Genomic DNA, 144,179 nt, shown 5'->3' with positions numbered 1-144,179 from the left:
AAATACCATCACTGAGAGTCAGAGATTCAAAACATGAATTTTGGCAGACACAACTTAGTCCTTAGCACTGCATGTTTACTAAATGCTCAATTTAATCAACAGATAAACTTTCATAAAAACAAACATTTATCCAATTTCTACTATGTGTCAGGCAATATTTTGGGCATTGGAGGCATAAAGGTGAAAAACAAAAAGATCCTTCATCTCAAGCTGTGTTTTCAGTTTAGTCAAGGAAGTACATATACAAATAAATGATCCTAATGCAACATTTTAAATAACATAAAGAGAGGGTCTAGCCAATGCTTTAGGATCACAGAGAAGAGAGAGGGTGGTGGGGAAAACTAACATCTAGGCTGGGGCTTAAAGTATAAGTAAGAGCTTGTCAAACAAACATGAGTATTCCAGAGTTGCAGAGTTAAATGCAATTCTATAACCTGGCAACGGGAAAGAATATGTCATATTCTAGACACGACCAATAATACAATGTGGCTGAATCATATCATGAGTGACAGGGAACTGATGACATTCATCTGAAAAGGAAGACTGAAATAAAAGGTGAGACCAATTGGTTTCTGCAGAACATTATAAAGTCACATTTCTAAACTAGAGTATCAGCAATAGAAAAGTACTACAAAAGAGGAAATCTGTTCACAATTGTCCTCACATTTTTCACAAGTACTAAGTAATATCTTGCAAAGTGACAGGTCTGTAATGTTCATTCCTCCAGAATTTTGCAACTGCGTTGATAATAGGAGAATCTGGGGCAGCTACACAATTTGGGGGCATCTACACAAAAAGCTAGATGTGTCATGGAGACATGGCTACCAACTGCTGGTAGTTATGGTTCTTCACACAATTGCTGGAAATTAAGATTGTTGGAAGTAAATCACACTAAGAGGGGAGGTGACCATACTGAATGAAACTGAACAGACATAGGCAACTGAAAGTTCCCTCTGATTCACTTTTATACCTTATTCACACTGACAATAAATTAGCCCTTTGCCAGATGTTAGATTTAGACACTTGTCAAAACACATGTGTGGTAGGGCATCCTTGGTTGTTCATTACAAGGTACAATCAGAGGAAAAGAAAATATGTGAAGGTATTATATAGTTCAAGTGACTAGGTAAAAACTGACTAAAATTACAAGTCCCCAGAAAGAATATCAGACGTTAGAGATTTGTATTATAGATGTGGCTTGAGTCATATAAATATTTATTATTATTTTTATTGATGAAATAGTCTGTAATTTTTCTCCTTGCTGTGGTAAACTTGATTTTAATTACTGTAAACAACACAAGAGAATATCTAATTAAAATTTTGTGTATGTTTTTCTCCATATAAAGTATAAAACTGAAAATTAAGTGAAACTGAGGTATTCCCATTCTTTAATTGTGTCACATTTGTATCTTTGAAGACTGGAATTCTGTTGTTTGAAAGGAATGAATGCTTTTAAATGATGAGAAAATCAACGTGAAATAAGAGAGTCAACTACAAAGAAAAAAATGACATTTCATCAAAGTCTTTTGTTCTTTTTACTCAGCCCATCTTTTTAAAGCTGTGGGCTTATTTTTTTGATATACTCAAATAAGCAAAAGCACCTTAGATCTATGTGTTTAAATAAAGCTTTGGCCATTTGGCCTATAATTTATACATATTTTCTCCTGTATCAAATAAGCACCATCTGCATCCTTAACTTAGGGCTGTAGTTTTCTGTAGGAAACACATATACCCATTTACCCTGGATTACCTATTCACATAATTAAAAAAAATTTTTTACCTTCCTCATATTTAGCTCCATCACATAAAAATAAGTGCAAGTTTTCATATTTGTCTCTAAAACTGAAGAGCATGGTTTTAGAAAAGCAAAATTTAAAATGTCTAAAAATATCAAACAAAACAAACAAAAAATATTAACGTCCCATTTATGAAGCAGAAATCATACATATCTCATAGAGGATGTTTTTATGTGTAATCTTATTCAATGTTTTCTGAAGAGGCTCAAACCTAATTCTACTTCTGTTAGTTAGCATGCTTACCATAAACAAATTTTGCAATGCTGACCTTAGAAGAATTTAGAGGTGCTTATAGGAAACTCACTAGTTATCCCTTTTAAGCATCAAAATAGAATATATAGTGTCTATAATAATTCTCTTTTGAATGCTTGCTTCTCTTTTTCCTATTTAAATTGTAAATGCTATTAAAGAACACAATAAGGTAATATAATGGAATTTAAACACACTTTATTGCAACAATATAAGTTCCATGTACAGTTATAAGTAATATGGCTGAACTTAATAATTTTACATTACAAGTCTAATTGTGGTATCAAATTAGGAATTTTCACAAAGTACTTGCATTGGAAATTTGTATGATACAATATATTTCAATTCTCAGTTGCACAGGAAGATAATTTGTTTAACAGGAAGACTGGGAATACAGTTCATACTCTTAGACCTGATTGTCCTGTTTTATACAAAGCTTAGACTCCTAGTCATAGAATTTTAGAGCTTGAGGAGACCTTAGAGATCAAATAGTTCAACAACTTCATTTTACAAAGAAGAAAATAGAGGTTAAGGGAAATTATTTGACTTAAATAAAGTAACACAGAATGTTAGTGACAAAGCTGGAACGAAAACCACTTCTTAAATTTCTCAGGACCATGAAAGGAGGTTGATACAAAAGAATTAGATATCGAAATCTCATCACAGAAATAGTACTTAGAGGAAGAACTACAATCCTGCAGCCTGTGGAACAAAAACCACATTCACAGAAAGATAGATAAGATGAAAAGGCAGAGGGCTATGTACCAGATGAAGGAACAAGATAAAACCCCAGAAAAACAACTAAATGAAGTGGAGATAGGCAACCTTCCAGAAAAAGAATTTAGAATAATGATAGTGAAGATGATCCAGGACCTCGGAAAAACAATGGAGGCAAAGATTGAGAAGATGCAAGAAATGTTTAACAAAGACCTAGAAGAATAAAGAACAAACAAACAGAGATGAACAAAACAATAACTGAAATGAAAACTACACTAGAAGAAATCAATTGCAGAATAACTGAGGCAGAAGAACTGATAAGTGACCTGGAAGACAGAATGGTGGAATTCACTGCTGTGGAACAGAAAAAAGAAAAAAGAATGAAAAAAAATGAAGACAGCCTAAGAGACCTCTGGGACAACATTAAACACAACAACATTCACTTTATAGGGGTCCCAGAAGGAGAAGAGACAGAGAAAGGACCCGAGAAAATATCTGAAGAGATTATAGTCGAAAGTTTCCCTAACATGGGAAAGGAAATAGCCACCCAAGTACAGGAAGTGCAGAGAGTCCCATACAGGATAAACCCAAGGAGAAACATGCTGAGACACATAGTAATCAACTTGGCAAAAACTAAAGACAAAGAAAAATTATTGAAAGCAGAAAGGGAAAAATGACAAATAACATACAAGGGAACTCCCATAAGGTTAACAGCTGATTTCTCAGCAGAAACTCTACAAGCCAGAAAGGAGTGGCATGATATACTTAAAGTGATGAAAGGGAAGAACCTACAACAAAGATTACTCTACCTGGCAAGGATCTCATTCAGATTCAAAGGAGAAATCAAAAGCTTTACAGACAAGCAAAAGCTAAGAGAATTCAGCACCACTAAACCAGCTCTACAACAAATGCTAAAGGAACTTCTCTAAGTGGGAAACACAAGAGAAGAAAAGGACCTACAAAAACAAACCCCAAACAATTAAGAAAATGGTCATAGGAACATACATATCAATAACTACCTTAAACGTGAATGGATTAAATGCTCCAACCAAAAGACACAGGCTTGCTGAATGCATACAAAAACAAGACCCATCTATATGCTGTCTACAAGAGACCCACTTCAGACCTAGGGACACATACACACTGAAAGTGAGGGGATGGAAAAAGATATTCCATGCAAATGGAAATCAAAAGAAAGCTGGAGTAGCTATACTCATATCAGATAAAATAGACTTTAAAATAAAGAATGTTACAAGAGACAAGGAAGGACACTACATAATGATCAAGGGATCAATCCAAGAAGAAGATATAACAATTATAAATATATATGCACCCAACATAGGAGCACCTCAATACATAAGGCAACTGCTAACAGCTATAAAAGAGGAAATCGACAGTAACACAATAATAGTGGGGGACTTTTAACACCTCACTTACACCAATGGACAGATCATCCAAAATGAAAATAAATAAGGAAACAGAAGCTTTAAATGACACAATACACCAGATAGATTTAATTGATATTCATAGGACATTCCATCCAAAAACAGCAGATTACACTTTCTTCTCAGGTGTGCACAGAATATTCTCCAGGATAGATCACATCTTGGGTCACAAATCAAGCCTCAGTAAATTTAAGAAAACTGAAATCATATCAAGCATCTTTTCTGACCACAATGCTATGAGATTAGAAATGAATTACAGGGAAAAAAAACGTAAAAAACACAAACACATGGAGGCTAAACAATACGTTACTAAATAACCAAGAGATCACTGAAGAAATCAAAGAGGAAATCAAAAAGTACCTAGAGACAAATGACAATGAAAACACGACAATCTAAAACCCATGGGATGCAGCAAAAGCAGTTCTAAGAGGGAAGTTTATAGCTATACAAGCCTACCTCAAGAAACAAGAAAAATCTCAAATAAATAATCTAACCATGTACCTAAAGGAACTAGAGAAAGAGCAAACAAAACCCAAAGTTAGCAGAAGGAAAGAAATCATAAAGATCAGAGCAGAAATAAATGAAATAGAAACAAAGAAAATAGCAAAGATCAATAAAACTAAAAGCTGGTTCTTTGAGAAGATAAACAAAATTGATAAACCATTAGCCAGACTCATCAAGAAAAAGAGGGAGAGGACTCAAATCAATAAAATTAGAAATGAAAAAGGAGAAGTTACAACAAACACTGCAGAAATAGAAAGCATCCTAAGAGACTACTACAAGCAACTCTATGCCAATAAAATGGACAACCTGGAAGAAATGAACAAATTCTTAGAAACTTATAACCTTCCAAGACTGAACCAGGACGAAATAGAAAATATGAACAGACCAATCACAAGTAATGAAATTGAAACTGATTAAAAATCTTCCAACAAACAGAAGTCCAGGACCAGATGGCTTCACAGGTGAATTCTATCAAACATTTAGAGAAGAGCTAACACCCTTCCTTCTCAAACTCTTCCAAAAAATTGCAGAGGAAGGAACACTCCCAAACTCATTCTATGAGGCCACCATCACCCTGATACCAAAACCAGACAAAGATACTACAAAAAAAGAAAATTACAGACCAATATCACTGATGAATATAGATGCAAAAATCCTCAACAAAATACTAGCAAACAGAATCCAACAACACATTAAAAGGATCATACACCATGATCAAATGGGATTTATCCCAGGGATGCAAGGATTCTTCAATATATGCAAAACAATCAACATGATATGATACACCATATTAACAAATTGAAGAATAAAAACCATAGGATCATCTCAATTGATGCAGAAAAAGCTTTTGATAAAATTCAACACCCATTTATGATAAAAACGTTCCAGAAAGTGGGCATAGAGGGAACCTACCTCAACATAATAAAGGCCATATATGACAAACCCACAGCAAACATCATTCTCAATGGTGAAAAACTGAAAGCATTTCCTCTAAGATCAGGAGCAAGACAAGGATGTCCACTCGCACCACTATTACTCAACATAGTTTTGGAAGTCCTAGCCACGGCAATCTGAGAAGAAAAAGAAATAACAGGAATACAAATTGAAAAAGAAGAAGTAAAACTGTCACTGTTTGCAGATGATACTATACATAGAGGATCCTAAAAATGCCACCAGAAAACTACTAGAGCTAATCAATGAATTTGGTAAAGTTGCAGGATACAAAATTAATGCACAGAAATCTCTTGCATTCCTATACACTAATGATGAAAAATCTTAAAGAGAAATTAAGGAAACACTCCCATTTACCATTGCAACAAAAAGAATAAAATACCTAGGAATAAACCTACCTAGGGAGACAAAAGACCTGTACGCAGTAAACTATAAGACACTGATGAAAGAAATTAAATTTGATACCCCAAATAGCCAAAGCAGTCTTGAGGGAAAAAAACAGGAGCAGATAGAATCAGACTCCCTGACTTCAGATTATACTACAAAGCTACAGTAATCAAGACAATATGGTACTGGCACAAAAACAGAAACACAGATCAATGGAACAAGATAGAAAGCCCAGAGATAAACCCATGCACCTATGGTCAACTTATCTATGACAAAGGAGGCAAGGATATACAATGGAGAAAAGACAGTCTCTTCAATAAGTGGTGCTGGGAAAACTGGACAGCTACATGTAAAAGAATGAAATTAGAACACTCCCTAACACCATACACAAAAATAAATTCAAAATGGATTAAAGACCTAAATGTAAGACTGGACACTATAAAACTCTTAGAGGAAAACATAGGAAGAACACTCTTTGACATAAATCACAGCAAGATCTTTTTTGATCCACCTCCTAAAGTAATGGAAATAAAAAGAAAAATAAACAAATGGGACCTAATGAAACTTCAAAGCTTCTGCATAGCAAAGGAAAACTTAAACAAGACAAAAAGACAACCCTCAGAATGGGAGAAAATATTTGCAAACGAATCAACAGACAAAGGATTAACTTCCAAAATATATAAACAGCTCATGCAGGTCAACATTAAAAAACAAACAACCCGGGGCTTCCCTGGTGGCGCAGTGGTTGAGAATCTGCCTGCTAATGCAGGGGACACGGGTTCGAGCCCTGGTCTGGGAGGATCCCACATGCCACGGAGCAGCTGGGCCCGTGAGCCACAACTACTGAGCCTGCGCGTCTGGAGCCTGTGCCCCGCAACGGGAGGGGCCGCAATAGTGAAAGGCCCGCGCACCGCGATGAAGAGCGGTCCCCGCACCGCGATGAAGAGTGGCCCCCACTTGCCGCAACTAGAGAAAGCCCTCGCACGAACCGAAGACCCAACACAGCCAAAAATAAATAAATAAATAAATAAAGTAGCTATAAAAAAAATTAATTAAAAAAAACAAAAACAAAAACAAAAACAAACAACCCAATCTAAAAATGGGCAGAAGACCTAAATAGACATTTCTCCAAAGAAGACATACAGATGGCCAAGAAGCACATGAAAAGCTGCTCAACATCACTAATTATTAGAGAAATGCAAATCAAAACTACAATGAGGTATCACCTCACACCAGTTAGAATGGGCCTCATCAGAAAATCTACAAACAACAAATGTTGGAGAGGGTGTGGAGAAAAAGGAACCCTCTTGCACTGTTGGTGGGAATGTAAATTGATACAGCCACTATGGAGAACAGTATGGAGGTTCCTTAAAAAACTAAAAATAGAATTACTATATGATCCAGCAATCCCACTACTGGGCATATACCCAGAGAAAACCATAATTCAAAAGGAGTCATGCACCCCAATGTTCATTGCAGCACTATTTACAATAGCCAGGTCATGGAAGCAACCTAAATGCCCATCGACAGACGAATGGATAAAGAAGATGTGGTACATATATACAATGGAATATTACTCAGCCATAAAAAGGAACGAAATTGAGTCATTTGTTGAGATGTGGATGGATCTAGAGACTGTCATACAGCATGAAGTAAGTCAGAAAGAGAAAAACAAATATCGTATATTAATGCATGTATGTGGAACCTAGAAAAATGGTACAGATGAACCGGTTTGCAGGGCAGAAGTTGAGACACAGATGTAGAGAACATGTGGACACCAAGGGGGGAAAACTGTGGTGGGGTGGGGATGGTGGTTTGCTGAATTGGTCGATTGGGATTGACATGTATACACTGATGTGCATAAAATTGATGACTAATAAGAACCTGCTGTATAAAAAATAAATAAAATTTAAAAATTAAAAAATTTAAAAAAAGAAATAGTACTTAAAGCCATTCGATTGGACTCAGTTATTAAGGGACCGAAGAAGGGGAGTGTCTGAAACTGGTGTTGTTAATCAGAAGAGGAAGAGCCAGGAAGGGCGGCTACAGAGGAGTACCTGGTAGAATGATAAGAAAACCAAGAGAATGTGAGATCATTGAATCCAAGAAAAGAAATAAGTGTTGGATGTGTATTCAATGCTGCTGAAACATCAAGTAACAAAAGCCAGTGTACATGACCATCAGGCTTAGCGACATGGAAATCACTGACAACTGAGCTTGGATGGGGTTGTCAGGAGCAAAGCCTCATTTATCAGAGTGGATAAAGGTGAGAAAGTGACTGGAGGATGTTAAGCTCAGGATGTTTTTCTATGATGGCAATATCTGAGGGGAAAGGAGAGGTTAAATGCATTAAGCTACTTCTTTAAATTTGCACTCCCAGTAACAAAACCAACACCAACAAATATTAAATTGCAACGGGAAATTGGCTTGGCATTTCTTACAGGGGGCATATGCACAGTAGTTTGTTTTGGGAGGAGGGTGGAACTATAAGTTAACCACCCATCCTAGAATGAAATGTATGCTCACCTTACAAAATGCTATGGAATCCCTGAGGGTGAGGGACAAAGCTTTATCCTCCATTCCGTCCTAACCAAAAGTCCTAGCTCAACCCTCAGAAAACAATCCATGTTTTTCTCCACAAAACCCTACTAAGACACTCCGTATCTGAAGCAGTCTACCTTAAAGACTTGTTTCTTTGTGCGGGAGCTCATCAATATCTGCACAGCCTTGCCGGCAGCTAGGAGGCCTGTCCATTAATGAAATGTTAATGACTGAATTAGACCTGTAATAACTGAACTAGGAGGCACTGCTGTGAGTCCATTAGCATCCTCAGACCCTGCTGAGGAACAAGTAAACACTGCACACAATGAGAAAACTTTCAGGCACAGGAGTTGGAAGTGTTACACAGGTGTTTTCACATGGCAAATGACATTTCCCTGAAACAGGATTAGTTTATTTAGGAAAGCTAATCCCAGTCACTATCTTTCTTCAGACAAAAATAAAGACTGAAAGATGGATGATGTACTTATTCAAAAGTGTTTTGATTTTTTAAATTCCAATATTGCACAATTGTTTTTGCAAAACTTTTTAGGATAACTTCCATTTGTCAGGTGCCAATTATTCCCAATAACGATGGCTCTTCTTTTCCTCTCACCTGGTTCTTATAATGATTTGTTTTTAGTTTTCTTATACTCCCTTCTTTTCAACTATTTATTGCTTTTATGCTTCAAGTAAACCCTACAATCTTTGCAATACCATTTATCCTTTTTTTAAAGAGGGGAAAAACATAGGGAGATTTAGGACACTTTTTTAACCTTGATTAATATAAGATGATTGTAGAATTCACTCCTGAGATGTAAATATAAATCATATGACATATAAAGTGAAAGCTGTTATGTATTAGCATCTAGCTCAATTCAATAATATATTGTTCTTGTAATAAGCTTGAAGATTTACCATTTTTATTTAAACATATATTGTAATTCAATAATACTTGAATTGTAGCAACTTGATGTGAGGTAAAAATAATTGCTATCTCAAGTTATTACAAAAGACAGAATAGCTAAGGCTAATTCTATTAGATTTCTTTATTATGTCTACTGTGGGTCTTATTATTTTCCCATATTCATATCTGGATCTCTAACCACAGTTAAAAATAATGTATATGTGGTTTGAGGATTGGACCTTAGGGTTTGCTAGACATGTGCTTTAGAAATACACATGCTACGAAAAAAAAAAAGCTACAAAAAAGTATCATATTATTGTTTTTGTTACATAAAATATTATATATCAAATAAAGCAGTTCAATAACATGTATTGCACTTTATGTTTAACCTCAAACATCCTTCCAGGTCCTTAGTTCTAGATTTACCGATAACTAGCTGTGTGGCACTAGACAAGTCCTTTAACCTTTCAGGGATTTTTTTTAATCTTTAAAAAGAAAGTTTATAAAGGATAAAAACTATAGATATTTAAATTTTACATTTATATAAACTTAAAATTTATATAATTATGGTTTTTGATATATTAAACATTCAAAGGTGGAAATAGGAGATAGAAAGAATTTAAAAGGTGCATTACAAATCCATCAGCTAACTCTGTCCCACAAAAAAAGGAGAAGTCATATCAGGGGAACCCAAATTCACAGGAAAAAAATAGAGTCTACATGAGTACAAAGTAAATATTTTAACAGAATTCACAAACACAACAAATCATAAAACGTATTTGTTTGAACAAACTGTGCTGTAGTATAGCCCTTAAGAGGTTGGATTAAAATGGACAAATCAAAATACCAGCATGTTTCTTTTTTAAAACCTAAATTATGGTTTATTATGCAAATCATTTGCTCCTTGATTTACACATCTGGAGTATTGTGGTTAACTTTGGACCTTAAAATACAGACACGTGGCACTTCCACATACACACACCCACCCACCCACCATCTTGGTTCTTGAGATCTTTGTCAGTTTTCTTATTTCATTTCAGCTTGCTATCTGAATTCAAGGGAAGAAGTTCTGCACAGTATTTGCAAATAGCAAGCATGACACTTGACTTGAAATTCAGACCATGCGAACTGGCCTATAAAGATGAGATCAGTGACACATAGTAACACCTGACAAGAATTATCATTTTGATTACAGCTAATGGAATGCTTTTCTTCATTCAGAACTCCCAGAGTCTGTAAACATGGCCTTACAGTTTTAAATGGATAAGAAAGAGAAATCCATCAAGCCCAAAATGGTACAGTGATAACTATGAATATGTAATTTATGGATAATCTACTGAAGGTATTTTCCGGAAGAGCCAAAGTTCAAGTACGGTACATACTGGTAGTATAAACACCATATGAGCTACTACGAAATAATAGGCTCATAAAATCACTCACAGTAATAATAGTGAGTTTAAAGGCAATTTGAAGCAGTAGGCTATGAGCTTTGAACTGAATCTCAGCATTTAAGATTGGATTTCTGTTTTTTCCTGGACAACTACTGATTCCAGAATCAAATATCAAATGGCTTTTGTAATGTGAAATGTATCCCCCAAAGTTCTGTGTTTTCTTTTTTGTCTTTAGTTAAGTATTAATTATTTTATGGAATAATGAACAGACTATCCATAAGACTTCATCAGTACAAAATTTCAAGGGAGAAGTCTAAACATATCTATTATTTTTCAATAACAATAAACTCCTGTTAGCAATATATGTGTAATCATCCCCTATGTCAAAGAACAGGATTGAGGTTATAAAGAAGTATAGAAAATGCCACATGTTCTCAAAGTTCCTAGAATTCTAAAATGTTTACCATGTAATAGAATACACAAATATCCCATTATTTTGGAATTATAATATATGGCTTATCCCACTATTAAAAATAGCATGAAATTTTCCAAAGTAAGATTGACCAGGATTTAATTAACTTTGCACCCAAAGGATTGGTGAAGCCCTATCATATTAGGTAACTTAATAGAGATCCCAGAGTCCTTCTTCAGACTGCTGTGTGAATATCCATTGGCCCTTGTTCTAAAAAAATTATAATGTAGAAGGTAAAAATCTTAATTGTAATCTAGAATCACCAGCACTGACACTCTCTCATTGTTTCTCCTGTATTAACAACACTTGCAGAACATCTCTCTAATACACTAAATTGTAGAGACAGAACAAGGCCTTTTAACTAATCAAATAGCTATTGTATTAATTCATTTATTTGTACATCCTTTGATAAAATTATATTAAGCACATATTGCATACAAAAGTTTATTTTTATGTGCTGGTGATCCACTGCTCTCAAAAATGTTCAAGTTCAATAGGAGGTATCTATTCTTTCATTCATTCATTTGGTGTTTTTGGCATATTTCCTGAACCCCGATATTCCAAGCACTGCTGTAAATACCAGAGACACAGACATAAAGAAAACTGCCAGAGTCTCTAGAAGAAAACTGCCAGAGTCTCTACTTTCATGAGGCTTATGTGCTCACCATGGGGAAAGTAAAAATTGTTGTTTAAATGCCATAAGAGATAAAAGGAAATAAATATGAAGGTTAAAAAATGACACAGTGTCTGACTTCACAAAGAGTGGAGAGGTGCTGGAGGAGACAGGAGGGTCAAGAACTTGTAACCAAAAGGAAACTGTGATCATATTGGTTTGGTGGTAAATATAATACCTTTGTAATGTAGGAGCCATCACATATGCTTTCTCGGCTATTTAAAAATGGAATGCATCCTATACCTGTGTTTTTACTGTGAATTATTACTAGGTGTAGTAAGATGACTTGAGACACATAAACTTCAAAATGCCTTCAGATCACTTGCCTAGGAGCAAAGAAAGGCTTGATAGAAAAAAGGGGTCAAGAACGCTGGTTAGAGGATAGGAACCTGTGAAACTAGTAACAGTATTGGACTTTAACCTGGGTTTAACAATGACCATACCTGTCATTGCCCAGGATGATAACATTTTCTGCTTTTCTGCCTATTTTTTTTAATCCAGAGGAATTTCTCCTTTGATCAGAGGAGCAGAGATTATTCTGTCTCTGGTTAAGATGTATATTGCAGAGGTTCATATTCACTAGTCTGTCCTGCCTATTTTGACAAGTACTTTCCAGTTGCTTTATGGGTTCTCAGAATCACATTTAGCTTCCAATTAGATTTTATATTGTAAATGCTTTCCATTTCCCATTGATTTCTTGGGCTTTCTGGTCTATCCTTTGCGAAGAAAAGAGGAAAGTTTACATGTGCTCCTCTAGGTTAATTCTACTCAGCGGAACTTGTCAGTGGTGACTAGAACTGTGTTTTTAAGCAGAACTCCAAGTGTTCAGGCTTGGCAATTAATCAGTTGCTTACTAAAAATGTAACTACCGAATTATCAGATATTCTGGTTATATTCCAGCAAATCTGAAGAGGAGTTCTGGGGTGAAATAGACATAGATGACTTCTACATCTCACTATGAGTTACCATCTACCCAGAATTATTTTTTTGTATATTTTCCTCCTTGCAAATTTGAGTTCAAAGGAGCCTAATGACTGCTGCTTTCTCCCTTATCTGCTACTATTCACACATTCAAGATGCAGTTTGAATGTCAACCCAACTGACTCTAGTAAAAGGGAAGTGGAGGAGTTAGTGCTATCCTGAGAGTAGAGAAGCAACAGAGTAAGGTTTTTAACAACAAAAACAAAGGCAAAGTTCTCTCCCTCAGATCAATTTCCAACAAAATGGGTGGGCACAGCCCAATCCTCTCCATGAGGAGCAAGGCAGAGAAGGATCAAGAGGAGATTTTGCACTATGGACCGGATGGCTCCACATTGGATGCAAACAGCAATCCTAATGTCAGAAGCTCAATGATGTTTTGTTTAATCCTATAGCTTTGGGCGAAGAGGACACATTCTGGAAGAGAAAGAAAGAGAAGGTAACAGGAAAAATTATGTTCTTTGCAAACAGCCCTATTTTCTCCAGTAGATCTCTACAAATACACTGATTCATCATAAGCTCTGAGGCAAGGAAAGGAAAATAATTGTTAAGTTCTTACTTGGTACTGTGTTCTTTATATATAATTTCATTTTATCTTCACAGATCACTGCAAATTAATGTCTATTTTGACATGAAGAAACTGAGGCTTAGGAATTTAGTCAGCTGAGAGTTGAGCTGCATGTCTCTAAAGACCAAGTCCCGCTCACTAGGCTTTATACAATATGGGTTCCTGGTCCATGGCTCTGAGTATTCTGACTGAATGGGTCTGAGGTGGGACCCAGGATTCTGCAGTTTACTAAGTTTTCCAGGTGATTCCTCTAACCAATCAGTTTTGTCAATCATAGCAACAGGCTGTGCTGTCTCTCAGAGTAAACATCTCAGTGTATTGAGAAAAAAAAAAAAAACAGTTGTAAAGACAATGCATCAAGGACACCGCGCAGTAAGTAAAAGAAGTTATTTTTCTGAATCATCAGAAATACGTCTTCAGGGCAAGACAATGCATGAATATGCAATTGCAAAGGAAAAGATATAGATAAGAGTCTCCTGTGACGGTGACCCAGAGCTACACAGGGATGTACCTTAGAGGGTCAGAGCAAATAAAATAGACATTGTAAATTTCAAATGGAAAATGATTCTTTGGCTAAGGGAGGAAAGAGAGAAAGAAAGAAAGTGAGGTGCTGATTGGTAGTGGAAGACATTAAATCCCTTCCCCTCCATTCCAGTGTCAGTGACTTCCTAAAAGGTGGAAAGGAAGAGGATCACTCTGATACCAAACCAAAGGAATGGAGCTGATGCCTCTGTGAAAGAGAGACATCAATTAGCCTGCGGAGTTTTTTCATATTCAGCGGAGTTCCTGAGAGTGCTGGAAGGCTGAACAATGAAGCAAAGAGCTCCAAGGTCTTACACGCCAATCAAGAAAATAAATAAAGCTTAAGGGGCTGCAAGGGTTGTGAATGGATTATGCATATTAACCCTGGAAGTTTTAGTGTTTCTATGCAATCATTATACTTCAAGGGTGGTTACATGATATTTTCTTTCATTTTAATTTTGTTAGACATCAGTGGAGAGGGTATTCTTCAGCTATGTCTGGGAGGATGCAGGAAGAGGAAGTATCTCAGCCCTCTCTTTACAGATCCCACTCATCTTTTTTAACAAATCTCCATCAGATCCTCTCGAGGCCAATACTACAGCCAGCAGAGCCAGATCACAGAGGTTTCCATTACTTCAGGTCAGCTGGGCAGGAGCATACGGGGACTGATGACAACACCAAAGTCACAGCCATGAAAATGTCTATGAATCAGTTCCCAACCTTGCCTGAAATTACAACGCCCGCCCAAGCAGCATTGCAGACTAATTAATTCATAATCTCTGACCGTGAGGTCCAGGCATCAGTATTTTCAAAAGTATCCAAGATGATCCCAATAACTGGCTAGTGCTGAAAACCACTAGTCTGAGACTTTGCCTGTTTCGCTCAGAGGTTAAAGATTTTGCAAACATCCTGTAATGGGGAAAATGGAACTTAGTGAAAATGACACCTGTAAATATAGTTAGTAGTTACATATTTGTTTTGAAAAACAGAATGTATTCAGGCATAGCATTCTTTTACTTCTAAATCAATTCTTATTTCATATGTCCCAATTTAAATATGTTAAAAAATCTTTCATATTATCCAGGAAGAAATGCATTAACATTAGAGAACTTAAATGACCATACACACTCATGACCAGGTCATCACTGACGGAGGTGGCAATTACGCAACTAGTACCTAAACAGAAAACCTCTCCTATTTAGGTGATTTAGTATTATAAAATTTAAAATAAAAATAAATTTTTAAGAAGTTTTCAATAGTAATAATCATTAATTCAGTCCTTGATTCTGGATCAACCAAAGCCCCAATTTCATAATGTCACAGGGAGAGAGACTCTTTCCAATGTGATCTTTTGTACCTGATTTATTGGAAAACTAAATTTTTCTCTCTCTCTCCCTCTGCTTCCACTCTTCTTTTGTTTGTTTGTTTGTTTTGTTTAGTGTTTAGGATGGATGACTATTGTGAGGAGGTCTGGTAAAAGATAACATGGGATCAATAGAAGCAATTCTGTCCCACAGAGAGCCAGATTATTAATACTCTAAGCTCCTTGATGTCCAAATTTCTCAACTCCAAGGTAAGGAAAGTATTAGATCTAGGACTTTGAGGCCCTTCTGCATCATATACTTTGTAGAGAAAAGAAATCTGGATTAGGAACCAAGGGCTAGGATAAGTAAACACAGTGCTGGAGTTAACAAGTTGTGCTATCTTGAGCAAATCACTTAACCAAACTCTCTGACATTAATTTTTTTCATCTGTCCACTAAAGGGCTTGGATGACACTGAAGGGCTTAGTCCCTTCTAACTTGAACTTCTTTGGCATAATTTTAGATCTGTGACCTATGGAGATAATTGCATTTTGGGGAGTTTGATGACGATTCATTTCATTTGTTGTAAATCAAATGTAGGGGGAATAAACAAGTTATGTAGGGTTCCCAGAAGAGACTGGAAAACATTTCTTTCCTGTAACTGTGCTTTTTATAATTTCAGGTTACACAAATTTCCATATTATTTCAGTTGCAGAAGGTCTGCTCAACATTGATTTAGAGCATTCAGATTACATTAAATATGTATGTTCTATGAAATGACATGGTATGTACATATAATTAAAGATTCTGGGGTGTGTTTTTGGACAAAATGTTGTTGCTGCAATAAAAAAAAAAAGGAAAGAATGGGAAAAAAAGGCTGAATCCCAAAACCAAACAAAACCTCAAACACCAAAAGCTGCATAAATCAAAGCTTAAAATCTGACCGGTAACAGCAGGACCAGATCCATGAGTATAAACTGATGGAGGTGTGGTTTCCAGACCTACTCAATCCACTTGTATACACAAAGCTTGAATTTACTGGGCTTTGCAGGGGTGACCATTTGCTTCTATGGCTCAAGCTTTGTTTCCTTGAGGGTTTCTCAGTCTGTCTCCCTCTTGAACAAACTGCACGAGATGCGGTTTTTTTTTTTTTTTTTTGGTCCAAGCCATTTGCACTCCTCTTAGTCTTTCTCCTTTTAAGGTAAAATGGATTTTAATTCATGTTAAAGCCAAAGAAATTTGGCATATTCTGATTCTAAGGCATGATCTCTTTCCATATAGCTTTTGTAGGATAATGATCTCTATATATTTGAAAATCAGAAGAATCAGGCTAAAAGACTCATTGAAAGGTCAGCTAAGCCACCTTCCTACCTTCACACACATATACTCTAGAACAGAGAAGTGAGCTTCTCAAAGCTGTCCCCCACTTATTCTGCTGAAAAAAAAAAAGTTTCATCTGAACAAATCATTTTAACAGGATGCCAATATTTACTTATTCCTAGCACCTAAATGATGGTCAGAGATATTGGACCGTATGGAATGACAGGCCTGGATTAGAGGCAAAGAAGAAACACACTTTTCCATTGCTGTCACTTTGACCCACGTTACACATGTGAGATTTACACCGATAAGAGATTCACATCTTCTGATCTGCACATTTTCCCAGAGACAAACTGTACACTTTGTGAACATTAAACTGACGTTGCACATAACTTGGTGGTTCAGAAGTGTCAGCTGCATATACTGTCTTTAGGTCACAGTCCTTGGAAGGGCCATTGCTTGCAGCTACTGGATAAAAATGACAATTCTTCCTACGCAGTACTTTTTGGTACATATGCTGAAATATTTGATTTTTTACTACGTTTTAGGCTATCTTGGTGAGGATTCTGCCACCTCAGACATATTAGGACCCAGAATCAAAATAATGCTGATTTTCAGCTATGCTTTCATTTAGGGCTACAAGCAGAAAATTAAAGACCTTGAATTCTCTACTTCCTCATATCCGAATCCAACACTTCTCTAAATATTTACATCTGAAAAAAATTATAAAGTCTCTAAAATAAAATACATGTATGATAAAAGAGTATATGAAAAAATTCAAGTCTTTTAGCCTTCCTTTTATCAGACCTCTTATTTATATAATAAGAATATCCATTAACACAGGAAAAATTTCAAACTACTGGTTTTGCAGACACAAGTCAACTGGTTTATCTCTAGGTCTCATTTGAGAAATTTACTTAAATAATCTTTGCTTGTCATGGTGGCTAAGATTTGAAAGAACATATATATATATTAGTATATTATTAACATTATTAGTACAATAGTATATAGTATATATATACAATAGTGTGTGTGTATATATATATATATATATATATATATATATATATATATATATGGTCTCCATGTATATGGAGATGTTATATGATGTTAGAACATCTGACTTACTCTGAGGCGAAGAAATTTTAACTATTGATGATCTTTGGTCCGAAGGCAAAGAAGGAGTTTAGCTCTGAGAAGGCACCATTTTTTAAAACGCAAACCATTTTCTCTCTTTGGGATATTGTCTCATACATTTCCATATCTAAATGTCTCTTATTTTTTCAAAACTCAGTGAAATTGTCACCTTTTCCATAAATCAGTTTGGCTGAAGTTTACAGGCAAAACAATCTTCCTAAAAACTCTCATAATACTTTATCTGTATTCTCTTTATATTACCTCGTTTTATTTTTGTCTGTGTGTTTATTTATAAAGTTCCTTGAAATAATAATAATCATCATCATCATCCTTATTCATCTCATCCTGTTTTGCATCTTATACAATGCCTGGCACAATACCTTGAATAGTGTAGATACTTAATGCACATTTTTGAATACATGAAAGAGAGATATAACACTGTTAATTTGTGTTAGGGTGTGACAGTATCTCTATTGCACTTCTTAACATTCTGTTTCCAGCCTAAAAGAGAGAAACAGTTTGCTCTTTAGGATTTTGCATCCTGCTCCAACCTCAAGTTCTGAACTTAAACTAAAATCTGGCTCCTTTTGAATCAAGAATTACTTTGTTTCCTTCTCTGTCTTCTTCAGAGTCCTGAGCTGCTTTGAAAATTCGCTGGGATTCTATGAGATGTGCAATGACAGCAGATTCTTCTAACCGACCATCCCAGATATTTCTAGGAATTAAGTCTATAGTCTCCTGAGCTATGTCAGGTAACAGAGGATCATCCACAGGCCAAATGATAAAATTATAACTAGGATTTCCTCTTAACAACAGACCCAACAAACGAACAATGCCCGGAATACACATATGGTTACAAATACAAGTGGCTGCCTTCGGTCCTCACAGAAGTCTTCTCTGCGATCAATAATCCTAGCAGGGTTCACTGAGTGAATTGCCACCAGGTTCTCAGAAACAAAAGTTTATTTTATTTTTTGTAATACCTTAGGTTAGAGAAGAACAACATTAGCAGAGGTCCACCTTATCAAAATATAAAGAAAAGTTAGGTATACCATAAAGTCATCTTGGCCACTTGAAATTTTGGTCCTAAACTATCATAGTCCTCATTTGAATTTTTGCTGAAACCATCATTGCTTAGAAATTATTAGAATGTATCTTAGATGATAAATAAAGTCTAAGTATGTTAAGGGAAAAGATTAATACATTTGACTCAATTTTTGAAGTCTAATGCATAAGAACAATTGCAACGCAAATGTCTTACTGGGTTAAGCTATTTGCTGCATATAATTGATAAAGTCATATAATGTTACATATAAAGTGTTTCTACAACTCAATAAGAATAAAGATTTTAAAACTGACAAAATATCAGTAGGCGATTCACTGAAAGATATTACTAATAGGAAATACACATCTGAAAAGGCAACCCATTTCTGTTCAAATAAAATGACTTTTTAAAAAAGCTTCTTTTCAACTATCAAATGAAAAATATTGTAAAGTTTGAAAATATCTAGAGCTAATGTGGTTGTGATCACCTTTATAGCGACAATAAATCCTAAAATTGAATCTCTACATGTCCTTTGACTCAGCCTTTCTACATCTAGGAACTTATTTATAAAAGTGTACTCACAATACAAGCACATATATAAAAACGTATTGCAGTATTATGTATAATAGTACAAATTTTTGAAGAACCAAAGTGTCCATCAATGGAAAGGATTAAAGTAATTCATCATATATTCATGTGATGCATGGATATGACATGTGAATATATGAATATCGTAAGTTTGGAGCGAAGTAAGAGTAGCATCAACATATATTCACTACCGAATGTAAAATAGTCAGCTAGTGGGAAGCAGCAGCATAGCACAGGGAGATCAGCTCGGTGCTTTGCAATGACCTAGAGGGGTGGGATAGGGAGGGTGGGAGGGAGGCTCAAGAAGAAGGGGATATGGGGACATGTGTATGCATATGGCTGATCTGCTTTGTTGCGCAACAGAAACTAACACAGTATTGTGAAGCAATTATACTCCAATAAAGATCTATTAAAAAAAAAAAAGAACCTAGGTAACTTGAATATGTTTACATGTGAAGAAAGCATGTTGAAGAACAATCTAAATAGTATAATTTCATTTTATATAAAAATCAGTAAATTATTAATGTACACATACAAATAAAAATTAAAGGAATATGCATAAAGCTTCTTGAAAAGGAATCTTTTTATGAGGTAGAATTATTGAACACATTCAATATCTATTGATAGAATACATTTCTCTATTGCTGGAATTTTGCACACATTTGTATTATTTGTTTTATGTTGAAAACAATATATGCATTTGTTCAAAGAATTTAAATAACATCTATCTGACAAAGTACTGTGAACATTCAAATTGGTACAAGTTATAAGAGAAATCTATTTAAAAACTAACACTTTATATGTGCATTTGATGAAATATTAGTAGTTTAATCCATACGTTTTAGGTCATTAATCTGTGGCAAGATACCCAACGATACTATTAAAGAATTAACAGAATGCTTATTGTTTATGACTTCTAACATTTAATACTTTCTTTTAAAATCAGTAAGGTATAGTTAAACTCTCTTCTTATAAAATTATTTAAGATCATTTCTCCTACTGAGTGTGGAGTGAACTTACAAATGTGCTGTATCCTATGATAAAATCTCATGTACACAGAAAACTGATTAAAATAATTTAAAAAAAAATCCAAGAAAAGGCCAGTGATATCCTTTCTCAAATCTTTCATAATGGTTACTCTCTGTTTTGACTCACTATATTTTAGTTACATTTTACTCCAATATTAAGACAAAATAGAACTTAACATGTACAGGTGCTTTTAAAAAATCAAATAGGGTTCTTAGTTTACTGTCCCTAAAACTGCATTGCCATCAGTAGCTGATAAATCAGTTGTTGACTTTTAAGTGGGCAGAGGTTATTACTGTTCTTCAGAAGGGCATAGATTCACTGTGCAATTAATATTCTTTTTGGAATTTGTCTGTAACACATCCTTCTACCTTTTTTTCGGCCAGACATTAAATAAAATAAAAGACGTTTGGACTGGTCTTTTGCCTCAAAGTGTTTTTATAAACCTCAAAAATATATTTAAATACATGTAAAATGCAATATAATACTCAGACTTTAATTCCAAAAACTTACAAAAATAACTTGATATTTTAATGACAATAAGTATGCCAAATATTATAATGCTTTTATAGTCCATAAGGGGAAAATACCTTCGTATATTTAATATTTTTCAACCACAACCTAACTAGTGATTTTCACTTAAAGTCGCTGAGACAATAAAAATATAAAACGGAATACAATCTCTGTTGGGTAGCATTAACCTTTACTCAGTCATTAAACAATGAGAAATACTGGGCTGTTTTTGTTATGGATTAAGAAAATGCTTTTGGAAACAGATAAACATTTGTCCCTGCTGGAAGCTCCTTCAGCGGTAATGCATCATTATGCCTGACCAGCCCTAGAAACCTAGGAAAGACAAAATATGTACATGTTGGTTGTTAAGCATATGTGATATGTTTTGCTTTGTCCCCTGGCAACCAGAAGATTTTTGAACTTTGCCAAAATCCAAACTTTTGAAACCCTTAAGCTGCTTAATTTTTATATTCATAGAATGTAACCCAAGGTAGAGTTTTGTTTGGAAAACTAATTGACTTGCGTTGTGACAGATTTTGTTTAACTTAGTTTTGTTTAACTTAAATGTTAGGCGCGACAGCTTCAATTCCAATCAGAGTCCTTGCTAGTTATTTAGATCTACATGAATGGTTGATGAATTTTAAAGATCACATCAATTTCATGTCTTGATCATGACTTGCTGTAGCCATGAAAGTGAAGTGGCTACAGACTTGGAATCAGAGGATGAGTGTTCTAATCTTGCTCAGCTCTGTTATTTAAACCAGCCTTGAGACTTCAGAAAATCATGTAATCCCTCCGGTCCCAGTTTCTTCATTTTTAAATTAAGGAGGTTCAATGAAAAGTTCAAAGAGTCTTAAAAAGTGTTTGAGGTATACATTCCCTCTTTTAAATGGGAGGAATGTAAAAGGTTTTCAGGCTAGTGACACGTGACCACATAAGCCTCTCATTCTTACTCAGTCAATTCTTGACCCCATGTTCCATCCCCCAGACCTCCAGAATGCTCTGTTATATACCTCTTAATTCTAGAGCATAAATCCCACGAAAAATGCATTGGAAGTGTCAGAAACTTTTTAAAAGTATTTCTATGTTCATTATTGCTGTTCACCATTAAAGATACTGAATCATTTTTCCTCTTTTTAAAATTTGTCCACCCTTTCCCCTTATTCCATTTCCACATATGCCAGGGGTAAACCATGCTCTTCCAATTTAATTTGATTACTGTTTTCACAAACAATGGACCAGCCTGAAAGACTGAACTAAATGATGGAATCCACTGTAATTGACAAAGCTTCTATATATACCATCTTTTTAAAGTATCTAACTTGCATCCTCAAATAACACCTCATATAAAGATGGATAGTTTTGCTGTCTTTAACATCCAGTTTGGTGATGTTATATCACTGACTGTGACATTCAAAAGATATGGGGCCCATAAGTAAATATTTGTCACTGGAGACCATCGGCCTATGGCAAAATAGACACCCGAGTGCTACATAATTTGTGTTTGTTCAGAGAAAGACTATTCAGATTTATTTTATCCTAATGATAAAAAAATTGCTCTTGCTACTTGTTCCAGTAAAAGAGAAAAATATTCTTAAATGCTAAAACAATAGTAGCTCCTTTGGTGAGTGATGCACCACTTAGTAATAATGCAGTAGGTTTTGAACAGATCTGTAGTTTTTCAAAGACAAACATCAAATAGAAAGAAAAAGGTTATGTCACCTTCACCCTCACAGTCCTGTCATTTATATGCTATCAGCTCATTAAATTCACATTAGGATACTCCATGGGACTTGAGTTGCTATTAGTGCACCTAAAATGGCATAACAAAATCTCAGTTCACTTTAAGAGAGATGGCATTGCGACATTTTGTATTTCATCACTGAATTATTACAGTCTCAGATGCATTCTGCTGTGATGGTAATGGAAGGAGGAGTACAAGAGAGGAAAGCTGTCCATTTGTTGTGCCCCAGGGAGAGAAAAAGCAAAGTTTGATTTAAAAAAATTTAAGGAAGTGAAAGTAAAGCATTAACAATTTAACCCCTGTATCAGGGCTGAAAATACACAGGTAAAGGCAAATGTTACATTTTGAGATAGGCTCTAAGGAATTTAGGGTAAAGTGAACGTATTGAATGCTACAGGAGTTTGGGTGGTTAGCTGGTTTATGGTGACAGGTGGATGACTTTCAGGACTCAGTGTTACCTTTATAAAGTCCTTACTGGTAGCACACACTGTACTGTCCTTCTCTATTATATTCTCATGGATTCCGTCTTTGTGAAAAAAAAATATGGGTGGCCTCTCAAAGGTAAATGATCCTGTGACAAATATTGTGAATATTGATAGTTCTCTCCATGATCAGAGAAGCCTTTCACGATGACAAAAACTTATTGTCTCCTATTCTGACTTCCATGCTTCCATGCAAGATTTCATGAAACAATTTTAGCACCATTTACACTGATCAGACTGTGCATTTGTCAAGAGTAAAGTCACCATGGGAAGAAGCCTGGCTTAGCAATTGTTTACGTATGATACCAGAATTAGTGTTGCCTCCAAAAACCAGTACACTTAGGAGAATTTTGTTGAATATTCAACCAAAAGAAATAAGCAGAGTATGTGCCTGGTATAATATGTTCCTATACTGAAATAGACAAATAGACATATTTATTATGAGATTAAATTGTGTAATAGTACAGCATGCTCTCTTCTAAAGATCATTTCTTAGTCACTTATATCACTATTTGCACAATATTTAAAATTGTAGTTGTGAAGGCAGTTTAGACTTCATGGCTATTGCTTTCTTCTGCATCAATTGTTACACGAAATAAAACGTACTGAATATGTGGGAAAATGAATACCGGTTGCTTGTTAGGAGACGTGGGTTGTAGCTGGAGCTCCGTTGCCAAGTGTGTGGTTGATAACTCAAACCCCTTGAGTGTAGGTTTTCTCATCTAATAAAATGAAGGGGTTTAACTAGACTGTCGTTAAGATTCCCTACAATTCTCAACATCTCTGTGTTACAGAAAAGAGCAGAGTGTTGGAAAAGGAGACCCAACAGGAGTCTGGGGTATTGGTCTTTGCTTGGCTATTAACAACCTGAGACCTAAATTAGCCATTTACTTACTCCAGGCCTTTGTTTACCTTTCTATGAAACAAGGCAAATTACTTTCTGATCTCTGAAACATCCTGAGATCTAAATTTGTATGTTTTTTTATTCTCCAATTCTTTCCCAGCTCTATCACAATTTTACCTTGTGATATTGGACAAAGTATTAAAGCATATAGATTACTCATCATTCTCTTTGGAAATTATATTTAGCATACCAATCTACTCTTGAGAGTTTAGAAAATGTTGCTCAATATGATCCCAAATGAACAGCTGCAACTGTCAACTAGCTACAAACTTGTAAGGCATCTAGTTTTCTCTCTGCCTCTTTAATGTCACAGTCTCCCACAACTTTCTAGTCTCTTAACCTCAGCCTGATTCAATCATTAGTTTATCTGCCTAACACCCATAGCCATCTGATTTCATAACCATCCTAATAAGATAAGGAAAATGAGATCCACACAGGATAAATGACTCATCCAAAGCGACATAGCAGAGAACTACCATCAGGGTAGACTCTTTTTTTTTTTTAGGGTAGACTCTTAAGTCTGGTGACTTTCAGTGAGATGCTTGTTCAGCCAGTGTCCTGTTGAGTTAGGGTCTTCACTTACTCTCTTTTTTTTCAGCTTTCACAAGGCTGACAGAAGGGTGAATTCTTTGAGGGGGTTTTGTATTCACTACAAAGTAAGTTGTTGCAAAATGATAAGACTTTAATGGTAAGATACGAAGACTCAACCAGCCTTGAGTGTGAATTTTTCAAGGGAAACCAATTCGTTTCTGGTGCTCTCTGAAATGAATGAGCAGTAGATAGATGATTGTTTGCTCAACCTGAGAGGGTGTTCTTATCCATATTTAATGCAGTCAAAGTATGCTTGGAATTGCAGTCTAACTTCTATTTGTCTTTATATCCCCAAGCCAACTGCAAAGGCTGGGCGGCATAAGGTAGAGAGGCCTTATAAACATGTCCTATATTGAATCATTAAATACAATCATTTTAGAATCAGGTCAGTGTTTGCAGTTATGTTGCCCTCAGGTGTGCTTTTTTTTTTTTTTAAGAGTAAAAAATGTGTGTGTGTGTGTGTGTGTGTGTGTGTGTAAAATCTCCATACCAAGCAGCAACAGAGCGTTTAGCTATGTAGCCAGTACATTGACGTTATGCTCTATAAATAGAAATTACCCTAAAAATATATGAATATGGTCATTAAATGTCACCTCGTGAATTGAAGCTGACATCACTCAACACAGAACAAATGAGGTTAGCCATTTGTAGAAGTAACCCTCCCTAAGAGACTATTTTACATGTCTTGATGATTAGATAAATAGGTCTCCTAAAATTGAACAAGGAGCCTATGGAACTTTCCCAAAACCCAATGGAGACACATTAATCTGAAATGTAAGTAATGAAAGATAAGATAGAAAGTAATTAATTGTGTGAAATATCCATCATAAAGAAATGTTATAACAGAATATTTTGTTAACTGATCAGGAATATAGTTTTGTTGTGGGGTTCTTTCTTTTTCAATAAATACTAAAATTTGTCAGTGCTTACTCAGCCATGACTCAGAAGGAAGGTAGCTGGTTTGGTGATGTTGTTATTAACTTCTTGACAGGTATAAACATAAAAGGCAGAAGGATTCATCAGTCTGCCACTAATTGAATGTACGATTCCCCAATATCAGCCAATTCCCTTTGTTTCGCTTCTTGACTCACCACAAAAATCATCTGCTCTTATTTTGATTTCCCAAGAAGACTTTTTTACTGGGAAGGAGCATGTACTTGCCAGCTGATGCAAGTGTTCTATTTTATTTTATTTTTTATACAGCAGGTTCTTATTAGTTACCTATTTTATACATATTAGTGTATACATGTCAATCCCAATCTCCCAATTCATCTCACCACCACCACCGCCCTTCCCCCCGCTTCCCCCCTTGGTGTCCATACATTTGTTCTCTACATCTGTGTCTCTATTTCTGCCTTGCAAACTGGTTCATCTGTACCATTTTTCTAGATTCCACATATATGCATTAATATACGATATTTGTTTTTCTCTTTCTGACTTACTTCACTCTGTATGACAGTCACATTCTGTTACATAGTGCAGTGTGTTGTTCCATTTAAGTGAATAAATTGGCATTCTGGTTTATAAATCTGTTTCCTGTAAGCTGATTTAGTATTACTGAATCCTCCAGAGCCTGACAATCCCTGGGAAAACTGATAAAATAGTGTCCCTGACTAGGCAAAGCCAAGGCCCACACCCGAGTCTGAAGCAACTCCAGCAAATATTATTTATCTGCCATGTGTTCCTACCGGAAGCAGCCCTTCAGCCAACCTCTTTCTACAGTCCTGGTAACTACAAGTGAGAAAAGCTCTTAGGAGGAGGACTCCCACGGTGAACAGGAACAGGACTAGTGTATACCATATTCACCTCTCGGAGAGTCACAATATATTTTATATCATAATGAATTGTAAGAAATAAGTCTGATTAATATTGTGCAAACCAATATTTCTCAATACCCCAATATTTTTATGTGAGCTATATTAAACTTTCTGGGAATATACTATGAAAACTGTGGGGGATATGACAGTTCTAGGAATCCTGAAGAATACCTGGCAATACAGCTTCTCATCTGGGATTTCTATCTCTTTTGCATCTAGATACAAAGGAAAATTTTTCAGTATATAAATCTCAATAAGAATAATGTCTGCCAAAGTTAAGTTAGTTTCAAGTTGAAGCTGCATTGATTTGGTTCACACTAGTACTAGGAAGGGCCTTCACATTGACATTCCTCTGTTTACCTTTCTTTTTTGTAAGAAGGTTTGTTCTCAACAAAGAACCCATAATATGATACTTAGGGTAGCTGTAGAACATCATTTAGGATGTTCTGTTACTGAACTTTATTAGAGTTAAAATATACACAATCAGTCATATAATACTGGGCTGAGCTCCAGGGTGGCACCCAAGAAACATCACCCCTCTTGCCTATCAGAGTTCTGAAAAACAATAAAGAACTAAAATAAAACAGTGGCAGATGAAACCCACTTATCACCTTATTTACTGATAGAGGCCAGATGGGATGGGCTTGATTAGATTGACAGCCACTTGGACCCGCTGAATGAATCACTGAACTTCGGTTGAATTACCCACTTGGGCCTCACAGATTGGACTGGACAGGTGGGGAAAAGGCAGCCACTGGTGGAGTAGAGAGACTGTGTTCTCCCTGTCAGGAGACAGGGGTGTAGCTGTCCTGAAAATGTCTACTTTATTCCTCAAGTCAAGTGCCTCCATCTGGGGTGAAGTGAGCAAGGGGATAGAGAGAGAGTCTTTCTCTATGTAGAAGGGAAAATCAGGAACAGAGAATAAGAATTTCCTTCTAACATGTTACTTCCAGTAGTCAGCTAACTAAAATATAAAACCTAAAGTAAACATTAAAAGGAAAAAAATAACACTAAGATTTAAGCACAGTGCTATACTTCTAAAGGACAGAGCTGGTAGAAATTAGTTACGTGGACAAGAAAATTATGTAAATGTGCCCATGGCTGGACTAGAGGGGAAAAGAAAAAGATAGTATGAGATAAGAAGTTTCATGGAGACAGAAATTTAAAGGGATTCTTCTTCCATCCTACCAAATAAAGCACTGATACAGAAGCAATGGCATTTAAGTGGTATGTTTTCCTAGGATTTACACACCATTTTTTTTGTCTTCTTTTGTTTTCACCACAATTACTGTGTTTTCAAGCCTTTCAAAGGATCACTGGTATGCAAATTAGTGGTTGTGAAAATCTGAATATTAAATGTGTTTCAGCTTAGACTATTGGGTTTTCTAAAATTAACCAAAGGGTCACCTTAAATTGCAGTCAGATGAATGATTTTTAAAATGCATAAGATCACAAATTTACAAATCATTTAATTAATGGTAACCAGTTTTCCTTCTCCATGTGCAGTGCATATTTCTTTAGTCTTATACACCTCTATATGCTTACTCAGTAACCTTTTATTATGTCCCTGATTATAACATGCCCTGTGCTATAATCTAAGATTCAAAATCAAATATGACACAGTTTTTGTCCTTGAATCATACTGATTCTCCTAGGAGAAGAGGCAAATTATTGTTTATTATACAATGTGAAAGATTCTAAGGTAGTGGTATCTACAGGATGCTGTGGGAGATGGCATCCGCATTAGACTGACATCAAGAGAGCTGGCCAAGTGGTACTTGAGCTCAGGCTTTCCTTTGTGGATGTGTTTTTTTCTTAACTTTCGTTTTTGTGTAATTCCAAGAAAGTTTATTCTGAATCATTGGGCAGTAAATTGGAGAAGTCATGCCTCTTTTTATTAATATCTTTCTGTGTGTTTCCTAAAAACAGAGACATTCTCTTTCATTACAACACTGTTATAATCAAAACCAGGAAATCAAACACTGAGATAGTTATAGAGTACTACTATCTAATCCGTTACCCATATTCAAATTTTGTCAATGGTTCTAATAATTTGCTGTATTTATTTCCTCCCCAGATCTGTTCTGCAATCACTTGTCACAATTAGTTGCCACATCTCTTGGGCTCCTTTTTCTCACTCTCTAGCTTGACCTTGATATTTTCAAGAGATATAGGTCAGTTATTTTGTAACTCAATTTGTGTCTGTTTGATGCTTTGTATGCTAAATTTAGATTATGATTCTGTCAGGATTACCAAAGGAGTGATGGAATGCCCTTCCCAGAAAGCCTGTGATGTCCACTTGTTCTAATATCTGATCACTAGGTTAAGGGGCTGTTCACTAGGTCACTACACTGTGAAGCTACTCTTTTTCCTTTTGTAAGTAAGAAGTATCAATGATTTTGGCAGGGGAAACTTGGGTAGTTAAAAACATTTGATTTAAAAACTACTTTTTCCCAGTTTTTGTGTGTTATAAATAAAACAGCTATGGAGAGTGCTAGGGTAGTTTCCTATTTATACTGGGTCATCAGGGAAAGTCTCACTGATAAGGTGATAATAAAGTAGAAGAGAATAAATGTCCTTAGTGTGGAAACCAATTTGAGTCGAAAGGTTTTTCTTGGGTAAGTCAGAATATGTAAATCAGAATATTTAACCCAAAATGGGTTAAATAATGGGGGTTTTATTATCCCCTGTAAAAGGTCTGGAAGTAAGCTATCCCAGGGTTGACCTAATGGCTCAAATGTTTCATCAAAGAACAAAAATCTCCATATTTTGGAACCACGATTCTCATATATTTGTTTTGCCTGAGGTTTGTTTCGTTATCATCATGAGATGGCCCCCCTTGACTCTCAAAACCACGGTTTTGTTATTGAAGAAAGCCAAGTGACTGACTGCTAAGTAGAGGAAACAGTGCTGTCTAAAGGAGTTTGTCTAAATGAGAGCAAAAGTATGGAAACAGATTTTGCTTCTACATTCTTCAAGCAATGCACTCATTACGTGAAAGTATTTGCTTTGAGGTGCCCACTTCACACTTCTATGTGAAACTAACCATTATGCCATACAATAGCAATGGTGGTTTGCTTCTTATTAATATGCCACAACTACCTTCTGTCTAAATGAAAATGTTCTCATCTGTTTCAAAAAACGGAAGGCGAGAAGTTCCCTTATTTGGCATATTCTTCACGGATTCATAATAATTTCTCTTCTTGTTCCATTACAGTCCTATCTGGTTATGTTTTAAAAACTAAGATGCAATTTTAACTTTCACTAATGTTTCTTTTAAAAATGAGAGGGAAATTTAAAGAGGAGTAAAAAGAAGAAAATATGCATGTTTGTTTTTGTCACTATGCTAGAGCTGACATTTACAACTTGCTTCTTTCACTTACCAATTTTATGTTACCTTTGTCTTCGGCCCACGTTTGGGATGGTAAAAGGTTTTGGCTCTATTGGATGATTCAAACTTTTCTTCCTCAATGTCCTGTGTTCTAAGGGGTCTACTGATTTAAACTCATTACCAGTTTCATAAGATTTTAAGTTATCCACGGTGTAGGATTCTCTCTTTGTGTTATCTTGCAAAGGACACAAAGTAATAGAGTGAACCATTACATCACAATTGTAAGTAAAATAATTAGCTATTTGAACTATGTCCTATAGAGCATTATATCAAAGGCAAATAAGTGACAACACTTCAAAATTAATAATTCTATTAGAAATTAAAATGAAGATGGAAAACTGCCCCAAGCTGAGCCAGTCATGTTCTTTTGGTCAGAAATTATAAACTAGGACTAAGAGATTTCCAGTTTCAGTGTGGATGGGTCTCTTGCACAGAGGAGATATAAAAACTTGAGATGGTAGTGTGATGTACTTTACCATATACTGAATGAAAAGAAAATTTGAAAGAGAGAAAGAGAGACAGACACAGAGACAGAGGTAGAAAGAGAAGACAGAATAGGCAGAGAGAGCTTCCCTGGGCCTGATGGTGTTTATACAGAAACTTGCATATGTACACACACACACATATATTTTGTACCTGCCTCAAGTCTTTCTAGAAAAGTTCGGGTTAATTCTTATCCTTATATTATAAAATTCCCATTTTGCTTACAGATAGCCCTTCATCTATATCCCCTTTAAAATATCTGCTTAACTTAGCTCAGGTTATTATAATTTACTTGCATTCAATGAGTTCTAACTCTTACATGTCTTTCTAAATTATTTTAGCCTGGACATCCATCTTCCACCTCTGCAGAGTGTGAAAATATTCCTTTAGGAATTAGGAAAATATCATCTATTCACCTTATTATATAAAATTATTTTGCCCACGTGAGTTTGACAAATTCACTTCAACTCTGCAGGAAAAAACTTTAGAAGTTTAGATGCTTCACTCATCTTTTTTTTTTTTTTTCTGTTGGAATAAACTTTGCTCATGCTAAAATAAAAATAAATGTCTATTCCAACAAAAAAAGATGGGAGAAGCATTTACTCAGTAAATCTGTATGAAGAGTTTACAATCTATAAAACGTCATAAATATCTGTGGAATATAAAATTTATGAAATTTAAAAAGCACTGTGTCTAGTCCACAAGGGGGCTATTCCACACGTAGCTGATTGAGAGGTGACTGAATTTCAATATGTCAAATACTTTTACTTAAAAAATAAAACGGGGAACCTAGAAGCATCACTTTGGAGAAGTTGAGTAGAATTTAACTATGTGTACAACATTTTCAAATTCAAGTCAGATGGGATAGCTCAGAAGTTTGGTTATTTATTTTGGTGTTTAAAGGCTCCAGGAAATATGTCTAAAAGCAAATGGGGAAAATTAAAATATTTATTATTTTTTCCATTGAAGCTTTGGGTTTCCCGATTGCTTTGTTCCAGGTGGCTTTTTTGAAACATCTCTCACACATTCATCTTATATTAGAAAACATATGACAAAACCAAGTTTTTTGATTTAGGAACTAAATCAAAATTATTGCAATAATTTTTCAATGGCAGACAAAATCAAGAAAATTACTTGTCAAAGGAAGCCTCTTTCTTGTAATACCATAACCATTTGTGGTCACCAAATGGACTTTTTTCATTAAATTATTTGTGCCCCTGTCCAGGCTGTTGGCCTACCAAGAGAGTACCAGCTATTTTTCAAAATGAGTGTTTCATTGATTTAACATGTGTTGGACATTCATGCTTGTATTTATTTTACTTAATTATAATTCCTTTGAACTTTTGCCCTGAGGTAGTTTTAATGTGATGGCCAAAATTTGAAACTTTTAATGAAATAAATAAATTTTCTTAGTAACATAATATTTTCCTGGAAGAATAAACATGTTTCCCAAAATAGCTCATTTAATCATAGGTAATACCTTTTAGGCTGAGATAATCGGCAATAATTTAAAATAATTTAATGTATAAAACAATCCCATATGTACAGATAAACACATCTGACATACACAGAAACATACACATACATAAGTTCAACAAATATTATTGAGTGTCTACTATGAAATAGGAATTGGAAATATAATAATGAACAAGTTAGTTGTGGTTTTACTCTCATCAACCTTATAGTGGAGATATGCAGAAAAAATTTCAATAAGCTGTGTACACTGCAAAAATAATAGGGAAAAGTTGGTAAAGGGGATATACGGCAATACATGTTTATTCAGCTACAAGTCTCTTTATGACATAGATCTTACTTTCCCCTCTGGTCACATATGCGCTCACTCATGATTCTTAGAAATAAACTGTTCTCCTTTTCTAACCATACTCAACTATTGCATCAAAAATATATTTAATTCTTTCAAAACTACATACAGACTATTTCTCATACCTGGAATGTCCATCTTTCCAAATCTCATTAACCATGGAAGACTCATTAACCTGAGTGTGAGATTGGCACTGGACTTTCCCTCCAACCAAAAATATATAAGGCAGCTGTTTTTAGATATGGGGCAACAGGCAGAATGTATCCTAAAGGCAAGAGAATTATAGTGAGCCCCAAGATCTCTCCAGATTTCTGCTCGGAGGCATTTTACTACCTACCTCAACAGAGAGAGAAGGAACTGGAGAGAGGAGGAGAGATCAGAGTTCAAGGCTGCAGTGAAGGGGCTGGCAACTGGGGGACAGGATTCCTGAGAAAAGAGGCTAAAGGAAAATGACCTCAGATGGAAAGTTAGAGCCACAAGAAGTGATGAGGAGCTTCAATCAAAACTAACAGTAAAGCATTGCTCAACATCTGACCTATTTTATATTTACTTCTTTTCTTATTTATTTTCTGCCCTTACAATGCACATAAACTCTGAAGGCAGGGCCCTTTGCCTTTTTGGTTCATGCTGTATCCTTAACACAGGTTTTCCCCGCTTTCCAAAAGTAGAGCATTCCTACAACAACTTTTGTAAGCCCAAGAGGAGTAAAGCAAAGAAGCAATTACCTTAAGACACATCTTGCTAACAGACGAAAAAAATACATGGAGATAAAGCGCAGATGCTCACAGATGGAGTTCAAAACTATGGGGCTTGACGCTGAGATGGAGAGTGTAGTTCTGGGGAAAGAGCTTGGTGGTGCCACTTTTGATACTCAGAGCATGTGCTGCCTCTATAAATGGCTTGTGACAAAACAAATGCTGAACTCTTTTCACTTTTTGTCTTTTTTCGTAAGAGCAAAAATTGTCTTCGGATTTCTTTGGGTTAGCTCAGATGGCTACTAGTGTAGGTTCATCTGTTAGTAAGTACTGGAAAAAGTGAACTGGATCTCTACCTGTTTCTTCAACACTGTATCCATAGTCCTAAGCACAGTCCTTGGCACAAAGAAAGCCTTTGTTCAATGAATACTTGCTAAATGAATGAATGACTTCAGGTATTTTTTTGTGTGTAGAGAAAATCATGAAAGCTATAGAAATGCACCTTGCTTCCAGGTGCATTTAGATTGTTTCTAAATTATGCTAGTTATACATATGAGTTAAGGTTTGTCAGAGTGATTCTAGAGAAAACAACAAGACAAAAGTCTAGGGGATTAATGTCTACCGTCTTTACATGGTGTTTTATTCCTTCTATCTGTTACCTGTTAGTTTTCTCCTCTTTTTTTGCTTTCTCTTGGGTTAATTGAACATTTCATATTAATCCATTTCATCTTTACTGTTATCCTACTATTTATATATTTTTTCATATTTTTGTAGTTGATGTTTGGTTTAGATATATATATTTAGTTAATCAGACTCTTATTTCAAACAATATTATACACTATTTCCCAAGTAGGTTAAGGACCTTATAACCTGTATATGTATTCCAATTCCTCTTCCCCAGGAATTGTATGCTATTTCTGTCATACATTTTATTTTACACCTGCTATAAACACACAATACATTGCTGCTATTTTTCCTTTTGACAGTTATCTTTTAAGCTCTTTAGATCAATTTTAAAAATTATTTTACTTTCGTTTATTCCATTCCCAGTTCTCTTGGTTTCCTGATAAAGATTCTAATTTCAGTTTGCTATCATATTCCTCCTGCCTCATAAACTTCTTTTAACATTTCTTGCAGAATAGGTCCGCTTGCAATGAATTTTCTGTTTTTGTTGGCCTTAGAAAAACATTTTTTGAATCATATTATTTTCTGGGTAGAGAATGATGGAAGGATAGTATATCTCATGTTTTCTTATGAGAAATCAGCTATAATACATTTGTTTCTCTGATTGCAATGCAGCTGCTTTAAAGATGTTTACGGTCTTTTGTTTTCAGCATTTTTAATGTTATATGCCTAGGTGTGTTCACCTATCTCCCCATTCCGTGGGGGGATTATCTATCCCGTTTGGTGTTCTTTGAGCTTCCTGGATCTGTGCTTTGATGTCTATGATTAATTGCAGAAAATTCTTCGCCACTATTTGTTTCTTTTGTCCCATTCTGTCCTGATTCTCCTTCTAGGAATCCAGTTAGACAGTTGTTAGATTTTTTGATATCATCTCACAGCTATTGGATGCATTGTTCTATGTTATTTTTTGTTTTTCCCACTTTTTTTCTCTTTGTGGTCCATTTTAGGCAATTTCTATTGCACTATATTCAAGTTCACTGATTTCCCCACTGTGCTGAGTCTGCTACTGAGCCAATCAATGGCAACCTTTATCTGTATTGCTAAGTTACTCATTGCTAACATTTCCAGTTGATTTTTCCTCATGGTTTTCTTCTCTCTGGTGAAACTAGCCATCTAATTTTGCATGTTGTCTGCTTTTTTCATTAGAGTGTGTAACATATTAATCATAGTAATTTCAAATTCCCTGTCAGATAGTTTCAACATCTCTGCTATATGAGTCTGATGGCTCTGTTGATTTTACAGTATTATCTCTTGCAGAGTGTGTGTGTGTGCGCGTGTATGTGTGGGTGTGTGTGTTGCCTTTTCATAGTCTTCATACTTTTTTTGTAGAAAGCCAAACATTTTGTGTAAGAAAGTAGAAATTCAAGTAAGTAGTTTTATGCTTGTAAATAGGCAGAACATTCTTTCTGCTCTGTTTTCAGTCTAACTAACAGTCTGCGTTAGTCTAGCCAGGAGTTAGGCAGTTTTGAACTTGCTGTTGCTATGTTTGCCTTCAGTGAAACACAGTTTTCAAATTTCTCTATCGATATCTTGTGTTTAAAGTGGAGGCTGGCTTCCCAAGGTTTTTTTCCTCCATTTCTATTCCACCTTCACCAATCAATCTTCCCTTTTGGGCTGGACCACAGGAGGGCCTGTTTCTCACATCTTACCCAGAAGTACTCCATTGTCAACTTTACTTGATGCTTTTTAGCCCTGTGGCAGGAAGTGAAGGAGAGAAGAGTCCTTGGGTCCCCAGGATGTGGTTTTCATGTCCCTGCTCCTCCCCAGCTAGAGTTCTTATTAAGAATATATCCCTGTCCCTTCTCTAGGGCTGGAGGGTAGTTTCTTGTTCCCTCTGCCAGGTGCAATGGGTTTCCATCAGTGCCCTAAGAACAATTTTTATTGTCCCTCTCTCTGAAGATTAAAGTTTTTCTTTCACAAAAGAGAGAGTGGAGAAAAGTGGAGGTTGGCGTAGGGTGTGAGGAATATTTTCATGCCCATTTTTAGTGTCTGCCTTCCTTCCTTGTCCTACACAAAGGAAGCTGTCTCTGGGACAGTCCCGTTCTTCCCTGTTAGGACATGGTGGGTTTCATGGATAAAAATACTGCTGGAGAGTGAGTCCCCCTCCCCTATATCTGTGCCCTCCCCAGCAAACTTCACCTTCCACCAGTCTGCACCCAGCCTTCAACTGAACAGTTATTCTAGTGAATTCCTGGTAGTGTCCAGCGACATCTGCCTTATGTAAACAAGTGTTTGCATCCTGTTTCTTTCTATAGGCACCTGCCTCTCCTCAGTTTTCTAATTAGTTGTTTGTCTTCTGATCTCAGCTCTCTAATAGGTTCAAGAAAAACTGAATTTTCAATTCATCCATCTTTTTTATTTCCATAATTGCAGTAGCAGAACTCCTAGCATTCTACATCCTGGAGCAGAAACCAGATCTCAACGTGACTAGAGACAAAATATGTTTAAAAGAATTTCAAATTGTGCTCAAATTTTAATTTTTTCTTCATGATGCTGTATATATCACCTAGACTATACTTTCTGTAAAAGTATGTCAGCTTAAATAAGGAGTGCTGTCCATGATTAACATAATTGACTGATTGTTGGGTAAGATCTCTTCTGAAAAATTTTAAAATCTCTAGGAATTGTTGCAGAAGTTGTAACTGAGAAAAATTGAAAATAGCATGAGTTTCAACTTTTTAAATACAGTGGCTGCTTAGGGTCTACCTGGATCTTCTGGCTGATATACTGACTTTGGTTTGCTGCTTGACCAAATCAAAGAGACAGGGGACACACTATAAGTGTGAAGACCATGGTAGGTTGAGCCAGCAAGAGATTAAAGTAATTTAATGAGTGAGTAGAAGCAGTAGTACATAGAGAAAATGGAAACAATTGAAGGCGCAGTATAGATGGTGCCTGTGGCTATTTTCAGAGACCATTTATCTTTTTATGTATAACTTAGTTCTCCTATTGGCCCTAGACACTGTTTTGGATTAGCCAACACTGGCGAGCTGATGTATCTGAGAAGAAAATGTGATCCTTGAGTACTTGGAAAAATACTTGATGATGCTGAGGCAGAATAAAAAGAAAAATGGGTACAACTTTTCTCAGGCTCAGGTGTCTCAAACAATTGTGAATCAGATAAGTATTCCTTAAACATGTGGTCCAACCAACCTAAGGTTCAGACTACATGTATAGAAATTGTTTGTATATAAGAAAATTACTGCAAAAAGTGTTATGTCTTAGATAAAAGAGAGACGATTTCGACAGCAACTTGGGGTTTTTTCTTCCTGAGTCTAGTTTAAGAGAGAAACACATAAGGAGAAAAATAAATGAAAAGGAGATTTTAAAATATTGCTCTGGCATCCCTCTTTCCTTTGGTGTTAAAAGCCATAATTTTGTGTCCTCAGGCAGAGCTAAACTTCTTGGTTTGTTAATGGAAAGATAGGCTTTCACTCAAACGTGCATAAAAGGCCAAACTTGATTTTCAAAGTTCAGTGAAAGGTAATCAGATGTACTAGAACATTTCTGATTCAGTCAAGAGGTTCTTAGTACACTGCATCAAAACTTAGAGTGATTATGACAGCATATATTAAAGACAGTATTTAAATTCAAAAGATTGAAAAACATTTACTCTGATTCACTGTAAAGATCATCAAGTCTAATCACACCCAAATGTGGTCCATGGATCAACCTCACTGGAAATACATGAAAATATTGTAAATTTCAGGAAATTTTGGCCTTATCTCTGGGATAAGAGTTAGTATGTATTTTGCGATTGCCTAGAAGGTAACCCTCAGTTTGGTATCTTAACCAGAATTTAGGACAATTACCTATAGTTCAAATTACATTCTAATTCTCTAATTCCAATTTATGACCTTAAATTACTAAGCTTTAATGTTTTAAGTTAGTTATATTTTGGTACAAACAAGGTTTAAGGTTTTAGAAAAAAAAGTAGCAAATGTTTCTGGCTTCTTGCTACACAACTCCCCTAAGAGAAGTGAGCTAATTTGCAAGATCACCATCTAGTGGCAAATTGTTCCCATTGCAAACACACAGTCCCTAGAGCCCAAGGATTTCTAAAGATATAGGGCCAGGCAAATCCATCTCAGATACAAGATGGACAGTGTAATTTTGACTATAACAGGCAACATTGCACAGGTGGAAATAGTCCTCCTATATTTATAAATCATGAGCTAATAGCTGGGAAAGGAGTAGAGGACCCATGCTACATGGTTAAGTTAAGTGGTTAAATAAGAAGCTAAACAGATTGTATGTTCCATTTTTGTTTCATTCTACCCCATTGACAAAGTGTAATACTCCTACTTTTATGAAAATAAATTTCAGGAAACAATCATAAGGAAGCAGGAATGAATGCTAAGAATAAAAGGGTTTTTTATTTAGTAGGTTTTACAAATTCTGTTTACCACCTACGGAACTGGGTAGAAAGAGAACCCCTATAGTATAGTCTGTACCTACTCTTTCTCTTTACTTATATTCGTTTAAAGCATCTTGGAATCTTCATGAGTAACAGAAACTTATCCTATGGAAATAATGTCAGCACTCCCATCCCTGCAGAGCAAGTTGCTTGCATTAGCTAAATTTTGGGATGCTCCTGTTGGACTTTGGGCCAGTTGTTTCAGCTGGAGTCAGCAGTCACCTACATGACAGGTGGGGTTTGGAGAAAGTAAGGATATTACTCCTTGGCCAAAATGAACACTCACATTAAGATTCTATTGTGCCTAAAATTCACACAAATTAATGTTTACTGCTTTTTAGGAATCCCGTATTTCTGACTTCATCTAAAAGGTCATCAATTATAAGACACAACATTATTTTATGTGCAGCCAAGGAAGAAATATACTGCCAATTTAACCATGATGGGTCATCAATTTTAAGATGTATCCCAATTTCAAATGTGTTAAGTCATATTTTAAAAATATGTTGTCGTATTTTAAAAATATGTTTGTATCCTTGAAATATGGTAAATAAAAATTCTGATAATGAGAGAGAGAATTGGAAACGAAGACTATAGCAATATTAATTCAACATTTAAGTACTGATGTCAACCAGCAAAGGCAGCGCCCTAAGGAAATGGAACACAGGAGAGTCGTGTTTTGATAGAAGAGGAGGAAGAGAAAGATAAACTCCAACTGCTTCACAAGGTTGACTAAGCCCAGCTTTATTTAGACCATACAACCTCCTTTGAACAACTCCTGTTAGCAATGTTTATTTAAAGAGGTCCCTATTTGAAGTTAGCATACTGAATTCCATAGCTGTTGACCCTTTGGAAAAATAGCTGACTCTGAGAAGGGTTAGGAAGGTGGGAAAAGTCTATGAATAAAACCTTTTCAAGCTAGAAAGAGGTCAAAGTACAGCATGATCAAAGACACAGATGAAATGCAGAAGAATGCAGATAAAGGTAAAATAATGAGGACCCAGAGACACCAATAAAAAGAGAAATGCTTTCTGAAGTGGCCAGGTGTGGCTGCAAGAGCAGAAAAAAGCTCTCAGACACCCTGTAGAAGGACTTTACTCATCCCAGCCTGTGCACAGCAGCAGTAAAGAAAACAAATAGAGAAAAAAAAAAAAAACAGTTGCTGAGTTTCAATTCTAAAACAGGCCGACTTACACTGGATGTCAGATCACAGAGTAGAGTTATGGGCACAGACTCCTTTTTCTCCTTGAGCTGCATATTAGTTTTTACAGTAATACAATTTTCTTTTTAACTCAGAGAGTGAAAACAAAAACAACCTAGAAATTCTCCCCTCCTTCAAGATAAAAGAAAACTCTGTAAACTGAATTGATGTTAGGGACAGAATAGGATGTTATTGAGGTTGTGCCCAATACTAGGAGAATACACAGTATCTACATGACATCCTTTGAAAGATTAGGAAAAGATTTTTTTTCTTGATTATTTTTTCCCTCAGGGATCTGAAATTTATCATCAAAGAATAATTTCTTTGTGTGTTTGTGTGTGTGTGTGTGTGTGTGTGTGTGTGTGTAATTTCAAAATTCCAACAAAGTTAAAATGTCCTGGGCACAGGGTGTTAACATATTATGCCATATTTCTTAGTAGGTTTGTTTTATTTGATAAAGTTTTTAGGTAACTTGAAAATCATGTAACATACCACAGCTTACATGATTGACCCTGGTCGGTAAGAGTTGTGGGGAGAGGAAAGAAGACCGTGGTGAAATGAAATTTTAGAACTTAACAATAATTAGATGCACTGCTAAATACTTTACATACAGTCCCTTAATTTTCATAAGAATGCTGTTAAGTAGTTATTAGTATCATCCTTATTTTTACATAAGGAGAAATTGAGTCTCAATGATATTAAATAACTGGCTTAAGACAACATAGCTGGTCAGTGGAGAAACTGGGTCCACCCAAGTTGGCTCACCTCAAATTCCTACAAAACTACATCAAGATATGTGGGAAGATAGAAATACTGAACCAATGGTTAGAAAGACACCAAATCAACTTTATGTACATCAGAATATTTTCTCAGAGTGGCCCATGCATTTGTAACATTTGTTGGTTTTTAATAAAATTATGAAAAATAAAAAAGCAGATTTTCCAGGTTAAGCTTACATTCGGTGAAAATTTTGGTAGGCTAGATTAAACCATAGTTCATCTTATTTTGATTATTCATCAAAATAATCACGTAATATAGATATTTTAATAATCCCCTTCTCAGCTTCATATAGTTGGTACACAATAGAACCAGGACTTTTACATCTTCTTCTGAATTCAGATTCTGGACTTTCTTCAATAAGCTGTAACACCTCAAGTGTAGTTTCACCTAGAAATTGTTTAAGATCTCATGAACTCTTTCAACTTTTAATAATGAACAGAGCAAGAACATCTATCCTTCCTATCCCCACCCTGCTCTACGTTGTCACACACAGCACATTTTTTTAACCAAAACTTGTTTATGACTCTAATTTCAGAAAATCAAACTCCCGGGGAGTGAAATTGTTTTTATCTAGACTAAACCCAAGTTGAATGGCCAACAATCACTAAATCACCGTAAATATTACTGTTATTAACAAGATGAAGTTTTCTTTTGGAAAATAAGATGTGTCAGTCAGTTAGTTATAGAGAACGTTAACACCTTCAACAAACATACGCTGAGTAACACAGAGTCAGAATATGCCAACCAGCAAATTTCTTCACGCAGTAACAAACATTTATTGAACATCCTATGTGTCACATACTATTCAATGTGGGGGGATATAGCAATAAACAAAATGTTGAAAACTGCTGCCCCTGTGGAACTTACATCAAGTAGAGAGACAGACAATGATGAAACAACAAATAAAACGTATTGCGGGGGCTTCTCTGGTGGCGCAGTTCTTGAGAGTCTGCCTGCCAATGCAGGGGACACGGGTTCGAGCCCTGGTCTGGGAGGATCCCACATGCCGCGGAGCAGCTAGGCCCGTGAGCCACAACTGCTGAGCCTGCGCGTCTGGAGCCTGTGCTCCGCAACAAGAGAGGCCGCGACAGTGAGAGGCCTGCGCACCGCGATGAAGAGTGGCCCACGCTCGCCGCAACTGGAGAAAGCCCTCGCACAGAAACGAAGACCCAGCACAACCAAAAAATAAATAAATAAATTAATTAATTAATTAAAAAAACCAAACAAACAAACAAACAAAAAATATTGCACGCTACATAGTGATAAATACTGAAAGGAAAAAGTAAATGGGCAAAATTTCTGTACAGGGACAAATGGTAAATATTTTAGGGTTTGTGGGCCAGAGAGACCCTGTCACAACTACTTAACTCTACCATTGTGTCATGAAAGCGACCATAGACAATGTGTAAATAATCAGAAATGGCTATGTTCTGACATAACTGTATAAGATATTGGAGCTGGTCACGTGGATATCTGAAGGCAAAGCTTTCCAGGCAGAGGCAACAGGAAGTGCAAAGGCACTGAGACAGGAGTTTGCCTGGTGTGTTCAAAGATCAATGAATAGGCCAGTGATGTTTGTAGGGTAGAGTGAGCTGGAAGCAGCAGGTACATAACAGGAGGTATGGTCAGATATGTAAGACCTTAGAGAGCAGAGTAAGAATAGCAGAATTTACTCTGTGTGAAAAAGAAAGCCATGGAAAGACTTTGAAAAGAGAAGTGGCATGGTATGTCTTATGTTTTAAGTGATAACTCTGGCTCCTTCATGAATAGACTGAAAGGCATCCAGGAGCAGCAGGAATGATTAGTCTGTGACTGTAGTCATTCGTGTCTTGGATCAGAGAGGGTGTGGTCCAGTTGATGAGAAGTAGTGAGGAATAAAGGAAATAATGCACAAAAAGCATTCAACACAGTGCCTAGCAAGTTGTAAATGTGACATAAATATTTGATGTGCCTACTGTTATCAATTATGGAGAAAAAGTAAGGATGCTTCAAACCTATTGCCTGTAATTTGTAGAAAAATAATACTCATTTTAAGGGGTATTCAGGACTATGTAGTCTGTAAATGTATTAACTTTGGCTCTACAAAAATTTTGATCTAAGAGTTTATTCAGCCTCCAAGAAGATAAGGACTCCTGGATTATTTGAAAACATTTACTTGGTGTATTTTCACTAATTGAAAGCTCAAGCCCTCCAAATGGGCTTGGCATTACTTTTGTTTGTTTAGCTTTTCTTTTTTTTTCCTTTTAAACATTAGAGGAAAGTAGGTTATTGTAACTGATAGCACAAGGAATTTAGGACAGAAAAAGGAAGGAGGGAAAAAAGGAAGGAAGAATGTAAGGGACAGCAGGAAGGAGGGCGGGAGGTTGGCAAGAAGGTTACAGAGAATAGGAAACAGTGTTCTGAGGGTTAGTATTCCTAAAACTTAAAGAATAGCTAGTCTATACGTTTATTTTTACAGAACTTTCTTCTCCTCTATCCTCTCTCTACCAAACTTACCAAGTATCAGTTTGCAACTGATACCCTGGGTGATAAACCATGACAAATAGACTGACTTATTTCTCCATGCAAGCAGAATCTCCTCAGTGGTTTAATTACTTGGTAAAACAGAAAGATATACTGAAGCTTCTTTTCATAGAACATCTAAATATTTGTGTCACCATACATTAGGGAATGGTAGTGATGGTATTTTCCTTTATAAACTTTGCATTTTGGTATAAAATGTTAATTAGGCTCATAATGCACATTATTTGTGTTGAGGTTGAACTTATTCAAAGGAATTTTAAGGACAAAAACATGCAAATATGGAAATAAATTACATAGGCATTTGCTGAAATGGACAGTCCAGTTTCCCAGCTTCACATGGTCCAGGGTTTTCTCTGAAGGATGAAGTGCCCTTGATATAAAGATTATTAAAGATATGTCAGAATAGCAACTTCCACACTTGATCTTGGCCTAGTCAGATTAAGATACTAGTTGTCTTTAATATCTTAAATAAACAAACAAACAAAAAACGATACCTGGCAAACAGTGAAAAAGCAGTATAGAAGACAATTTTTTAGAGTGCTGGGATTCTGAGTGTAGGTTTGAATTCAAACTTCATGACTTGCAATATGACATTTGCAAGTTGTTTAACCTGTCTGAGCCTTAGTTTTTATATTTGTCAAATAATTATAAAAACATCTTAAAATTGGATGAAAGGATTAAATGGAAAAAAAAAGTGAAATCCCTTGTACAAAATATTGTTCTGTTGTATTAAATTCTTCTTACTTAAGGAAATAACTAACATTATTCTTATTTTTAAAGAATATCGCAAACCAAAGTTGGAAAACTAAACCTGATAGATTAATAATCATGTTAACTAATGTATTTATGATAGCATTTTAAGTAATCAAGGTTTCTTTTCTTCCCAAGAAAATACTTGTTTTTTTTTCTCAAATTAAATTCTCATCTGTTGCTCTTTCCCTTAAATAAAAATGCATGAAATCACCATTGACTTATGAAGAGCAAAAACCTAATTTAACATTTTTAATCACATATGCATTGAAATTAGGTTCTATAAGAATACAGAGAATTTCTGTAAAAGTGTTCAGAAAAGGGTGTGCACTAGTGTGGAGAATTTGCCCCCATGATCAGAGAACTGTGCATATGGTTTTTAAAGATATCTTTATTTTTTTAACATCTTTATTGGAGTATGATTGCTTTACATTGTTGTGTTAGTTGCTGCTGTATAACAAAGTGAATCAGCTATACATATACATATATCCCCATATCCCCTTCCTCTTGTATCTCCCTCCCACCATCCCTATCCCACCCCTCTAGGTGGTCACAAAGCACTGAGCTGATCTCCCTGTGCTATGCAGCTGCTTCCCACTAGCTATCTATTTTACATTTGGTAGTGTTTATATGTCAATGCCACTCTCTCACTTCATCCCAGCTTACACCTCCCCCTCCCTGTGTCCTCAAGTCCATTCTCTATGTCTGCATCTTTATTCCTGTCCTGCCCCTAGGTTCATTAGAACCATTTTTTTTTAAAGATTCCATATATGTGTTAGCATACAGTATTTGTTTTTCTCCTTCTGACTTACTTCACTCTGTATGACAGTCTCTAGGTCCATCCACCTCACTACAAATAACTCAATTTCATTTCTTTTTATGGCTGAGTGATATTCCATTGTATATATGTGCCACATTTTCTTTATCCATTCATCTGTCGATGGACACTTAGGTTCCTTCCATGTCCTGGCTATTGTAAATAGTGCTGCAATGAACATTGTGGTACATGACTCTTTTTGAATTATGGTTTTTTCAGGGTATATGCCCAGTAGTGGGATTGCTGGGTCATATGGTAGTTCTATTTTTAGTTTTTTAAGGAACCTCCATACTGTTCTCCATAGTGGCTGTATCAATTTACATTCCCACCAACAGTGCAAGAGGGTTCCCTTTTCTCCGCACCCTCTCCAGCGTTTATTGTTTGTAGTTTTTTTTTTTTAATTTTATTTATTTATTTATTTTTGGCTGTGTTGGGTCTTCGTTTCTGTGCGAGGGCTTTCTCCAGTTGTGGCAAGCGGGGGCCACTCTTCATCGCGGTGCGCGGGCCTCTCACTATCGCGGCCTCTCTTGTTGCGGAGCACAGGCTCCAGACGCGCAGGCTCAGTAATTGTGGCTCACGGGCCCAGCTGCTCCATGGCATGTGGGATCCTCCCAGACCAGGGCTTGAACCCGTGTCCCCTGCATTGGCAGGCAGACTCCCAACCACTGCGCCACCAGGGAAGCCTCTGTTTGTAGATTTTTTGATGATGGTCATTCTGACCGGTGTGAGGTGATACCTCATTGTAGTTCTGATTTGCATTTCTCTAATAATTAGTGATGTTGAGCATCCTTTCATGTGTTTGTTGGCAATCTGTATATCTTCTTTGGAGAAATGTCTATTTAGATATTCTGCCCATTTTTGGATTGGGTTGTTTGGTTTTTGATATTGAGCTGCATGAGCTGCTTGTAAATTTTGGAGATTAATCCTTTGTCAGTTGCTTCGTTTGCAAATATCTTCTCCCATTCTGAGAGCTGTCTTTTCATCTTGTTTATGGTTTCCTTTGCGGTACAAAAGCTTTTAAGTTTCATTAGGTCCCATTTGTTTATTTTTGTTTTTATTTCCATTTCTCTAGGAGGTGGGTCAAAAAGGATCTTGCTGTGATTTATGTCATAGAGTGTTCTGCCTACTTTTCCCTAAGAGTTTTATAGTGTCTGGTTAAGGATATCTTTAAATTTATTTCATTCCAAATTTTAAATAAATTAAAAAGTCAATGGCAATTTACCAGCTCCCAAATGCTAGGGTTGTGGGGAGGGAACATAAGAATGATTAACATTGGAATAAAAATCGGAGAACATAATTTAATTGCAAAATTGATATTTAGCCACTATTTGCACATATTCTTCTGCATTCACCTCCATGTGTTAGCCCATTATTTGAATAGTTTATTAACTGGAGTCTCAATTTATTTTTTCCTTTCAAATAAAAAAAAAAGTCAGTGGAAATTTCATTTGTAACATAACTTAATTCTGGATTTTACTTTTGATTACAGCCAGGGTTTACTTTGATGTTTTCAAAATGAATTTCAAAGACCATTTATTCAGTAAATTTTGAAAATAGAAACATACTGAAACTTTTATCCCACTTGGTAAGCAGTCATCCTTTAGTTTTATCCAAGTTTTCCCATGAAAATGCCAATCGGGAATAAAACTGACAAATATATTCAATCAAAGATGGAATTTTTTTGCTCTTAAGTTGCAAATGGCCTCATTAAAATAAAAGCACCACCTTAGGGATTGCATAAAGCAGAGAACTGGTACCTAAATGGTATTTATGACCTGGCTAAATGTAAAGTGAATTAAAATTTAAAGGATTATAGTCAGGTAGGCCACAGACATCAGTAGAGAAATGTCCATTAAGAAGATGAAAGAACTAGCGGTCCCTGGTGACAGGCATATGTCAGGTTAGCGGTCAGGCATACCTATACACTTAGTGCCACAGCAAATGAGAAACACATTGCCCAAGGAGGAAAGTACTTACGAGATATTTATTTTAGACTAAAAAAAATCATCAAACTAACATTTTGGAATTCATATCCATCATTGTCATCAAACTAAAGTGAAAAGAATGGGGGAAATAAGATGTGGACTGGTAATAAATATTATCACATATGTGTTTATAGATACCGTATACACTCTGACCCATGACTGTATTTATAGAATCCACTGAAAGCATAATCCTTTAAGAGTCTCACTGCATCTACAGTGATATAACCACAAAGAGATGCCACTGCCTGGCTACAAATAAAGGCCTTGTTTAATTTAAAAAAAAAAAAAAAGTGAAATAGCTTCTAGGGTGCAAATACACCAAGGGATGCATTCTTCATAATGTGAATGAGTCACAAAACCAGTTACTATTTTGTCATTTTCACGACACAATGCTGTCCTGTGCACACAGCATCTGCCTTGTAAAAATCAGGAATTCTTTTAAATGATCATCAAATGCCTTTACGTGATGACTCATGGACACAGAAAATCTGGTCTCATAATTACAAAAGACTGACTGCTTCTCTCTCCCCTCTCCTCCCCTTCTCTCCTCTCCAGTCCTCTCCCACTATCCTCCTCTCCTCTGCTCTCTTTCCTACTATCCTCTTCCTTTCTTTCTATTCCTCTCCTCTCCCTCTCTCTCCTCTCCTTTGGCATTTGATATAGCAAAAGATGTTTGAAGTTGTTTATTGCACGGTTCTCCTTCTCTGACATGTATTCATAATCCAAACATAACTGCTTCTCACTCTATGCTTTTAAAATCAGTTCAGAGAGAACATTTTCCTTACTAAGGGTGCAGCTCAATTTTTTTTTTTAGGAATCATGGCTTCCAATTCCACTTTTAAACTAACGAGCCCTTGATGTCTAATGATCCCAAGATGTACTCACTGCCGAGCTGAAGCCACTCTCCAATATGGACTTGTGTTCCCACAAATATGAAAAAAATGGTGTTTTACAATCTTATTTTACCTTCAAACAGAAAGAGTCTTTCGTTACCAATGCTCTATTGTGACTTCACTGGACATCTTAAATATTCTTGGGGTGGTTTTCCTTGTCTTTAAGATGAAAGTGGTTCAAAGATGCTCTTCTCCTAGTTCCATCTCTGTTGTCAGTCCATAGTCCTGTATTTCAATATAATTACCTGGTGGATAAAATCTTGGAAACTAGGAATAAGAAGTGACAGAGGATGGCTTTAAAATCACCATTTCCCAAGCTCAGGATCTTCTAGTTTGCACCATCTTCTGCAACCTCCTCAGCCTTATCACTAGTCTTTATATAATTATCACCAACCACATATTAGATTGTGTAACTGACTGACAACCCAGTGAAACAAAAGGTTACAGCTTAAAGATCTGTGGTAAACATCATCCTTAGGATAGAATTTGGGGTAAAAACATAGTAGATTTATTGAGGTGAGATGTGGTAAATAAATACATAGGTTGGACTCCTATCAGCTACCTTAGGAACGCAAATGGGGGTCTAATAAGGAATGAATTGGGATAACTGGATCCCAGCCCCACCTCCCCCCAAAAAATAAACTTGGTCCAATTTTTATATATAGTGTGTACATTTCTAAAGTGTAGTGTTTTAGGATTCTAGAAACATTGTTCTGCCATGTACTCTCATTTCACATTTAAGGACCTCTCTTCTGGGGCAGAGGCACTCCCGTGATGATCTACTAGCTGAGATCTCTAATAGAAGCACGTGCTATGGAACTCTCTCACCCTCCCTACCTTCACCGTGAATTTGGCATCAGTGTCTTTACTGCAGTATCTTGCTCTCAGCCCTGTTGGCTAGTTAGTATTAATTCAAATTATCGAGATGATGGATAAATAAAATGTGTGAGTTTTCTTCCTTCAGAGCTCCATATTGTAATATATTTAAAGAAGCTTTAAGTTAAACAAATAGCAAGAACTTCAGGCAGAAAAGCTAGACAGTGGTGGGAGTGGTTTGACACTCAGAGAACCTTCCATCCGCCTCATGCAGCTGGCTACTCTATCTGGATGCAGGGCTTTTCCTTCCAGCTGAAGCCGACCCAAAAGTGTGCTTGACACTATGTATGTCACAGGGTTCCTCTTCAACAGGCTACCTGTTCCATCGATATATGCTCAGTAGTTTTGTTCCAAATTTCATATTTATTAAATACAAGGTTCCTGTGAAATATCAAAAAGAAAGCTGAATATATTTAGGAGTAAAGGAGACGTCTTAATGTATTTTGGCTATGTCAAAGCATGTGTGCTTGATAGCGAACATTTTCACACCACTCCAAGCCCGGATTTGACTCCTCAGGGAGAAATCTCAGCTGGCCTCATTAGAGAGACATTAGATTTGGGCTAATCTCAAACGGTCTGCAGTTTGATGTCTGCTCACCATCTCTAGAGATTGCAATCTGAATTAGAGAAATTGCTTGGAATCTATTTCTTCATCATTTCTCTATTTAAAGCGTATACTGAAATGGATGCAAAGTTATGCAGGTATCCTCCTTTTTGAAAGTTTGCTTTCTGCCACTTCACTTTTACGGAAGACCTACTTTAGTACGTGTTTTCGCTGACTGAAAGAAATCTGAAGATAATTTTTGATTTTACTGTAAAGAAAGGCAAAAAGTGAAAATGGTGTCCGGTTTGTTTTGCAGCGAGCCCTTATAGAAGCGACAGGTGCCCTGCGCAGTGAGAGAGGCACCACCGGAGCTCCTTCCCAGGGAACTACACTCAGCATCTTAGTATCCAGTCTCCATAGTTTTCAGCTGTGTCTGTGAGCATCTGTGCTTTGTCTCGATTTATTCTGTGCATCCATTAGCAAGATTTGGACTAAGGTAATGCTTCTTTACTCCACTTTCATTTGAGAAAGGTTTCACAGAAACACGCTCTCCTTTCTAATAGTGGATGGTGGGGGAAACCTGTACTTAAATAGAGTGAGTGAAAAAGAAGGGACCTGCGCTGCTAATAGAAACAGTACAAACCACAAGCAGCTAAGAGGCTGCTCTAAAACATGTCCTTACAATTTACCCAGAGGCTTAAACTTCCATTCCGTCAGACTTGGAGAAAGGAGGAATTTCAAAAATGAGGGGGGCTCTCCACTGAAAATAACTGTCCTAACTAGGTCTTGCGAGATTTCAGATTCAAGCTCTAGCCAGTCTGTAAACCTCAAAGGTCAAGGGTTCAAGGGGAGAGAAGCGATTGCCACGTCCAGGCCACATAGAGCTTGTCATCATTGTCCTCTTTAAGAAATGTCAGGCATTTCCTCTTTCCAACCAAGAAAGAGTCTAAGGAACCAAACTTGTGTTCCCACAATTTAGAATTTCAACAAGTAATTCATTTGTCTTTGAGTTAAAAATAATAATAAAGAAAGGTGAGGAATAATTTAAGAGGGGAAAGGGAGTCTCTTGAAGTGGCTATTATCTGGTGCCACGTTAATGTTCTTAGCCTGGGAAGTAACGTTTTCATCATTTGCAATGTAGGAAGAAAATGTATATCTTGTAATGAACCAGAAGTTCTCAGCATTTCTGGACTAGAATTGCCTGCATAAATATCTAGCAAAATACCGGACACTTCATTGCAGCTGAATGTGTATTTATTGAAAATAATTTTCTCTATATCATACCTCTGTGCATGAAACTACTGTCTAAAAAGATATTTAAAATGAAGAGTGATTATATTAAGATGGAGGTAGGAGAAGTGAACATGTTCTTAATGAAAATACTAACAGAACCTGCTCCTGAAATATCAAGAACTGTTATATTATTTTTATTTTGTTTTTCAGAAAGAAAATCTGAAAAAGTGTTAAAACAAGCAATGTGTGGAACTCAGTCTCCAAATGCTTCCTACTGAAGCTGTGGTGTTGGATTGACTAGGGCCCACCTGGACTTAGCCCCAAGGTTTGGGGTCCATTTCCAGGCCAAAACCCAAGTTTCCAGTTCAGGGCCCCCAGATTCCATTAAGATTTCCCGTGAATCAGGTCCAGGCTAATTCAGTCTTGAACAATCAATCACTCTCACGGCATTTTGTGAGTGGGGGTGATTGATGGTTTTCTGCTGGTCATGGCTGACCCAGACGTAGGAAGCAGACCTGAGCACCATGCCTCATGTGTGAGTGGCTTATTTGGAGTCAGTCAACTGCGAGGAACTCTCTGTGTCTTCCTGGTTCCTTTCCTAGACAGACACATAGCCTTCAGGTCTTTCCTATGCATCCTCTTGTTTGCTTCAGCTATTCTTGCTCTCTCCTTCCCCTCACTCTCAGGAAATCGCTGTGTGTCTGCACCCCTGTACTTATTTTCTTAGCCCTGGGTTAACTAGACCCCATTTCCCCCAACACTGATTCAATTATTTGTCCATTTAATCTTCACTGTTTAGAATCTTATCTGCTAAATCATCAAATCTTCCTCTTCCCTCTTCTAAAACTGGACCTTTTCAGTAGTTGTCCCTTCTCTTGTTTTCTCATAGACTTGTTAGAGAAGAAAAAGAAAAGAAATGTCATTCGAACTGCTTTTCTCCTCTTTCTGACATTGTTCTTTTAAGCAACGGGGGAGAAACAACACAACATCTCCACGGTTTTGTGCATCAGTATGTTTTGTTTGCCTTGTTTGCAGCTGGTTGTCTTCCATTCTTGGGAATATTCATGTTGCATTTCAGAGAACAGTGTACCATTTTGTAGATGTTATCATTATGGCCTTTTCGCCCCGAATTACCACTGCTGTTACAGTCACTACAAGGAAATGCTCTCCCACTCATTTCTCTGATAAGAAGCTGCCTGGCGTCCTCAGGCTTCCCATGGTCTGCTAGCTGGACCGAGACGGTTGCAGCAAGGGTTTCAAAGGGAGGCTAATAATGTGCACAGTTTTCAGAATTGTTATTTTTCCCCAAAACTCACTGTAGTTGTGAAAACCCTTATGAAAAATGATTAGAGAAGTTGCGGAAATTCACAAACACAAGGCAAAACTCAAAGCAGTTTTTTTCATCATTTTGGTGAACGGAAGAAAGGAGGGCCCATTCTTTCCTGTCTCACAGCAGAATCATGATTCCGAAGCACAACCACCACATATATTTATGAAATTATGGACAGTCTCCTTTAAAGGAGAAGCACAATTACAATAAGTCAGAGAAAAATAGAGAGTGATTTTCCCGTAGGTTACAAATAAAAGGACACTCGTTATTTAGCATGTAACCTATATCCATTTATTTGTTTAAAATCGAGGATTAAATTAATATATAGATTTATAAGATATAATCATTTGAGAAAGAGTATTATAAAAGTATATGGTATATAAATACACACACCTTTTAAGAGTATATATATATATATGTATATATACATACACACACACACACACAAACACACCTTCATGGTTATAGATATATAAATGGATGGAATTAAAAGGAGCAAAATATTTGTTAAATAAGAACACGAGAAGAGAGTCTTTTCTAACATAGTTGAATCTCTTAGAGGAGAGAAATGTTTTTCTTGAGGGACTTTTAGAATTTTATGATTTTGTTCAAATAGCAGATGCAATATAAACATACTATATTCTTTTGTGATTTCTTTTTTCCTTTCTTGGTCTCTGCCAGGAAGTGTAAAAGACAGTAAATAACATAATAGCGTGTTTAATAAACAAATAAACAAACAGATGAGTGAAGGGGCCCTGGTGTGCTCCGTTTGCCCCATCAGTATTTCCAGGAGGGGCTGGGTAGTTAGCTCCGTGGGCTCCCTGTGTTGGGGGAGAATGAGCAGGCAGTGCAGCCGAAGGGACGTCAGGCTTTTGCCGTGCGGTGGTGGCGTGTATGCGGTCTCCCTCCTAGGCTCAGAGCAGCAGGGACCCACTCACTCTCCCCTGCTCTGTCCGAGGGCAGCACACCTGAATCTCACCCAAGAGGAACCTAACCCTGAAGGGAGTGACAACTGAGGTGTCCTAGGGCAGAGCTGGCAGCCCCCTCTGAGCAGTCTTTCTACCCCCTCAAGGGCCCCAGTGCTGCCACAGAAGCAGCATTGTGTAAGCCATTGCTGAATCACAAAAATATCCCTTTACCGTCAGCCATGTCATACTTAGATGAAAAGCCAGGCTCCTCCCCGGCCATGAGAAGGAGAAAACTTGGATGGGGATGGAAAGGAAACAAGATTTCTCCCATCATATCCTAAACACTATGTTGCTGACTCCCTCTCAGACAGGAAAGGTCGCTGTTTCTGATTTTCTTATTGAAGAATAAAACCATCTTTTGAAATTACAGCCACTAAAAGTACACGTGGCTTAGAGCACAGGAAATGCCATGGTTCCTAACCAAATAAGAACCAAGGAACTGTCCAGTTATGTTTTTTATTATTAGTATCTGCACATCAGAATATGTGTATTAATGTTATTTGGTGAGATTATTGTTAAGCAAAGAATATGCTGGAGAGATACGATTTCTTCAATGCTAGGGACAGGCAGATGCGTATCAAATGTCCATAAACATCTGAAAGCAGATAAGAAAATACTGGCCTTGCTTCAAATGAGATGGAAGCAAAGATAGTCAAGAATTATTTGTCAGAAATGGAGTGGAAAGAGATCAGGTCCAGGTATGTAGAACCTCCAGGGTTTGTAGTTGCAAGCAAATGAACAGTAAAATTTTAGATACAAGTTCTTGAAATGCTGCTATACTTAGTTAAATAAACAACTAATGAAAATATATGAGAGTTTAAAGGGTAAAGATGTTGTCCATCATTACCTACAAATAAAGGGTAATTGAGCATATTTTGAGATTTTTCCCCTTTATAATAGTGAAGCAAGATTAATTTGAAAATCAACTCTTATTTCTGCACTAATGACCTTAAATCCAGACGGTGGTATTCTTTTTCACCCAGAACATGAGAACATTTTCCTGCGTAGAATGCAAAAATATCTAAGGGGAAACTAGTCCTTAAAATCAGGCATGACCCAGCTGTATTGGTTAAAAGATATCATTTTTATGAAATATAACCACAATGTCTTTTGAAGACATATTCAATAATTAGGTTGGTGTCCCTTATATGTTTCTTAGACCACAGTATATTAACATATTTATATCATATATACATACATACATATATATGTAAGAGGTAGACAAAAAACATCATTTAAAAATATTGAAAGCAGTTTCAACTTCCTAAAAGGTAAGGATTTTAGTTCAGCTTTGGGGCAGAATTCTTTTTTTTCTAAGAAAAGCACTTGAGTGGGCTCTTTAGTTACAGGACTTTAAAGAGAGCATGGGCACATTGTTCTTGAGAAAAACTATGAAGTGAACCCTGAGCTGAAGGCAGATGTTCGCTGGAGAAATTATCTGTTCTATTTGATAATGAAGATAAGGTACAGATTTAGCAGAGCTTCCTCATGCTTTGTAACTCTAAGGAAAATGTGTCTGTACTCTATAAGAATTTAGAGTATCCTGAGCCTATATGGCATTACTTATTTTGTTTTATCCTTGCTCAAAACCTGCAAGTCTGAACTTTACCACAAACTGAAAGAAAGATATAGGAAAGAAAGATCTGGAATAAGATCAGCCCAGTTCAGCACTGTGGATACTCTGTGTGTGGATACTCTGCGTGTGGAACTCAAGATTAATGAACCTAGATATCTATTTTGATTTTTGAATATTCCTGGAGCTATGTAACTGCAGCACTCTGCATCAAATGAGTCCCACTACCAAACATTTTTGGGAAAGGTCTACCTGAGTATAAGAAATGAAGACTTGAGAGACAGACCTCAAACTGGAGTTAGGAGGAACTCTTTTTCTCTTTCTGGAACCTCATAGGGTTAGCGCTTGATCAATGGGAAGAGCAAGCCTGCTAGAGGGCATTTCCATTGGCCTTGTCGTTTGGTGATGGTCTAGAAAATATGACCATTGTAAGGCTCTCTGTGCTGCATTTCCTTCCATTAGTTTTAAGCATTCAGAGAAGTCCTCCTTGTTAAAGAGAACATCTTCCAGACTTGGAACTAAGTACCAAAGGGGAGAGCAACAGGTCCTGCCGTAAACCCAGACAGGCATCACAGCTCAGCATCTCTCAGAAGAGAGTTATCTCTGGAAGTTTTAGCAGAAGCAGTGGGGAGAAGGTGAAGAAATACAAGAGATGCACCACACAATTCACTTATTCCTGCTGTTCACTAGCTGCCCCAGGAGTGCCTATTCTGTTTTACCTCCAACTGGTATACTGCTGTTCAGTTATGGCACTAGCCATCTGGAGTTAGCATAGACCCCACAAGCTAAGGGCTCAATCCTCCACAAGACCTCCCCCGCTGCAAATTCCAGGGCAAGTTCAGGGTTTCCTCAGTCCACCAATACTTGATTGACTACAAATTCAAGGTTTCCCTCAACATCTTCAAGTTGGATAATTCACTAGAAAGACTCACAGAACTCAGCAAGGTACTGTAGTTAGGATGACAGTTTTATTATAAAGGATACAATTCGGGAATAGCCAAATGAAGAGACACATAGGGTGAGGTCTAGGAGGGTCCTGATCTCAGGACTTCCACGCCTCCCTCTTGTGGAACCTGGGCATATCATCATCCTCTCAGCACATCAATATGTTCACCAGTCAGGGAACTCCACTGAGCATGTGTCCAGTCTTTACTGGGGTTTCATTACATAAGCATGATTCATTAAATTAATGCCCATATAATTGAACTCAATTTCCAGCCTCCCTTCCTTCTCCAGAGTTTGGATTGGGTCAAGATTCCAACCTTGTAACCAGAGGTTGGTATTTTGGGGGACCAGATCTCAATCTGAAGCTATCTAGGGATCCACTATGAGTAACCTCACTAGTGAAAACTCAGATGTGATCAAGAATAACAAAGCTCATGAATAAAAAAGGCGTTTCTATCACTCACATCATTCCAAGGGTTGTGGAAGTTCCATGGCAGGAACACAGGACAAAAACCAAGTTCTTTATTATGCAGCATACCTATTTTAGAAGCGGATAGGCATGCTTGCTGGGACTCTCTGTTAGCATTCAAAGAGAGTGGAAGCCAGAGCCATTCAGTTTGGAGAGACATATGACTGTGTTTGTAGTCACTTTATTGGGAGACCTAGGCAAACTGTATAATACTTAGGAAACGGAAATTGTTTGTTTTTAAAGGTTCTTCTTGGGCTTCCCTGGTGGCGCAGTGGTTGAGAGTCTGCCTGCCAATGCGGGGGACATGGGTTCGAGCCCTGGTCTGGGAGGGTCTCACGTGCCGCGGAGCAGCTGGGCCCGTGAGCCACAATTGCTGAGCCTGCGCGTCTGGAGCCTGTGCTCCGCAGCGGGAGGGGCCGCGGTGGTGAGGGGCCCGCGCACCGCGGTGAGGAGTGGCCCCCGCTCGCCGCAACTGGAGGGGGCCCTCGCACAGAAACGAAGACCCAACACAGCCAAAAATAAATAAATAAATAAATAAATAAATAAAATAATCTGTTAAAAAATATATATATATAAAAAATAAAAATAAAAAAAAAATAAAGGTTCTTCTTTCTTGGTTTTACCACTGGTATTATAAGAGGAGGCTTCTCAAGTCAAGTAGTCTCCAAATATGGGTACTAATCCAAGTGTGCTACTCATACAAATTTGGTAAGCCACCTGAGGACTTTATGGTTACATATATTTCTAATCTTCCTGAGCTGGCTCTGATTTCCAGTGAGAGATCCTTACATTCCTCAAGCCTGTATTGCTCATGCCCTACAAGCGAGTAAAACTCTGTGCTGTGAGAAGGTAGGCACCCATGTAGAAAAGTCACAAGATGGGAGAGCTGCAGATCTTGTTTTAAATGTTTTTATAAACAAGATATAAAGTTCAAAGAATTGCAGTAGTACCATAACACATTCATTTGAAAAGCTACAATATGAAAAATTCTTGAGTAAGACATCTATTTTTTACCTGTATTTATCCCTAAAGCATGTTTCAAAAAACTCAACAAATTTTATCTACTACAAACCCTGCCTGACATTTCCCAGATGAGAATCAAATGCATCAGAGGGCCATTTTAACAAAGGAGAAAATGACTCATTAGAACTAAGAGAATGCAGAATGGTATTGGAGGAAAACCACGTGCAGTACTGCGTGTTAGGCACCATTGGATGTACTGTTTGCTTAGTCTTTCTCTGGATGATGAATGATGTTCTACTTCGAGGAAACAAGACGTATGGTACAGATGCTATCACTGTGCACAGGAAGCTGGCAAAAAGTAGTTAAGTGATTTTCTAAGTTTACTCAGAAAGCCAGTAGCAGAATTGGGTCAAAAGCCCCATGTTTTATTATTATTACTGAAGCAGGAGCACCTATAAAAAGAGTTTGAAGGGTTAAGTACAAGGTCTTAAATTGATCATTTTTAACCTTTTGTTTAATTTCATGTCATTCTACCCTTTCTCAAGCTCCTTTGTAGATCACAAGTAGATTTATTAATGCCTAGGTGTTCTTATGCTTTTCAGAACTGGTTCATAATCTCCATTCTTTTACTTGAATTTAGTTTTCCCCTCAAGAAAAAAAAATCCTTTCTGGATACTCAAGGATTGAGAGAGGAGGGAATTTTTGAAGTCCCCTGCCTAATGCCCATTGATTTTGTGGTAGAAGTAATTAGCTAATCTAGGTGTGGTTCTGTTGTACATTTGGATCCCTGGATCTACTCTGTAGGGCTTTTTTTTTCTTCCTTAACTTTCAAGAACAGTGAAAAATAATTGTTTCTTTCTAAGAAAAATTTAAAAATAATTTTGGAAAACAGAAGAAAAAGTTTCTGTATTTGCTTTGCTGGCTTTAGACTGTTACCTTTGCTTATTTTTCTCATTTCCACATAACAAATAGAATTAAATTTTATTTTATAAAGGGTGTTGTTAAGTCTGAATTTTTTTTTCATCTAAAACACATTAAGTTCCTTAGATATTTAAGAGTGCATAATTACAAATGTATATCATTAAAGCAAAGCTATATTAATTAATACAAAGCTGCCCTAGGGTCTAGTAGCTTTTGGAGGCCCCAGCAAAACTACTTAGAGACTTTTCTCCTTTGTCTAAACATGTTGATTTCTTTCTTCAATTTTAATTTTGTAACAACACAAAGTACATTTTGGAAATGTGCACAATTAGTTTAGAAGGTAAGTCAAGTTACTAAGTAATAAATAATAATACAGTAAAAAAAATCACAATAGCTGTGGTTCTATCATTAAGGCATATTTTTTTCTAGTAGTATACATTATACAGTACATACTTTAAGCCCAACTATTGGAATATTCATTTTCATTAAATGTTGTTTTTTAAAATAAGTCCACTCCTTCAAATTCAAACAAAATATTTGTGTAAATGGAAAAAAACTTAATTATGCTTAGTCTAAGGAAGGAAAGACAAGTCTAAATGTGTGAGTTATATCACAATACAGATTTTTTTTTTTAAATTCAATTTGCTCATTTTCAAGTATCTTTGGTTGTCGTGTTGGAGGTGATGTTATGGCAACAACTACTACACACTACCGTAAGTATATACAACAAAGACTAGCAAATAGACACACTAAGGGATTTTTATGGCATTAACTAACCTGGAGCAACAAAAGATTTCCTAGTGGAGGTTCTAGGGGGCCTACTTTAATGATTGGATAAATGTAGGTTGCAATAAGCATACTGACATAAGATAAATGGGTGCTTTTAGAGGTTTCTCAGCCTCAGCACTATTGACATTTTGGGGTGGATAACTCTTTGTTGTGGGTGATTGTCCCGTGCATTATAGGATGCTTCACAGTGTCCTTGGCCTCTGCTCACTAGATACTAGTAACATCCCCCAACTCACTGTAAAAAACTAAGGTGCCTCTGGCATTGTCAAATGTTCCCTGAGGGACAAAATCATCCCTGATTAAGAACCACTGGTTTAGAAGATGCTTGGAAATAGCTTTCATTCCACATTAAATATTTTAATGCCCCTCTATGTAGGATTTACTTTATTAATTGAATCAGTAAACACACTTCTTCCTAATACATATGAAGCCCACTTAGCCCAGACTCTGAGTGAATTATCTCAAATTCCAAATTGATATCGTCTAAATTAATTCACTTTATTGTGTAAACCTAATCAACATTGCATTAACCAGAGGTTCATATAAGTTTATAATATTTTTCATCCTCTATCAAACAGCTCTTATGAGTATCTCTTAGTCTAAACAAAGCTTTGCAAACTATGTTATCATTTGTACAACAAAGGAATATGAGGCAAAATGTTAATTCTGTTGTGGTTCAGCATGTTTACCCACTGGTCAGTCTTGTCTATTATCAGATGTAGTAATTGGCTAGCTTGTGTAGCTGTACTTTTTCCAACAAAAACTAAAACAGTTATTGTTGAGGGAATATCTTTAATAACAGTATTCTGGGAGTTCAATGACATATGTGTCATTTCTACTGAAATCATCCAAGCGGTTGGAAGAAATCGTGAGAATGTGAATGAAATTGGGAAAGGAATTAGAAGAGTGTTGGGACTGGTCCTGTGAACCACAGAAATTGTTGCTTTTCTCAGCTTCCCTTCTTTTCTGATGTCCAAAACAAGAGCCTGAGCTCATCTCTTGATTTCCCAGCTGTAATTACTTCATAGTATCCTGTGGGTATCTTCACCTTCTATTCTTCAAGTAACTCTACACTTTTGTCTTTGCTCTCGATGCCAACATAGGCTATCTGCCAAAAGATCCTTATCTGCCTGTACTATTTTTTATAACCTGTTTACTGAGCCCCTTTTCTCATTTCCCCTCTTATTAGCCCTAACATTTTCAACATTCAAATTTCAAAAGCAAAGAGCTACTTGCTTATTTACCAGTTGATCTTTTTAACTTTATAACAATAACTAAAAATACTAGAAACCACTCATTTCTCAGCTCCAGTCTTTCATAAATCATGGTGTAATGGGACTGGAATAGACCTTAGGGGTCAACTTTCCACAGATGGGAGCTTTAAGCAAAAGGCTCAAAGTCATAAAGACCCAAAATCAAATTCCACCTCCATTTTACATTATAGGAGTGACACTGAACAGGCTCTTAAATTTACTGAGTCTCAGCATAACTCTTAAATGGGTACAGGAGATCCTACCTTATAGGGACATAGGAGGTAATGTATTGAATTTTTCTGACACATAGCATATAATTAATAAATATTTATTTCCCTCTCATTATTCCCATTTGAGTAAACACTACAATAAATATCTGTAATTGGAATTCCTTATCCACATTATAGCAATTTTATTTTAATTAAAATTTTTGCTTAGGTAATGTACGCCCTGGTTAAAAATTCAAATACTACAGGACATAGTTGGTGAAAAGTAAACTTTTCCATGAACAACTACTATTATCAGGTTTGTGTGTGTGTGTGTAACCAATTAGAGGTAGCCCATGTACACACAAATGCACTCGCATGCACGCATTTCTCTTTGACAGAAGTTCTAGGATACTATGCATACCATCCTATATCTTGAATTTAACATGAAACCTATTTAAGTATTTCAAGGTTCTTGTATTATTGCTGTGTTTATTTTTCTAAGCAATAAATACCTTCAGTTTCTTTTATATCTACATATGTATATATGTATATTTATACCTATCTATACCTACCTCTGTATCTACGTATCTATGTATTCTATCTTCATAGTAATAATAACATTGATGCAAACAATTAGCAATAATCCAACTGACAGCAGTATGCCTACACTCTTAAACTAGGGCATGGCAGTCAATTGAAATTCCTAGTGGTTTCATAGTTCTGGTATAGCTGAGATTCTAGATTTTAAAAGGGTCCCTTCTTAAAATTAGGTGCTCTTTATGGTACATTTAATAAGATTCTCCTTTGTAGAGGTGACAATGATTATGAAAAGTTTCGTATGGGCCTTGGGGGTAGAAATGTCTTTTTGAGAATGCATTTTCTTTTAAATTAATTGACTTCATGTCTTAAATTATCTACAGTAATACAGACTAAGCTTTGCTGTTGTGTCAACTGACTTTGTCTATTTTAAAATTAATTCTTATTCAACTCAAGGTGAGAAAAGAAAACTTCCCCAGATAAAGTGGAGAATGTCCTGTTTCTCAAATTTTAATCTAGAGCAAAGGTTTACAAAATGAGTTATGAGGGTCATTAAAGTAAACATCTGAGGGTTTTGTGAAATATTACAATTGTACATGCAGACTTTTTTTCCAAAAGGGGGCCCAAAGCTCTCCACAATTCTCAAAGGGGGATTCATGAAAATAAAAAAAAAAAAAGTCAAAAAGTCACTGCTCTCAATCAAGAATCTTCTCTAGAGAAGAGAACTAAACAGAGAACGTGGTTCAAAGTTCTACCCATATTTCTGGGAGAGACTGAAAAGAAGATTTCTTCAGAATGTCAACAAATTCTTAAGAATTCTGTGGAGAATAGCTGTTTTCCCCTTAGATGGAGATTGTGAAGGCTAGTTTTATGTGTCAACTTGACTAGGCTATGCTACCCAATGACTTAATCAAACACTAATCTAGGTGTTGCTATGAAAGTATTTTGTAGCTATGGTTACCATCTACCATCAGTTGACTTTAAATAAAGGAGATTATCCTCCATAAAATGGGTGGGTCTCATCCAATCAGTTGAAGGCTGTAATAGCAGTAAAATGAGGTTTACCAGAGAAGAAAACAATCTGTCTTAAGACTGCACCATCAACTCCTGCCTGAGTTTCAAGCCTCACAGCCTGCCTTATAGGTTTCAGACTTTCCAGCCCCTGTAATCATGAATCAATTTCTTAAAATAAATTGTAGACACAGATATAGAAATAGATATAGAGATGGATATGCATATAGATATTTATTGATTTCAATCCTTGTTTCTCTGGAGAATTCTGACTAATCTGATACAGGGGCCAACATTAGAAAAGAAAATAGTAATAGAAAGGATCATTATATCAAGTGAGAAATTTCTTTCAGAATTCTAGCAGTGCTAGAGTCTTAAAGAAAATAAAAGAGGGGGGATTGCCTAGTGCAGAACTAAGAGGCCTCTCCTGAATAGGTGTTTAAAAATAGCTCCAAATCCTTGCTGGACTGAAAACAAAGGAAACACTAGCTATTGAGAAGACATCAGAGGATCCCAGCTGAGAAAGTGTTCCAAACTGGAAAGTATCAGGCAGCAGGGGTAACAGTGAAACATGGCTTAGAGTTCCAGAGACCAGAGTATTCCTACTTCAGCTCTCATGACCATGCAAGATTCAGGGCTTTGCCCACCATTGTTCTCCAAGAACCACGGGACATTGCGATGTTCCTTATGGTACAATCAACACCGTACATGTAATAAAGTTTAATATACTAATATATTATTTTATCATAATTCTAAAATATTATATCAGAAACTCTGACAAGTCTGCAAGAGCATTTTCTCTTTTTGTGTGGCAGAAAGTTCCCAATCAAGTTAAGTTTGGACAAGCTGAGGAACAGAGAAGCATGTTTTCAACTGTAAAACAAAAGAACTCACTACATCATGTATACAATTACTGCATGTTCTTGGTACCTGGTTCATAAGTGATGCCCTGGACAAGTAACACAGCTGAAAAAGGCCACAAAGCACATCTTGGTAAGAATCAATATATTTGCACCACATTTGTAGATTCTTCCCTCCAAAGCTGCTTTATTTTGCAACTCTATCCCTAATTAACAGTGTCCTGGCAGCCCTGTAAGGAAGTCCAGTTGGAAAGATGCCAAAAAACTGCCATGACCATTTCTTAATGTCAAGCACAAGCCAAAAGTGAGATTCAATGTGTTACCTGAATTAGTTTTGTTTGATGTTTGGGATGTGATTTGATTTTATGCTTTAATTTTTATAAACTTTAATTTTGCTTCTTAAGTCAAAAAAGCAGAGGAAGGGGTACAAAGAGGTCACTACAGGGAAAGTTTTTTTCTAGCTGTCATTGGTGAGTTTTTGTTTATTCACCCTGGGAGGGCTTTAATAACTGCGCTGCTTTGTTGATCGCATGACCGTGTTTGCACTGGTCTTGCTTCTGAATACCTAGGCAAGGGTCTTTCATCTGATTCACACGTCGCTCAACCTTGGATCAATCCCAGATTCCCCACCTTCATGAATGATCAACTCATGTAGCCTGTTGCTAATAATGTGTTCACTTTATGGCAGATGATATTTATTTTGGACAGGGTGAATACAGACCTTGGATGTTTGAACAGGGCAGAGCGGTACATAGTGTGTGTGGGCACACTTTCCAGGGAAAAGATCAGATCCATATCCTCAGGTTGCCCCTTATCTCCCCTTTGCATTCTCATAGGAAGGGAGTTTTCAGTTCACTTTATCATTCACAAGTTACCTCCAACTTAGCCTTGTCATTGCGATTCGTCACACTTACACTCTATCCTTTTATGTGCTGTATCTCACTGAAGTCTCCACACACCAGGCTAGTGCCCCAGGGTATATGCCTACAACAAAGATCTCAAACATAGTTTAAAAGGAAACACCATAAAAGAGAAAAATAATGGTCACAGTTGCTGCTAGAGGCTGGTTCCCACAAACCGGGCAGGTTTTCCAACTTCAACCAAAGCTGAATTACAAGGGCAGCTATCAACTCAGCAGCTCTAAGTATGGTTAAGTGTTGTCACACTATGGTGTTATCTTTTTCTTTCTTCTGCTTTTTCTTCTGTAGCAGGACCCTCCAACTTAACCTTCTCAACTAAGAGATAGGGAGAACATAGTTTCTTTGTCTTCCCTTAGCTGACCGGAGAAATCTATGAGAAGCAGAGGGAACAGGCTGCTTGGCTTCCACAAGAAGCAATGATTCTGCCCTTGGCCATGTCGTGGGGCCATATAACCCGTCTGGCAGATTCCCATAACTCAGATGTCAATAACTCCATTCTCATCAAGTCTGGCCATACCCAAGCTACAGGATTCTTGAGTGTGTGCCAGGCCACCGCCCAAGACTCACCTTGGGAACATGTTAGAAATGCACCTCCCCAGAAGCCCAAACCTGGAGACTCAGTCAGTAAGGTTGGTCTGGGTTGTGAGAGTCTGTAGTTAACAAGCTTCACAGATGACACTGATTCCCTGCCTGGCTTGGTGATATCTGGTTCACGTTACGGCATTTTTCTCAGGGTGTGTAACTCTGGAAATACACGGGTACGGTAATACCAAATAACAGACTCAGATGGGCAGCAGAAGGGGAAGGAAGGAGAATGTCATGTATAGAGCACTAAAAATGTGCTAAGCGATGTGCTAGGTGGTTCATCTTTGAAATCACATTTCGTTCTCATAAAATGCTTAGACTTAATTACTCTGTTTTAATGACAGGAAGTTTTTTTCTGCTGTTGTTTCTTCTACATAAATTAAGGGTGAGATGAGTTTGTAAGGGCTTTCCCCTAATTTTTCTTGTTGTGGCCACTTAGCTATAAAATTTAGACGATAGGTTGCCATGGCATCTACAGTCCTCGTGTGTATGATGTGTGTTATCTTTTGGAGAAGAAGGAGAAGGATATGTATATTATTACATTCCTATCAACGACAAAACAAATTATGCACATTCAAGAGCTTAAAACAACACAGACTTATTTTCTCACAGTTCTGTAGGTCAGAAGTCTGGGTAGGCATGACTGATTCCTCTGCTTTGGGACTCCTGAGGCCAAAGATGAGGTGTCGGCCGACATGGGCTCTTGTCTGGAGGCCCTTGAAATAGGGATGGGGAGACGTGCTTATAAGCAGAGCCCAGATCCTGGTGGTTGGCAGCTGAAGTCCTCATTTTCTTGCTGACTGTCAGCCAGGATCCTCTCTTGACTCTTAAAACCATCAGCATTTCTTGTCATGTTGTCCTCTCCACCTCAACACAGCAAGAGTGAATCATATTCACGCTTTGAATCCTCCCCTTTTGTGTCTCTGCTCTCCTCTCCCCTCAAGCATGCAGTCTTCAGGGATAACCTTCCTTCCCTATATTGGGCTACTTAACTCACCCTAAAGTGCTTTCACTCAGTCTGATGAAAATCTGTGTGTCTGCTTCATGGCTGGCGTAGGTCTCTTCTGCCTGTGGCTGGGTGTAGGAGAACTTCACATTCAAATGAATCACAACCATTTTCATATTTGAGTGGCTGGTGGCATCATATCCTGAATTAGCTGTTTAGAACCACATCTCCATATACGATCAAATGTGCAATGGCCTGGGGGCAGTGGTTTGGATTTTATATCCAACTTAGTATTCATTTGTCAGAATAAATTGGGCTTGAAACTTGATGGTGAGACTTCAAGCAACTATTCAACCAATGGTCTCTCATTTTACTGCTTTAGAGAGTAAGCTCCTAAGTTCAAGACCCATGAGGGGTTACGTTGCTTTGTTCCGCAACCATCAGAGGTGAGGGCAAAGGTGAATGCTTAATAAAGGGATGTAATGATGATTATAAACATAGGGATACCTGTGAGCAGAAAGGTTACACAAAAATTTCTCTTATCCATGGTCTTTGCACATATGCAGAAAGATAACGATCATTTTGGGTCATCTACTCACATGAGCATATACAGAATGCATATATTTTCCCTTATATTTTATTTTCAAAATAAATGAGAAGTCCTCATAAACTGGAGTGGTAGTGGTGGGGAGATGTTTTTAATATATTGTTTTACTTTGAACATTTTATTTTTTCCAACCAGCCATACAAATCTACTGCATTTTCATTTCTTTAGTGGGGAAAGGCTTATTAGGAAAAAAAAAAAAAGGATAATGGCAAAACTAAGGAAAGCAATTAGCTTTGTATAAAACACAGTGCACTGTCGTGGTGTATGCAAACTCTAAATAAGCCTTTTTAGTTCAGAGCAACCAAAACACTTCTGCTGACCTGAAAATAACTTTCTTCTCATTACTTTGAGCGCACGGTCAGCACCACCTAGAAGGACAAGAAAAAACAACCCATACATGGTTTCGTAGATGTCCTGCAGAGAAGTTGAATTGTATGTTTTTAATGATACGCATTAATGTCTCCAAGAAAAAAGTGCCCAATAACAATGCTTTCTCAGAGGTAGTAATACTCCAAAATAAGCTCCAAAATAATCATTTCACTGTGTATTATATAGGAGGCCTTTGAAGCAGTGGAACATGTTCTAATTATCTGGCAAATACTTTTAGAATACATGCAAACTTTGCTCCTGAATTTTGTTCTTCAGGATGGTGTACTTATATCTTCACCATATATACATGAGGTCTAACAAATTGGAAATATTCCAGCATAATGTGTTCTACTTAAATAAACACATTGATTAAAGATCATTCTCGCACATTGCAGAAAGAGCAAGGCCTACTTGTGATTTAAGTGCCCCCTGTAGACTCCATGTAAGACTGTAAGTAGTTCTCAAACCGGCTCCACCCACCTGCCTTCCAGAACATAATCCCTTAAAGTTCATTCCTCCAGAATAATTATTTTTTTCTTTACCCTAAATCCAGTAGCAGTTTAGAACAATCCTTTGAACTCTTACGCATCATTCTCATTTTAATGGAATACATCTGTGTATCATTTCCAAACTGAAAGTTGACTAATATGCCCTGATGTGGGTCATATTTTAGAGGGCAGGGGTAGTTGGGAAAGGTAAGAGCATGAAACAGCAGGCCTGGATGGTATACCACTGGTTTAGTCTGGCAAACCAAAAGGTGTACAAAGGCACTTGGTATCCATGGGAAAGGGAAGGAACTAGAAAAGGAAAGAGACTATCAAAGAGGGAGAAGGAAAGTCTTTCAACTACTTCCAAATTTTACCTGTCACAGCCCCTCCCAGATCGCTGAGAATCACCGCCTCACTTCCTGATAAGCTAGAGATATGATTTTTTTAAATATTATATTTCCTATTACTTTCTTAAGCACATTGCCACTCATTCTGCATACTCACCCACAAAGGAGCAAAGCTAGTCCTTCCTGAATGCATAGTAATAGGATACTCTTGATGGAGTATCTTATTTTGTAACAGAAACTATATTAATCCATTGGCATATTTGTTAGGTTTAAAATTTACATGTCTCCATCCAAATGTGGGAAATCTCTAAACTTCATTATTTCCCTATCACGGAACTAAATTTCATAAAAGTCCTCCTATTTCACGGATGAAAACAAAATCTTTACATTTACTCATTCACAGAATGCTATTTTCTTTGAATTTTTCATAGGGTGCCATCATGGGAGACTCAGTCTCTTCAAGCTCAGGGTTGCTTACTCTCATTCTCATGTTCAAGATGAAGCACAGGTGCTGGACAAAATATGACAGTGGTCTGTATATGGTTGGTCAGGCAAGATCATGAAAGAAAACACTTTGAAATGGGCAAAAATTATTATTGGGTATCTGTCCCGCCTAGCACACACTTCTGAGTTACATGATTCTGTGACACTCCCACTCTGCCTTTGAGTTATTTTACAACTCTGTATATTGTAGTAAAGTGATAGCAGTGGGAATGGTTCTTGTCCAGAGTACTGCCAATTAATTTTGTCTGGTGGAATGCAATTGATTACTGCCCTGATATTGCAGAGTTTGGCACTTATTGTAAATTCATTTCAGCATTCCTGATTACTTAAATAAATATGCGCTCTTTGAATTCTTCTTTCAGACATTTGTAAAATGTTCCTCACTCTTTCATTCATTAGTTAAATAAAATGTTTGACACGTGCATTTTATGTGCCTTTGAGAGCCATGATTTTCACCCCAACAAGTCATTCTCTGATGACCTTCACTGACCTCTAGTTCAGGTGGAACTGCTCTTCCCTGGCCTCTGGTGTTGACCCTGTTCTTGATGCATTTACTGCTCAAATGCTCAGTGGTGTTGTAACTAGAGGTCTGTTTTCTTAACACGATTGGAGGGCAGGGATCCCCACTTTGCTGACTCTCACCTCCACTCTCACTGGTAATGAACCCTCCAGCTAGTCCCTGGCTTTTGTCTGTTAATTCAGCCCTTGCCATGAAGATCTCATGGAATACTGGTAAATCTGAAAATTACCTTTCACTCCCCTACTGGAGGCACACATGATTCGTTCAATGTCTACATCCTACAGGGAAGGAGAATCAGGGTACAACTTCTGATATTTTTTCTGCCTCAACTTATTTTACTGCCATTCTCACTCCATTCACCTATGGAGTTACTCTCTAAGATGATTTCATATTTGGGTTCCAAGTGGACTTGCAGAGAGGAGACTCTACTTTCTTCTATAATTGCCCATTTTCCTTTTTTGTGTGTAATTTTTCCTCTTGGGGTCAATCTCTCCAAAGGACTCTAGCAGCATCTTCACTCAACTCCTACTCTTCCAAATCTTTCCTCACACAGAGCACAGTCCCCCAACTCCCGCCCTGAGCTCTGAAGGCTCTCTAGCCTCCTTCCTAATACGTAGAAACTTTCCTTTCCGAGTTTCTCAATTTCTGTGTTTAGGGTCCCATGCTTCTGATATGTAAAAAGTGCTTTTGGAATTTAGATGATATCCCTTCTCCTGACAAATACTTTAGAATCATCATTTCACTACAGACTGAAAAACAGCCAGCTTTGAAATTTAAAGTTGAAAGAAATGCCTTTATCTAAGGTTGTACTGATCTTTTCCAAGCCTGGATGAAAGAAGTACTACATTGAAATAATAATCCAGCTTATTTTTAATGAACAATGTTTCAAGGAGTATCTTAAATATATAGTGCCTCTTTTAAGCCAAATAACGTATCTATGGTAAAAGTATTACTTATTCCCATTTTTACATGTTAGAAAATAAACATACAGATGTTATATAGCTTGCCTGAACTAATGAAGTTACAGAATTACTCAATGACAGTGCTGAAATTTGAATGCAGAGCTACTTAATTTTCCCACTAGGGCTTCATTTCCTAGTTTAACAGAAAATATAATAAAATGATAATATCCATTTATGTTTCTCTATAAAACTCTACTGTGCTGTAGTAATTAGAATAATGATCCCCCCACCTCATAACCTAATCCCTAGAACCTGTGGCTATTTTACATGTTACATGGCAAAGTTGGAGGAGGTGCTTAAATTTTATATTGAATTGAGATTGGTAATCATCTAATCTTAAAATAAGAACATTATCCTGGATTATCCTATCGGGTTCAGTGTAATCACATGGGTCACTTAATATGTAAGAGCAATGCAGAAGTATCAGAACCAGAGAGATTGCACCATGAGGCTTGACTAGCCATTACTGGCTTTGAAGATGAAAGATGGCTATAAGCCAAGGAGTATGGGTTGCCTCTAGAAGAGGGAAAAGAAAAACAGATTCTCCTCGGAGTCTCCTGAAAAGAATACAGCTCTGCTGACACTTGAGTCCAGTGAGACCCATTTCTGATTTCTGACCTTAAGAACTGTAAGATAATAAATTTGTGTTGCTTTAAGCCACCAATTTGTAGCAATTTGTTACAGGAGCAGTAGGAAAATAACATATGTGCAAAAACAGTATCTCTTTAGTCTTTTATGAATTTATATTTTCTAGATAATTGACTTCTAATTTATTTGGCAAATACTTCTCAGAAAAACCTGTCTGTTCCCCTCCCTTGATCCTGGCACACAGTTAAATGCATTTCTTAGTCTCTGTGGATATGTATGATCAAGGTACTGAGTGTCAGCTAAGGGGATATGTTTAGAAGTCATGCATGTCACTTCCTGGCCAAGAATTTTAAAAAGCAAGTTTCCTTCTCCTTCCTTTCTCCACTTCCACAGACTGGATGCCACTTTGCTTCAAGCAGCCTGGGTCACTGGATCATCTTGTGGTAAAAAGCCACATGCAAACTATGAATACTGGGTTGTTGCATGCGCAAGAAATAATCTATTGTGCGAAACCACTGAAATGTGTGGGTATATTTGTTGCAGTAATTACTGCTATCCTAAGTAATTCTTTATAGATATTGAAGTTATTTTCACCTGGGATCAAGGGAACTAATTAGAAACCATAAGCAATGCAATCTCGACTACCACTTTCTTTAGGATGTCATCAATTCTCACCAGAGGAATTTACATCATCTAACTCAGGTCCCTGATTCCAGTCTCATCCTATTTCAACCCATTCTCTAAACTCTAAAGATGTCTTCCCAATTTAACTGGGTGTAATCTCTACTACTCTCCATAGACACACTTATGCTTTAGCCACATTGCATTCTCACCGTTTTCTGGCCATGCTTTTCAAACCTTCTTAGTTTTACATATGCGTTAGGATCCTTGAGAGAATAGGATTTGAAAAGAAAACTATCAGACTCTAATGTTTACAGGTGTGGCTGTGGACAAGTTACATGGACTCCCGAAGCCTCAGGAAAATAGGAAGAGAGGAAAATTCCCTTAACTTTATAAAAAGCATCTATGAAATATTTAGAGCTAATATTGTACTTAATGGTGAGAGACTGAATACGTTCCCACTAGGGTTAGGAATGAGGCAAGGATGTCTGCTCTTACCATTCTTTTCAATATAGTACAGCAATTCTACCCAGTATTATCAGGTAAGAAAAAGAAATAAAAGCCATACAAGATGAGAGAGAAAGAAATACAATACCCCTGTTTGCAGGTTACATGGCTGCAAATTCCAGGGAATCTAACACCCCCCACCCCCAAATTCTAGACTAAGAAGTGAGTTAGCAAGGCTACAGGATACAAGATAAGCATACAAAAATCAACAGTATTTTTATAAACTAGCAAGAAAATGTGAACACTGAAATTAAAAATATAATACCACTTATGATAGCTCATAAGAATGAAGGAATATTTAGAAGTATAAATCCAATAAAATACATTCAAGACTTTTATGCTAAAATCTACAAAATTCTGATAAAAGAAATCAAAGAAGTTCTAAATAAAGGAGAGACACATTGTGTTCACGGCTTGGAAGATGTAACATACTAAAGTTATTAATTCTCCCCAAATAGAATTAATATAATTTCTATCAAAATGTTAGCAGAGATTTTTATAAATATAGACAAAATTATTCTAAAGTTCACATGGAAAGGGAAAGGAACTAGAATAGCTTAACACAACTTTGAAAAACAAAATAAAAGTGGGAAAAATCAGTATACTCCATTTCAAGATTTATTCATTTCTACATCAAACAAGACTGTGTGGTATTGGTGAAGATATAAATGCATAGATTAATGGAAGAAAATAGCGAACTCATATAGGGCCACATAAATATTTCCAACTGAGTTTTTACAAAGGTGCAAGATGTTACCATTGGGGCAACCTGGATAAAGGGTATAGGGATCTTTTTGTATTATTTCTTACAACTGCATGTAAATCTACAATTAAAAATTTAAGAAGACAAAATTATGATCAATGGAAGAGCAACATTAGCATTACCTAGCAGCATGCTTGAAATGCAGAATCTGAAGCCATATCCCAGACCTACTGAATCAGATATTGCATTTTTACAAAATCCTCTGGCAACTGATGTGCACATAAAGTTTTCAGAAGCACTGCTCTAGGCAATATCAAAAAATTTGGCATTTAAGTCATCCTAATATACTGCTGGTTTTGTGTCTCTGTTCTCTTTTCATTTTGTAAATTAAGTTTTCTTGTGCATGGCAGATATACATTCCATAAAATAAAACACACCAGACCCTCAAATTTGCGTATTTTATATTTTGAGTTTTTTCCCCAAGTCCTTTGATTTCTTGATACATTTCTTTTTTTCCCTAACTTTCCCACAAGAAATTCTAGTTATCCTTCTAATAATACTATTAGAATTGCTAAAGGATGCTTTTTAATCTTTTACTGAAAATTGCTAACTTAACAGAACACAGCTTAGTATTTTTTGCAAAATTCATGCACCTAATCTGTTAGGATCCAGAGTTGTTTTTTTGCTCTAGTATATTCCATAAAAACAACTGTGCTAATATTTTTATTTTAATAATTTTTCTGAAATACATTAAACTATAACAAAACACATGCCATTTCTTATTCCTTAGACACTAAAGCTATTTCAAAGACTTACATCTAAGTATTAGCAATATTCTATAGTATTACCCGTCATGATTTCCAATTTCATTATTTTTTCTCTAGAGCCATGAGGCATGTGACTCATTTAGTCTAAGTTCCCAATGAGTGTGAAAGTTTTAACTAGGTTCCTTTGTGTTTCCACCTTGATCTTCCAAACACAAGGCTTTCTTTCTTCAGAATGCTCTATTCTTCAGCCTTGCAAAGTGAAATCCATGTTTCCCCAGGTCATGAGTGTCTGGAGGGTTTTAAGATCAAAATAACAACAACATTATAAGAAGTACTTCCAAATATGTATCCCCACCTATCTTTGGGAGCTTTAGTCCATATAAAAATTCCTGCAAATAGTCCTGGGAGTCCAGGAAGATCAAACTCTATTTTGTGCTCAGAGCTATATCCCTGTGGTTAGCATATTGCTTGGTACAAAGTAGGTACTAAATAAATATATTTTATCTATCTGACTTGCTGACCATCAAATACACACACACACACACACACACACACACACACACACACACACATATACGTGTGTGTGTGTGTGTGTGTGTGTGTATCTTTTCACCTAATTGCCCCTATATCTAATTGATATGACATGAATCTCAAAAAGATGACTCAGGCCAATAACAATCTCTCTTAAGAGCATAACATAAGAAATATAGAATCATTATAACATTCATTAGTGAGAAAGAAATTGAAAGATCATGATATAGAGGGGTAAGAAAGAGTCCAGTGAAGCACATTTAAGCATGATTATAGTTAAAAAGTAATGAGAAAAATTATTTTTGATTGATATTTATTGAGCACACACAACATACTCTGCTTCATTTGAGCCTCACAAAAAACCTATGAGGTCAGTGAAGTTATTATTCCATCTCCATAGAGATGAAGAAGTAGAAGCTCACAGAAGTGAAGTGATTAGACCAAAGTCAAAAACATGTACATGAGAGACCTAGGATTCAAACCCCAATTTGTCTCATGAGAAGACTGAGCTCCCAACAAACTCTAAGTTTCTGTATCAGAGAAAACTATTTGGTGATGGGATAGAAATAAGAAGACCTCCAGAACTGGGACACTAATTCAAACTGGGAAGCTCTTGAGTGAAGATGCCTGAGTTGAGGTCTTTACAGTTTCCAAGGATCTCCTCCAACACTGGTCTCTGCAAAATCCTGCTAAAGCTTTTGCTTTTGGATATTCATGATATCTCACTCTTTTTCTCACAGCACACAATTCAAATTGTTGAAGGCTTTAGTGGATCTCAGACCCTTTACAGCATAGTTACTCCAAAATAGGTCTAAGATTATCTTACTGTGCTAAGGAAGTAGTCCTCCCAGCTACTGCATGCATATACCACTTCCTTTCTCTCCTGATATGGATATATCAGTGATATCAGAACCACTGAAAGGTTCCCCATCCCCAAATGCCTACTATACTCTTAATCTTATCCCAAATCATCAGTACTGCAATAAAATCTCCAAGACTCATCACAATGAGATACCATCTCCAATTTTTGTGCATTCCAATTGTCAGCTGATCCACTGCTCAGTCACTGTGACATTTTCATGCTCAATAGAAACCCTGAATAAAGAAAAGTACCCCACACTCTTCTACTTACCCCCCCTCCACCCTTTGATCACACTAGGACAGAGGTTGCAAAGTACTATTGCCTTGGGCTTCCAAAATCTTTCAGCGATTCCAGTGAAAGAGTCCTTTCAGCTTCTAGTCAATCTTTGCAATCTTCCCCCACTTCCCTCGGAGGCAGGCATGAGGCCAACAGAACCAGAGGACAATCTGACCAATACCCAAAACTGTACTGGATTCAAAATTTCCCCTTTCGTCTAACACTGACTCATTGTCCTTGGAATACACTTGGGTGCCTTTTGGGAGTTATTTTTTCTCTATATTAAATATGCCAGTTGAAAGATCAAGGAAGGACACTTAAGATTGAATTCTATGCTGTACTTTAGTTAATAAAAAGAATGTGGCTTAAGTGTGAGGTTAGGAGAATCTGTCTCTATCATGACAGATAGTTTGGGTGAAAGTTGGGGTCTCACAGGTGAAGAAAGTTCAGACCAGAATTAGAGGTTCTCAAACATAGGCTTAGTAGTGGAACCCATTTTTTATTAGCAAATTACCACGAAGAACTTCAGAATATAAAACATTTAGAAGCAGAGTATGGCAATATCTTTTGTAGTTCAGCAATCTCTTCTTGCTCTCTAACCAACTAACATATTCCAATAGGGAGTACGCCAGTATAAAGTATTAGAATAAAGAAGAGAAAATAACATTTAATAGGGCATTATGATGCATTAAGAGTCACGTACATTACCATATATAATTTTTATAGAGCCCCTCTTACATATGAGAAAAGTGAAACAGAGGTAAAATAAAACTGAACACATTGCCTTGCTCTTGTCTTAAGCATTATATTCAATCTCCGGAGTTAACTACTCATAGGCCATGATAACTTTTTTCAATAATTATTTAGTATAAAACTAATTTCATTTTAGAAGACAATACTTACATATTTATATGGTATATGAGTAAAAATTTATCTCTAATAAAGCTAACAATAAAGGGGGCATGTCAAAATAATGTTTCTAGTTCACATTTCTAGTCCCCGATTTCTCAAATTCTTTACATTTCACTAAATGTTTCAGTGGAACATGTGAGCTAAAATAAGTAGGCTAGAATGTAAGCATTTGGAATTGACTTGTTTCATGGTGTAATTCCATGCACATTTTACTATTAACCTCTAACTCTTCAATGTGAAACAGAAAGTTTCATGCTGTTGAGTCACAAAATGATCAACTCAGATCATGCTTTCTCTTGGTCCAAAATTCTTTCGGTTTAAGTGACAGAAACTCAACTCACACCAGACCAGTTTAAGCCAAACAGAAATCCTTTTTATTTATATTTGTTCTGGCCACACCATGCGGCATGCGGGATCTTCATTCCAGACCAGGGATGGAACCCGCACGCCCTGCAGTGGAAGCGCGGAGTCAGTCTTAACTGCCTGGACCTCCAGGGAAGTCCCGAGATTTTTGTTTTTGTTTGTTTTTATATTGGGGGAGCTCACTGAATCAAAGGAAAAGCTAGGGGAACCAGAGGAAAACCTAAGAACCTCAGACACAGGAACCAGACTCAATGCTGCTGAAACTACTTCTCTCTCAATATTTTTCTCTTCCTCAATCTTTCTCATTTTTCATTCTTGTTATTTTATTGCTTCATCTGTTTTCACCAACTTGTGTAGAAAATAAGTACTTATGATCCTACATATATCCTTGTACTTTGGTGATGAAAGATACAAGAGAGTCTTTTCTCCCCAGTTTTACTAAAATTAAACATTCTAGTAAGGGAATTGATTTATCTGGCTTGGGTAATGCAAACACCTTTGGAAGCTGTAGAGAAGTAGGGTAATATGATCTCCCTCACTCACATCTCACACCAACCCACCCTTAGGTCATAGTGTATCACTTTATAGATGGAGGAGATTAGAGGTTGACATTTTATAAATATCATAGCCTCATAATACAGAATCCATAAATAACTTTATTATTGTTTTTTTCTCATCTTTGCTTCAACATTACTTCACTATTTTATATTCTTCTCAGTTAAATTCCAAATACAACAAGACTGTGGAACCAAATCTGCCTACCATTTAACGCCTAAATATAGTTTCTTTTGGGCACCATTTTAGCTACAGTTACCAGTTCTTTTCAGGAATCATCTGTCATTTTCTCTGTGTGCTTTGTCTATGTACAACATATATAGTCTTAGTATGAAAGCTTTTAACAAATACTTTCATGTGAGGACTTAAATCACAGAGAAACCTTGGTGGGCAATGTCCCTAAATTATTATTTAGCATTTTCAACCTTATGGTTTTTGTTGAATCTTTATCCATATGTCTAATTGTCATGACAAGTTATCGTTTCACTGGTTCACGGTATTTTTTCTCTTGAGATAATCTTCATCTAGCCTAGATTTCCTTTTCATGGATATTTCCTGAAGAAAACAAAACAAAACAAAACAGAAAAATGCCCTCAAGCAGCTGTAACAGGTGTACTTTTTCATACTTTTTTTTTTTTTTTTTTTACTGTCTCTGTTTCTTCACTTTTGTTCTTTAATAGGTACTAGGATGGTACCGGATTGAGATTTTTGCCATATTGCCAAATGGATTGCTCTAGGTCCTTGATAGTCATTTCACTTCCTAGTCTTAATATCTAAATTTCTAAAATGGAGCCATTAATATCACTGAATTTTAGTGTTAAAATGTGTTACATTATTTAAAATTTGTTGTTTGATTTATCTCTACTAAAAGCTGAAAAAATGGGGTCTCTGAGGACTATCACACTTTAAAAGAACTCCCCCCTAAATATTACTGCAAAGATGTGTTCCTTATGTCTTGAATCTCAAATATGTGGAGAAAGAGATCAAATAGAGACAAAAGAGGGAAGAATTTTACTTTTGAACATTTGCACGTGGAAGATTATAGGCATAACTGGAAACTGCACAAAGGCCCTGCAATTATAGATTGATCTACCTGTATATTTTCAGAACCAAGTAATGTCTACCACTCCAAAGGGGGGATTTAAAAAAAATTTAAAAAGGCATAATAGTAGTTTTTTAGCTATATACAAATGATAAAAGCAAAGACATCAAAGTGGGTAGCCTTTCAACTCATACTCAATTAGAATAAAAGTTTGGTTGCTGTTTTAAACATTTATGACTAACTAACTGTGACAGGCTCTCAGCTTTGCAAACGGGATGATTTTCAGTTGACTTTTGATCTGACTGACAGTTCCTTATACATTTCAGTGTTAGTTTATAACACGTGAGCCCACATCTGAATACACATGTGACTAATTAGGGACTGTTTATGGACCATCCACATAAATTTAACACACTAGAGTGAAAGCATTTTAAACCAGAAGTCATGATTTTAATGAAATAGAGTTAATTAACAAAGGTGCTTGACCTATTTTTTGTATTGTTAAATTTTTAAAAAATGAACACAATCTAAAGTGTGTTTTGCATGTATATTTGATGAGGCATATTAGATCATTTTAAATGTTAATATGATTATGAAACAAAAATTATTAAGGATTTTTAAAAATTTTGGTTGCAACATGATAAACTAACACTGTAGACAGAACCTTGGATCTTAATTTCTAAGAATCTTGTGTCTTGTCCCATGAGGTATAATGTGCTGTGCATTAGAGGTTGCACTGCACCCTGATTCTTGGGTCTGAATTCCAGCTCTACCGTTTATTACCTAGGAAATCTAGGTGATTATTTAACCTCATTGTGCTTTAATTTCCATATCTGAAAAATGGGGATAATAGCACCTACCTCACAGGTGGACTATTTGGACTCACCGGAAGCTGCCATTGTCCCACCCCAGGCACCTACTATGAGTCTCTGTTCTCTGTCACAAGATCTTTGATGATGTGAGGGCTCACTAACCCAAACACAAATGTAGTTCATAAATAAAGAAGAATTAACACGTCTAGAAATGACCCTCAACCAATGCAAAGAGGAACAGATCCTGGGAAATAGATCAGTGTTCAGACTCCTGTCTTTCAGAGGTATCCCCTGAAGATATCCCTGAAGATATGAGACCACGAAGGAATGAAGGTCTACAATAAGGATCTTGATAATGGACCCTTACTCTGTGTTTTCCTGCTGCTTCACTTCCACTTATTGGAATCACATCTTAAATAAACAAACTACCTGGACACAGTGTTTGTCCTTTAAGATTTGCTTTTGCAGAGAATCCAAAATGAATCATTCCCCCAAATTTCTCTGGCATGAGATGTTGAGTTAGGAGTCTTTTTCTTCAGGATGAGGGCTGCAGTGGGAGTTTATGTGAGAGAATTTCAAACCAGTTAAGTTTGAACAGACATCCCATTTCTTAAATGTACTCAGCTCCTTCCATGCCTAGAAACTTTCAAGAACAGGCAGTATTTCACTACAGGCTCTGGTCTTCTAGCAAGTTTCATGGCTTGCTCTCTTCACTCTAAAACTCTTCTTTTACTCTCTACCTTCAATCCCCTGATTCATTGTAACTTCACAAACTGAGCAGTTTACCTATTACTTCTTTCCCTGGTTCATAATAGTGTTTGTCTATGAAATGTTTCCTAACCAAAATGTTTCCTAATCAAAGTAATCTCTATTATAACAATAGAGAAAAATATCTGGGCAAGACGAAATAACAATGCTTCCCTCTACTATACAAGACTTCCTTACTTAATAGGGAAATTCTATTAGAATATCTAGTGAAAGGGACTAAATTTTCTTTTCAACAGACAATGCCAAGAGATACTAAGCAACTACAGTTCATCGTATTGGAACAGCTATTTCTCAATTATTCCCTCATTGTTTAAATGACTCCCATTTCCCCGGAGGAGTAGGTAATAGGATCTTTTGTGTCTGGCATTTCTTGCCTCTACCAATCCTCTGTTACTCGAAAACAAATTTGTTATATTTGCATAGTGGTCCCTGAGCCTCTTGAGAGGCAATGAGAAAGACCCTAAGCCATTCCTTTTTGAGAACCAATCATTGTTGAACTTCTCTGATTGACTCAAATATTACTTACTAGATTATGCTGTCCCAGAAAGATTACTACAGTAAGTCCTTAGAGAAGAAATAATCATGAGGAAGCTTATATCTAGCTTATCTGGGCTCAAAAACCAGAATATGATGTTCCACTTCGGGGATGATGCAGAAGGCCTTGAGACCTTAAGATTTATGCTTATGCAAGAGTAACTAAACTTTTGAGCATAAACTAATATTAATATAAATTTTACCTCTAGTAGCATTCATTGGAGTGTCATTTGAGTAGGGAATTGGGCTAGTGATAGTACCACTACCATTGTGGTTTCAAATCTAACAGGGATTTTGAAGCAACAATAGAAAGAACGATCTTAGTTTTCCTTTCATCTCCTCTCTCTCTCCCTCTTGGTATTTGGAAGGACAAATAACAAGAAAAGCAATAACTGTAGTGCTTACTAAACATACATTAACTTAAGTTACTAATTTAAAAACAAAACAAAATGTGATCTTGTACCCCAAGCTAGTAGAGAATTCTCTGCCAAGGGTAATATCTGTATTTTGATATTTTCATTCTATTGTCCAAAATGTTGAGTTGATATTCAATACATGCTAAAAATGAATATATAAATAGACCATAGAGATAGGTCAATTATTCTATCTTCTGCTAGGCTTATTCATAAAAGCAGTGAGAAGCAGATGAATTAGCAAAGGAGAATGTAATTCTTTTACATCTTTATTGGAGTATGATTGCTTTACAATGTTGTGTTAGTTTCTGCTGTATAACAAAGTGAGTCAGCTATATGTATGCATATATCCCCATATCCCCTCCCTCTTGTATCTCCCCCCTACCCTCACTATCCCACCCCTCTAGGTGGTCACAAAGCACTGAGCTGATCTCCCTGTGCTATGAGGCTGCTTCCCACTAGCTATCTATTTTACATTTGATAGTGTATATATGTCAATGCTACTCTCTCACTTCATCCCAGCTTACCCTTCCCCCTGCCCATGTCCTCAAGTCCATTCTCTACGTCTGAGTCTTTATTCCTGTCCTGCCACTAGGTTCATCAGAACCATTTTTCCCCCTAGATTCCATATATATGTGTTAGCATATGGTATTTGCTTTTCTCTTTCTGACTTACTTCACTCTATATGACAGACTCTAGGTCCATCCACCTCACTACAAATAACTCAATTTTGTTTCTTTTTATGGATGAGTAATATTCCATTGTATATATGTGCCACATCTTCTTTATCCATTCATCTGTCGATGGACACTTAGGTTACTTCCATGTCCTGGCTACTGTAAATAGTGCTGCAATGAACATTGTGGTACATGACTCTTTTTGAATTAAAACCATACACACTGGTTTTCTCAGGGTATATACCCAATAGTGGGATTGCTGGGTCGTATGGTAGCTCTATTTTTAGTTTTTTAAGGAAGCTCCATACTGTTCTCCATAGTGGCTGTATCAATTTACATTCCCACCAATAGTGCAAGAGGGTTCCCTTTTCTCTACACCCTCTCCAGCATTTATTGTTTGCAGATTTTTGATGATGGCCATTCTGACGGGTGTGAGGTGATACCTCATTGTAGTTTTGATTTGCATTTCTCTAATGATTAGTGATGTTGAGCATCCTTTCTTGTGTTTGTTGGAAATCTGTATATCTTCTTTGGCGAAATGTCTAATTAGATATTCTGCCCATTTTTGGATTGGGTTTTTTTGGGGTTTTTTTGATATTGAGCTGCATGAGCTGCTTGTATATTTTGGAGATAAATCCTTTGACAGTTGCTTCATTTGCAAATATTTTCTCCCATTCTGAGGGTTGTCTTTTCATCTTGTTTATGGTTTCCTTTGCTGTGCAAAAGCTTTTAAGTTTCATTAGGTCCCATTTGTTTATTTTTGTTTTTATTTCCACTTCTCTAGGAGGTGGGTCAAAAAGGATCTTGCTGTGATTTATGCCATAGAGTGTTTCGCTTATATTTTCCTCTAAGACTTTTACAGTGTCCGGTCTTACATTTAGGTCTTTAATCCATTTTGAGTTTATTTTTGTATATGGTGGTAGGGAGTGTTCTAATTTCATTCTTTTACATGTAGCTGTCCAGTTTCCCCAGCACCACTTACTGAAGAGGCTGTCTTTTGTCCATTGTATATTCTTGCCTCCTTTATCAAAAATAAGGTGACCATATGTGCGTGGGTTTATCTCTGGGCTTTCTATCCTGTTCCATTGATCCATATTTCTGTTTTTGTGCCAGCACCATACTGTCTTGTTTACTGTAGCTTTGTAGTATAGTCTGAAGTCAGGGAGCCTGGTTCCTCCAGCTCCGTTTTTCTTTCTCAAGTTTGCTTTGGCTATTCAGGGTCTTTTGTGTTTCCATACAAACTGTGAAATCATTTGTTGTAGTTCTGTGAAAAATGCCATTGGTAATTTGATAGGGATTGCACGGAATCTGTAGATTGCTTTGGGTAGTATAGTCATTTTCACAATGTTGATTCTTCCAAACCAAGAACATGATATATCTCTCCATCTGTTTGTATCATCTTTAATTTCTTTCATCAGTGTCATAGTTTTCGGCATTCAGGTCTTTTGTCTCCTTAGGTACGTTTATTCCTAGGTATTAAATTCTTTTTCTTGCAATGGTAAATGGGAGTGTTTCCTTAATTTCACTTTCAGATTTTTCATCATTAGTGCATAGGAATGCAAGAGATTTCTGTGCATTAATTTTGTATCCTGCTACTTTACCAAATTCATTGATTAGCTCCAGTAGTTTTCTGGTAACATCTTTAGGATTCTCTATGTATAGTATCATGCCATCTGCAAACAGTGACAGCTTTACTTCTTCTTTTCCAATTTGGATTCCTTTTATTTCTTTTTCTTCTCTGATTGCTGTGGCTAAAACTTCCAAAGCTATGCTGAATAATAGTGATGAGAGTGGGCAACCTTGTCTTGTTCCTGATCTTAGAGGAAATGGTTTCAGTATTTCACCATTGAGAACGATGTTGGCTACGGGTTTGTCATATATGGCCTTTATTATGTTGAGGTAAGCTCCCTCTATGCCTATTTTCTGGAGAGTTGTTATCATAAATGGGTGTTGAATTTTGTCAAAAGCTTTTTCTGCATCTATTGAGATGATCATATGGTTTTTATCCTTTAATTTGTTAATATGGTGTATCACATTGATGGATTTGCGTATATTGAAGGATTCTTGCATTCCTGGGATAAACCCCACCTGATCATGGTGTATGATCCTTTTAATGTGCTGTTGGATTCTGTTTGCTAGTATTTTGCTGAGAGTTTTTGCATCTATGTTCATCAGAGATATTGGCCTGTCGTTTTCTTTTTTTGTGACATCTTTGTCTGGTTTTGATGTCAGGGTTATGGTGGCCTTGTAGTATGAGTTTGGGAGTGTTTGTCCCTCTGCTGTATCTTGGAAACGTTTGAGAAGGTTAGGTGTTAGCTCTTCTCTAAATGTTTGATAGAATTTACCTGTGAATCCTTCTGGTCCTGGGCTTTTGTTTGTTGAAAGATTTTTAATCACAGTTTCAATTTCAGTGCTTGTGATTGGTCTGTTTATATTTTCTATTTCTTCCTGGTTCAGTTTCAGAAGGTTGTGCTTTTCTAAGAATGTGTCCATTTCTTCCAGGTTGTCCATTTTATTGGCATATAGTTGCTTGTAGTAATCTCTCATGATCCTTTGTATTTCTGCAGTGTCAGTTGTTACTTCTCCTTTTTTATTTCTAATTCTGTTGAGTTGATTCTTCTCTCTTTTTTTCTTGATGAGTCTGGCTAATGGTTTATCAATTTTGTTTATCTTCTCAAAGAACCAGCTTTTAGTTTTATTGATCTTTGCTATCGTTTCCTTCATTTCTTTTTCATTTTTTTCTGGTCTGATCTTTATGATTTCTTTCCTTCTGCTAACTTTGGGGTGTTTTTTTTGTTCTTCTTTCTCTAATTGTTTTAGGTGTAAAGTTAGGTTGTTTATTTGAGATGTTTCTTGTTTCCTGAGGTAGGATTGTATTGCTATAAACTTCCCCGTTAGAACTGCTTTTGCTGCATCCCATAGGTTTTGGGTTGTCATGTTTTCATTGCCACTTGTTTCTAGGTATTTTTTTGATTTCCTCTTTGATTTCTTCAGGGATCTCTTGGTTATTTAGTAGTGTATTGTTTAGCTTCCATGTGTTTGTATTTTTTACAGATATTTTTCCTGTAATTGATATCTAGTCTCATAGTGTTGTGGTTGGAAAAGATACTTGATATGATTTCAATTGACTTAAATTTGCCAAGGCTTGATTTGTGACCCAAGATATGATCTATCCTGGAGAATGTTCCATGAGCACTTGAGAAGAAAGTGTGTTCTGTTGTTTTTGGATGGAATGTCCTATAAATATCAATTAAGTCCATCTTGTTTAATGTATCATTTAAAGCTTGTGTTTCCTTATTTATTTTCATTTTGGATGATCTGTCCATTGGTGAAAGTGGGGTGTTAAAGTCCCCAACACTATTATTGTGTTACTGTCGATTTCCCCTTTTATGGCTGTTAGCATTTGCCTTATGTACTGAGGTGCTCCTATGTTGGGTGCATAAATATTTACAATTGTTATATCTTCTTCTTGGATAGATCCCTGATCATTATGTAGTGTCCTCTTTGTCTCTTGTAATAGTCTTTATTTTAAAGTCTATTTTGTCTGATATGAGAAGTGCTACTCCAGCTTTCTTTTGATTTCCATTTGCATGGAATATCTTTTTCCATCCCCTCACTTTCAGTCTGTATGTGTCCCTAGGTCTGAAGTGGGTCTCTTGTAGACAGCATATATATGGGTCTTGTTTTTGTATTCATTCAGCCAGTCTATGTCTTTTGGTTGGAGCATTTAATCCATTTACATTTAAGGTAATTTTCAGTATGTATGTTCCTATTACCATTTTCTTAAATGTTTTGGGTTTGTTTTTGTAGGTCTTTTCCTTGTCTTGTGTTTCCTGCCTAGAGAAGTTCCTTTAGCATTTGTTGTATAGCTGGTTTGGTGGTGCTGAATTGTCTTAGCTTTTGCTTGCCTGTAAAGGTTTTAATTTCTCTGTCAAATCTGAATGAGATCCTTGCTGGGTAGAGTAATCTTGGTTTTAGGTTTTTCCCTTTTATCACTTTAAATATCACTGCCACTCCCTTCTGGCTTGCAGAGTTTCTGCTGAAAGATCAGCTGTTTACCTTATGGGGATTACCTTGTGTGTTATTTGTTGCTTTTCCCTTGCTGCTTTTAATATTTTTTCTTTGTATTTAATTTTTGATAGTTTGATTAATATGTGTCTTGACGTGTTAGGAGAATGTAATTTTGAGAAAAGTATAAAGGAATCCGATGAGGTGAGCATCACAAGATCAAGTGAAACAAGCATTTAAAATTGAGAGAGTAGTTGATGTCATATGCTGAAGAGAAATACAAAAAAGCCACCATAAGTCTTGATATCAGATTTGTATCTCAAAAAAATTTCATGCAATGACAAAAGCTATGGGTTCTGAAACCAGATCAAGCGTCTCTCAGGGTGACCGCTTGACCTTTGACCTTTTATTGTCTCATTTTCCTCATTTGTATTTAGTGGGCTTAGTATAAGGTGATGATGTAAATGAGATAATCTGTGTGTTTAGCATGGGGCCTGGAATATAGCAAGTACTGTCAACAAGTGTATTTAATGAGCTTCAGCAGAAGAGTATTTTTTTGAAGATTAATCTGTATGTGAGCTATTAGTAGGAGTTAGAATGTACATGGAAAGTTGTCAAAGGATATGGGAGTGAGATACACCTCTGGATGCCTACTCGATTCAAGGACAACACATCTTATTGGGTAAGTTTGGGTGCATATACTCAAACCACCCATGAACTCACCATTCCAAATAACTTAATTTGGCTGCATAATCATACACCAAGGCACCAACATGAGATCCACCAGATGTCCAGGGCCTAGATCAAAATTGCCAATCCAGTGGAAGCCTCTTCTGGTAGGCAGGTTACTATCAGGTTCAGCTGCCAGTATTAGTCTAACCTAATATTTGATCAATGTCAGGCTCTCCTCTGAGAATGGCATGGGGTGCAAGTAGAACAGTGTAGGTGCCCTCATGACTCTTTTCTGCTGTTTGATTGCTCAGGATCCAACTGTGTAATTTCTGGTCAGTGATTCCAGGTGTTAAATAATTTGTAAGTTTTCAGTTTTTATACAACTTTATCATCCATTAAGAATTTAAAAATTACATTCTCTGTTCAGGTTTTAACGCTGGGATCCATATTTAGTTTCATAAGCTTTTTGCTGTTTTTAGTCTTATTTTGGGGTTTGGGGTTTATGAACTTTATTTCTGTTTGTAGATAAGAAATTTAAGAGTGAATGTTAATAAATTTCAGTTCAATTCTGTAATGTGAAGAATTTAAAAGTTAGAAAAATGGATTTGTTAAAACAAATAAATAAATAAATAAAATTCCTTGTCCTTGCACTTTTGATTAATTAATGGTTAAAAAAGAAAGAAAGACCATGATGGAAAAGAAGAGCTACATAGCACAGAAAGGAAAAGTAACAGTTTTCAGTGATGAAGAGGATGAAACACAAAATATTTCACTAGCATCATTTCCTATCACATAGCAGTTGACATCAGACTTAATAATGTGGTAGAACTCTTGGTTTGAAATACAGAGTCATTGGAGGCGGTTGAAGATATCCTTATGGAAGTATTAGACCGTTTCAAAGGATGATCCATTTATTTGGGTTCACAATGAGATCACATGTCTCTGAGAAGGATGAGTACCATGGACAGTGTCTTCCCAGTTTTAGACATTTCTGTCCCACCTTTGTTTTTGCCATAGTTATGTACCACCTATACTAGTGTTTACCTGATATTTTCCTTTAAATCAACTCTTTTTCAAAATCTTAAATATTTATAGTACCTATATTTTGCCTTTATTCCCAAGCAATGATATCTAAGATTTTTAACACACTGACTCTTTTTCATATAATGCATGTTAAAGTAAATGTTAGCTATTTCTATTTTTAAATAATAAAATCTGTTCATGCATTCCCCCAACTCATCTTCTCAACTATCAATGATAAGCTTGTTATACTTTAGGAAACATTGTAATAAGCAATAGAATAGGAGAAAAGGAGGAGTCCAAAATAATAAGGTGAAGTTAAAGGTTATCTTGACTTATCTATGCCTAAATTTGTAGAAATCCAGGCTATCTGGGTAACACAAATTATTTGCTGGCTTGGGAAAGCTTTTCTCATTTTTAAGGGTGTATCAGGATCAGGAATGTGTTGCCCTACCAAGTTTATGTAGTAAAATCCAAAGGTTGCTTAAGATGTGACTCTCCCAGTCTGTAAATCTTTAACAAACATCTAAACATAACTGAGTATATACTTTTAGATTCCCTCCTTCCAAATTCCTTCATTACACTTTGGATTTTTAAATATTAGTGCCCCTTATTCAAAACTTCAGACGTTGCTGTAATCTTCAGATAGAAGCAAGTGGACTATAGGAAACCTTGATTATTCAGATCACTTCCTTAATTTTATATCTCAGGATATTTTTCATAGGTAATATTCCAGCACCACACACTATAGAGTATCTATGGAACTTTCTGAGAATCTGCAATGGGAAATGCTCAAATGTCTGAGGATCTAATAACATTTTCTTGATAAAATAATGCTTTCATGTCACATAAAATGAAACTGTCAGCATTTTCTTTCATAGGTTTCTCTCAAGCTTCAGAGCAGGTCCTTGACAGTTCTAGTATTGCCTTTAAATATTTTATTGAAATGTAGATTAACACTGTAACATCTTATAATGGTTGGAAAACCTTTTCCTTTTAGCACTTGTAGATAAGCGAGTATTAATAATTATTAATGTTAGCCGCTATATTGTAGCATTTTTTCCTAAATATTGTTTTTCCCCAGGACCTAATACTTAGATTTATTTTAAGACACAGTGGATTACCTAAGACTGTGGTGCAGATTTTGCAGATAAAAGGCCATGTAGATAGATATGCCACTACTTATTCTTTATCAAGATCAGCTTAAGGATAAAAACAGTTGTTCCTTCAAATATCTGTAGGGTCAAAAGGATCTAAAATTGAGAAAAATAATATTATACCCCGTATAATTTTAACTCAGTGTCTTAATTGAACAATACTCAGTAAATATTTGTTTATAAATATAAAATTTTAATCAGGTCTGTGGTAACACAAGTAAAAATAAAACTCACAGTTTGGAGTTTCCGTGTTTTACCTGGAAGCTGCCGTCCTCCTCACTCATCCTTACCTGTGCAGCCCAAGTGGGTAGGGCAGGATGGAGTGACTGTCTTCTATTCCAAACTTCCCTGCAGCAGCTGGCTTCAGGATTCTACTTCCTTTCACTTTTGAAGTCAGGAAGTTGACTAGAAGAATAACAAACGGAATAATAGTAATCTCACTACTCCCGTTTTCAGTCAGGGTATATTGATCACATTTAATACCAAGTAAAGACCTGGCAAAATAGATATTCTAAATAAATAATTCTTAATTTTTTCCCCTTAAAATTTGCTTTTAGTTTATCACCTCTAGCACTGTTAAATGAACTATATAATATTTGTTAATAATCAGTTGGGATTGCATAAATAAATGGAATAAATAATTGTGTAATTATTGAATATTTATTCATGTCCAGAACTGTGCTACAAATTGTGAGAGATATAAGAGACATAAACTTTGTCTTGCCTTTGTGGAAAATACAATCATATTGAAAAAGTTAGAGGGATAGGCTTCAATTCAATTAGGGGACTACAGAATAAACCAAATTATCTAACCCTTAAATATATAGTAGAATAAATGGGGACAGCAACAGAAGATATTAATGTTGGCTGCATTTAAGAGGAGGTAGGAATTAAATCATTCAGAATCAGGATTTGGGATCAAAATGTTTCTGGAAATCTTAGTGGTCTCAGTTTAAGCAGAGAAGTCACCTACTGGGGACCCTAATAGAGAAGTAACCCAAGTTTTATAAATTAATGAAGACATGCCACTACAGCTTCATATGTACCTTGAGGTTTGCAACCTCTAACTTTTCTAAGAGTAATTAATAAAACAAATATTTGATTACAACCTAGGATGGATGTTAATACATACACACACAGGGGAGGGCAGTCGGCTAATGGAAATACTGGAGAGTAGAGTTAGAGCTAGTGTCCCTTTCAAAGTTATATGCAGAAGATAAGAGAATTTATTTAAAAATTTCTTTGTACACACTTATTTTCAGTAAATTAGGGATTCTACTTATATTTCATTTTAAATTAGGGATTCTACTTATATTTCATATTTTAAGGAATAAAATAAAATGTATAGCCATTATTTATCTCGATCTATGCTTACACAAAAGTATCTTTACAGACATGTATATGTCCATGCATATAACATATTCCTTAATTATCACACAAGTTTTTTGAAATAATTTCATCAAAAGTACTTAGAAATCATGAGACTTATTCATGCCCCCAAATGATAGAGTAGTTAACTAACTTATTATTATTTATCTATTAAAATAGTAGATTTTGAAATATGAGCATTCTTTGGCAAAATTGGTGTTGGAGAATGTGTCAGGAAATGGAAATGCTTCAGCACTAGAACAGGCAGCTGCATATCACATGTATATAAACATATAAACGCACATTAAAAAAAATTGGGATTTCACATGAGATGAAAACAAGATATTAACAGAACATTTATCAGAAATGAAATGAAAAAAGATCATAGCCAGGTACGTAGAACCGCCAGGGCCTCTGATCCAAGGAAAAAGCAAATTAACATTAAAATACTCAGTGAAATGACCTCATTCCTGTGGCAGTTCTTAAATATACAAAAATATTAAATGTTTAAATTGTAGAAAAGAATTTGTTCTTCTATAGTATCAGATAATGAGAAGGAATTAAAGCACTTCCTTGGGAAATATTTCCTCTCCTCAAATGCAAGATTAGATGTGAATTGGTTCACCATAAAGTCATTCATATCTGAGCTCTAAAAGAGAGAAATACTTGGTTGGTCTAATCAAGGTTAAACTTGATATCTAAAAGAAAAAAAAAAAAAAGACCAGAAAAAAAAAAGACTTAGGCAGCCTTTAGCAAAGGAACACATTCCATGAACACATTTTGAGTTCCTAATTAACATGTAATAACTGAATTAAATAGGTAAGAATTAATTTTACTAATTATTCTCTTTATAATCTATATCATTAGAAGATTGGTTATTTCAATAATCATTTTTTTTTTAAATCTAGAACATTAGAATCACCTGGGAAGCTTTAAATAATACAGGTCTACCTTCTGAAATCCATTAATTCATCCAACATTTATTTTGTACATGTTCTACTCATATTGATAAGAGACTGAGAGATGAAAATAGATGATGCCTGCCTTCTCAGAACTCAGTCTAGGAGGGAAAAATGTAAAGAAAAGTTAACCTTTATAATAAATGTTTCATAATTTTAAAACAAGGAATCTGGGAGTGTAAAGAAATACATACTAATAGAGATACTTTAAGAAGAAAAAACTTGACACAGGCTTCATTGCAAGAAGAGAACTATGAGCTGTGTAGAAAATGAATTGAGGATAAGTGTGATGAGAGAGAAAGCAGGTAAACAAGTTAATAGACCGTTGCAATAGCTCAGGTAAGAAATGACAGAGGCTAGGAGAAAAATGGGGTGTGGATTACTTTGTTTGTTCTGTTCATGTCCTATGGCCCCCCAAATGCTGATAATCATAAATGACATCAAGGGGTTCTTTTGTCTTCTAAATTTCGCTTTGGTTTAGCTAATGGGAGAGACCAGCCTAAGACTGGAGGATGACCTCAAGAACGAGGTTGGGTGCTTATTACCCCTGCTCCTTCCTTGTCGTGACTTCTCCTACTCTTCTGTCAAAGGCCACAGGTTACCTCAGACAGCACTCATCACGGAGCTATCCTCTCTAGTTTCTGGTAACTGTTTCTTCCCCTTGTCTCTTCAGCCTACATTGTTGACAGCTTCCTGTTGCTCCCAGCCATGGGGTCTTAAAATATTTCTGGTTGGTTTCCTCAAACCTTATCATACCTTTTAAATGTCTTTTAAATATGATTTTATTAAATTTTTTTTTATATTACCCACTTTGAGCGGATCACACTTTCCTGGCAGGACCCTGAATGATATATGTGGCAATTGTGGAGAAGAGATGTGGACATATTTACATACATTTAGTGGATAAAGATGACAGAACTTAGTGATGGCTTACAATTGGGGAGTGAGGGAAAGAGAGATATCTAGGTGACTTCCAGGTTTCTGGCTTGGCCAGTAGGTGGATAAAATTGTACACTTAAGAGATGAGGACACTAGTGGAGAATCTAGGCGGGATGGGAGCAGGTCAAGACGTCTTTCTGGGCCATGTTGAGTGGAACTGTCAAGCAGACCATTTGAAATTAGTCAAAAGTTAGAGAAGACTAGGATGTCAATCCACACTTTGTTGAGGTGAGGGCATCAATGTTATTTTACTTGGGTGCAGAAATGAACACACAGCAAGGCCCAAGTCCTCAGGGAAGTTGTGGTCTACTGAGGAAGAAGACTTGAAAGAAGTAATAAACCACAATATTGGATTAATGCTACATACAAAAAGTACACGAAGATATAATATAATGAGAAGAAAATCTGTTTTAGAGGTTGAGAGAAATGACAGTTCAAATTTTGTCCCAATAGAGACAGGTTGAGTAGGTGAAAAAAAGGAGGAAGAATATTCTAGGTAGTTGGAACAGCATTTGTTTTAAATCCCTGTGGAAAAAAAGGAATTAGTATTTGAACTGGAAAGTGGCCCGTGTGGCTGGAGATTAGTGAGTAAAGGAAGAAGGAGCATAAGATTAGGTTGCTGAGGCTGCAGGAGACCAGATTATTAGGTCACGTTAAAGATGGGCCTGTTAACATATATACACTCCCAAACGTAAAATAGATAGCTAGTGGGAAGCAGCCGCATAGCACAGGGAGATCAGGTCGGTGCTTCGTGACCACCTAGCGGGGTGGGATAGGGAGGGTGGGAGGGAGGGAGACGTAAGAGGGAGGAGATATGGGAACATATGTACACGTATAACTGATTCACTTTGTTATAAAGCAGAAACTAACACACCATTGTAAAGCAATTATACTCCAATAAAGATGTTAAAAAAAAAAAAAGATGGGTCTGTTAAGTTCTGACTGTCATACTATTTGCTACCTGGAGATAAAGCAGCTTAACATTAATGTAAATCTTAAAATGACCTCAGCTCTTACGAAAGTGCTCCTATTAGGTCTTACCCCATGCATATCAGATAAAATTGGGATATTCAATATCGTTCAAATAATTTTACAATTGGGCCAGTTGACTCACCTATTTTCTAGTAAAGCACTATTAGGAAAGGACATTAATGGAAAAGAGTATATTTGATAAATCACACAGAAAACAAACACATACGAGTCTAATATTTATGTTTGTCCTTATACCTTGAATTGAACTTCATAAAGTGGAATTCATGTGTTTTTTTTCCTTTATGTACCTTTGCTCTTGTGTTAATTATTACATGTTCCTATTATATAGAAATCTTGGGAAATAAAACCCTGAATATTACTTAAGGCATATTTTGGAAATTTTCACTAGGACTTTAACACTAAAGTTAATTCTTTTCATCTCTTTGCAAAGGCTAGTGTTTTTACTAGTGTAGTGAAAAATGTTCATGTCTGAACCCCAGGTTGCTTGCGATCACTTATTCTGGTACACATAATAAACACACCATGAAAAACTTACAGCTCTACTCAAGGATTACACATTTATTCTTTAAATGAAGAAAAGAGGTTAATAATATTTCAAAAGTAGTTAACTTTTACATAGTGTTGCTATATGCCAGGCACTGTTCTAAACTCTTCACATGTATTAAATCATTTAATCCTTATAACAGTCCTATGAGGCAGGTGCTCTTATTATCACCATTTCAGAGATGAGGAAACAATCACAGGTGGTTACTTAACTTATCTGAAGATGCACAGGCAGTAAGTTGTAGCCTGGAATTTAAATGAGTCAGTCTTGATTTAGAATCCACAATCTCAGCTCTCACTGGTTGGTATTTTTCTTTAATGAAAGATCCATTTAGAGACAGGTAAACTATCAATATCATATTACTGAGTAGGTCTTGAGTCAAATTCTTATCAGCAATCTTTTCTTGTGTGACAACATCAGAGAATTTAAAACTTATGCATGTTATAGACATTCATGAAACTGGTCAGTATTTCATATAACTAGAAATATGTCACGACTCAGGTAAATTGATATTCATATCACATTTTCCTTTCAATTAAACACCTAATAATAATAATGTGTATTAATGTTGAAGCAGTTGATTTGCTGGTTTGATCAAAATATTTTTAATGAAGTCAAATGTGGGTTTAACAATCTTTTAAATGATGGAGGGAAATCTGGAAAAGTAAAAAAGAAAAGTTTATCTATCTATCTATCTATCTATCTATCTACATCTCTTCCATATATATTTCTTCAAATATTGGAACTAAATAAAATCCAAGTTTAATGAACATCTATGAATATTTGGTTATTTTATTTTTGAAAAATAAAATTCCAATAATTCTCTAGAGTTGTTTTTCAATTTTAAAATGCCTGTGAATATTAGAAGGCATGTAAACTTAATTTTGTAAGATTTTCATCCTAACTGTCAAGACGATTTTTTTGAGAAGCATCTGAGGGTCTCTAGGCCACCCACCATTTTAATAACTCTGATTGTTCTATATACCATCAAGTCACTTTGTCCAGTTTGGACAATTTTATTTTATATAACTATAAATTTTACTCTGTGTCATTATTATAAATTTATCTCAGTAAGAAGATGTTCATCACTATTATAGGAATGAAAAAAATAGGTCAACAAAGCATAGATTTCAAGCTTCCAACAATATAATCACATACTTCTAGGTATACACTTTTATGTATGATTCAAAATATCATTTTAGACCTTTATATTTTCCATTTTATTTTTCTGCTGTAAATATAAATATGATATTCACTGAGAAATATGTCTCAACTGTTGTTAAGGATTTTTTTGAAGGTTGTTGTCATTTGGAATTTCTTTTCTATGAGATATTTTGATGTTCAGGATTTAATTCTAGGATAAAGTGTCAAATATGAGGTTGCTGGCTACATAAATACTAACCTGCTACCCCCAATTCAATTTCAAAGAGCAATTCAGGTGAGAGTAAATAAATAAATAAAAGGTTTGGTTAATGTTGGACATTTGCTTGGTACCATGTCATTCAAAACTCCTTCCATTTAGAAACAAAATTTGCATTGACATCTGAATGATGTATAATGCAGTATAATTACTTACGGGGTCCTTGAAAAGAGAAGCCCCTTTTTTTCCAAGTGATTTAACTTTGAAAAGGAATTACTTCACATGCCCAACAAATACTATTAAATAGCATTTTATGAAGTTTTTTTCTGCATATTTCTACACATGGACAGACTATTGTGTGTTCTAAAACCTGTATTTACATGACACACTTTTATGGTCCAATGGGCAAACACTACTTAGTCCTAAAATAACATCACAGTAATGACTACAGTCAAGACAGCAAGAACACTCCACCATTATTATCCATATCAGACTGCACCAGATGGGGTATCTGCAGTAGAGTGCTGACAGTGGTGAACACTGAACAACTGTTTCTGGTATTTTTGTGTACTCTTAGGCACAGCAATATTACATTCAAAATAAGTAGTGCATAAGTGCTTTCATTTTGAAGAAATATATTGTATTATATATTTTTTTCTTCATCTGGATCTAGTAGAGAAAGAGATGACACAGAGAATTAAAGATAAATTATATTAAGAGGGATCTAGCCAAATTTCACTGGGTAGAAAGAAGGGTTTCTCAACTTCAGCACTATTGATCTTTTTGTGCTGGAACATTCTTTGTTGTGGGGACTCTCCTGTGCATTGTAGGATGTTTAGCAGTACTATTGTCCTCTACTGGCTAGAAGCCAGTACCCAACCCCCAGAGGATTGTGACAGTCAAAAATGTTTCCCCACTTGAGAATCACTGATATAAAGGAAGGAGCTCTTGGACATACACAAGCTCTTTAACCAACTAAATTATATTGTGTGGCTTTGTCAATATCAGATTTTTATTAGTTTCTAGATACAAGGTATAAATTTTTTCTCAAAGTGTGCTTCATTTATATTTGTTCATTTGTTTTACTTTGTAATCATGGCTATAGTATGCAAGTATTTTGCATCTGCAATATGATTTCACACAATTTATACCGACAGCAAGAAAATAAAATGGGAAATATTGAATCAAATAATACAAGGGGGCATCTTTTAGAGGAAAGACTCAAGTGTTCATTGAGGAGGGAAATTGGCTCCTACAGGACCCCCTTGGGCCACACGCTCCTGGAGACCTGCAGCTCTGGGCTAATTCCTGCCCAGTGTTAAGAAAATATTTAGACTGAGGAATACTTCATGACAAAAGCTGCTCCCTACTAAAATCAGTGGGATTTTCAGTTACTTTTCTCATCTCCTTATGCTTTTGGAATCAAGAGGCTGCTTCCAAGAAATTGGGTAGGTGAAAGAAAGAAAGGGGCAAGATTATTTACCAACATCTTTAATTATAATCATGATTTGAATGATAATAATAAACAGAAAAAAGTCAGAATCCCTGCGTCTGCATCATTGTGAATGTCCACCAGTGGGTCTAATTGTTATGCTAGGACTGTCAGTTCTGTCATTAGGTGTAGTCAGGGATTCATTGTTTTAGTTAATCAAAAATTCTGCTTTGCAGAGAGTAACTATATATACATGAATTATGAATATTCAAATTGTTATAATATAAGAAAAGTCTACTTATTACAATATTTGTTTCTCATATTACTTCTTTCTACGATAATTTAAAAGGGATTTCAGGATATTTTGTTTGCTTTATGGTTATCACTATAAAGCTAAGTTATAATTTTTCTGTAGCTATGAAGAAGTGCCTTCTGATAAGGATTTCTGGCTGATATAATGCCAGGAAAAATATCTTTTAACATTCAGGATTGGCAATGGAATATTGATAAGCACTAAATGAATACAATGGCAAAAACAGTCTATATTATACATAGCATTGCACTCTGTAAAATGTGCAGTATCTAATTTTATAAACATTCAATAAATATTGAAAAAGATCAAACTTTCACTCATCTGTAAGTTCCTAGTAACTTACTGCTATGTATTTAGTTTGCTAAATATTATATAGTATATATTATAGTAAATAGAGAAAATGAACGTGACTATATTTCAGGAAGCACATGTTTAACATTGTAATTGTCACTATGATATTGCCTTAATTTTCAGCATATATGCAAATTTTCCTTAAACAAAAATATTTAATGTTCCAAGTACCTACTTGTCATTTAATAGTTCTCGAGACTTCAGTAATCCAAAATAATTTGACCTATTTATTTAAGATTATCAAGTCTTCTCTGAAACTCTAAGTGTAAACAATACAAACCAAAGCCCTGATAGTTTGGGAAAGAGACTAAGATTTGTTTGGATGAAACCTAATTCTGTAAATAAATATATATCCTAAAGAGATGGAAATAATGAATAGGCTTGATCAATTCTAAATTTACTTTCATTTTTAATGCCTTTTTCTTTTTAGTTCTCAAAACGTTTTCTTATGCATAGAGAACAAAAGAAGAATCACCCTGAAGTTAATTTTATAATTTCATCAGCTGGTAGCAGAGGACCAGTTGCTTTGTGGATAAAGTGTTGGCTTTATATTCTAAAGGACAACTTCAAATCCTGTTAAGGTTATATTTTTATTAAAATTTCCATTAATTTTTCCATCAATGTGATTATAGATTAATGTTAATTAATTCTTACCATTTTTTGAAGAAATAAATGGAGCCATATCTGATTCAAAGTTAAACAAGACACTATTCAGGCTTTCTCGGTAACCCTTTCCTGGGTTCAGAATTGGTTGGGGAGAAAGGGAATAAGAGATCTTTAATGGCATTTTATTGAACTTAGCAATTTAAATGGCCTACCCTGATTTTTGAAGATATCAAATTACCATATGGATGATGTCTTTCTCATCAAATCTGCTCTTATTGTTTACCAAGAAAATGACAAAGGTAATTTTTAATGTTGGATGTGGTACTTATGTGTATGAGTTGCTGATATTAATGAGAGTTCTGGGATGAGGTCTCTCTGTGCTAAAAACTGCTACATCAACAAATAGCTTAATATTATAGAAACTGACATCAGAAACCACTGGCATTGCTTTTCTGGAGTTTTAATTTATTATTATAGCAAATGAAAAACGTATCCTAGCAAACAGTATAATCTTTATACTCCTTGGGGAATGCTGGGATTTAGGGTGGGCCACCAGGTAGCCTATTTGTATTAAGACATTCTGAACTCCTTTGAGAGACCGGAAGAGGTCTTTGAAACTGATGTGTACAGCTCTGGGTCTTTGGGAACAATCCTTTCTAGACAGATGTGTGACAAAGGATTATAACAAGCTTCGGGGAGGGAATGTTATTCAAAGTGAAATGCAAACTTACCCTAACACTCTAAGTTTTAGTGATTAATATGAATGTCCCATTCTCTGAAGTACTGCAGACTGAATAATGTTCATGCTCACCTCAGCTTGGTCATTTAATAGTGATTGGAAGTTTGTAGTATTCTAGGATCGAGAGGGAGGATACAGAGCTTAAGTTTAAACAGAGTTTAAGTTATCAGCATTGTGATATTAAAATTTAAAGGAGAAATCTCTATATCTTGTTTGCCTGTTTTTTTGTTACTTATAATGTCAAGAGAGGTTTTTAATCTCTTTAGAAAAAAGGATGTTGGAGAAATATATGAAAATATAATCCTAAATATGACAGAAAAAGGAGAAAAGGCTGAAGCCCCCAAACACGAACACGCATGTGTTAAATATTTTGTTATATATCGAGATGCTTTTACAGCATTAGACTATTAGCTATTAGACTTTTTTTTTTTACCAATAATATTAAGAGCCGACATTAATTGGACATTTTCTTTGTGCCAGGCACTGTCAAAAGAGTTTTAATCTCATGGACCTCTCACAGTCACCATATCAGGAAGGCATTATTATTTTTCCCATTATAAAAATAAGTAAACTGAGGTTTGGGGAAGTTAATCACAAAGACTGTTCAGCAAACAACACAATCAGGCGGTGACAATGTCAAAGTGTCTATGTAGAAATTCTTAAACGTAACAATTTTGGTGGAAAGAGCATTGAAAGCAGTGTTTTCAGAAAGGAACAAAAAACTGAGAACATATTAATTGTCCATGTCATAAGTTGAGAGGGGAGGTGCAGATTAGCCTCTTGAAGTTGTCTGCAGCCAGGATTATAACATGACAAATAAAATGTTCTAGCAACCCATAGATTGACATCCCCAAGCAAAAGAGCGGAAAGAAAGATCATCATGCCCACATCTCCTCAAAAAACACATGCATTCCATATGGGGTTGGGTGATCCAGAGCAGGGATTTAACAGTTTTTCTTTAAGATTGGGTTTCATTCTGCTAACAGCATGTTGGCTGAGTGCCCACTAGTAAGCAATTAAGACTTTGTGCTTGCCTGCATTTTAGTATCTCTCCTCCTGAAACATGCAGCCACATGGGAACAGAAGCTTTGCCAGCATGGGTCACGGTCTGGGAGCAGCATCAGGAGAGCGTCTATACTTTAAGGACTCAGTCTTCTGGGAAGCTGAGGAGAGGATGGATGAGTGATTGGCTGTGCCTGTGAGAGAAGATTCAGAAGGGATTCGTTAAGAAATGGGAACTACAGGACGATATCAAAAGTGAAGTTAGGAGAAGAAAGCAAAATGCTACCAAGTAATCTAAAGGAAAAAGAGATAAATCAATGTCTGAAAATTAAGAAGCAATTGGGTTAAACAAAAAGGAGACAAAAACTAGACGGCTAGTGAGAGTTTCTCAACCATTAAACTTGGATGATTCCCTCATTAATTTGTTTTTATAAGAAACACACAAGTGCTGAGAACCTCAAATGTGCCAGGAACAGGGCTGGAGACACGAAGATGAGTGAGACATCTTCACGTAAGGGTGAGGGGAGAAGTCGAGCCTCCATGCGTGGTGTCAGACTAAATAGCTGACGCACTCTTCATACAGACTTGTGGAAATGGCAACAGTGCAGCCAAACTAGTTTCCTCTCCCCAGTCTCACTTGATTTTGTGCCTGGAAAGAAAGCATCTTGACTCAGGTTGGCCGAAGGTGTGCCTAAAAGAATTAGAAAGCTTTATTCAAAGATGAACTAACTTCCTTGGGAAGGGCAAGCTTTTCACATCTGAAAATAAAATAGGTCAAATCAGTGGTTTCAAATCTGATTGATTACTCAATACCTCCTGGGCATGATTTTACAGTACAGAACTCCTGCTTCTGGAAATTCTGGTTCAATAGGTCTAACCAGATATATTCTCATGATGTAAACATTGCCCTGAACAATTGTGAGAAGAACTAAAATCACAAAAATAATGTTTTTGTCTTCACAGTAGACTTTATTAGATTAAAATTAAAGGAAGAACTACTATGTTGCTGGCTACATCTGCATATAATTTATAAAAAACCAAATGTACAGAAAACAATCCTTCAAATTATTAATATGGCCCCTGAAACAAGCAATCTTACTGGTGTATATGAAAGCAAATTATACACATTATTTTCCGGGATAGATCTGTTGCATTAACTGAAGCACAGATATATATAAGTCCCCTCCGTACGAACCTTCAAGTTTCAAACTTTCAAAGATGCAAATGTATTATAAACCTATTACAGTACAGTACTATATAACCGATTGTGTTAGTTGGGTACCTAGGCTAACTTTGTTGGACCTATGAACAAGTTGGACTTACGAATGCACTGTAGAACAGAACTCGTTCATATGGAGGGGACTTACTGTACTTGGAAATTTTGGCATAAACCAGGTTTACATGGAGCATTAGTCTCATCACTAACAAGGTGTTTTGACTTTATGGGCTTTTAGATGACATGCAAAAATTATAATTTTATGAAAGTCATGGTCTGGATCAAAAAGAATTTTAAAATATATTTAACATGCTCAAATATCCGAGCCGTAGAAATTCTTGGGTTTAAAACTTTATTTTTCAATAATATCGATCTTTGCTTAAGTAAAATCAAAAGATACGGTTGGTACAGCTTAGGGCAGAGCAGGTGTAGCTATCCAGAGTCTCCTCTTTGGCCACCATGTTGTCTACAGTAAGAGCTCTTAACTCTCTCTTCAGAATCCTGGAATTCCACAGAGCACAGACGGAATACAGAGGACCCGTCTTAAATTTTATTTCCAAGTAAATCTCCACAACTTGAGCATTATAGTAGACTCCAACAGATATGTGAGGTTAACTGGGTATCCATTTGAGTTAAATCTCCCCAATGGCTCAAAGCAAACTAAGGAACTGTGCACATGTGGTTGGATCTGGCCCACTGGGTCACTCCAGTGGGCACACCAAGTGACATAAATAAACAACAGGGGGCCTATTTGTCAAACTCAGATTGATCTCTAATCTCCATTCACCAGTTAAATTAACTTGAGCAAGTTAGTGAACCTTTTCCAGTCCTCTTCCCTTTGCCTGTAAAGTGGGGATAAAGTCTTCCTTTCACTCTGGTAGAGATTGATCTTTAGCAACAGGACAGGCTGTTGCTTTTCCTGCTTTCCTGTGATCAGGTCTGGTTTGGAATTTGGGAAGTTGCTCTAAATCCTTAAGGCCTATTCAGAGTGTATGCTTTTCATTTCTCTGCACTAAAAGTGACTCCTTTTGATACAGAAGAATTAATGATGGGCTTCCATGGGCAATCAATTGCTGCTACTTTTCCCGTGGCACTAAGGAGAACATCTTATTAAATTCCAAGTTCTCAAGTAAGTTGGTTACACTTAGCATATAATAATTATTTGCCATGGTCTTGAAACATATTTATCTATTAACAATCACATTAGGTAGATTTTGTTACAAATTACTGTATTTTCAATGTGCTCAGGCAGATAACACACCTCCGGCTAGTCAGATAAATCTGAAGATTGACAAAGGGAAAATATAACTCTCTAGGTAAGGTATAGAGTACTGTGAGTATAAGTGAGAGTGTATGTGCATGTGCATATCCCCTGGGGACCACAGAAAAAAACAACAACTATGATAACAAAAATAACAACTGTGAATGCCCCAGAGATGGGAATTCCATCTCATTTTTGAGATTTATTTATTTATTTTTGTAATTTATCTTTATTTTTACAGTGGAGTATAGCTGATTTACAATGCTGTGTTTCTTTCTGGTGTACATCCACTAGATTCACTAACAGAGAGACATCTATATATTCTTTTTCAGATTCTTACCAGTCTTATATATTCTTTTCCAGTGATTACAGTGTGTTGAGTCAAGTTCTATGTGCTATACAGTAGGTCCTTATCGGTTATCTATTTTCTCTATGGAAGGGTATGCATGCTAATTTCAACCTCCTGATTTATGCCTCCCCCCCTCCCACCTTTCCCCTTTGGTAGCCATAAGTTTGTTTTCTAAATCTGTGACTCTGTTTCTGTTTTGTAAGTTAGTTCGTTTTTATCCATTTTTAATTCCTCCTATAAGTGATATCATATGATAAGTCTCTTCCTCTGTCTGACTTATGTCACTTAGTACGATCATATCAAGTTCCATCTGAGTTGCTGCAACTGGCCTTATTTCATTCATTTCATGGCTGAGTAATATTCTATTGTACATAAGTACCACATCTTCTTTATCCATTTTTTCCTTCCAAGGACATTTAGGTTGCTTCCAAGTCGAGGCTCTTGTAAACAGGGCTGCACTAAATGTTGGGGTGCCTGAGATTTATTTCTAAACTGGTCCAGGCAAAAGAAAGGATTGCTTAGCTCACATGGCTTACTTCATGCTCTTTCCAAAGGAGGTAGTGTAGTAACACAGGGAATGTATATGGCTTTTGTAAAATGATGAGATTTGTTTGAAACATAAGTGCAATAAAACTGTAAACTGGCTGCAATGGAAAGAATTATATTTCTTTCAGGTAAGACACCATCACCTGTTTAATCAAATAGTTCAATACTGAGAAGCAAACTCCCCTGAATTCTGCCCTATTCATGCACTTTACAAGGATTTTGCAAGCACTCAGTGCAGAGAACCCAAACATTTTATTTTGGCAAGGGAAGCTTTACAGAAATATTTGCAATACTTTGTGCTAATCCCTTCACAAGTCACTTTGGTGTGGCAAATATTTGTTCTAGAAGACTTTTCGACAGTTACAGAGTACATCAATCTGTTGTTTTAACCTTTTGAAAATAACCCTTGTCTCTTCTTGAAGGAAATAGAGAGTCATTGATGAAACCTTTTAAGTTTCAACTTCTTTGCAATAAGGTGCCTGGAGGAAAAATCAGCACATTCCCTCAAGGGAATGCAGTACATCTCTGCTTACTTTCTTGGCTCATTGCTTTATGGGTATGAGGTACCTAAAAAGTAAATGGTGGTCAAAAAGAACAAACACATTTATTAGAGCAGTTAGAAAAGACTGTTTTGATATTTGCCAAGTTCCTTCTCAATAACATGTTTGGCAGCTACCAAATGACACAGCCTGCCCAGAGCTGATTTTGACGAAGCCTCTGGGATGTGTTAAAAAGTAAACCAGAGCAAATCACGTACTGGAAAGCATAACTCAATCAAGGAAAAATGTATGATTAAGGGTGACATGGGCAAGGAAAGCTTTGCCAGAGCTCAGGGTAAATATTTGTATCAGTGTGAAGAGAAAGCTTCGTGATGCTGATGTCAACCAGCTGGAATTTTCATTGTTTATAAACTTTTGTTGTTAGAGTTGAATTCTGGCAAAAAAGGTACCAAAGAAAGAGCAGTTTCCCAGCATGAAAGTTTGAATTCTGATAAGGCAGCTTGACCAGATATGAATGCAACGATGCAGAGTTTCAGGCACTTTTTCCTTCCAGAATTCTCTTGCCAAGAAACAACCTCTTGCCTTAATCCCACTTTGACAAAATCCATCAGGATTACCAAAAAAGACAAGATGTTGTTTTGTTCTGTTATAAGGATTTACGGCTTCTTCTTTCTTAGTAGACTGATCAGAAAATGCGTAAGAATATAAATGGATTTTTTTGTTTCATTTTTTTTCTACAGAAGAAATTGTCACATGAATCAGATATTTTTTTCTTTTTTAATTAATTAATTAATTAATTAACTAACTTATTTTTGGCTGTGTTGGGTCTTCATTGCTGTGCGCGGGCTTTCTCTAGTTGCGGCGAGCGGGGGCTGCTCTTCACTGCGGTGCACAGGATTTTCATTGCAGTGGCTTCTCTTGCTGCAGAGCACGGGCTCTAGGTGTTGTGGGCTTCAGTAGTTGTGGCACTCGGGCTTCAGTAGTTGTGGTGCACGGGCTTAGTTGCTCCGTGACATGTGGGATCTTCCCAGACCAGGGCTCGAACCCTTGTCCCTTGCATTGGCAGGCGGATTCTTAACCACTGCGCCGCCAGGGAAGTCCCTGAATCAGATATTTTAATGATTGAAAATAAACGGTTTGGCATTGAATCCATGTTTCTGAGGAGTGTCCATTAACTTCATGATGCTAGGCAATTTACTTTTTGCCTCATTGTGGGTCATTTCATATTTTTAAACTGCATAGTTTAACAAGTTAAAGGATTTGGGCGCTTTATTTAACTCACCAACTAAGGAATCTGTATTTTCTTACTAAACTATGCTCTGTTGTACGTTTTGAAATATTGGAGATAGCCAAAAGTTATAAATCAAACAAATTACAAGGACATGGGCTTGCATACGAATTTACAGTAGTTCAGAACAATTAACTCAACTTTCAGTCAGAAAAAGAGAAATTGGTGGAAACTGACTCATAACACATAGTCCTTCCTCTCTGGAAAATAAGCACACACACGTGGTGCTCATACTGGCAAAGACGGACACACCGAGATTCCCCATTTTCAGACACTGACTTCTGCCAGAAAACTTCTCTGCAGCGTGGATAGTCTAACAATTGTTCCTTGCTTTTCCATCAGGGTACCCTGAAAGCTCCAATATGAACCACTTTCAGTGACGGATGTGTAGTGAGATTCACTGAACGGGAAATAAAGAAGACTCCAAATTCTTATCAAGTTATACTTTCTTTGAATAGTTGCATGTGTTAAATATAGTTCAATCTGATAGGCCTAAAACATAGCACAATAAGACTTACATGGTTGTGTTGTTTTTGAAAAGGTTCATTACATCCATTCAGGGAGAAGATCAAACTTGAGAGACCCTCCCCTGGCCTCCTCTATCCCACAACGAATTGAAAGTTGTCCCTGCCAATGCAGAAACAGGACACACCACAAACATAATCACATTGCCCAGCTGCACTAAGAATAGAAACCAAGCCCCTGCTGGTGTAATTAAGAAATCTTCTCTTCCAGTCCCTGGGCTTTAGAGACCTGGATCACTAACTAATTCTAATTTAGAATGCGTTTTTGATCAGGGCCTTTGTAAACTAGGAAGTGAGCTGAACATGAAAACTCTTCACTATAAGTTTCTGAACTACTGTGTCCCTCTTGTGAAGTAGAGTTGCTAGTTACACTGGCCCAGAAATCAACCTTCAGAGTGTGGGTCTGCCTGGTGCGTTGAGATGGTGGTGTCTTTTCAGAAGCTGAAGAAGTGCCAAATCCTTCCACCTGAAGTTTGCACATTGCATTGCAGTGCATTAGTGCATTCAACAGCCCATGGAAATCAAAAGAATGCAAAAAAAAATAAATACCATACTTAAAGCTAGAAATCCTACCAGGTGGGAACCCTGGGCTAGGGTACACTTAGGTTTCAGTTACATTAAGGTACATATACAAATATAAAAGTGACCAACCTGTCACTGAGCAATTCCTTTCTCATCCCCTTCTTACCTCTCAATGACAGGACATTCTCTAGGTCATTCTGCCTTGTGGATTGGGACCCTCTGGCATTATATTTTAATTAAATGGTCAGATTATTAATGCGTGAAAATCAGTCACTGCAAATGTTGAGCTAACCATTTTTCATACATAATGTGTCCATATCAACATTATAACAGCCATATACTAAAGATTGACATGGTCGCTTTTAAAGAAGAAGCCCTGATAAATATTTGAGTTAAAGATTCTTGGGATCATACTAAGGGACTAAGAGGTCAGATCTCATTGCTGATTTTTTCCCCTGCTGTGTAGTAATGGAAAACCACTCAGCCCCTCTGCTTGTGGGTCCATTCTAGAAGTTCAACAGAGGAAATAATTGTGTACTCGCATGCATTCAACATTTTGTTCAAAAGGGAAGGGATTCTGAAAATTTTTAAAAAACTATTCATGTAGCCTAATGCCACTGGTTTGCAAGCCTAATATATCTTCTTTATGGTATCCCTCCCCCTTATCTTTTGGAAATTTTCCTTCCCTTCACTTCAACCGTATGTTACTGTAGAAGGCACCAAGTTAATATAATTTTTACCTGTTGCCTAACCGCATTTGATTGGTCCAATTTGAGGAAATCAGAATCTTGTCTATGAATTTGAGATAAAAATAAGAAATCCCATTTCAGTCTAGATGCTCTCTTGAATAGAGGAGATGAAAAAATCAAGCCTGTTGATGTCCTTGTACCTCACTGTAGACTTGAGAATGAGAAAAGGCCAGACTGCAGCAAGAATGAAGAATAGCACAAGGAGTAGAGATCAACAAAAGATGGAGAGGTGGTTTTTGAGTCTCTGCTACCAGCTTACCCAGGCCTACCTATATCCCTTTCCAGGAGATACTCCAATGCTATGAAAAATACAAAAAGCCCCCCCCCCCAAAAAAAGTACAAAAAGCCCTAATGCTTATGTTAGTTAAAATGGGTATCAGTTAGTTGCAGCAGCAGTTAGGGCTTAACTCCTAAACCCACTGCCCTCAAAGAAATAATAAAGGAATTTACTGAATACCTAGTGTGTACTAGGCTGTTCATAGGCATTATCTCATGTAATCCCTTTAGCAATCCTAGAACTTTAAATAACCTTATTTCCATTTTACCGAGGAAGAGACTGACGATCAGAGAAGTTAACTACTTTATCCCTGGTCACACTGTCCATCACACAGAGTGAGTCCAAACTCCATCCTCTTGTGTTGCTTGCACATGTCCTTAGAAATCTAGCTGAGGAAGAAAAACTCCCTTGCATTCAATAAATAAATAGTATAATAAATTTCAGAATATTGTTAGTGATGTATTATCACAGATAAAGAAATGTAAATGCAGGACGGAGTAGCAAGGACAAGCGTCTCGAGATAGAACTCTCTCAGTTACAAATGACAGAAAAGACACCCAAGCTCACTGACTGATTCAGGAACTCAGAAGTGCAAAGGTCAGTCTTGCTTCACACACAGATGGATCTGGGACTACAAGGAGCTCATCGGTACTCTGTCTTTGTTCATGGACTCTGCTTTTCTCTTTGCTGCTTTCACCCTCAGAATACTTTCTACAAGTAGTGTCCTTAAGCATGTTTCAAACACTTGCAGGTCCTGCAAATTACAGCTTGTGGCTTGTGTAAAACGGGGGCCTCTGGCCTTAAGTCCTTTGCCCTTTCCCCAAAGATGGAGCCTAGGGAAAAGGCTATTATAATCCCTGAAAGTTGACAGATAGCTGTTTGGCAGAAAGTTCCAGGAGCATGGTACAGAAGGCAAGGGGTGGGCTTCAGAAGGGCACATCCCCTTGGCCTCTCAGGGAAAGGCACAGCCCAAGACCAAGAGTAGTCTCTGGATGGGGTCCCCAGTTACCCACATCTATGAGTGACACCAGGTGGCACCCAGCAACTTCAGACTTGCAACTACTTAATATAAGGTCCAAGGGAAGATAAAGGAAACAAACAAAAGTCCTAAAACACCTCTGAATTGAATCCTATTGGCCAGACTCGGGTCTCATGCTCATCTTTGACTCAATGATTGTTGCCAAAGAATTAGAGTATGCTGATTAGCCAGTCCTGATTCTGAGTACGCATCTGGAATTGGGTGCTCGGGTCAGCACCACAGAAACATAGAGATGGAGAGCGGCTGAGTGGTTATGCTGCTACCTGAAGCCAGTGGTTAGATGCTGGGCAGGCCAAAGAAAAACACGCAAACCACAGCGTGACTATATAAGACTTCTCAGGAGAATTATAACTTGAGATGTTAAGAACTACCATGATAATATGTAATACAATATAACAATAGTTATTATTATAATTCTGAGCAGAATCATACAAATAATAACTAACATTTACTGAGTGTTTAGTGTGTGAGAACCATTTTGCTAATGGCCTAAAATATATCATTTCATTTACATAACCTCCCTGATGTATAGATACGATCATCATCCTCATTTTATAAATGAGGAAACTAAGGGTTAAAGAATTTGAGCAACTTGCTTTATGACAAAGCCGGAGTAGAACTCAGGACGGTGTAGCACTGATGTCTTGCTATTCACCACTACAATATATGTGGAAATTTTCATTTCTCACACACTTCGCCATAAACATTTGATGTTATGAATAAAACATCTGATAAAAGACTTGCAGAACTGTAATTCTACATCTTGAATCCTGTGGCAAGTCAAAGGAGAATACAAGAGGGAAGATGGGTACAAGGACCTTTTCTCTTTGATCCTGTTCTTCCCTAAGATTACATCTTTAGTCCAAGGAAGTCTGTCTGAAGATGCAGGAGCTTGGAATCTCACCTTGCAGGCTCAGAAGTTGTTTTTTGGTTATTTGGGGTTTTTTGTTTGTTTGGTTTTGTTTCCTTTTTTCATGGTTTTGACTATAAACTGTATAAGTAATTTTGTTTGCCTGGGGTGTGCTTTGGGTTGGATATAATAGCAAAGTTTAAAAGTTCTGCTATTCTTTGGAGGATATTGTTATACTCTTTCAAAATTGAAGGCTGAGAAAAATACTTTTATCTTATTATTTTTCCTGTTCTAGTTTTTTTTTAATTAATTTATTTTTTTGGCTGCGTTGGGTCTTTGTTGTGCACAGGCTTTTCTCTAGTTGCAGCGAGCAGGGGCTACTCTTGGTTGCGGTGAGTGGGCTTCTCATTGCATTGGTTTCTCTTGTTGTGGAGCATGGGCTCTAGGCGCACAGGCTTCAGTAGTTGTGGCACACGGGCTCAGTAGTTGTGGCTCTCGGGCTCTAGAGAACAGGCTCAGTAGTTGTGGCGCACGGGCTTAGATGCTCCACGGCATGTGGAATCTTCCCAGACCAGGGCTCGAACCCGTGTCCCCTGCATTGGCAGGTGGATTCTTAACCACTGCACCACCAGGGAAGCCCTCTGTTCTAGTTTTTAATCATTATTAAAATAATGGTAACAATCTTGAAATCATTTTAAATGGTATGTCATTTGTGAATAGTTAATACTATGTCAATGGTTCAAAATCAAATCGATTAAAATTTACATATTGGGAAGTCCTGTTTTCTACCCATGGCCTCTCTCTTCCCTATAGGTCATCATTTAATCACTTTTATGGGTTTTTCTGTAGCTTTTCAATGTTACTAAATTTATTATGTAAAACTATTCCATCATAACTGTTACAACGTTCAAGTGTTCGGGTTCCCATGTTCCTTACCAAATTTTTCCATAGGGAAATTTGCAAAATCAGATATTTCAAACCAGAAGAATAAAAAAGAAATGGGTGGAGGAAACCTAAGCCATAGCTGCAGGTATTTCATACCACTTTTTTTTTCCCCCTTGAAATCTTGCAAAGTTGATCTCATTTATTCTCCAAAATATGGAAGTGATAGTTTGGGTGCCAACAGTCACTGCAACTTGAGGTGCACAATTTTTTCCTTTAGGTTCCAAGACCTACCACCATGAACACAGCTGACATTTCTGATGGATCCAGGTACTCATGGAGCAGCCAACTCCTGTCAAGTTCTCAGAGCTGCAGGAGTTAAAGAAATAAGATCCTTGAAGTGTGCGGTAAGTCATTTACTGTCCCCAAAAGCCAACATGTGAAAAAATATCACATGAGGACACGAGTGGGTGTTAATGGCATGTGGGTTTTGGTTCAACCTAGGAAAGATGGTAGTGGTCCAAGCTGATCAACATTTAACATCTTTGCAATTATTTGTTGATTCTTCTATAATTGTGTTGGGGAGAAAAAATAATTTTTTCTCTACCCTTCTGAGTTCTTGGCTAAGACCCATGTACTAGAAGACAGATGGACAAGAAAAAAAACACACAAATATATTAACATGTATATTTCATGTAAACATTGGAGATATCTATGGGGATAAAAGTAACTCTGGAGATGGCTTAGGATTGAGGCTTAAATACCAGGCCTCTTATGGGAGAGTAAATGACTTTTACAAAGAATGAATGGGCCCTTAGAAGAATAGATGGGAGATATGATAGTTTGTAACAAATTTGTCTGGGTGTGATGTCAAATTCTAGACTCACCTCCTGGGACAAGTGTTAATATTCTGTGGTTGATGAAACTCTTGGGGAGGGGATTTATGACAATTGAATTCCTTTTGAAAGATTTGTCTTTAGGTCCATAAGGGAAATTCAGAGAAAGTTCCTACCTGCATTTGCTGGTTTTCAAGTGCCTACTGTTCAAAATAATCAATATGACACAAAGTGCCATATTTGGAGGTTGCATATTCTGCTACCCTTCACCTTGACTCCAAACTTTATAACGGCAATTTTTTCACTGCAGAAGCTCTATTTCCTGACTTGCCTGATATTAAATAAATATGGAACAGGCTGCTTCCGAGAGGAGGGACCCCCTTTTCAGGAGGTATTCAAGGAGAACTCAGATCTTCATTTTGAGAGAAATCGGTGAAGAAGATGACCTTTAAGTCTCCATCTAACTCTTGGATTCTGTGATTCCCAGAATAATAAAATCAGTTACTATTTGTATTCCCCTAAGAAAAGGCAGAAAATGGATGGCACACAAAGAACCACTGGCTCAGGCCCTGCAGGTGGTGTGGGAACTAGGGATGGTGCCAAGGGTTGGGACCCCCCCTGGGAAATCACTGTCACCGTCGGACTGCCTCCAGTGTCAGAAGTAGAGCTTGGTGGGCTAAAGGATCTGTGTGGGGGAGTAAATAAAATAAATAAAACTCCTTACATTAGCCACGGGGCTTTTCTGAATTCTCGGCAAAAATGTAGAAGATGATGTTTCTTAAAAAAAATAAAATGAAAGAGTAAAAGCAAGTAGATAGTCTTGGAAGCATGATGAACAAAAAAATAAATTAAATAAAATAAATAAAATAAAAACAAAAAACAACACTACCAAGAGGAATAAAAGTAGACACAAAAGTAGTAAATGAGAAACAAATGGTATCAGCAGGCTGTGTTTTCCGTCGCCCTCTTTAACTGAACTCTCTAGTTAAAACTTCTCATGCAGTATCTGAGCAATGTGGTAAGCACCTATAATTGGTTTCTTACTAAAAAATCAATGCTGTTAAAAACCCACTTGTCTGAAAAGGAAATCTAAATATAAGCCTGATATAAATGGGTCTTTATGTGATTGTAATTTCTTAATTGGTTATAAATACGTGATTCTTTCTCAGGGGTGGGCTTCACCTCCACATCGGGAAGGGAAGCAGTCCCCCTGGAGAGACGGAGCAGCCCTGGGCCCAGGGACGGATGCAGATCTGTAAGTCACTTCAGCTCCTCTCTACAGCAGCCTGGTCCCCACCAGGCAGCCAGCTCCTCCCTTTAACTGCACTGAGCTCTGCAGCCAGTCGACTCACAGCGAAGAGGAAAGAGACGGGGACTCTGGCTGAAGGGGGCCACGGAGACTGCAAACGTATTGTATTGTCCTTGAATCTCCACAGTCTCCACTCCTCTCTGCATCCTCTTGCAGCAAGCATTTCTCCTCTTACAACACAAAGAAACAAAGTAGCAATTACTTTTTCATACCCCCTATTAATGTAACCCCAGGAAATACCCCTCTTTCCCCCCCCCCACCCCCGGACTTCAGGAAGCACAGATTTGGGATCCAGCAAGCATTATCTTAAAAGGGCCATCTTTATTTGGCTCTAGAAATTGAAACAAACAAACAAAAGTAATCCCAATTCAGATCTTTTAAATCAGCTTTCTCCAAACATTCACATTTGGAGTACTTGAAAACTTGGTGCTCTGTAGCCTGTTATTCCTTCTTCATGAACCTCACCTGGGAGGGACTGAGAATCCAATGCCTAGGAGTCTCAGCGTGCGTGGGATAGATGAACCAGGGCACAGAATCATCAGAAAGGCAAGAGAGCTCTATAACTCTCTCTCTCTCTCTCATTCTGTATTATCCCCTGAAGAGGCAGCCCAGACAGAGCGTGGCCACTATTTCTGCACGTGGCCGAGGTGGTCTGCCTCACATTTAGGCCTAAGTTCTAAGAGCCAACTTGTCAATGAATGCCATTAGAGCAGATGTGCCACAGGCACTCGGGGACCGAGCGGCGGGCAACCTCAGATCAGTGTGGGAAGAGCAGGCATTGGGTGGTAGCAACTTTCAGTCGTTACTGACCTGGGCTGTATTCAAACCAGTGACCTAGAAACGAAGGACTCCAAATCCCATTACTAATTCCCCGAGCCATCAAGTCTCCCCTATGGCCTGGATCTTGTCCTGAAACTCAGGTCTCCTGTTGAAATAGCATTAGACAGCAGCCACTGCACTGGCAGACAAGGGTTTTAAAATAAAGTGGGGGGGGGGGGGGAGGAAAACATGCACTTACAGAGTTGGCTTTAATTATTACTTTAAAGTTTTTCAGCTCCTTTAAACCTAAAAACCTGAACCTTCTTTAGAGTCAAAAGCTTGCCAGGAAGTACAAGAAGGGTGTTCAAACAAACACAGCCTTCTATTTTGCTTGAATAGGGAAAATACACATGCCCCCTCCCAAACCGAAGAATAATGAGAGGAAACCAAATGAGAGGAAGTTGTTGAAAAGGAAAGAAAGAGATTAAATGAGTATTGCAAGGAGGAGAAGAATATTTACTGCCAAAGTAAGAAACAGGAGCTAAATGAAAGCCCCCTTGAACAGCTTTCCCCTCTCACTTGTTATCTCTAGGCTGTGCTCTCAGTTCCTCTCATCAAAGAGGGACAATTATTTTTCAGTAAAAAGTAGGGTTTTTGTGAGTTAGGTAAAGCCCGTGCTGGGTGAGCTGGATTAAAATGGCATGCAAAGTTCTGTCTTGCCTTTTCAGCCAAAAGCTCCAGCTTTGCAAACAGTCCTGTAGATGGAGCTGCACTCTGCGATTCTAAGATCGCGGCCCCAACAATGAAGCAATTGTTTCCTGTCTCCACTTAGCAATTCCTCCCTCTCTTTCGGTTCTTTCTGGTTGCATGTTCTATTTATTTTAATGTATACCTTTGTGTAAAGCCTGTCTCTGAGTGGTTAGATATCCCGTTGATATGTGGCCTTCAAGGGGGAAAAGGGAGTGCAGCCTATTCCCATGACATGCTAGGGCTTTGTAGAGCCAAAAAAACCTTCTCAGGAACACCTAATCCTTGGGCTCCGGCCAAGTACCACAATCCTTCTGTACAACTGACATGGGCCACTTGGGACACTTGAGAGCTTTAGGTGTGTCTTTCTGAAGTCAGCCCCGGCCAAGCATGAGGCAAATGTGCCCGACCAAAGAAAATAAATTATGTGGACTCCAATTTTCAGCAGTTATGAAGTATTAAATTACACACGCAAAGAATTCACTTTGGGATTAACTCTTTGGAATGGAAACACAATCTTGTCACAGCACTTGTAAAAGGAGCATGCTCTGTGGAAGGCCTTCCTTTCCAGAGACACAGAGGTGGCTGACCAGGAGGCAGAGATGCTAAAAGAAATAGACTGTAATGAAATACAAATATGGTGGGCTGCTACCTGGGCATGGGAGAGGGTGTGTGGTTTGGGGGTTCTCTCCTGTCTCTGAGCATATGCTGCTCCCTGTGTACTGAATATCTTGATGATACTGCAAAGTTTTGTGAATTCACAGCGAATGCCACTTTCAGCTCTTAATCAGAATGCCTTTCATCTTAATTCACACAGTCCTGGTGTCTGCTTCTTCATTCGGATTTAGAGAAGTGGTTGAGAACCACTGGAACTTGAGTGAAATCACAACTACAGAACTCCTGAAAAGGCATTTGTCTTCTGTGACTCAGTGAGTGATGGCAGAGGACATCCTGCCCTGCCCCTTTTAAGAATTCCTGGTTCCCTATAACCATCTGAAGCTCTAAGCTTTTAGTACACGATGTGGCTGAAATTTAACATATAAATTCGGCAGAAGAAAATCAAAGCACGGCTGTTTGTTTCCTCCTTAAAGCTATTTATTTACCAAATGACCATAGAAAGCAAGTCTTCAACAATAACAGGAAGAAATCAATCTCGAAGAGCTTAAAAAAGATTTTTTAAACAAAGTTAACTTTTCATGGGGTGTGCATTTTAAGTATGCAAAGCCAGTTTTGGCGAAACATGCAGCCTCACGGCTCCTCCCCTCAGTTCATTATCGGAGAGTGTGTGATCCGCAGGAAGAACACTGTGCCTGGGGGCTGGCTCTGAGTCCCCAGACAAATCCCTCCCTGACCTCACATGTGTCCCTGGAAAATCTAACTACAGAGCCACATGTCTGAGACACTGCAGGACTCCTCATTCACTTGCCTCCTTTTAACCAAGGAGGAAACTGAGGCTGGCAGAGAAATCATGAATTGCTAAAAGCCACACAGCTAGGACTGTAAGTTTTCTAACTTCCTGTGTAACTTGTTTCTAAAACAACACATTTCTAATTAGAAAAATATCTCCATTTCCCTGTGCCTCAGCTGCTCCCATCCACACAGAGAATATCTTTTCAGACATTTGCTATTTATAGTCATATGGAATATTTTGGGACACATTTAGAGATTCACTAAAATAATTCAAAGGATAATAAATGGATGTTTGTTGTGTTTGTATGTGTAAAAAAAAGAGAGACTGAGAGAGAAAAAGAATGAGAGGGAGAGATCAAGACAGAGGAAGAGATGAAGTTCCTGACATCATAGGGTTGTTGGGTGGAGTAACTAATAAAAGTAATTGCTAAGCACTGTGAAATTAGACTGCTGTGTAAAGCTAAACCAGGATGAACCCGAATTTGCAAATGTCATGGGACTTTTATTTTCAACAGGTGGCATTTGAGAATGCAAACTATAAGCATCCAAATGAGAGCTCAGTGTAAAAGGGAGGAAATGAGGGGATTCACACACTTCTGAAAACAGGGTGACTGAAAAACATTGCTTCATGTTTGCAATCTTCTACAATGCACGTACGGAGAGGAATGGCTGATGGAAGATACGCTTAGAAAATGCTTCTCTTATTTTTATTGGTTAATATAGAAGAAAAAAAAAAGGTAAAAAAATCTGCTACACAAGGGAAAAGCCACAGACACTGCTTGTGGACAAATGAGTGTGAGCCCAAAACCCCAAATGAGGAAGGCAATAAAAAAATACAAAAGCCCACCCATTGCACCCATCATGATATTCTACCCAAATTGCTTTGCCTGTATCAGATCCACCCTCATATATTTACTCAGATAAGAAAGAACTTTTTGCTGGCAAGCGCCCCGAGTGAGTTTGATTTATCACTCACAATACGAAAAGGCTGCCAAGCAAGCCTTTATAATTCCCAGTTCTTAAAATTATTATCATCATTGGGCGTGGTAATAAGGCTTGAGGTCGTAGGTGTGTACACACTATTCCTGGCAAGAAGTTAGTTTGTTGAGGCTGGTTTTCTCTGCCAAAAATGTGTCACAAAAGGGGTGCCTCATCCATGTCAGACCTAAAGAAATATTTTCTCCAAGCTTGCATGTAGCAAGGGATCTGTGTAGTGTGACAGATGCCATAAAGGAGAAACTATTTCTGCTTAATGAGGGATGCAGACTAAAGCATCCTAATGATTATAATGGTGACCTGAATTACCTGGTAAAGAAATAAAAACTCTCATCCCCAGGATTAATCTAAGTTTATGACAGTCTGAATTCTTCCCCACGTGTTGGATAACTGATTTGATCAATTGCTAACTTTGAATATTCATGGCCTAAGAGGCATTAAAGAGTTTGCCCACAGTGTGGAGTTAGATGTGACCCTTACCCTATTCCTCCAACCCTACCCTTTGCAAGAAATGTATACCTTATAACTGGAGATGTTTAAAGGATGCACAACTGAGGCCAGATTTAAATGGGTGATGCGAGAAACTCAGTGGAAATCAAAGATAGGTTGGTAAAAATCCTAACTTCCCAGCCCTTACTTCACTGTATTATAAAAGAGGCCCGATGTAAGGGTCTCCTAACTTAAGTCTTGATGGTATTCATTTGAAAAATAATTTGATTTCAAGTGGCAGAGAGCCTCCCTCAGACATGTACACAATTCCTATGCATGTATATTTCTGAGGTGAGGTTTTGGCCTGTTATCATTAAAAATAATCTTTAGTTTCTCTTCTTGTCTCCTTTGTTTGTTTGAACATACAGTGAAAAATAGCTGTCAGAACTTCTCGGTAGAGTGCACATATGATTTTTTTTTTTTTGGAACAGACAAAGGCATTTTGACCAATGTGTATTATGAAAGCAGATTTTATATAAATATATATGTATAAAATAAGCTCATCTGCACATGGCTCAAGGGAAGTCAAACTCACTGTAGAAATTTGCCTAATGTTTACTTCAGCCTAGTTTTTAGATTTCAATATGTGTAGAGAAAATAAAGGCAACTGGTTAATTGTATAGGAAAGAGGGCTATGGCCTGTAACTTGCATCTGTTTTACTATAATGCACGCAATAGACTGACTGGCCAGCGGTGAGTTTCTTTACCAGAGACCCAGACCTGCTGGTATTCTGTTGCAAAACACCACCGAGGAGTACAGTTCCTGCAAAATGCCACTGAAATATATGATTCTTGATGTGTTTAAATCTATCTATCTATCTATCTATCTATCTATCTATCTACCTATCTGTCCTCTACTATCTATAAATATATTATTGTTTTATTTTTGTTCCAGAGAGGAGGTAATATAACTTACATAAATATGTAATATCACAATGTAATAAAGTAAAATTAAAGAATACATGGTTCAGGGAATAGAACAAAGGTAAAATAGCAGTAGGAAAGATAAGATGAAGGCAGAAGTGAGATTGGTACATACAATGTCTTCCCTCAGGAACTTTACATTTGCCGGAGTGTTTAGTGAATGTTCTCAGAAGCAAGTGGAAAAGGGGTGTTTCAAACTGTTTTGTGATTCACAACATCCATAATAATATTGATAATAATTTCTCAGGAGAAATACAACCAGGCATGGTTCTCAGACCAGAAACAACTTTCTATCACAGGGCTTCAAAAACAATATGGGAACTTCAACCAGTGCTCACCAGTAGCTTAATACTAAAGCTCAACTCGTGGAGAATAACTCTATATTATATCAACAGGCTTCTTATAAAGCCACTCTTTTTCTGACTGCTTTGCTGGATCTTCCTCAAAGGATTCGGCTGGTGAAACTCTCCCTTTCCCTGACTACTGTCACTCCTTTGGTAATCTCATCCAGCCTGGTGACTTTAAATATCATCTTTATATGGACCGTCCTAAAATGTATCTATCACTGGCTTCTCTCTTGAGCTCCAGACTCAACATTGACACTGATAGGCTCAATAAGCATCTCAAATTTAACATGCCAAAGAAGAAAAATTGGTTTGACCCCCATATCAGCTCGTTCCCTAAGATAACCTACTTGGGAAAAAGTCAGTCTATTATTTAATATGTTAAGGCCAATAACCTGAGAGTCACCTTTAATTCCTCTCTTTCTTTTATATTTCACGCTAATAACTTCTATTATGCTTTCTTTCAAGGTGCCTTTAATTGTTTCATTTCTCACTTCTTTATTGCCATAAGCCTGGACTAAGCCATTGTGACCTCTTTTCAAGAACACTTCTACCTTTTTTCTTATTATGTTTATTCTCTACTTAGTAGTCAAGGTGACCACTTACTAAATGACTCAGATCATGTCACTACCTTGCTTCAAACTATCCACTGGCTTCCGTCAAATTTTAAGCAGAATCCAGGTTTCTTCCCATGGCCTGTATAGCCCTACCTGATAGAATCTCTGTTATTATCTCAACCTTTTCCCCAAGCTCACTTCTTCTCAGCCATGCTGACTACTCTGCTATTTTTTGAATATGCCAAGCATGGTCCCACCTCAGGGCCTTTGCACTTACTGTTCTTTCTACTTGATATGTTCTTCCCCTAGTAAACTGCATGACTTCCATTCAGGTTTCTGATCAAAAGCCACATTTTCAGAAAGGCTTTGCCTTTCTGCACACACCTCCCCTGACCCTCACACTCTCTTCTCTTACCCTGTTTTATTGCTTTTCAGAATACTTAACATTAACGGATGTGGCTTTTTAGCATATTTGTTTATTTTCTAGATTGTACACTCCCAAAGGTCAGGGATTTGTGCGTTTGGTCCACTGACAAATCTCAATGACCAAAACAGTTTTTGGCCTCAATGTAGGTGCTCAATAGAAAACAAACATGAATTAATTATTGAATGAATCAAGGAATAGATTTTTGGATTATCTACAAGAATGGATAGTTTGCCTGTCCTTTGACTAATTTTTGACAAATAATGTTTCCCGCGCTTAATCTCTTATGAGTATTGATGAGCAGGGAATTTGAGGTCATTCTCCCTCAGAAGTTACTTGGAGTGTAGCTTTTAAATTAAGCTATATGTCAAGGACAGGTCCACATGCTTTACCAATAAGCCACACTAGAAGTTGATTTGGCATCAGTGCGAGAATGCACAAGACCTAATGATGACATATACCTGGACAGAGGACAATTGGTCTCCAGTTGGAGATGCACCAAGGGAGTTTGGGGTACAGAGATAAGATTCTCCTTCAAAGATGTAAATAGAGTAGAATGAGCTTTTATATCACCAAATTTCAAGTCACAGAGCATGACCATGGTGATTTTAACTTAGAACATTTTCAAACACATGTAACCAAATACCTGCCTTAGACATTTAAAAACAACACACAATAATAGCAGAATTTTAAAAACAAAACTTCTGCAAATGCAAGTTAAAGTAATTAGAAAAGATACACTAAGGCATTTGATGGAGTTAATTTGTGGTAAAGAATCATTCATTATAACTCACCAAAATATGTATGGTCAGGTGTGCATTTTTTGACACCATATTAAATTACTATGAACATAACACATTAAAACAGCACCTGTTTATTAATAGAAGTTGATTGGACTCTTCTAGGTTCTATGCTTCCAGTCCTACAAAGCCAAAGTCAAGGTGTCGGCAATACTGCATTCCTTTCTGGAGGCTCAAAGGGAGAATCCATTTCCAGGCTCATTCCGGTTTTTGGCAGAATCCAGTCCCATGCTATTGTAGAACTGAAATCCCTGTTTCCTTGCTGCATATCCTGAGTTCTTACTCAGCTTTTAGAGTCTATTCACATTCCTTGGCCTGTGTCCTCAGTAATTTTAAAGTTAGCAGTAATAGGTTGAGTCCTTTAATGCTTCCAATCTTTCCTATCCTCGAGTCACATATCTTTTTGCCTCTTTTTACTTCAGCGGGGAAAGCCTCACTGCTCTTAAAGGTTCATGGTATTCTTACCCAAATAACATAGGAAAATCTCTCTACCTTAATTTTTATAAACTTCATTTCATCTGCAAAGTCGATTTTGCCATATAATGTAACATTTTCACAGGTGAAACACCAGGGGACAATGATCATGGGGTCACAATCCTGCCCACCATTGGCCATTTCAAAAAGACAATTTTAATTTTAGAACAGTTGACTGGTAGCTCTTGTTTTTGAAGACAAATTGCAATTAATATTCTAATTTGACCAGAACACTTCCAGCTTATGGGAAGACCATGGTATCACCATGTTGTCTACACATGACCTAATGTCTATTTCTATATTCTCAGTGCTATGGAGGAGTCTCCATGACCTTCCTTGTGACCTTAGTAAAATCAAAGGGGGAGGGGATAGTCAAGTTTATTTCCTAAGTCATTTCAGGGCAAAAGCTGTGGCTCCTTTGTACACATTGCAGTGTGTATATCACACATCCTTTCTAGGAATCCAGGAAGGAGACAGGGCCAGCCATGCCTGCTGATACTACTAAATTTGCCTATTCAAAACTTGTCTAATAAAGGAGAGCTGTCTGAATAAGGAAACATCTTTACTAAAAATCTATACTCTTTGATCTAAGAAAAATTATCTGAAATTTTTGTTTAGGAGCTAAGAGATTAAACTTAAAAATTGGAATTATTGGGATTCAGAACATATTGTGACATGCACCTGACTTATAACTCTATTAATTTCTCTTTTCTTTAAGAATTTACTTGACTTTCCTGAAACACTTCGTTTACTTTCGTACTGTTGCACATACTCAAGGCTCTACTTCACCTCTATCAGCTTCACAAAAAAGGAAGAGGAAAACCAAGTTTTAGGCATTTATGTGTATCAAAGCTGTTTAATGAGCAACTATGTAGTATTTCATAATGTCCTTCTTTCTTTCCTTCCTTCCTTCTTTCCTCCTTTCCTTCCTTCCTAGCTGCCTGCCTTCTTTTCTTCTCTCTTTTCTTCCTTCATCAAATATTGATTAAACACATTATATAAGAATTGTGCTGGTTTCTAAAAGTACCCATATAAAAAAGACATAGTTCTTGTCCTCAAAGTGTTCACAGTCTAGAGGCAATGTCAGGTGTAACTCTGGAGCACAACAGCAAGAACACCTAAGTGTATCAGGACATGATAAGAGGAGGAAGAAATGTTTGAACAGTATTTCAAAAATGAATGGAGGCAATGGAATGGGTAGTCCAACAAAACAACATCATGGGAAAGAAAAGTGTGTTCAGGAAAATTCTTGAGTTATGAGTGGACCTTTGGTGACTGAAAAGAGTGGTAGTGGTTGAGTCTGGACAGGTAGGCATGGGTCCAATTATTAAAGATGAGTGAGAATATCAAATCACAATTATTATGCAATTGGGGTTTATATTAATAATATATTAAGAAATAAAAATGGATACAATGAGCCATCAGAGAGCATGGGAAACCTTCTCAACCAGATGCATATCAGGACTCACAAGAAAAACAACATTTAAGATGTGAGAGCTGACTTGATAGCCTACTACGCTCCTAGGATTCAGCTTCTCTTTGCCTTTACATTTTGAATTCTAGCAAGCAACTGCTGACTGGTTCTCCTTCCTGCTCATAACTTCCCTTTACTCAAGATATACTCCCTTATATTTTATGGCTTCTGCTAAATGTATTCCATGTAGGTCTTTGGATTTCAATGGTACTCACTTGTTTCCATCTCTCTCTGTGTTTCCCATGTTAAAAATCATCAGGAAAAAGAATTGGTTAGGATTCTGCCCATGACATAAAATGCTCCTAGAGAGCAGATATCTCAGGCCATCTGCCACTGAAGTCACGTGCCTGCCAGTAGACAACAGTGTTCATCAGAGTCCATAGCATAGATACGAGAGGCTGCAGTATGGGACCACCTGCAGCGATGTTTCTCAGAAAAGCCAGCCATTGAAGGATTCAGGGCACCATTGAATAAACAGGATTAATAGGATTAGAAGTATTTGATATTTATTCTGTAGGTTATAGGCATTCATAAAAGGATATTAAGAAGGAGAGTGAATGTTTATGTTCATATTTTGGAAAGATAATGCAACACGGAGGGTGTCTTAGGTCTGGAAAGAGGTAGAAACAGTGATAGAAGAGGAACAAGTTGGGAAACTATTGCAATAATCAAGGAAATATAATGTACAATGGCCTGACTGAAGTGGCAGCATTGTGAGGTGGAGGAGGAGGGAAGAGACAGGAGGTGAAGTATTTACAAGAATGTGTGCTCTGGAATCACACAGGTCTGTGTTTGAAACTATGATACTTAGTAGCCTGTGACTATTGTCATTCCACCTCTATCAGCCTCTGTGTCTGCACGAGTAAAATGAGGATAATGCTAGCAAATACTTTGTTAGACTATGGTAATAATTCCCTGAGGTTAAATTGGAACATTCATGTAAAGTATTTAGCAAAGAGCCTGCCTGGCATTCAGTAAGCATTCCATAATGCCAACTTATGTGTTAGAATGTTACTCTCAACTTCATGACTTTTCTGGATGGGGATAATAATTATCGAGGTGAAGAAGCATTCCCTCCTAGAATCCTGAGTCCCTGGCTGGAAAGTCTAAATTCAGATCATATGCTCTCATCATTTGTCCATATTGCTGGGGGAGATAATAAATCTATAGCAAAGGCAGGTGTAAACACATAATGGTTTGGAGTTTCATATGATTCTCTTTTTGGAAGAAGGCACTAGTTAAAAACATGGCTGAACTTCCAAAAAAAATGATATTTGAAATGTCCGGAAATTTTAGAGAGTTATCAATTAGGGTGTCAACATTCTTCAATGTGAAACATAATTCAAGTGCACCTCATCACAACTACAGCCATATTTTAGAGGAAAAAAGTGAATACTGACTAACTCAGCAATGAAGAGACTTTCCAAATAAGTATCTCACAGTGGTATGATTTTAGGAAACTTTATCATACCTTGTCCCTATCATGACAATCCTCACCTTGCATTCTGTTGATAATGGTTCTAAGCAGGTTACTAAAAGCAGAAATCTTGGGATAACAGAGGAGAAAGCTATGAGGAAGAGAGACTCATGTTAATGCTGATTCCTCTTGGTTGACACATTTTCTTTTCTTTCATGACTCTAAAGAGAACTAGAATCTCAAAAATTCTTGCTTCTCGGGGCTTCCCTGGTGGCGCAGTGGTTGAGAATCTGCCTGCTAATGTAGGGCACACGGGTTCGAGCCCTGGTCTGGGAAGATCCCACATGCCGCGGAGCAACTAGGCCCGTGAGCCACAACCACTGAGCCTGCGCGTCTGGAGCCTCTGCTCCGCCGCAACAAGAGAGGTCACAATGGTGAGAGGCCCGCGCACCGCGATGAAGAGTGGCCCCCGCTCGCCGCAACTGGAGAAAGCCCTTGCACAGAAACGAAGACCCAACACAGCCATAAATAAATAAATAAATTAATTAAAAAAAAAAAAAAAAAAGAAAGAGTCAAAATGGCCATTGGAGATATATATCTATAAAAAAAAAAATTCTTGCTTCTCTTTTCCCTCCATGAACTTCTTTAAAGCTAAATCTGTATCTGTTTATTCAATAACAATTTACACCCGATCCTCCCTAGCACTAGGCTAAGCACAAGACTATCCAGAAATCATTATTTCTCTCCATAATTTAAAAAGTCCAATAACAACTGATTTTAGAATTTGAATCAGGTTAATAATGTAACATAAACACTAATTAAAAGAAGCATTCTGCTGAAGGTGTCAGGGATGTTCTTCCACAGTCCTGAATTCTTCTAAAGAAAGAAAAATGGTAGTTTTCAATTTTGTAGCCCTTTACTACTTAGGATTTCTCTTTCTTAAAAATGTTCAGTGCCAGTGAAACCGATATAGGTCTTTTCCTAGATACCTGTTGATGGTGCTGCTTGAGGAGGCAAAAGAATTGCAGTAAATGATTATTTGGCTGAACAGTTTGAGTTTGTCATACACATAAAAGGTAGCCTCAAAGGAAGTAAAGAGGCAGGAGTCAGGAAGGAAACGAAGAGGAACTGAAAGAAAGTGTCCTCTCATGGAAATAACTTCTCCATTGAGTCAGATTCTTGGGTCCCTTTTGTCATTTGTCCTCATTACATTTATGTCAAAGTTGTGCTACATTAGAAATTAATCATGGTGGGTTGAAACAGTGAGAGCTACTGTCAGGCTGAGTTTAAACTGGACTATAAAAAATAACTAGGCATTACACTGTAGGAGGAAAATAAATTATTTTGCAAGGGGCTTTGAATATATACATAGTTTTTTTCCTATGTCTAATTACTGTTTTTAGGTTTAACTCTAAACTCAAAAGTATCATTACTTTTTGCAGTAGAAAACATCACCACGGCTACATATTTACTTAGTAATCATTTCTATGGAATGTTCTGCATTGTCCCAGCACCAGAGTAGACTGGAAATGCAGAAGTGAAAAATATATAGCCCCTGCCCCCAAGGATCTCAGTGATTCATTATGACCAATAAGAACTAATCTATCTTTTACATATATTTATTTTGGACTTTGAATCTAAATAATAGTATGAAATTATTCTGCAGTCAGATAATTAATAGCCTCAAGTCATTGTTGTGATGAAATAATAAATTGAAAGCCTATCAAATTATCTCTAGTAATTTCTATTCCTGAAAGGAAGAAACACAAAACTTTTCCAATAGTAGAACTATTCCTCATGTTACTATAATTTAGGACAGATTTTTTTCATAGTGCATCATATTGCACTGATTTATTCAATGAAGGTACAGAATATAATTGTGAAGGAAAATAATATGGACAAAATGAAGTAATGAAATTGTCTCTGTATAATTAAAATTAGCAATTTACTGTTAAAATGAAGTCTGGGCTGATATTCCGAATTGACTCATACGCAGGCTGTTTTCTTTCCCCCTCTTTCTTGGAAGAGGTCAATTAAAATGGCAGTGTCAGCCCAGGTTTTTGTAGGTTTAAGGAAACTTAGATTGTTGAAGCATTTTTATTTTCCCTGATTATGGCTGTAATGATTCAAATATTAAGATGGGACTTTTCATGTCCACACTGAATCTCATTTTAGGCTGTGCCTTCAAATTAAGCTGGTATAGTATTCTAAGCCAGATGTTTGTTGGAAAACTTTGTCCCAATTATGGGTATGTTTCAAGCAAAAAGTTTTCTTTGGGCCTGCATTGTTGAGCTAAGAGCCTCAATTCTCCCCAACCTTTATACATGTTTCAGCACTGCCATGAGCCAGAACTTGTAGCCATTCAGAATTTATTTTTCTATTTACTATGAGTAGCTGTTCTTAAGCTGCATCTATCTAATAACTATTTATAAACAGCTCAGTTCTCATTCCCTCCTCGTAATAGCAGATCTTCCTATGAAGAACGTCTGTGCTAAATTCAAGTCTCCTTACAGACAGAAGAGGGAATTCAAAACATACATTTGTAAGTCATACATTTCAGTCAGCTTGGCAAACATTTAACAGAACTACTGCAAGTGCAATTATTTTTTGTAATGACTACTCCTTTCCTTCTTTCTTTTTAGTCACAAGTTGATTGTGATTCTATAATAATATTTTAAACAGCAATGTAGTTCTTTTGAGAAAAAGAAAGGGGTAAGTGAACACTTTTTAGTGGATATATAAACAAGAACTTAACCTGTAAAAACCAGAGATAAACAAGGTTCAGAATATGTGAAGCATTACCTGGGGCCTATTTAAAAGATTAAAAAATGTGGAAGAATTACCCAAATCCAGAACAACAGGGTGCTTCAATAATCAATAAGAGGGATCCAGCAGTGGAAAGAATGAACATGAAAAAAGTATTGGAAAATTAAGACCATGAAGAAAGAAACTGAAATTGCTTAACCTAGAAAAGAAATGGTTTGAGGGAAACAATAGAAATTTCATCATGTGAAGACTTATTTTATAGATGATGGGGTCCAGATGTTTCCCTGTCCCCTTAGCTAATATGGTATTATGTGACAACAGAAATTTTAGGTTAATTATTGTGACTATACAGGCTGAGAAACTCTGAAATTGTTTATCAAGAGATGTGTATATGAAGATTTATTCAGCCATGCAAATTGACATGGGGGCAGGTACCCACAGGGCCCTATTAAAATTAACCTTCAAACAAGAAGCTGAAGTTTTGATGGCCTCAAGCATCACAGACATGTGTATATATGTAAAATAAACAAATTAAAAAAAGAAATTTGATATCTGTCTCTTTGAGATTGTTCAGGATACTCATCTTACCTTAACTGTATCTGAAAAGGGTCACTTTTCTTATGCATGTATTTTTCTGTTTTGCAGTGGTTTCAACTGAACACCTCCATAACCTAGATATCTAGGAACAGATTTCCATTTGGTATATATAGGTAGAGACATTTTCATAGTAAAAGTAGGAAATGAACTCTTATTACATTTAGAGTAGTAAGACTTTCTCAAGAATGCATGATCACTGAAATATACAGGATAAACTCACTATTGCTAACTTGCTAAGTGAAAGCTAGAGATTTTGAGGCACTCATCACTTCCTTTTTCATGGAATGGCTCCTTTGATATTAAAAGAGAAAATTAAAATGAAACAAGATAGTAATCCACAAGAAGCAACTTGGACAGGATAGATGATTTAAGTTGTTAATTTTTTCACCTGAATGAGATGATGAATATAATTATTTTATTCTCTAATATTTAGAGAGAGATATAACATTCAAAATCACAATATAACATGCACAATCAGAAGTAAATATTATAGGTACTAATTATTTATATCAAAAGTAACATTGAAGAGATCCATTTTTGGCTTCATAGAGTAAGTCCACTATAGCCCATCTATTCCATCAAAAGAAACCTTTAGACAAATTATTTTAAAAAACTAACAACAGCTACCTGAAGATACCAAATAAGTAAACAACAAAATGAAACTTTGGGGTGGGGTACAAAATTTAAAGAAGCAAATGAGTCTCCCCCTATTTTCTTTTTACTCATGACTAAAACTAAAGAAACCAAGGACAGTATAAGCAGGATAAAGGGCCCCTGTGGACCAAAAGTTATAGGTGAATCCCTAAGGTATAAGATTCAGAGAAGAGGATATGTGAATTCTGGTATGACCACGTACAACTCTCAACTTAACCCATGAGCTATGAATCATAAAGGTTTTGAAAACTGAACTGAGATTTGAGTCATCCACACAAGGCTCAGAAGGACCCTGAACTATGAATGCATGGATAGGACCCAAATCAGCATAGCAAAGACTTAGAGAATGAAACTGAGATTTGAAGTGCAATAGCTCAAAGGAGAAGGGACACAATTTCAGTCTGAACAAAATCAGGCTGATTTAGTATTGATTAATGGGTAAAATAAAAATATCTACAATCCCCAGAGGATTATAACAAGACTCAGAGTCTGTACAACATAGCATTTGTGATGTCCAGAATATAATCCAATGTTACCTGCCATGCAAGGTATAAGAAAAGATAACTCAGAAACTAGAATTATGAGGCAGAGTTTTTACAACAGCTATTATAATTATACATCATGAGATAAAGGAAAAACAAATGAGTGAACAGATAGGCATATTTAGCACAAACATAAAAACTATAAAAATAAACCAAGTGGAAATTTTAGAATTGAAAAATAAAATATTTTTAACTAAACCTCAGTACAGAATGGAGATGGTAGGTAAATGAGGAAACTGAAGATAGAGTAGTAAAAATGATCTCATCTGAAAAGCAGAGAGAAAAAAAAAATTTTAGTTGAACATAGCCTCAAGAACCTGTGGGACAATATCAAAAGGTCTAAAAAATATACCTGTGGAGTCCCAGAAGGAACTCTGAGAAGAGTAAGTTTGAAGCAGAAAATACATTTGAAGAAAAAATGGATGAAATATCCTAAGTTTTATGAAAGGCATACATTTATAAATTTAAAAAGCTCAAAAAATTCTCAACATGATAAACTCAAAGAAAACCACTCCTGCACGCATGTAATAAGCTGCTGAAGACCAAAAGCAGTGGAAACACTGTGAAAAGAGTTCGAGACAAATGGCACTTTACATACAGGTGGACAGTAATTCAAATGACACTGGATTTGTCATCAGAAACAATGGAGGTCAGACAATAGTAAGAAAACATCTTAAAATTGTAAATAAAAGTATTGTCAATCCACATTTCATTCCCATAAAAACATACTTCAAGAATAAAACAAAATGAAGACATCTTGAGATAATGGGAAGCTAAGAAAGTGTGGCCATTAGACATGTTCTAGAAGAAATGCTAAAGGAAGCTCTTCAAGCTGAAGGGAGGTAATATTAGAGGAAACCCTGAATCTTCAGGAATGAAGAGGAACAACAAAGTGGTAAATGGTTGGGTAAATATAAAATACTAATTTTTAACCTCTTAAGTTCTTTAAAAATATGTATGACTGTTTAAAGCAAAAATAACATTTCCTGATGAGGTTTTCAGTTTATGTAAATGTTGTATATTTGACAACAATAACATAAGGATCAATGGGAAGGGAGGTAGAGGTTCCCATATGGTTTCAGGGTTTTATAATTTATGGGAGTTTGTATAATATGGGCTCTACAGGTACTCTATAAAATGTGTTATGTATGTACATTTCAATCCTTGGAGCAATCTCTCTCTCTTTCTCTCAAATGCACACACACACACACACACACACACACACAAACTAGGAGATACAGCCAAAAATGCCAATATTTAAATTAAATTGAAATGTTGAAAATATTCTTTCTAAAAGAAAGAAGGAGATAAGAGAGGAACAATAAACAGATGGAAAAAATAAAACAAATAAAATTGTAAACATATTTCAAACATGTCATTAATTACATTAAGTGTTATGATCTAAGTACTCCAGTTAAGATGCAGGGATAAATAGATTGTAGAAAGAGCAAGACTCTACTATATGCTGTCTACAGGAGACATATTCTAAATATAAAGATAATAGGTTGAAATTATATAGATGGAAAAAGTATACAATGCAAATAAACAGTAAGCATAAGAAAAGTCAATATTTTAATATCAGATAAAATAGCTTTTGGACAAACAGTACTAAGAAAGGTAAACAGAACATTTGATACTCAAGAAGACATAAAATTATGACTAATTATGCACCTAAAAATGGAGACTCAAACAAAAATTGAGATAATTAAGTGGAGAAATAGTTAAAATTGCACAATTGTAGATGACAATTTTAACACCCATGTAATGAGGAATCTGACACCATTTTTTGGTGTGTGCTGACAGCCTTTAAGCTTCACCTCTCCCTCTTCCCTCTGTGCCCCACATTTGGGCAAGACCATAAGAAAGCTTGAATACTCCCTCCTTTGACACGGGGAGGAGACTCAAATCACTCAAGTTCCTGCTCATCTGTAAAAACTCAGTCCACCTCTTAACCATAATAAAAACCTAGACCTTTTCCTTGCTCCCTCAAAACATTTTGGATCTGCTTGAGACGCCTGTTCTGATCTCCCCCAGAGACCTCAATTATATAAACAATAAACTGTTTTATACCCTTTCAGTGTGTGTGTGGTGTCATCAGTGTTGACATTGAAATTTTGGGTGGGGGGGTTCCATGTGCCTCTGTAGGTGGTCATTACAACTCATCTCTCACCAACTGATATAACAAGAAGGCCAAAAGTCAGATAATTCATTTAAACTACATCTTTCCTGATTTTTTGCCATTGGCTTTACAAAAATTATTAAAAATTTGCTCTTCAAAGACACTGTTAAGAAAATAAAAAGGCAAGTCACCAACTCAGAGAAAATATTTGTAACACATTTGTCAAACAAAGGACTTGTGTGTATAAAATACAAAGAAACTACAGCCTAATTTTAAGAAGACAAACAACTGAATAAGAAAATGGGAAAATTTTTTGAATGGATACTGTAAAAAGGAAGATTTACCAATAGGCAGTATGAACAAGAAAATATGTTCTGCCATTAACAGTCATCGGGGTAATACAAATATCAATCACAATGGGATACTAAACATACCCATTAGATAGCTAAAGTTAAATATTGTCACTATACCAACTACTGGTGAGAATATGAAGCAATCAGAATTTTTGTACATTGCTGTGGTATATAAAATGTTACAACCCTTTTGGAAAACAATTTGGAAGTTTCATAAAAAGTTAAACATGCATGTACCATATTGCCTGACCATTCCACTTCTCAGCAATTGTCCAAGAGAATCAAAAACAAAAACATATATCAACACTAAGTTTTGTACTTTAATGTTTACAGTAGTTTTCTTGCAATAACCAAAGGCTGAAAACAACCGTAATATCCATTAACTGGTAAATGGATAAACTAATTATGTTATATCTGTCCAGTGGAATACTACTCGGCAATAAAGAGGGAAAAAAATCTATTGATACACATTACTCATTGAATAATTTCAAAAACATTATGTTGCATGTAGGAAACTATGCAAAAAAAAGAGCTATTTAATGTATATTTCCACCTATGTAAAGACTTTGAACATGAAAATTAATCTACAGTAACAGAAAGCAGGATTGGAGGAAAGGATGGATTGCATTGAAGAGGAAAGCATTTTCCTTTACCCTTCTAGGTAGGTTCTTCTGGTTGGGCCAAGAATTAAGCTGGTATGAGACAGATTGACAGGAGAAAATCAAACAAAAATTTAATAACATGTACACATGGTCTTCCAGGACCCAGACCCAGGAAGATTGAGTAACTCACCAAAATGACAGAAATCATCATCTTCAGCTACAAAACAAAACAGGACATTGGGGCAGTGGTTTGGGACTTCAAAGGGGAGGAAGGCAATTCACAAGGAGATGGAAAAGCAAATGTTTGGTAAACAAATGTTTGCTGGGCCCTGCAGAGACAACGGGATACAGAGTGGACTCTGATCTCAAGACCCTGTTGAATTTCCCCTGCCGTATCTAGCCCATATTCTTTGCAGCATCTTGGGGGATAGCTCTATTCTGGAAAAATGCCCTTTATCTAAATTCTTTTAGGCAGTTAAGGGGGAGGTAAGAAAACTTCTGCAGTCTTCTTTTTCTTAAAACTATAAACAGTCAAATTAATCCTCATGCTAAAGAGACACGTTTTGGGGTGGCAAATTTCACCCCCATACAATTGCAAAGAGCCTTGAGGAAACTTCCAGGAGTGATGGGAATACTCATTATCTTGCTTGTTGTGATGGTTTCATGGCTGTACACATATGTCAAAATGTATCAAATGATATTTTTATATATGTGCAATTTGTATTTATGCCTCAATAGCAATTTTTTAAAAATTAACATTGGTTTGATGAAATAACTTGATGATTAGGCTTCAAGTTTGATTGAGCAGCAATGATTATCAGAATACCAATTGAGCAATATTTGGGCTAAAATTAATTATTAAAATAATTCTAGAAATCAGTATTGATTTAAGTGAGATTTTTTTCAACTACTTACAGGGTACTAGCTTTTGGAATAGCTAAAAAAATGAAAAATTACCCTTATATGTTGTTTGCTGCTTCTGAGACACCTATTATGTATGGACAAATACTATATACCTAATAGGAACATTAAGTCATGGTGCAACACAATATTGTTTAGGTATAAGTTTTGGTCAGAGGATGAATTCTAGAATAGGTTAGAAGTAGTTGTAGTTCAGTGGAAAGATAAAATAAAAAGTAGGGTTTTGAATTCTGGCTCTACAAGGGACCAATTAGGAATAATTTTGTGACAATTTTGGTCTTACATTTCTCATCTGTACTATTGGGAGAATCTTATCTCACAGGTTTATTGGAAAGACATATAATTATTGCAATGTCCATGATATCATCTGAAGAGTGATATAGATTTTTATCTCTTCATCATTTGAGTTTCCTTGGGCTCAGAAATGTCTAGCTATTCAAGTGCCAAATCTCCTCTTTTAACATATCTTACCAAATCTATACTTCAGAGACATTATTACATCAGATAAAAAAGATTCTGTGGCAGTCAGGACTGCATTAGAGCATTTGGAATTTAGGATGGAAGAGGTGCCATCAGAAAAAATGGGGTGCATTAGAACAGAGGATGTTGTAATGATAGGAACTACTTAAAATGAGCTTCACCTTCCTTTTGATTTGGGTAATTTCACATCCAGCTTCTTTTAGTCACCTTGGTCTTGCTAATACTGTGTTCAACAGTACAGATAGAAATGGGAAAAGTCAGCTAAACAATCAGGTTCTTTATATTCAAGTTACTAAGGGTTTAGATAAATGCATGGAAATTTATAAATCCTTAGTAACTGAACCCAGGGAATAAACTATTGCTACTGTGATTACATTTTATTTTGGAAGGTTGACATCAGATAGAAAAAAACCTTGAAATAACTACTTGACACCTCTACGTTAGGTATAATTATATTACATATATTCTAGATAGAGGGATAAATACATACATAATACACACATACGTACATACATAGATGAGAGTGATTTCTCCTCCAATATTTACTGAGCACAGTCTATATCCTTAAAATATGCTTACATTAAGATTAAAATTGTAAAGAATAATGACCAGGAGTTTTGTTGATTTGTCTTATAAACCAAACTGTCATTTTTTAAATTGCCGATAAATAGATATTTGGAGCTTAGTTGTTAGTTTAGTCAATATTGTTTACAAAAGATCTGTCACATTATTTGGTAAAATTTCAGTATCCTTTCTAGTGACAAGAGAAAATGAATGAAGGCAGTCTATAAAAGATGGCTGCTAAAGTATTTTACATCTAAAGAATTCTGTGCTTCTACAAAATCAATTTCTTTCCAATCCCTGGCATAAAATACTAGAGTACAAGAGAATTTTTAATATCAAAGTCTACAATTAAGGTAACTATCAGGTGAAGAATAACAAATAGAGCTAAACTACGTGTTACTGCTACCTTCTTATCTGGGCAGTACGGCATGCATCAGGACTATCTGGTTCCTGCAGTACTGCTCACTCTACATACCAAGTGGCTTGCATAGAGATACACTGGCCACATTCTCTTTCCAACACCATCAAAGAATTGCAACCCCAGTGATGAATACTTAATGCAGTGCCTACAACCCCTGTGGCAATGGCAGATCTAGCAAAAAAGCAGGAGTAGAGTCTCAGATGACATTGAGTGTCTGACAACTGACATTTACAACAATGTTAATGATTCACAGTTTTCAGATCTACACAATCACGAGAGCCTCCAGTGATGCTGCCACCTGCATGATTCATATGCTGTCTCCCCCAGCACTATACGGGGAGAATGGAGCTTCACATTGCTGGAGAATTAGGGGCCACTTCACTCCACCAAACTCCTGTGACTGACAGCTGTTGATAAGAAATTGGGTAGCAATAACTCATTTGCAGAACTTCCACTTTGTATCTTAAATTAGAATGCAATAGAAGGCAAATTTTGTTTTGTTTTAAGAAATAGAGTACAGAAAGTAATAGAAATCAACGCAATAATCTCTGGGATGTCTGACATTTCAGTAATGTTATTCTCATAGGAAACTATTGCTCAGTGTTGACAACAGTTCTTGGATATTGCTTGACCCCTCAATTCTTGTTGCTAGTCAGAGGCAACACTAGCTTATTATCAAGACTTATCTTTGTCTCTGAGTTTTTAGTGAGGGCAACTTGCAGTGATCTCAACAGGCCCTAGTTTAATAATCATATTAAAATTCTTGGATTTTGTACATTGCAGGTATGTTCCAATTATAAAATTAAGATTCCTAAGTGATAATTTTACTAAATGTATTATTCATGTGATTTATGTCTATTTCAGACTAACATGAATATTTAAAAATTAGAAGTAAAACCACTAACAACATAAGCTTCACTGTATTTTCATGATGCCAATAGAATATTGGTAAATATGCAGTCTTAATAATAAGAGTAACAATAAGCACCATTTAGAAAATTACTATTATATGTTACGCAGTTTGCGTGTCTTTTCTCTAATTTTTGCAATGACCTTTTAAGATAAGTGCTATCATCCTTATTTTACAGATGAAGAAATTAAAGCTGAGAAAAGCTAAGTAACTTGCTAAGTCCATATAGCTAGATGGCTGTGGAATCAGGACTCATACCTAGTTTTATTTCATTCCAAGTCCATCCTTTGGGAATTCTGCTACATCCTGTGTTTCCCTCTTAAATATATAGAGAATATAACGTGTAATATTAGTAGCACATTATATGTTTATATAGATAATGTATATAATATATATAGAAAAGCATATGTTTTCACATGTAAAATCTGTTCCAGCATATAATATGGATATATTGCAAATTAAAATGTGACAAGGGTGCTTAGTGAAATTTAAACCTAAACATTGCCATTTTTATGTATACATAATAGAAAGTGTAATACTTACAAATCTATCACGTAATATATGCTAACTTTGCATGGAGATTAACTAATAACCATATTAACACATAAGCTCCATGCTGTATATGCACTTTTATTAACTGCTTGTTTGACATTTATGCCTTGGAGACACCCAGAATCGAAGTCACTTATAATTTTATTTGGCTTACTTTTTTCTTTTTTTATGGCTTCTTTTTTTTTTAAATTTAATTAATTTATTTATTTTTGGCTGTGTTGGGTCTTTGTTGCTGCATGCAGGCTTTCTCTAGTTGCGGCGAGAGGGGGCTACTCTTCGTTCCAGTGCGTGGGCTTCTCACTGCGGTGGCTTCTCTTGTTCCGGAGCGTGAGCTCTAGGCGTGCAGGTTTCAGTAGTTGTGGCACGTGGGCTCAGTAGTTGTGGCTCCTGGGCTCTAGAGCACAGGCTCAGTAGTTGTGGCGCAGGGGCTTAGTTGCTCTGCGGTATGTGGGATCTTCCCAGGCCAGGGCTCGAAGCTGTGCCCTGGTTCGAGGTTCTTAACCACTGCACCACCAGGGAAGTCCTATTTGGCTTACTTTTGATATAAATAAGAATGATAGCATTCAGATAAGAGTTATATTTCTATTACAATAAAATGTTTTAGAACTCCCAAATATTCATTAAGGTTAAACCAGATGTTTCGCTTGTATCAGTTTCTTCATCAAATGAACACAGCTTTTAGCATTTCAACATCTAAGTTCTGTTTCACAGAACACAACCAGGTCATTTGTGCTATGTGTGAAGGTTGATCAAAATCTGAAACCACTAAGTAGTACTTAGATTATTTTGACACTGTGTATATGCTGTTCTTTGTTGGATGAAGTAGTGAGAAATACATTTCTATTCTATAGGTCCATTTTCCCCTCCAAGAAGAATGCACATGGTATCAGGATTACTAAATCAAGTGGGCCCCCTTTTCTTACACTTTATTAGTGAGTAAAAAATTATACCATTTATTATTTTGCATTAGATATGAACCATGATTTTATTGTTTTCTTACATATATTTTTCCTTTAAAATTTCTATTTATTTCCTAATGGGATGACAATAACTTTTATCATAATTTTGTCTTTAGCTTTTATATTATCTTTGTGAATTTCTAACATCAATTATTCTATATTTTGTTTATTCTCTTTTTATCTGGAATCTTTTCCCACTAATTTTTCAGTTTTCTTGTTTCAATCTGAACTCTTTTTTTTTTTTCCTCTCTAGGCCTGCAACACACTTGACATGGTGGAAATGTACTGTTTCCTAGGCCACATATCTTCCTATGTTTCCATATGTCTTTCTTTTTTGATGAAGTTCAGTTTCAACAAACTTTTCAAATTACTTGAAAAGAAAGTCTTTATATGTCTAAAAATGTCCTGATTGTCATCTTACAAAAATATGATATTTTTCTGGGTATCAAATGCTATGTTCAAATTCATTTTACTTTAAAATTTTATAAAACTTGCTTCACAATCCTTTATAACCCAAAGTTGTGATTGAAAAGCTCATGCTGTTTGATTGTTTTTTCTTGAAATTAATGTCTCCTCTCTTCAATAAGACAATAACTCCAAGTATGGATCTTTTCTTTTATATTTTGGTGGGCACGTGGTAGACCTTTCCAAATTGGAGCTGTGTCCGTTAGCTCTTGGAAAGGGCTCCTTCTGTTCAACGATCATTCCTTTTTATGATATCCTTTTTGCTCTATGGATACGAGAACCTCTAAAACTGCCTTCATATAGTCACACAAGTTATTTTTAAAGTTCTTTTCTATTTTCTGTTTTCAGAATAAACTTTTATTCTTCAAAGTTCACTTTTTCTGCTTATTCGTAGAAATATATATCTGGAAATTCTTGGCAGTTCATTTGTATTTAAGGTTTAAGGACTGGGTAGCTCATGTGAGTTTCCTCTACTATTTTGTAAGTAAATAAATTCTGTAATATTCATCTCCCATGAGTGGGAAGTATGCCTGGAATGGAGTATCAGCCTCAGGCTTTGCTTGGATTTGAGTAAGCAAGGAACTGGCTTTCAGATCGGAACACCTATATTTCAATTTGAAGAAGGCTTTGCACTTGGGGAAACAGCACCTATACTAAAATGATAAATTTACTTATATATTTACTGTTTTATGATCTACCTGGAGGCTGACGCCAACCCTCTTCCTCTGTGCATAGAGATAAGAAAGTAGGAACATAACTAATTCATCCATATGTAGATCTTAAACCATTCCCCTTTTCAGCTCCACTTTTCACTCCTGTTCTTCGTCATATCTACAAGCTCAGTGCTTGAAGCCCCTCTGGGGTTCTGACAGAAATGTAAACTTGTCAGAGTACATTCTGGATTGTGGTTTCTTATGATCTCCACCTTTTAACTTGTCTAAGAATAAACTGGAAGCTCTCATCTACCTATAAATACCTCTTACGGGTTCTATTTACAGTTATGGGGTTATCTTATTTTTGCACTTTAGTACTTGCATTTCATTGGGGTGGTTTGAAGGATGAGAAGCAAACATTTCTGTTCAGTCATTTTGAATTAGAAGGTGTTATTTTACAATGTCAAGTGATACATTTAAACAATTTTTGAAATTGTAGATGCCATCTCCCAAATTACCCAATGTGTCAAATGAGGAAGTTCACATCCCTACGCTTTGTTGCAGCTCTCTTCTCCCTCCTTTATCTCAATTTCTCTGAGTTGTTTCACAGTGTTTACATCGCCAAATGTATAACTTCTATATTCCTACATTTTTTGCATGTTTTTACTATTTTGTGCTTGGTATATATAATGATTCCAAAAGATGAAAACCAGAAAATGGTGTTTATAAGTTGTATAATGCAAATCTTGATATTCAAGGAATTTTCTAAGACAAATACGAAATGACGATGATAAATTATCTCTTATTTTCTCAAGTAGTCTTCATTATTTTTTTTTAACATCTTTATTGGAGTATAATTGCTTTACAATGGTGTGTTAGTTTCTGCTTTATAACAAAGTGAATCAGCTATACATATACATATATCCCCATATCTCCTCCCTCTTGCATCTCCTTCCCACCCTCCCTATCCCACCCCTCTAGGTGGTCACAAAGCACCAAGCTGATCTCCCTGTGCTATGCGGCTGCTTCCCACTAGCTATCTATTTTACATTTGGTACTGTATATATGCCCATGCCACGGGGAAGGGGAAGGGTAAGCTGGGAGTAAGTGAGAGAGTCTTCATTATTTTAATTAAAATGAGAAGTTGTTGTTATATGAGGAAGTTAATCAATATTATAAATTTTTCATTGTTATTGGTCAAGTTCCATTGCTAATACCCACACATAGAGACTTCTTTTCTGACACTTTTCTCCTCAAACATCCTGCATGAAATTCCTCCATGGCTTTGACAGCTTTGTCTTCTCCTGATTATTATTACAGGACCTTCTGGTTGCTTATCTCTCAGCCTTATTTCTCTTCCTTAGCACACACTTTTTATGTATTAATAACTCAAATTCTATACTTGGAACGCTTTTGTGTGTTTTTCTTTCCCACTGGTTTGACATCTAAGAGCCAAATCTGTATTTTGAAACTTGAGAACTCTTATCTCTTGAGCTTCTGATTTGTACTTCTTATTGCCCATTGAACATTTTTACATACATGTGCAACGGACAACCAAATAGGATTAATTGTCACTTTCATTCCTACCTCCACACTGACAGCCCTTCTCTCTTGGGTGTCTCCTGTTTCATTTATTACATCACCTTTTACCATCTTCCAGGACAGAAACTTACCCTTCCTACTCACTTCTCATTAGAATCGCCTAGTTTGCCATAGTGTTTCTTTGATCCATCTCTTCTTGTCCGTTTTTTTTTTTACTGGATATCCACATTTAGCCCACATCATCTTTTGCCTGTTAATGCAACAACCTCCAGACCGATTTTTCTAGCTTCTGTCACAGTCTCTCCCAAAGCGTTCTTCACACTACCATCAGAGTTAGCTTTTCAGACCAGAGCGTATTACTACTCTTTGTTCCAAAACAGTGAAGTGTCCCTCATGCCCTCAGAATGAAGTCCAACAATTTTACCTTAGCGCATAAGAATTCCCACGATCCTACAGGTTTCATTTCTACATCTGCATCTTTCTCATGCAGCCAGTTTTCTAGTCATTGGCTTGTCTGTTTGAAGTATCTTCTTCTGCCTTTCAAAGTCCCAGCTCAACCTGGTCTCATCCCATAAACCTTTCCCTGATACATCTTGATTGAGATTTATCTGGCCTTTTCTCATTTCATGTTTAATTTTGTATCTCTAGGGCACTAATTCTCAACTAGAATAATATTGCTCCCCCAAAGAATATTTGTTAATGTCTGGAGATATTTTTTGATTGTCATGATTCAGAGAGAAGTGGAAAGAGGAATACTTCTGGTAACTAGAGGGTAGAGACCAGGAATACTGCTAAACATCCCATCAAGCATGGGTCAGCTCCCCACAATAAAATGTAAATAACACTGTAGCTGAGGAACATTATTTACTATAACACTTGTTATATTCTTTTTCAACTATAATTACTTATGGCATACTTAAATCTTTTACTAAAATATAAGCAACATTTATAACAAGGACTGAGTCATACTCTCTTTAACTTCCCTTATTGCTTAAGCATAATGATTTTTTAAAAAAAATGGAACTTAACAAATGCTTGTTGAATTGAAATGTGGACCTCTAAAAACTGCTCCAACCTCTCCCATCTTCATATAGTTTTCTGATTAGGTATATCTCTCTTTCTTCTCACACGATCCTTTGCTTATATTGTATTTTCATTTTTCATTTACTCAATTAATTTTGTTTTATACTGCAAGCTCCTTATGGACCAGGGCAATATGCCTTCAACAGGGTAACTACAGAGCCTAGGACAGTGTCTGGAGGAGGTGCTTGATAAATGATGCAAAATAATTGAATAGAACAATTGTAGAAAATAGTTTTAAGAAAAGGTAGGAAGCAATTTCTATTGTACACGGACTTTTCTCTGTGAGGAAGGTTACAACCTTAGACATCAACTTAAGCTGCTGCATATATTTAATAGCATCAGAGAAAGCATACATCCCATCAGGTGGAACCAGGTATTCTGGAACTAGGTATTAGTGATTATAGTTATTAGGTTTGTTAGCAATCTGACAAGGAATGTCTTACTTCAGTGTTTCTCAAACTGTACTTGGTGGACTACCTGCGTCAGAATAACCAAAGGGTGTTATATGAAATATAACAACTTAAAAACTCTGGCACTAAAGGCCAGAAATCAGTATTTTTAATAATCTCTTTGCTGATGCTTATGCACACTAATACTTGAGAACCTTGACTTTCTTGTATTTTCTACTTGACATAAACAAGACGCTCCTTTCTCTTCTCATTTACGTCATTTTCATAACAATGTCAATATTAACTAATACGTAGTGAACACTTCTTATATACCAAATATTGCATTAAGCACATAATCTGTTTTATACCACTTTATCCTTACAACCAACATATGATACAGATTCAATTATTCTATCTATTTCAAAGATATAGGAATCCAGGTACAGAGAGGTTACTTTATCAGCCTAATGTCACATATAGAGTAAGTTCCAGATCTTGCTTCAAAACTCACGTTCTTAAACACAATCCTTTCTTGCCTCTGTATCTTTTGAAGATAACATTTTTTTTTAGTTGATCATGAAGTGTTCCCCAGTCTGAGACTTCCATTTAGTTTCAGACACTCAAATATATTCAGAGTGGCTTTATTATTTGAGAATAAAAAGTTTAGTGGATTTTCCAAAAGACATTCCATCTAGAGGGCTGGGTTAAGCTCTTATGTTTCAATATCCTTAATTGATGAAGACTTTCAAAGTGTATTCCTTTCAACACATGATGGAATCATTAGTAAATATAGATTTAGAACTGCTGTGAAAAGTTAGGCGAAATTGCCAATCACAGTAGCAGTTTGAAGAAAACCTGAAAAATAAAAGCCTTTTAGACCTTACTACCAGGGTGACATGAACTGGCAAGGCTGTTATCACCTAATAATGCATTTCTAGGTGAGTTAAGTTTTCCAAAGGCCATTGTGTCCTGTGGTGATGATGGCTTGTAGTTGCACAGCCCACTGGGCAGCCTTGAGAGAAATTGTCCTAGAGCATGTATAGAGCAACACAATTAATGTGCTTGTTCCTGGGAAAAGCAGGGGAAACACAACCTTTGATGGTCTCATTTAAGAAATAGTTTTTCCCTTGGCTAAATACTCCCCCCAAAGCCTCTTTCACTGCTTATAAAATGCAAGAGCTACTTCTCTGACAAATACCTGGCCCTGCAGTAAAGCAGGAGGCTCTTGGTTGAAGGGAGGGGAAGAGAGCAGACACAGATGATGTCACCCTCCATTCCTACCACCTGTTTATTGACTTGGAAACACAAGCTTGTTTGTCTTTATCACTGCCCAAACTGTTCTTCATCTAGTATTTTTCTTGGCTGCCTCATTCTACTATCTCCTCACTGCATAGTGTATGATTGTAACTGGAATTCCGATGGCTCTCGTTTTACGTCCAAACAGTTCTAGTTTCCCCTTACCATATGGTCATCCTGATGTTACCATTTGCCTCAATCATCCTTTTTGTAGCTGCTTGAACATCTTAATTGATCTCATGAGCTATGTTAGGGATTTATAACAGACATCAGTATAATTCATCTCACACACACAGACCAGATCTTTTTTCTGATTGGATATGGGTTACACATACCTAGATATTTACAATTCTCTAAAACCTAGGTTTCACCTTAGTGATAACATAAATTAGTTTTCAAGGGCTACAGCTCACCAGAGGAAACAATTACCTGTGTAGGCTTGTCTGATATGGTATTTTCCATTTCCCTGAATTGTCTGGTATATTACAACGTACTTAAGCTCTTTCTTCCTGTTTAAACAAAGTGGTAAATATACTCAGTTTTAAAAGTTTTCTGGAATTAACTGTGAATTCTTATTTTACTAGGTACCTACGTTGTTCTTCCTACTTTCTCATTCATTCATTTTTATTATCACTAAGACACTCAGAATCAATATATGTTTATGAATTTTTTGAATCCTCAGGACACAAAAATTTGCATTTAATCTCTCCACATTTATCAATGATTTCACATCTCTTCTAAAGCCTGCCCTTCATTCAATTACTCCTCTCCTATCAAAGTAAATTCTCCAAGGAGGATTCCTATAACTATGTAAACACACCCCCCATCCTGCCACACACACGCCCCCTTATAAACCTGGTAGGGTGAAAGCTAATACTACAGACTGAAAGGATAACCTACAAAATTTCCTGTCTGGTGTCTTTTAGGCCCTGACAAGTGGGTGTCAATCTAAGTCACTTTTTCAGAAGAAAGGTGATTTACTAAGTTTATTTTTAGTACCTTGGTATTGGGCCTATTTTCAGAAAAATTATCAAGTGAACAGGTTCAATCTTTCATACTGTTAGCTCTTCTATGCCTCCTAATTCTCTATCCTATGTTAAAGCAGGAATTAACCCTGTGTTTCAACTTTCTTAAGTAGTACACCACACATATAATCCAGATCATGTACCTTATCCAGATGCATTTACTTTTGAAAATTGACTTATAATTGTGCAACAAGAGTATTTATACTTAGGCAGAATTGTGAAGAAATTCTGATGATTTTTTCTGGTGGCCCCACTGGGTGATGATCTGGTCTCTTAAAATCACATTTCTAAAGTTACATCTCTTGTGTATAATGCTTTGCAGAGTATCAGACAGATTTCTCAGCTCTGCCTAGGAGGAGAGCTGCTGGGTCTTTTACAGTCTGAAGCCAGATCCCTCCAAGGAGAAAAGACAACGTTGAATGTCCTAAACAAATAATATCAAAATGAATCGGAGGCAGCATGAGGCCCAGAGTTTTTGTTCATGGTGTTAGTCCATTGGGGAATTGCAGTGAATACATCCCTTTCAATAGGCAATAGTCCAGAGAAGCCTATTTAATATACCTGTGACATTTTACTCAGAAAATCCAGGGAACCAAAAATCACACCTTTTGCATGCCATGATTTACTTATATATGTGACTTGACATATTTCATTTAGGTGGCTTAACTTGAAGAAATGAGTATAAGCACATCCTGGAGCGTATACTTGACTGTATGACTTTGCATGCAGGTTACTTAGCCTGTCTGTGCCTCAGTTTCCTAACTTGTGAAATAGGAATATTTACAGTTCCCTTATAACGGTGTTCTGAGAAAGATGGAAGGCACCCATTATAACTAGGCTTACATCAAGACTGTAGTTTCGGGGCTTCCCTGGTGGCGCAGTGGTTGGGAATCTGCCTGCCAATGCAGGGGACACGGGTTCGAGCCCTGGTCTGGGAAGACCCCACATGGCGCGGAGCAACTAGGCCCGTAAGCCACAATTACTGAGCCTGCGCATCTGGAGCCTGTGCTCCGCAACGGGAGAGGCCGCGATAGTGAGAGGCCCGCGCACCGCGATGAAGAGTGGCCCCCACTTGCCACAGCTGGAGAAAGCCCTCGCACAGAAACGAAGACCCAACACAGCCATAAATAAATAAATAAATAAATAAAATAAATAAACCCAAAGTTAAAAAAAAAAAAAGTAAGCTGAAATATTAAAAAAAAAAAAAAAAAGACTGTAGTTTCACAGAGGGTCACCAGATCAGTTCTTTTATTTTGGGGGAGCAGAATTGTTTAGGCAACATGCCTCAAATTCTAATTTTACCACTTACTAATTCTGTATTTATGGGAAAACCACTTAACTTCTCAGTTTCCACTTCTTTAAAATGGGGTTAATGATACCAATCTTGGAAGGTTTTCACAACTAAACGGCATAATAAATGTGCATAGCACAGTGTTGGGTAAAGTGTGGGCTTTTACCAGGTGCCACTTTCTTTTCTGATATGGATGTGTGTGGCAAGAATGAATCTTTCTCCAAACTCACATTAAATCCACAGACAGTTACAGAATGCCCAAGGATAATGATATTGCTATGGGCACAATTCTTATAAAATAAAAACAACCAAATTGAAAATTACAGAACTGAATAAATGGCCTAGAATTAAGACAAATTAAATACAAGCAGAGGTTTGAATGAGAAACTTACAGTAGAACATTTGAGAAATCAGTGTGAAAGATGCCAGGGGCAAAGAATGAGAAAAAGGGTACATTAAAATATGCATAGAGAGATAAAAATAAGGAAAAGATATGTGCTGTTAGAAGGTGAGGGAGGTGTTTCATGCTAAATTTAAGGTCCTGTAAAAAATCTTTTGAAGACTACAAAGAAGGTTTAGACATAGATCCTACTTTTAATAATCTTAAAGGCAGTAGTAGTTTGAGAGTAGGATTGGGAATTATTCCAAATGGTGGGCTTGTTTTAAAAGACTGGATTAACTAAGTGGTGAATGTTATTAAATGATGTGACACTGGGCAATGAAGACACATAAGATGATCTTGAGTCAGGATAGAGATAAAAACTGTGACTTGATGAACAATGTCCTCAAGGAGACCCAGAAGGCATGTTGATGACAAAAACAAAAAGATGGAGACAGTGGCATGACTGGAGGGGGTGATCTTTAAAAGAACTCAAGATTTTAAATAAATACAAGAAAAAATGATTGGGTAGCAGCAGTAGTCATTCCCACAGAGGTGATAATTGAAGCTGGGCCTGGATTAGATTGCCAAGGGCTAGAATAGAGAAGAGGACTTCAAGGATGAAATCCTCATGTGTAGGCCAATGCAGACTGCAGAAATAGAGTCGTTTTTGTTCTGTGAAGCAGATGGAGATGGCCACTGAGCCTGGGTTTTATCTGTGGCTGTTGCTTTAGCACAGGTATTTGTTGGTGGTCAGTTAGAAGCCTATTTGCCTAATAACCCTACACCTTCCTGCCATATGAGAGAAGAAAATATACAATTATTTCCTAAGATGGTTCAGGGTATTGGGCAGTTAGCATTTTCCTTTTTGTAGTTACCTGATTCATAAGGCCTTATCCTTCACTGAAAGAGCCTTTGCCTTGGACCCACTATCATTTATCAGTAAAGAACAGGTTCTTCTGCTAGGAAGGAGATCTAGATGAGGAAACTTGTCAAGATGGGGTTAGATTTCCCCCCCTTAATCCTTATTATACACATTTTTTAACACGACACCCCATCCAAAGTCTATTCAAATATATTTTGAGTTTACTACATTTCCTCATATTGATGCTTAAACAGTAAACTTACCACTTCTGTCATAATTCAGCTACAGAGAAATGTTCTCAAATACTAAAGTTGGGATTTTTGGGGTCTTATATTAGTTATCTAACACTTTCTTAAGTTAGTGCAGAAGTGGACCACTAGTTTGCTCAGAACCATTTCCTGGAGGGAAACCATGCTGCTCAAGATTTCATCATAGTTGAAGAAATTCTACATGTTTTTTTAAAACCTTTTTCTTTAGCTTGAGTTACTGCTTAAAAAGAAGAATAATAATTTATTTAATGCTTAGAAAACACTGGATATTGTGCTAAAGGCTCATCTGCATTGTCACAGATAAAAGCAATTCTGTGAGTTGTTTTATTGCTGTTATAAGATGACCATAACGAGAACAGTTTGGAGAATGAAAGAGCAAAGTTATTAACAATTATGCTGGCATGTATGGTCACCTAATTATATCCTCATCTAATTATGTAGAAACCAAAGCCCAGAGTTTGCAAAAATTGTCATAACCAGTGTAACGGACAAGATAATGTTACCCAGTCTACGCTCCGACTGCTAGCCGCACGACAGGCCAATAATCGAGAGATGAATTGCTGGGGCAAGGAATAACGACTTTATTCGGAAAGCCCGCAAACTGAGAAGATGGTGGGCTCGTGCCCCAAAGGACCATCTGGGCTGAGTTAGAATTCAGGCTCCTTTTATACTAAGAGGGGAGGGATTAAAGTCAAACACTTCCTGGTTCCCATCAGCCTCCAGAGGGGATGCGTTAATTTCTTCCTCCCTGTAGTCATTCATGAGTGGGCCTGGTCAGGATGTTTCCTGTGAGCTAAACAAAGGTATTTTAGCTTAATGCTCATTACTGGGAAGTAGGGTTACCAGAAATGGGCCGTTATGTATAATTGAAGCTTACATGCAACATCCCTTTAGTGATTAACTTGTAATAGAATACAAAGGTTCTTCCCTATTACAATAATTTCATGTTTTTAGCAGTCTACAAAATTCAGGTGTAAAACATCTAAACAGATTTATTTTTTCTATGGCATTTATCTTTGTTTTTTTAGAACTAGTTGTAACAAAAACTTAATTCTGGAACGGAGTCATTTCCAGTTTAAAACTGGGTAATGCCCACTTCATGGAGGATTTCCTGTCTTTGCCATCTGTTCTTTCTCCTTTTTCTACCCACTGGGATCCAAGTTCCAGGAAGATGGAGGTAGCACTCTGGCACTGTGAAAGGGTAACTTGTTAGGCACCCACTGGATGTGCTGGTTCTTACAGTCTTTGAGCCTAAGCTTCTGTCTCTAGCACAGCTGCTGAGTGTAGCCCCACATCCTTCCAGGTCCCACAGAGTCCTCTGTGCCTGAACTGTGAGGACTACTGTAGGAATCCTCTCCTGCTCTCGGTCTCCTTCCTGACTCTCTAGGAAGGCACTTCCTGACACTCTTTTTTTGTTACTTTAATAACAATGTAGCAGATGAAGTCATGTGGTATAAAGAAGGTAAAATTCCCACATCACTAATTTGCATTTCCCTCAGATCCAAATCCTTTGTATCTCATAGTATTTCTCTTCAGTTGCATTAAGAAGACCGATAGCATATGGATTTTTGGATGTAAAGACAGGGTTAGGGTTGAATTTTTACCCATCCTGGTGTGCTCGTCTTTTATTCGGTACAAAATCAGCATCAGAAACTGTGCTTTCATCACACAACATTGCAGTATGTGGGACCCTGATAGGCTGCTCTCAGGGGTCACAGACCCAGAGATCTCCCCGACGCACCCCCCACCCCGGCCCCCGTCATTGTGCCTTTACAAGGCATTACAATTCTTAGCATTTAACCTGAGAAGCCAGCGCATACTCCTGCTTCTCTACAAACCCACCTGGGATTCCTGGCATGTATATCTGGGATGGGACTTGGCCCAGAAGGGTGAGAGTTGTGCTCCTTCTCAGACACTCAGCCTCTGTTCATTCCTACGTGAACCCTCTCCAATTTTTTCCCTGCCGTCTGGTCAATTTTTCATTTCCTTCTACAGTCTCCAGAAATATTCTCTTATATACTTATGCATTTGCCTTTTCCTCTATGGTTTGTAGTTTAAACTCTATTTCCCAAATTTTAATACAAAACTAAAAATTTTATAATGCTAAAATAAGTCTTTTCATTCTCCCATTTTTAGCCTAGCTCTTGCAAGCCAAAGTGCTTTTGTTTTGGTCCTATTCCGTGTTATACATTAACATATGTCTTCAAAGGAACTTAAAATAAGAATCTGACAGATTTCCCTGTATTCTTTTTTTTTCTTCCATGTTTATTGAGATATAATTGACATACAGCACTGTGTAAGTTTAAGGTGTACACCGTAATGATTTGACTTACATACATCATGAAATGATTACAGTAATTTTAGTGAACGTCCATCATCTCATTTAGATACAAAATTTTTAAAAAGTAGAAAGTATTTTTTCCGTGTAGTAAGAACTCTTAGGATTTACTGTCTTAACAACTTTTATATATAACATAATGCAGTGTTAATTATATTAATCATGTTGTACATTATATCTTTAGTATGTATTTAGCTCTTAACTAGAAGTTTATACCTTTTGACCACCTTCATCCAATTCATCCCATCCCCACCCCCTGCCTCTGGTAACCACAAATCTGATCTCCTTTTCTACGAGTCTGTTTGTTTGTTGAAATATAATTGACCTACAACATATGTTAGTTCCTGGTGCACAGCATTGTGATTCGATATTTCTGTACATTACAAAATAATCATCACAGTAAGTCTAGTTACCATCTATCACAGTGCAAAGATATTACATTATAATTAACTATATTCCCCATGCTGTACATTCCATCCCCATGGCACATCTATTTTGCAACTGTAAGTCTGTACCTCTTAATTTCCCTATCCCTACATCTCCCTCCCCTCTGACAACCACCTGTTTGTTCTCTGCAACTGTGAGCCTGTTTCTGTTTTGTTAACATTTGTTTATTTGCTTTGTTTTTCAGATTCCACATATAAGTGAAATCATGTAGTACTTGTCTTTCTCTGTTTGACTTATTTCACTTAACATAATAATACCCTCTAGGTCCATTTATGTTGTCACAAATGGCAATATTTCATTATTTTAATGGCTGTGTGATATTCCGTTATATATATATATATATATTGCTTGCAAATATCTTCTCCCATTCAGTAGGTGACCTTTTCATTTTGTTGATAGTTTCCTTTGCTGTGCAAAAGCTTTTTGGTTTGAGGTAGGCCCATTTGTTTGTCTTCGCTTTTGTTTCCCTTGCCTGAGGAGACAGATCTAAAAAAATACTGCTAAGACCAATGTCAAAGAGCGTACTCTCTATGTATTCTTCTAGGAGTTTTATGGTTCCAAGTCTTATGTTTAGGTCTTCAATCCATTTTGAGTTTATTTTT

This window comes from Balaenoptera acutorostrata, chromosome 8 (assembly GCF_949987535.1).
Source record: "Balaenoptera acutorostrata chromosome 8, mBalAcu1.1, whole genome shotgun sequence".
NCBI classification, from domain to species: Eukaryota; Metazoa; Chordata; class Mammalia; order Artiodactyla; family Balaenopteridae; genus Balaenoptera; species Balaenoptera acutorostrata.
The sequence above is the reverse complement of the archived record's forward strand: the minus strand, read 5'-3'. Positions refer to the sequence as shown.